This window comes from Rattus norvegicus, chromosome 5 (assembly GCF_036323735.1).
Source record: "Rattus norvegicus strain BN/NHsdMcwi chromosome 5, GRCr8, whole genome shotgun sequence".
NCBI lineage: Eukaryota > Metazoa > Chordata > Mammalia > Rodentia > Muridae > Rattus > Rattus norvegicus.
In genome coordinates this window covers 146649910-146760700 of record NC_086023.1, presented here as the reverse complement: position 1 = coordinate 146760700, position 110791 = coordinate 146649910, and the positions used below count along the sequence as shown (strand labels likewise).

Genomic DNA, 110791 nt, shown 5'->3' with positions numbered 1-110791 from the left:
GAGTCCGGGTTCAGGGATAAGGCCCTGTTCCTAACAGGGATGGGGAGGACAGCACCCTTTGCTCTCTCCCCTCAGCGGAGCCTCTGTCTGGTTCACCTCAACTGTTTTCACTGACCAAGTAGGGCCGCACAGAGTGAGGATCTGAGGCTCCAGAAACCCCCCACCTCTCACATGGCCTACTCTGAGGGTACTCCCCGCAAGGGAAGATGGCCCTGCAGAGCGAGGATATGGCCAGCAGAGGGTGCCCACTCGGGCCATAGTGAATCCACGCTTTCTTCTAAACAGGAAGACCCCAGAGAACAAGAGACCCCGGTGAAGCTGGCGGCCACCATCCAGGATGCCACTGTAGAGAGCCTTTCGGGGCCACTTGCTTAGCTTCTAGACACATGGCGGGAATCTGACCTTAACAGGACAAAAGTAAGAAGCCCAGGGCAGGAATCTGGCTTTGGGCTTGGCCTCAGGAAATGGGCCTTGGTTAAGAACATTTACATTTGAGTTAATGCAAAGCTCAGAGCAGGATCTGGAAGCCTGTGTGACAGGCCTTTTGTCTGGGTCATCCTGACCAGCCCCCAGAAAGGTGTTTACAGGATTCTGATTATCACCTTGCTCTTCCTGATCCTATCATTCTGCATGTAATTAAAGTGGGATAAAAGCAGATTGGAAAATAAAACATCTGCTTCGGCCTCAGCACTGGCTGGTGTCATGTTATAGTTTTGTCTAATTGTCTTTTTTTTCTTCTCAATCCTCACGCCTGCCCTGGAGAACCTGCTGACTGAGCTGGCTGGGTCATGGCAGTCCTCAGGGAACCCATTAAAGACTCAGTCACTAGTACCAGGGAAGGCCTTGTGAATAAGTCATCAAGCCTCATTTCAATGAAAGGGCCCCTCCATAACATCAGCCTCAGGCAGTTCTCTGAGGGTTCAACATGAAGTAAAGGTGACGGTGGAAGCTATCCAAGTATTGGCCATAGAGGCTGTTGGGGTACATGGGTCTTCGATTTGTTATCGTTGTTTATGTATTTTGTTATTTTGAGACAGGCTTGTATGTAGCTGGCCTTGAATTCAAGGTCCTCCTGCCTCTTTTACGTGCTGAGATCACAGGCGTGCGCCCCACCCCATGCAAGCTAATTGTTGTTACTTGTTCGGCTGGGAATCGAACCAGAGTCCTTGTACCTAAGGTTTTGTTTTGTTTGTTTGTTTGTATAAGTACACTGCAGCTGTCTTCAGACACACCAGAAGAGGGCATCGGATCCCATCACAGATGGTTGTGAGCCACCATGTGGTTGCTGGGATTTGAACTCAAGACCTCTGGAAGAGCAGTCAGTGCTCTTAACCCCTGAGCCATCTCTCCAGCCCCCAAGTCCTTGTACCTAACACCATCAGGTGCTTGCTCTGCCACTCAGCCACACCCTAGCCCAGTTACGGCACCTGAAGGCGCCTGCTGTATGTGACCGCAGCGTCCAGTCTGTGGTAGTTATTGTGACAGAGACAAGTGCAGGGATGGATTCAGGCATTGCTTTGGATTTCCCAAAGTGGGAACAGTAACCGGGAACTGACTAGTGACCCCGGTGGCTTCACAGGTCTCACTGTTTCAATTCCTTTCAGCTGACTTGGCAGAACTCCAGGGAAGGAGAGCCCTTGTGATATAACCTGGACTCCCACACTCTTCATTCCAGGAACAGCCAAAGGCCACAGAAGCCAGGGATGACTGGGAGCGAAGAGCTCATTATTACTGGCGTTTTGATTGGGAAGTTTCCTCTCTTGTCCTGCCTTTGACTATAACTTACCCCGCCCTGTGTGTGTGTGTGTGTGTGTGTGTGTGTGTGTGTGTGTGTGTTGAGTGCTCCTGACTCCGACACTGAGGGGAGGTCTTCTGATGAGAGAAAGACTCCAAATGCTTGCAACCCAACAGTCCTGCGCTTAAAACCATGATGCAATCCACCCTCGCTGGGTGACCACAGGCAAATTACCCTGCCTCTCTGAGTCTGTTTCCTTAACTGGTTCTTATCCCCGTGGTGGTGCAAGAATTGCAGGAGACGCCACCTTCGATCCCCAACACGTGATCAGCTAACTGTGTTGCAGTGGGTGTTGCAAAATGGAATCTTCTCCTTCCTCAAACCTTTTCTGTACCAGGGTGGACTGGGTGGTTGTGGGAGTGGGTCACATCCTGCAGCATGATCCCCGTGCCATTTGTGGATGAGCATGCCAAAGCCTGGGTCACTGTGCGTGTATCTGCATATGCAAGAGTGTTCGTGTATCACGGAGGAGCGTGCATTCACAGCCCTGGATGTGCATGCTGTGCAAAGGCACGCACGTGCATGGACACGAGCTAGAGGCTGCCCCATTCCAAGGATTCCCAGGGCACGTGTGGACTTGCAGGTACTGCTGTCTGTGGTATCCCCACACTGCTGCAGGAGGCTCTCTGTTCCCCGTTACTATGGAAACAAGGAGGCAATCCCAGGCCTGCCTCCGGAGAACTTGAGGTGCTAGAATTGAGATCTGGCTGGGTTTTCCCAGAAAGAGACACAGCTTAGGAGATTCCTGATCAGGGGTCTGGGGTTCTGGGTGCCTCTAGAATTCCTGGGAGACCTTCATTCCTTTAAGGTAACCTGGCTCCCTGGCTCCCAGAGGCAGAGCTAGCTAGAGCTCACCTTGGATCTTACTCTGACTCCAGTCAAGTCTCAGGCTGAGAACTTGACCTGTTTATGCCTCAGTTTCCACTTCTGTGAAACTGGAGAGTCTAGCAAGTGGCTGCAGAAGCAAGTCCTGAGGAGGAGTGTGCACTGTCCCCTCTCTGAGACACCCTCCTCTGGCCTTTGTGGTCATTCCTAGGCCTATGGTGACACTTCAGTCACCCAGCAGCCCCTTCGCACACACCCCCTCCCTGCGTGTCTTGCAGGTGCCTTGAGGCTCTAGAAAGAGGACAGTCCACGGAGAGCTGAGGCGCAGCTGCTCAGTGTGAGCCTGTGTCCGCCCTCTCCACAGAGTCAGCCATAGAGGCAGCTGGGGATTTTAAATGTGGAGCTGGCCAGGAAGATGGTCACCGGGACCAGCCACATGGAAAAAGCATTCAGCTTTGGCCAGGCCCCAAGGCAGAGCTGCTGGTTGGGAGGCAGGCTCTAGTTCAGGAGCGGTTTTCTCTTCAAAGTCTCGACTTTTAAAGAAAAAAAAAAAAGCTTGATGTTTTCATGTGTGTGCATGTGTGCATGTGTACACACACACACACACACACACCATATCAGAGTTTGAACCTAGGATCGACCTCAAGCTTATTAGTTCAGCATTCTCCCCCAGCCACTATCTTAACTGTTACTTGAATCAAGGTCTCAGTATTTCAGCTTGGGCTCGAACTTACTACATAGTCGAGGAGACTCTTTCCTGCCTCTTCCTCTCGAATGCTGCAGTTACAACACACACCATTACACCTGTAGAATCGTTGACTCTGGCTAATAAGACTACTCCGCCATAAATCACTTGTTGCACAAGCCTGCTGGGAATTCCTGGAACCCACGTAAGGGGAGAGCCAGGCTCACAAAGTTGTCTCTGGCTTCCACAAGCACATTAGTCCATATGCATCTGTACACACACTACACATAACACACACACACACACTACACATCACACACACATCCTACACATCACATACACACACTACACATCACACCCACACTACACATAATACACATATGCACTCACACACACACTACACACAACACACACTACACATAACACACACATACTACACATCCCACACACACACATACTACACATAACACACACACACACACACACACACACACTCAACACATTAAAAAGATTCTTTTGTTTTGAGATGGTTTCTCTATGTAGCCGTGGCTGTCCTGGAACTCACCCTGTAGACCAGGCTGGCCTGGAACTCACAGAGATCCACCTGCCTCTGCCTCCTGAGTGCTGGGGTTAAAAGCGTGTGCCACCATGACCAGGTATATACCACTTAAAAATTTAAAACTTAAAAACAAACAAGCAGGGGTTGGGGATTTAGCTCAGTGGTAGAGCGCTTGCCTAGCAAGTGCAAGGCCCTGGGTTCAGTCCCCAGCTCTGAAAACAAACAAACAAACAAACGAGAACCACACAAACCCCAGTCAGGAATAGGGCACACTTTTACAGTTTTCTCTTTTTTTTTTTCCTTTTTTCTTTTTTTTCGGAGCTGGGGACCGAACCCAGGGCCTTGCGCTTGCCAGGCAAGCGCTCTACCGCTGAGCTAAATCCCCAACCCCTTACAGTTTTCTCTTTTTTTAAGAATTATTAGGGGTTGGGGATTTAGCTCAGCGGTAGAGCGCTTGCCTAGGAAGCGCAAGGCCCTGGGTTCGGTCCCCAGCTCCGGAAAAAAAGAAACAAACAAACAAAAAAAAAAGAATTATTTATTAGTTGAGTACACTGTAGCTGTTTTCAGATACACCAGAAGAAGGCATCAGATTCCATTACAGATGGTTATGAGCCACCATGTGGTTGCTGGGATTTGAACTCAGGACCTCTGGAAGAGCAGTCAGTATCTCTTAACCACTGAGCCATCTCGCCAGCCCTAGGGCACACTTTTAATCCCAGCACGTGGGAGGCAGTGGGAGGCAGAGGACGGTGGATCACACTGATTCTGATGGTTGTGTGCCTGGTCTCTACAGTTCCTTTCAGGACAGCCAGGGCTAACTAATGAGCCCCTGTGTCAAACCAGCAAAGCAACAACCCCTTAGATCTCGACTCTGATCTCCCATGATCTACACGTGGGTTGTATGTAATGCATGCATGCAGAAATGTGTATCCATTTACACGTGGTAGAAAGGTTGGATGTGGTGGCCCGTGCTAATAATCCCAGGATTTAAGATGCTGAGGCAGGGGAATTACAATGAGTTCAGTCTGGCCTACATAGAAAGAGACACTGTCTCAAGGAGGAAAAAGTTACTAAAGAAAATATCTCCCTGTCCCCTCCCCACTTTTCATAAAGTGACCATTGTCTTTGCTGTGACCCCAGGAAGACAGTGAGGAGCTGACCTGAGACAGACCAGTCAGACCCAAAGGACAGGAAGATAGCGTGCCCAGGTTATGAATGGCCTGAGAGTGATCCCAGTGTTTCCGCCATCTGAAACTGTGACTAGGGGTCAGCAGGCCCAGCTGAGTGGCCTCAGGCAAAGGACTGTCCCCTCTGGCTTCTGGCTGAGAGCAGCTTCTCCCGGCAGAGGGAAGAGCAATTATTGTATTGGCCAAGAGCTGGCTGGGATGATGGGTCTCCAGCTGCCGGAGTCACTCCGCCCACCCCCATCTAGATTCAAGCCCATGTGGAGAGATTAGGGTTGGGAGAGGGCCAGGAACATCTTCCCTCTGTGGGGTTGGGGCTGGTCACGTGGTACGGAGGTTATGTTGAGGAGTCACAAAGTCGGTGAGAGGGTGCTGGGCGTGTGAGCCTCAGATCTCCTTACCGTGGAAGACAGTGGGAGCCATGGGAGTCTGTTTAGCAGTGAGGATTCTAATCAGATCAGAGAAACTGATCTCGCCAGGAGGAGCTGTGGGATCAGAAACAGACCTGACCGGAAGTGAGAGGGAATGAGCTGGAGGGGCAGGCTGAGACCCCACCCACTCTTTTTTTTTCTGGGGGCTGGGGATCGAACCCAGGACCTTGTGCTTCCTAGGCAAGCGCTCTACCACTGAGCCAAATCCCCAACCCCGACCCCACCCACTCTTGTAGAATGAGCTGAACTTGGGGAGGTGGCAGATGCTAGGCCAGCAGGAAGGAGGGTCCAGGGTACCGTGGAGTCTCAGGCTTGCTGGCGGGAGAAGGACTCAAAGGCCATGAACTGGTTACTCACTGGCTTGAGTCAGAGGTGTTTGGGGGGCTTCTGGGAGCAAGTCCAGCAAGCCGCTGGGAATGTTGGCTTTACAAAGGAGGAACCAGAAGCTTAGAGGGGTGATGTCTGTCAGCTTTCCATAGCTAGAAGAGGAGCCAAAGCAGGATTGGAATGTGGGTCTGAATGGGTTTACACTGTCACTCAGACCCTGAAATGGTTTAGCAGCCTTGGTCCAGAAACCTTGTTCTTCCTGAGAGCAAATGCAGCCGTTTCTCTACTACTGAGCCCACCAGCTACAGGGTGCTGCAGGAGACATTCATGCCCAGACCTCTGCTCTGTAGGGGGCAGTCCAGCCTCTTGTTAACTAGGTGCTGGGACTGTGTGTACACAGGCAGCGTGTCTAGGCCACTTCTCCTCATCTTATAGTCTCCTTTCCAGGGCTGGTACAGACATTGTTTCCATATAAGAGGGGAGAGGGGGTTGGGGATTTAGCTCAGTGGTAGAGCGCTTACCTAGGAAGCGCAAGGCCCTGGGTTCGGTCCCCAGCTCCGAAAAAAAAGAACCAAAAAAAAAAAAAAAAAAAAAAAAAGAGGGGAGAACCAGCTCAAGCTGTGAAGAGGCTCAGGGTTCAGTTTGCTCTGTGGGCAGCTTGGCTGCTCTGTGAGCTGGAACAGACTGGGTCCCACATGGCTTCCCCAGAGAGACCCCAGCCCCAGTATTCATGCACCTACCCTGCTGGCCCTGATTTCAGGCCTGCAGCTCAGAGCCCCAGACTTCCCACCCCTCCCCAGCCATTCCCTCATCATGGCCAGCTCCCTGGGGAACTGCCAGGCCTGCCCCGCCCCCTCCCGGGCTGTGCTCCTGGCAGCTCTGCCACCCTGGGCTCTGGTCCGGGGGTGGTCCCTGGCGTCAAGGGAAGCTGGCAGAAACTGGGATTAATGAGCTGAGACCCAGGGCGTTCGGGAGACCCCTTCCCAAGCCCCACATCACAGCTCACTGTGCTCCAGGCTGGGTGGGTAGAACTCTCTGGAAAGGGGTGGCTTGAGGTTTTAATCACTTTATCAATGTTTGTTTGTGTGACTCCGCCCCCAAGATGCTTTCCCCTCCATCTGTCCCCACCATCTGCTTTCATCAGGATTTTCCAAACTGTTGGAGACCCAAGAGACACGGAACGAATGGGGGTTGGGTTGGTCTTCTGAGTGGGTTAGAGAAGGGCCAGACCTCAGGACCAGCAGCTCCTGAGAGTCACACAATGCTGGGCTCAGATCTGTCTTATTGCCGCTGTATCTCAGGGTAGAGCCTTCAACTCTCTGAGACTCAGGCTCCACATCTGTAAAATGGTGGCAGGATTATAGAGACTCAGGGAACTGGGTCACGAGATAGAGTTGTCTAGGTAGGGCACTCTACACACAGTAGGTATGCAGGCGATAAGTGATGTCCCAGCATCGTGGGAGAATAGGATGGGGCTCGTTTCTTTCAATTGATTAACTGAAAGAATTAATTAATTAATTTTTTGAGACAGGGTTTCTCTATGTAGCCTGGGCTGTCCTGAAACTCATTCTGTAGACCAGGTTGACCTCGAACTCAGAGATCTACCCACCCTTCCCTTGGCCTGGGATCCCTACCTGGTTGCTACCCAGGTTTCCAAAACCCCTGACTCACTTCTTTGCTCTGGAGACACACGCTCCTTCTTCCATGGGCTGCCTGTTGTTCTGTTCCACCTCTCCCCGTCCTACTTTACCTCAGGCTGAGACTCTCCATCCCTCTTGGACACCTCCCTCTAGGATGACAGAGGATGAGGCATCAGCAGCAAACACCAGATCAGACACACAACAGGCAACCCGGGGCCCAGGGACACCCCTGCCTCGGCTGTCTTTGCCATGTCACCTGCTCAACAAGGGGAAGAGATTTGCTTCAGGAGGAACCAGGCTTCCAGAGCAGCAAACCCTCTCCTGCCTTTTCTGAGCTACACTGCAGGGTATTGTCCTGGATGCAGGGTTTTATTATAGAGTGCGGGGAGCCTCTGGGTCTCTTCTTTGACTCAAGAGCCTCTGCAGCAGCGCTTCTAAGGCCCTTGGGAAGGTAGAGGTGGCTGATGGGAGAAACCGAGGAGCTCCTGAGGGCTCAGACTCTGCTTGATTGATGTGCAGAAACTAAGAAATCAGGTGCCTTGGCTGAGGGAGGAGACACAGCCCCCCACTCCCAAACACACTACTGTGGAGGGAGGATGGAGACAGGGGTCCTGAGGGAAGTCTCCAGAATCACCCTCCCAAAGAAGAGAAGCACCGTAGGCCACCGAACTTGTGCCTGAGCCAAGAGTCAGTCTAGAGGATGTAGGATACACTGAAACCCTCCACCCAAGGATGGAGAGGAGGAAGGTTGCTTGGAGATTCTGGCCTCAAGGAAGAGAGAGGGGTAAGAGGTGGTGGGGGGCAGGGAATGACTCTGGAATTGGCTCTTTTCCATGTCTCAAGCATGGCTGTCCTTCTGGACCCATCGGGAAGAGAGGAAGGAGGCTGTCATCCGAGGGGTCTGAGTCGGGGGCTCAGCAGATCGGTACTCCCTAGCAGCCTGCAGGTCTTCCTGAAGAAGGCAGCTGGGAACCACCCACATTCGTCTGGCGTCTCTCACGCATCCACAGGGGGTCCCAACACAGGAGCCAAGGCACACAGTGGAGCCGGTGTTCCCGGGAGCCCAGCTGTCCTTCTTCCATCCGGGTCTGGCTCTCCAGCTCTGTCACTGTGCACCCCACTTTTCCCCCACACACAAGAGATGAAGGCTAGACTGATGACCTAAGAGACCTGGTCTAGACACCTAGAGGGGAGCTTCTCGTTTTGTATCTTGAGCAACCAGGATAATGTGTACTACAGGTAAAGAAAACACACAGGGAAGAGCTGTCCAGGGAGTGGCAGTCAATGCCATCTTCTAAGGAGGTTCAGAAACCAGGCAGAGTCTGTCTCTCTTTTCTTTTTTTTTTTCCGGAGCTGGGGACCGAACCCAGGGCCTTGTGCTTGCTAGGCAAGCGCTCTACCACTGAGCTAAATCCCCAACCCCTGTCTCTCTTTTCTTGACCGGATGTTCCAGTGAGTTGCTGCACGGAAGTCAGACTCTCTATTCAAGACGATAAAGACTTCCGGTCTCACCTGGAATGCCATCTGAAGGGCCCATCGCTCTACCACTGATCCAACCTTTCTCCAAGCTGCTTACCTAACACACTCCAGTACTGACTAAGCGTGTTACATCCTTCTGCATGTGTGTTATGTCATTCATTGTTTTCCTCTGCATGGTTGCAGCTCCCGCCTGAAGCCGTGCCACGTGCGGAAGCAATGCTTGAGAAGTATTTTTGAAACGGACGAACTCCTCCTGAGTTCGAGTCACTCACTAGCTGTCAGACACTGGAAAAAGCACTCGACCCTTCTAAGGCTCAGTTTCCTTCTCTGCAGTGCCGAACACAATACAGAGTCCACATCCTAGAGAAGGGAAGGGTAGCATTAAAGCTCAGGATGTAGCGATTGATTGATTGTTCCCAGAGCTGGAGGAGGGAGGGTGTAGCCCCCTTGCAGGCAGGAGGAGTTGTGACCCCATCAGCGCCTCTAAGAGCAGCTCTCCTTAGTGTAGACCGGAGGCATACTGAGAACCCCCACCTCCCAAGGTGGGGACATGCTTCTGTACTGGCCGGTCACAGGCCTGCATTCGCCTAGGCTACGGGAAGAGAGGATACAGTACCTTGCCTGGAGGAGTACTGGGAAGAGCTAGGTACATGGATGGTGGGAGGTGGGATTAATTCTTAGAGGGACTGGGGGATGACATTCAGTGTAGTAGGCAGGAAAGGGGGTCGGGCTCTCTGCGGCGGAGGTAGCAGGGGGCGTGTCTGGCCCCTGGAAGACCTTGGAACTGAGGCATAGGCTCTCCCTCCTCCCTAGAGAGCCCCCAGTTCATCTGGCTCCGGAGTTGAGGTGCGGGGGCAGCGAGGGTGCCTATCGGATTCCGCCCTCGGAGCGGGGCGACAGGCGGCCCCGCGCCCAGGTAAGGGTGGATTGTTCCTGGCTTAGGAGAGCAGTCCCTGGACACTGACCCGCCTCTTTCCTTGCCCCTCCGGGTCGGCTTGCAGAGCTGGGGGTCCGGATCATCCTCCCAGGGTGAAGTGCTCCCTAGAGAGGGGGCCGGGGCATCGAGGGCGTTCCGTTCTCTCTCCCGGGAGGGGGCGGGGGCGGAGCCTAGCTGCCGGCGGGGGACCCCCCCAGGGGAGGGGCTCCGGGCCAACGCTGCGGGGCGTCTCCTTCACAGTCTCGCCCGCCCCTCTGGCCGCCTCTGCCGCCGCGCGCCGCAGCAGCGCCGCCTTCCCTGCGCAGTCGGTGTCTCGGCGTTGCTGGGTGAGTGGGGGCCGCTCGAGCCGGGGTCGGGGATGAGGGGAGGGAAGCCTGGGAGCCAGGAACCCAAGTCCAGTGTTCCCCAGCCCGCTCCTCCCCGAGCTTCGTGGAATTCCTCCCACCCGCGGCGCTGCCAGCCCCGGGCTGCCCCGGGGGAAATCGCACGGCGCTCTCCAGGGTCCTGACCGCCAAGTGGCCGGCTCCCGGGAGTCGCGCGTCGACCGTCCCGGGCGCCCCCTCCAGGAGGTACCTCGAACCCAGTGCGGGAAGGATGGAGGCGGGGGCTCAGGGCCGGCGCCGGGGAGGTTTGGAGGGGATGCTAGGGCGGGTTTCTCAGATCGAGCTGTGAGATTCCTCCTATTTTGGGCACTGGGGGTCTTTGAGGAGAAAACACATTTCTTCCAGCTGGGAAAGGCAATGCCGAGGGTGGCCGAGAGGAAGGGGCACCTAGAGGAGCGCTCCTGCTCAGCGCATCACTCTGCCCCCGCCCCGCTGACCCAGTTCCTTGGACCTTGAGGAGGGGAGTAAGGGACACGCTCCCTTGTTCAGCCCTGCGCATTTCCTCAGTCCCTTCCCACACACTTGTTCCGTGGCTTCTCAGCCTGGGGCAGAAGAGGCTGATCCAGAAAGGAGGGAGCACCAACTTACAGGAACATGCATGACACACACTACTGAGGACAGACACAGGTCCCCTCACATTCCTGGGGAACGTTCCTCTCTGTGACAGGTGCATGCCCGCTCAACACGCATATAGAATTCACATGCAGACATGCACGGAAACGCATAGGGAGATAGATGCGGTGCAGAGCCCAGGACCCACATCATGGGTGAGCATACGCATTCAACACGCACCCACACACATGTGCACACACATGTGCATAGAGCTTCATGTACCCACATGCACAGGAACCCTTTTCATCCTGTCTTACTCGTATCTCCAACCTCAGGACCCACTTGCACACACCCCTACACCTATGCTTATGACTGCCCGGCTACTTCCCCTCTGTCACTTGTGCTTGCCTTACACTTTAATCCCTGCCCTGAGGGGACCTTTTGAAACCAGAGAAAATGTGAGTGATGAGGGAGGTTTGGGTGGGCTGGGTAGGCTCCCCAAGAAAAAGAGTCCTCCTCAGGTCTGAGGAAGGGCTGCAGCTCCCTCTCCTGGGACCTGGCAGCACCTCGGGGATAGAAAGACAAATGACAAGGGTGCCTGAAGGTCCCACGTGCAGCTGGCCATGTGAGAGGTGTCGGCATTCGAGTTGGCGTGTCATGGCATGTGTGAGACATGTGGGGTCGTGGGCTGGTGTGTCTTGATGCTTGGTGTATGGGAGTTGTGCGTGGTGCTGTGTGTCAGTGCGTGTGAGTTGTGTGGGGCAGTGGGATTATTGCGTGTGGAGGCACGGTGACCCATGTGGGGTAGAGGCTAGTATGTGAGTGGCAGAGAGCCTAGGGAGAACTCGGTGATCTGTGTGGCATCATGTGTGCTGGGGGACATGCACTTGCATATCAAGCCTGATCTTTGTGGAATCTGGATACATGTAAATCATTTTTACCCATTTAACATGCATGTCGCACCTGCCTCCTCAGACATGATTCCAACATGTTCACAGGTATTAACTAATTTAATTCCCGAGATAACCCTATGAAGTAAGTGCTATTATTAAACCCCCTTTGTGGTTGAGACAGAGAGTTTAAGGAAACTGTCCAAGGCACACAGCTGTTAGGAGGGAAAGCTGGTATTTGAGCCCAGGAGTTCTGGCTTCGGGGTCCAGGTTAATAACCCCCTGTTAAGCATATCTTCAGGAAGAAAATCAGTGTCCGAACAGCAAGTCCGCTGTGGAGTCAACAGACCTCTGGGAAGCCAGGAATGGGGCAGCAGGTGCAAAGGGGGGTTCAGAAGCGTTTCTGCACCCTTCTAGGACACTCTGGGAGTCAGCTCTATTGATAGTGTCCTTGTGATCTGTAGCAGACCACCTTACTTTTCTGAGCCTCCCTTCTCATGTAGAAAATGGAGCCAACCCAATGTCCCCTTAGGAGGGTGAAAATGTGTACTTGTGAATGGGCTTACCACGGACAGCCAGAAGGGTGTCAGTGAGCGTGAGCTGGACCCTTCCTTCTTCTTTGTGTCTGTTCCCCAGACATGCACGTCACAGAGCAGAGTGTGTGGTCTGGGGCCACCTCTCTCTTTTTGGGTCAAATGAGAGTTTGGGGTATCTTGTGTCTGAGGGCCCTTCTGGAGTAGTGTCAAGGGACTAAAAGGACGTAACCATTGCTCTCTCCTTTCACTTCCTTTGGTTGGGGGGAACCCAGGTGGGACTTGGCTCTTCTGCCATGGGCAAGCAGAATAGCAAGCTGCGGCCAGAGATGCTGCAGGACCTGCGAGAGAACACCGAGTTCTCTGAGCTGGAGCTTCAGGAGTGGTACAAGGGCTTCCTGAAGGACTGCCCGACTGGCATCCTCAACGTGGATGAGTTCAAGAAGATCTACGCCAACTTCTTCCCCTACGGCGATGCCTCCAAGTTCGCCGAGCATGTCTTCCGCACTTTTGACACCAACAGCGACGGCACCATCGACTTCCGGGAGTTCATCATCGCTCTGAGCGTGACCTCGCGTGGCCGCCTGGAGCAGAAGCTCATGTGGGCCTTCAGCATGTACGACCTGGACGGCAATGGCTACATCAGCCGGGAGGAGATGCTAGAAATTGTGCAGGTGAGCGACCATCGACATTGGCTTCTCAGCCTCCGTTTCTGAACCCCTCCCCCCCTTTTTTTAGCCTCTGGACATACCTGGTCCCGAGTAGTGGCAGAGGATGTTTTTCTCATCCTATTTACAAAAATCTTTTAGAATGAAACGACTTTCCATTGAAAGAAAAGCAGAAAGCTAAAACTACTGTAGAGTTAGAGGCAGGAGGGTCAAGAGTTCAAAACTAGCCTTAGCTACCAAATGAATTTTTTTTTCTTTTTTCTTTTTTTCAGAGCTGGGGACCGAACCCAGGGCCTTGCGCTTGCTAGGCAAGCGCTCTACCATTGAGCTAAATCCCCAACCCCTGAATTATTTTTTTAAAGATTTATTTTTATTTGTATGAGTACACTGTAGCTGTCTTCAGATACCAGAAGAGAGCATCGGATCCCATTACAGATGGTTGTGAGCCACCATGTGGTTGCTGGGAATTGAACTCAGGACCTCTGGAAGAGCAGTCAGTGCTCTTAACCACCCTGAGCCATCTCTCCAGCCCAACCAAATGAATTTGAGGCTAGCCTAGACATTATGAAACTGTCTCCCCTCCCCCACTAACCCATCAAAGGAGAGAAAGAAAACCCTAGAAAGTTCCTGAGTATCCTTAGTCCACACTCAGCTAGAGAGTTTCCTGGCGTTTAGTATCGCTGTGCACCCTGGTTTCTGGCTGTTCTCAGGATTCATCCTTTACCTCTCCGGTAAGAGATGTATTTCCTAAGAATAAGACATTCTCTTACATAAGCCATAGTATGATTAACCAAGTTAAGCAAGTCAAGATAGTTAACACAGAATAGAAACAACACTGTTCCTATGCCATTGTCCACTCTCTTCAGAATGTTCCCTGTTGCTCCCCCCTCCCCCTTGCTGGTCTGGGATCCTACATTGAATTTTGTTTCTCGTTATATTTATTGAGAGACAGGATTTCACTCTGTCGCCGTGGCTAGCCTGGAATTCACTTTATAGATCAGGTTGTTCTCCAACTCACAGAGACCCACCTGTCCTTTCATGTTGAGCGCTGGGATTAAAGGCGCTCCTCTGTACCTGGCTTTGTTATTCTGGTTTAATTTGGAATAGTCCCTCCCCTTGCTTTGTCTTTCCCATCTTGACATTTCTGATTTACGCAAGTTATATTTGGTTTGGTTTGGTTGGAGACAGGTCTCTCTAAGTAGCTCAGACTGGCTTTGAACTCATGATCCTCTTGCCTTAGCCCCTGAGCCATAAGGTTACAGGCATGTTTCCCTGTCCAGCTATGCTTGCTCATTCATTCATTCATTCATTCATTCATTCATTCATTCATTCATTCATCTGCTAGCTGTGTTCTATCAGCCAACCTCATCCCCAGCTTACAAGTCCTGTTTTATTGATCCTCATTTACTGAGGAGGAAAAATGCTTTGAAAGAAGAAGGCACTTGCTGGAGATCTCACCGCCTGAGTGGGCCACTTGTCTCCAACGTTCACATGCCATCTGGACACCCAGCCATCGCCTAACTAATTGACAGAGGCACCACCAGAAACCAGCACTGCCTGAGATACTGAAACCCCTGAGCTGGGCACGGCCTTAGGGCAGTCCCGTGTGTCTCAGACAGGTAGGGCCACTTGCTTGACGTAGATCGAGCCCAGGCTGGCCACGGCTCCAAGCTGCCTTTTATGAAGGCTCTGAGCTCTCAGGCAGGAGAGGAGGCTTCCAATTCTGGACAGGCTTTAGCTCTTGTGCTGCTCATCTGTAAAAGTGGAGCAGACACAGCGAGGCTGATTGCATGAGGAGATTTAGAGACTTGTCATAAATGTCTTTTCTTAGTACCAACTTAAGTATGAAATGCATTAGGTTTATTTCGGAAGCCTTCCGCGGCACGGTGTCCCCTTAGCTCACTGAAGGCGGTCAGTGCTGAGATTCTATTTTACCCGCCTGCTCCTCGTCCACTTCAGACATTTGTTTTTAGACAGGATCCCCATCCCCCACCCCTCTCTCTGTAGCCCTGGCTGGCCTCTAAACAGTTTAAAATTATATTTTTATTTATTTATGGGTAGGGCTCATGCTGGAGAATCAGTCCTCCTTCTCCTTTATGCAGATCCTGGGGATTGAACTAGGGCTGTCAGATTTGTCTGCAAGCATCCTAACAGAAAGTCATAAACCCACTGGCTTTTTTCCACTACTCCAAGGCACTGGTAGAGATCAAGAGCTCTGTTGGGGTTGGGGATTTAGCTCAGTGGTAGAGCGCTTGCCCACCAAGCGCAAGGCCCTGGGTTCGGTCCCCAGCTCCGAAAAATAGAAAAGAAAAAAAAAAAAAAAAAAAAAGAGCTCTGTTGAGGGCTATGTAGGTACCCGGTACTTGATACTCGGTACTCGGTACTTGGTACGCGGTGGATGTTAGTGACTGAGGGACTCAGACATGGCAAGCATGACTCTGGCAGGCTCCCCCCTCCCGCCCCCAATCCCCTCTGCCTTGCTAAAAACTGTTAGCATTTTCAAAGCTAGCCCCCAAGGTCTATTCCCTTATTTGGCCACTCCCTCCTTCTGAGGCTGACTGCAAAGGCCTAGCTGTTAAAGTATTGAAGTCCAGCAATCAAAAGCCCCCTTTGGCTTGCCTAATTAACATGTCAATTAAAATTAAACACCTCATCTTACCAAGGGGTTTCCCCTTTGCCTTTTTTTTTTTTTTTTTTGGTTCTTTTTTTTTTTTTTTCCCCCCCGGAGCTGGGGACCGAACCCAGGGCCTTGCGCTTCCTAGGTAAGCGCTCTACCACTGAGCTAAATCTCCCCTTTGCCTTTATAAACCGCCATTTTCCTATGGGCCACATCTGTCTCCTCTCTATCCAGAGGCAGTCCTTTGTCCTCTGGGACAAATTCTCCACCTCTGTCACCCACCCCCCCACACACACACCATGTTCCCCTCCCCTTCTCCCTCATTCTCTATCTCTTGGCTTTGTCTCTTATTCCCTGCCCTCTGTTCCTTTGGAGCAAATGAATCTCTATTGTGCCGAGAACCTGGTTCTAGTGGTCCTGAGCCATCCTTTTCCTCTTGGTGACTGTCCGTCATTCTTCTTCTCACCCATCTCCTGCACTGGCTAACATGGCCTTGTGAGCATCCCTAAGATGCGTGTTGAGAACTGCTGCCACATAGCTCTGCACAAGGATCCTTCGTACATCTGAGCACCCTTCCCTTTTAGCCTCCTCTGCTTCGTGGGCTGATATCCACTCCAGCTCGCCCAGTCCACTGGCTCCCCCTCTTGCTGGGGACGTGGATCTCAGTCTCTAGCTTGAGTGGAATGGCTGCTGCCTGTCTTGGGAAGTGATATTTTCCACTATGTTGCCTCAGTGGTGGTCCCAGGAGCCTCCGGATCATGCAGTCCTTTTTGGAGGCAGGATGATGGGGAATTCTGGGGGGTCAAAGTAGTGGCATTGTCATTTAGGGATTCGCTGGATATCAACGAGTTCAGAGACATGTTCTTTTTCCAATCGTACACTGGTAAATCTCAGCCCTGCTGAAGCCACCACACCCAGTGCAGCAGTTAGCGAGTCCATTCCTTAGGCACCCCCGGACATTTTTTTTTCTTTTCTTTTTTTCCGGAGCTGGGGACCGAACCCAGGGCCTTGCCAGGGCCTTGCTCTTGCTAGGCAAGCGCTCTACCACTGAGCTAAATCCCCAACCCCCGGACATTTTTTTAAAAACCAGTTTCTGCCCTCTAGACCCTGGCCTCCTCTATGTCACCCCAGAGGCTCCAGACAGCTGAAGCAGACGGAGCTTGTGAGCCCCAGGGCCTGATTAATGACAAGTAGGCTCCAGTGAGACTCTGAGCTAGCAAGCGATGCAGACAATTATTTAGAAGGATTGTCACAAGGGGAATGGCCACCCTCTAAGTCACTGCTCAGCCCTCTTCCCTTCCCAGCCTTACACTGGGTGGTGGCACAGTGGGAGGGAAGAGGCAGTGTGCTTCGTGGAGCTCCCACTCCAATAAGAAAGACAGGCACGGGCCGTACTGACGAGGTCCGGGACAGGTATATAAAGGAACACCTAGGAGTCCAGGGCACTGAAAAGCCCGAGGACACAGTAGATGACGAATAATGACAATATAAGCTGCTATTTAGTGACCACTTACTCCAGCCACCGTTGTACTTTTCTATCTCATTTAGTCCTCCAGACAGCCCCGATGAGATAGACACAGCACTCCCATTTTACAGATGGTAACTGAGGTTCATGGTGGCCATGTTCTTTCTTCCTTTCTTCCTTTCTTTCTTCCTTTCTTTCTTTCTTTCTTTCTTCCTTTCTTTCTTTCTTTCTTTCTTTCAGATTTGTTTATTTCATTTATATGAGTACACTCTAGCTGTCTTCAGACACAGCAGAAGAGGGCATCGGATCCCATTACAGATGGTTGTGAGGCACTATGTGGTTGCTGGGAATTGAACTCATGACCTCTGGAAGAATAGTCAGTGCTCTTTTTTTTTTTTTTTTTTTGGTTCTTTTTTTCGGAGCTGGGGACCGAACCCAGGGCCTTGCGCTTCCTAGGTAAGCGCTCTACCACTGAGCTAAATCCCCAGCCCCATAGTCAGTGCTCTTAACCGCTGAGCCATCTCTCCAGCCTGGCCAAGTTCTTTTTCAAGGATATAAAGCAAGTGCAGAATGGACCAGGATGTCACTCTGATGCTTATTCTTCCAAATTGTCTAAGCGTACATCCATCTGCTCTCAACCTGTGGGTTACCACCCCTTTGGGGGTTGAATAACCCTCTCACAGGTGGTCTGCATGTCAGATATCCTGCATATCAGATTTTTATATTACTATTCTCAACAGTAGCAACATTAGAGTTACAAAGTAGGAACAAAAGTAATTGTGTAGTTGGGAGTCACCGCAATATGAAGAACTGTATTAAAGGGTTGCTTGCAGCATTAGGAAGGTTGAGAATCACTGTACTCGACCCTCACAGGGAGCAAGCTCTGATCTAGTGTCTTCTATCCCTTCCCTTCCCAAACCGTGGTTTCTTATCCACAAAGGGAAGATTTGATACATGGTTTCTCTGAGTGGATGTAGAAATCCTGCATGTAGGCCAGGTGCACCAGGCCCTGGTGCAGACCTTTGATCCCAGCATTCAGGAGGCAGAAGCAGGTGATCTCTGAGTTCAAGGCCAGCCTAGTCTACAGAGTGAGTTCCAGGACAGCCAAGGTTACACAGGGAAACCCTGTCTCTAACAAAACAAAATTCCAGGCAGAGGCTGTCAGTGTTGGAGAACCTGAAAAGCCCAGAGGTGTTCGGTTGTGGCAGAATCACCCCTCCCGCGAGGTCTGGTGGTAGCGAGGCCGGCAGTGGACAGCTTGTCAAGTATCTTGAATGTCAAAAGCAAATGGTTTGGACTTGGTACAGAGAGTTGTGGGAGGTGACAATGGCCTTTAAACAGGGAGATCCCTGCCGTGTGCCAAGGCACTGTACTGGGATTTGGAAATTTTAGAAGTAGTCAGCAGAGTGACTGTTCTCATCTGAATGGCGGGAAGCAGGTACAAGCCTCCAGGGAAATAATTACTATCTTGAGAAGTATCTACCTAGGAGGCTCTGTGCAGCCAACACGCCCTGACCCAGGCTGGATCACAGATGGCCTAGCTAAGAAAGCATTGTACACTGAACCCCAAGGAGAAGTGGGGACAGCATCCAGAAGGAACTGGTCTGTGTGTGCCGGAAATAAGGGGGGCAGCCTGCTGATTTGGCGAGGTGGTAGTGGGGGTTTGTTTGGAGCGTTCAGAGGCAGTGTGTGGGACCGATCTGAAGGAAAGAGGCCGGAAAAGAGCAGCGCAGAAACAAAACTGGACAAAAAAAGGGTGGGAGGGTTATGGCGTGGGGGAAGAAAGGAGGCTTCTTGGAGGAGGCGTCGCTGTGAAAAAACTGGAAGTTCGAGGTGACTAGTCTGGCCTTTGAGCTCCGGGGAGCAGAAAGAGCCCCATCCCACAGACCGAGCACTACATGCTCTGTACATTTAGCTCAGCAACTCTCCTTCGTGTTGCCTCTGGAGCTCCTACACGTGGCAGCTGCCGCCCTCAGCCTAGAAGAGCTCAGGCTGTCCCTGGACCCGTGGCAGGTGCTCATTTGCATTCGTTTGCATAATGTTCCCGCCCCTTCTAGGTCCCAGCTGCCTCGACGCTGCTCTGCGCCCCCTGCCGACCGCAGATCACAGTGCCATCTCCCTCCGCTCAGCGCCCCCTGTCGGTCACCGAGCGGGAGCGCTAACGCAACCCTTACCCTCAAACAACACACCTAAATTTGGCGTTCTAGGCACCTTGCTATCTGGGCTCGGTTGTCCTCCAACATCTCCCTTGACTCAGTGACACCCCCCTCCCCAAATGCTTGGCACCCACCTGAAGCTTTCAGGTTGTCGTGGCTTTTGTTCATCAGCTCCATCAGCAATTCCCACCTGGCCCTCTAAGGGCCCTGGCTCAGGGCACCCTTCAGCCTTTCCAGACTTTTCCTTACCCCCTCCTCCATTACCAGTAAAGCATGACCCTGGGATGTTTATAGAGACAGAGAGCGAGATGGGAGTTTAGTCCAGTCCTCCTCACTCGCTGATGTCCTCTCCCTCTCCCGATACCCCATCCCACAGGCCATTTACAAGATGGTTTCGTCCGTGATGAAGATGCCTGAGGATGAGTCTACCCCGGAAAAGAGGACTGAGAAAATCTTCCGCCAAATGGACACAAACAATGACGGTGAGGGGCGGGGGATGGGGGCGGAGGAGAGTGGGGGCGGGGGCGGGGGCGGAAGAGGGTGGGCAGCCTCCCTCCTTTTCTCTCCAGAGCCACCTGCCTGGCTCTGCAGCCACCTTCTCCTCATTCTCAGCCCTCCCTTCTCTCTGCAGGCAAGCTGTCACTGGAGGAGTTCATCCGCGGGGCCAAAAGCGACCCATCGATCGTGCGCCTGCTGCAATGCGATCCCAGCAGCGCTTCCCAGTTCTGAGCTGAGAGGAGCCAGCTCGCCTCCCTGCCTTCACCGGCCCTCCGGCTCTCAGCTTCCTCTCCCTCGTGTCTATCCAGGCTGGGGAATCCCCTTCTGGGGTCTGCACTGTGGGGGGGCCTCTGGAGAAGCGAACCCTGCAAGGAAGGGGCTAAGCAAGGCAGCCGTTAGTCCCCACGGCCTAAGAGGCAGAATCTCCCTTAGTGGGACCGAGATTACCCCCGGGTCAGGTTCTGTATTCTTTCCCCAGACAGCTGGATCACCTTCCACCCACCCACAACCCGGAGGCTCTTCCACAACACGGGGAAGAGGGTCCTTCTTGGGTGGTCCTCAGCCTGGAGGGAGGTGGGGATTTGTGCCAAGGTGAAGAGTCTTTTTGTTTGTTTGGTGGGGAGACCCGGAGGATTACTGGGCTGTGGGACTTTGAAGAAGTTCCCTGATCTACTTCCCTGCAGAAGAACACTTCCTGTCCCAGCTCTTGCTGGCTGGAGGCCATGGTAAAAAGAAGATCTCCCAGGATTCCAACTGGGGGTCCCCAAACCCAGCCTGCCTCTTTGCACTTGGATAACCACAGATTTACCCGTCTGTCCTCTGTATTTCTCTCTCCTTCCCCCACCTCACACACGCACGGGCGCGCGCGCACATGCGCGCGCAACACACACACACACACACACACGCACGCATATGCACGCACACATGCACACGCACCCGCGCACACAGAGGCCGGCAGACAGATGAGCAGAGCCCCTCCACAGCGTTCTGTGTGGGAAAGAAGTGCAGGCCCCTGGCCAAGCCCCATGTCCCTCTGCATGCGCCACACGGAGCGTCTTTGTTCTTTTTAATAACTTCAAAATAAAGTCTTGTTTCAGTGCATTGGTCTTGGTGGCCAGGGGAGGGCGTTCCAAGCCCTCTCCCACGTCCCCAGGAGCCCTTTGATCTTTCTGGGGCTTGCTGTAGGAATCCTGGATCTGGTGAGCTTCCATAAGCTTCCATCGCTGTCTGGGCACTGGTCAGTGCAGGTGTGGTCACATGCCTCAGTAGCCATGGAGCTGCTGAGGTGTCAGGGGTCAGCTGGTGCAACTCAGTAGGTCATGGCCATCCAGGGGCTCTGGGCTTGCTTGTATCTGCAGACACAGGAACCTGGTTGTTGCCCTGGGTCTGAGGTCTCTATCTTTAGGACCACCCCCAAACTGGACGAAGGAAGGACTACAGGTTTGAGGGAGGACAGCACTATCATTCACTCATGACAGGCCAGACCCCTCCCACCGCCCAAGTGTCTCCTGTTTAATCCCCAAAGACCAGTGCTTCCCTTCAAGATTGGGAGAGCCAGACATCAGCCATGTGACTTAGCTGGCAGATCTGGCCTCTCTGAACTTTGGAGCCCTTTGATGGTGGTGAGCAAACTTGCTCCAGTTATCTGAGGCCCCGTTCAGAGAGGCACCCCTCTGGAGGTTGACCAGCCAGGGACCTCCGAGGACTATGGGGGAACTTACCGTATGGTGGCAGCTTTTCCCCCACCAGGGCCTCAGTTCCAGCAGCCGATGCACGAGCTGGGCGCAGCGCACGGCAGACATGCTCTCCGCCAGACAGAATATGAGAGAGATGGCCCAGAGGCACAGGCTAGAGCTCTGCGGGGTCCAGGGGCACAGACATCTAATTAGGGATAGGGATGTGGGTAGATTCCAAGAATGGTTTCCAACCCCTTCCAGGATGAGGCACTCACGTAAATTCGAGTAGGGTCAAAAGGACAGTCCGGTGCCAGTGTTGGGAGTTCAGTGTTCTCAAAAGTACAGGGGGCCAGGAGTGCCCTGCCCTTGGTGGCGAAGGTCACAGCAATGGAGGCCAGGAGTCCAAGGGCACAGGTCAGAGAGAGCAGAGCACAGGCCACACTCAGGCTAAACACGGTCCAGCGCTAGGCAGGAAGAACACCGGTCAGTGGATAGCATGCTTGGCCCCAAGATGGCTGCTGCCCATGGTCCCATCTGAGGAAGTGCCACATACCAAGGGGGTGCTGGGGAGATAGCGTGACAAGATGACAGCCGAAATTCCCGCAAGGATGACCTGTGGGGAAGCTTGGATCAGTGCTGGAGACCAGCTTGTGGGGTCAGACCCACGCTTGGATGAAGATTCCCCCAATGTCTTCCATGGTCCTGCAGTCTCCACTCCCACCCTGGCCTCTGGCTTTGGTCTCATAAACCCCCACTTCCCACGACCTTCCAGGGTTCTCCGTTGCCAAAAGTTGCCAAAAGACTCCGTTGTGAGTCTCCGACAAGGTCCCGTTTTTTTTGTTTGTTTGTTTTGTTTTTTTGTTTTTTTTTTTTTGTTTTTGTTTTTTTGTTGTTGTCGTTGTTCTTTTTTTCGGAGCTGGGGACTGAACCCAGGGCCTTGCGCTTCCTAGGTAAGCGCTCTACCACTGAGCTAAATCCCCAGCCCCAAGGTCCCGTGTTTTTGCGGGCATAAGTCAGGGCGTGTGCTAGGCCGCAGGACCACGGCACATCTCCTTGGGATGGAAAAGTCTGGAAGGAATGCATTCCACTAACAAGGAACTAAGCCCCAAATTATATTAAACCAGAAACCAGGCATGGAGGTATATACCTACAATCCCCACACTGAGGCAGGTGGATTGCCGCAAGTTTAGAGCCATCCTGGTTTATATAAAAAGTCCTTTTTCAGCCAGGACTATGCAGTGAGGCCACATCTCAGACAGACAAGACACATCGTGAACAGAAGTCAGAATCTTTAAAAGAGGGCCAGGGATGGAACTTGGGAATAGAACACTTGCCTGTCACGTGTGAAGCCGGGGCTCAATCCTAAGTACCACAAAAGAGAAAGAAACTTCTAAGAGCATCGAGTTATCCCAAGCTCTTAATGACCTAGCTCTGGCCCCCTCTGCTCTAGCCTGTGCCACTGTCTTCCCTCATTGCACTGGACCTGGGCATTCACGCATAGCCACTCAGATGCTACCCACAGATCATCCTTTCTAAGATTCCTTGAATGCCCCTACACCCCCAGAGACAGGATTTCCTGTGCACCACTTAGCTCCGTGGCTGCCCTCTCCCTAGGGCTCCATTTAGCCCATCTGCCTTCTTAGTGTCGGTCTCTGTATTGAGCACAGTACCATGCGGGTGGAGTGGCAGTGTTAATTCACTGTGCAGTCACAAGAAAGTATCTCCACCTCTCTGGGCTGAGCCCCTCTCTGCAGGATGCGCTCACAGGAAGACAATCGCATCCAAGGGAGTGGGGTGAATCCCCCCCAGCCCTGGGCAGCTGAGGAAAGCAGGGCAAAGGTGAAATGTTCCAGCCCAGAGCCTCCTGACCCCGGACTGGCCATCTTCTATGCTTTCCTCACATGGCTGCCACGTAAAACAGATACTGATTGGCACACAACACTACACTCTTCCTGCTGTCGGAGCTCCCACAGATCGAAGCCTGGTTCACCATGCCTGGAGGTCACCAGGCTGTCAGAGCTTCATTTTGTAGGCAGAGAGACCAGCTCAGAGGGAGAGAGAAGTCCCTCAGCCAGGAGTCAGTGGGTCTCTCAGAGATGAACACATCAGCTGACAGGCAGAGAAGAGCTTTTCAAACCTAAGAGCGCCAGACTCTTTCATTTATTCATTCATCAAACAGGGTAGATGTCCAGGTATCACCATGGCTACCGATTATCAAGTGGCTCATGTAGTCTACCCTCATGCTAGGCTCCTGTCTGACTGTTTTACTCGGTGTCACCAGAACAGACCTCAGCCATTCCCAGCTCCACACATTTGCAGCTGCCACACAGCCTGAACATGGAGTGACACCTTGACATGCTTGTCTGCAAGCCAGTCCCAGCATGCCGCATACTTGGGTTGCTAGTTACAGTCCACTGGGGACGCCTACGCATCCATAAATACCCGGCTCAGAGGTCTACTTCTCTGGGAAACCCTTACTGACCCTCCCTAGCTATGCTGACGTTCACTCACTCTGTACCACCACACCGTGGATATCTGTCACAGCAGATCACACGAGCCACATGCCAGGCCCCTCAGTAAGCACCTTCTGTGGATGACTCCCTCAGATACTCACTGGGAACCTCTGCCCTGCACGCATACTCCCGCCACCCCCATTTTTACAGAGGAAAAAAGTGAGGCAGAAAGAGACAGAGAGAGAGAGAGAGAGAGAGAGAGAGAGAGAGAGAGAGAGAGAGAGAGAGGAAGGAAAGAGGAAAGAGAGTTTGAGTGGCTGCACAGTTGGTATATGGTTCTATCATTTATGGTGTAGGGTGCTTGGGGCTCTGACTGGGACCGGATCCCTCCCTCCTGCTGGCCTCCCAGCCAGGACATTACCACAATGGCAGAGGTGACGGAGAGGATGTCTACCACACAGTATTGTAGAACCACGGCGTCCCTGGTGGTGGCTACAAAGCGCAGCATGGTGCCATGGAGCACGGCTGCCGCAATGAAGCTCACGTGACCCAGCACTACCAGCACCAGGCCCGTCTTCATCAGCAACTTCCGGAACTCATCCACATTCAGGCCACCTGCGGGTGGGGGTGGGGGGGACACAGGTCAGGATCATCGGGGAGGCGCTTCCTGCTGTGGGGTGTGGGTCTTCTGAGCCTCCCGTTTGTTCGACTCTAAAAGCTTCACGGTTGGTTTGTAAGCCCTTGAATTATGAGATTGGAAAAGCACGCAGGAGATCCACACGACTGTCCCTGTTAGCCATGGTGTCCTGAGTAGCAGGGATCCAACATGATCCTCTCGCCGAGCCATCCAGCCAATCATTCACTCAGCTGCTCCATGTAAAAAAGCGCCCTGCGGGGTTGGGGATTTAGCTCAGTGGTAGAGCGCTTGCCTAGGAAGCGCAAGGCCCTGGGTTCGATCCCCAGCTCCGGAAAAAAAAAAAAAAAGAACCAAAAAAAAAAAAAAAAAAAAAGCGCCCTGCACGCCTGCTCCATGCCATACACTAGGATACCTATGAGCCCTACAGGTACTGCCAGGACTCGAGGAGCCTGCAGTGTACTGGGCAGTGTCAGGCCTTCCTCAGTAGTTCGGTAGATGGGGTCTGGCACACTCGGTACTTAACATGCAGCCGCTCAATGGAGCCGTCTATTCTCTACTTCTCTTCCTGGAGAGGAAGAGCCCTTGCTTCTCAGTGTGGACAAAGTCCATGGGTGGACAGGAAATCGGGGACTCTTAGTGCAGGTTGCACTTAACTGGGGCTGGGACCAGGATCCACTCTGGCAACAAAGACGCTTTCTGAGTGGCCAAGTCCTATCCTAGCTGGAAGCCCTCCTCCTCTGAGCTGCTCTCCGCCACAACATCGCACATATGGCCCTGCCCCCTGGACGGGGGTGGGGTGAGGGGTGGGAGTGAGGTGGAGGTGGGGCTTCGGGTTAGCCAGCTCTGAGAAACTAGAAGAGTGTGATTGGCCCTCTCAGCTAAGCAGAGCCCTTCCTTTCCTTCCTTTGCTGCTTCTAATGGACGCTGGCTCTGAGACCCTTGCTAAATCCCAGTGTCTCCAGGCGTGGCGCAGAGGCTCGACCCTGTTCCCGACAAGTGAGCTCTGCAGCTGAATGAAAACAAGAAAGGGGGAAGAGTCATTAAGGGACATTCTCTGGGCAATCGCAGGAATCATTGGGGAGGGGTAAAAGGGGGGTCTATAATCCCTGTATTCAAGAATCTGAGGCAGGAGGATTGCTGCAAAGTCGGGGCCAGTTTAGGTTACAGAGTAAGACATTGCCTAAAAAAGAATATTACTTTTTTTTTTTTATTTCAGTGGTGTAGCCACTGGTAAGTTGCCTATGTTCCAGTAAAATTCCCCCTCAAACTCTTGTAATTAACCCTAATTAAACTCAGTAACACACACACACACACACACACACACACACACACACACCCCACACGGGGAGGGGGCACAGTTGGTAATTTTGGAGAGCAAGGAGAAGCCTGTCCAGACAGTCAGAGATTCACTGTGGACCTGGTACCAGCCCCTCCTCCCCTCTGAACTCCGGATTCTTAGGCATAGAGCTGGGCCAGGTTGGCCTAAGTGGTCTCTGAGCTCTCCTCGGGCTTGCAGGCTCTGGGAATGTCATTGCGTCGGAGGACAGGCTATAAACTGGAAAGGCACGGGGAACTGGAAAGGGCTTGTGAAGATGAACAGCCAGCCAAACAGGAAGAGGGATTGCAGCCTTGTTCCAGGGGCCTCACGGGTCCCACCCCATCCACCAAGCCCATCCACCCACCTATCAGTCAGTAGCAACCCAGAGGCTAATGGGTTTTGACTAGGCTAAAAAGCATCTCTGGACCAAGGCTTTGGTCAGACAGGAAGGCTAGGGTCCTGCATTAGTCAGGGAGCCCTAAGAAGGCTTTATTTCTCAGTTTTCACGCTGGGAGCACTGGACAACATGGTTAGCATGATGCTAAGCACTTATTAGCAGGCAGGAACTTCATCCTGGTCACGAGGTGGGTGCAACGGTCTTCATTTTACCGAGGAGAAAGAGGCATGGCTCCTAAGACATGTATGCTGGAAGAGTGGGAACGCCTTAGATCCCAGAGTTTGCCCACGGCGTGGGGGAGGGGCACACTAGTCTACTCTGTCAAGGTCCTGGTTAACTGGTCTTTCCCTCCAGTCTGGCTGGATGAGAGGAAGGTATGGAAATGGGGCCTTCGGTAAGGCTAAGGACCCGTGGTCCTGGGCCCTAGGTCCTTATCTCGTCATCCTCCAGCATCCCTTCTCCTCTCTGCGGATCTCGGAACTTATCTAGCCTTGCCCCTTAGAAAGGGAAATTGGGCCAGGAGATGGAGGGACCACTGACCGCATCAAAACCAGACTTAGTCAGAGCTGGGTCTCACTGGCCCAAACCTGCAGTCCCCAGCTGCAGGAGATTGAGGCGGGAGGAGTTCACAGTTTGAGTGAGCTAAGTACTGAGTTCTGGGTAGTCCCTGAGTAACTTCACTGCCTCAAAATCTTGGGGCCGGCGTGCAGCTCAGTGGTAGAGCACTAGCCTAAAGCAAATAGAACCCAGCCGCTTGTCACCGCTTCTGAGAAAACTGAGGCTGAGAAAAAGGTGACCTGAAGCAGGCCAGTACGCGAAGCAGGGTTAGGTGAGGCAAGCGGCCTGACTTCAGGTTGGGCAACCCCAGGAGTGGGTTTCCCGTGTGCCCCAGCTCACCTATGCGCAGACACATGTTGATCCCAGCCAGTGTACCCCGCTGGCCTCAGCGGGGTCTCTCTCCCATCCTTCTCCTCCGCGGTCTGCGCGCCTCTTCCCGCCCAAGCAGGCTCCTGGAGGCTCCCTTCCCTGCACCCCTCCGGTCGCCCAGCCCGGCGCCCCGCGCGCGTTGTGGAGGCCGGTCGGACCGGCTGGGCGACCCCGGGACTGTGCGGCTGAGTCACGGCCCCGCCCCTGCCGCTGAGCCAGTGCCCGGCGCCAGACTGCCCTCGTTCCCTCTAGCACGCCCATCCATGGATGGATATTGAGGCTCCAAGGGGTCTCCATCGTCCTGCTGGGAGGTGATGGCGTTAGCCACCCGGATGTGGGAGCCGGACGGTGGGGACGAGGACACGGACACCTGGGGCAGGATGAAAGCTGGGAGTGAGCAGGAGCCAGCAGGGGTCTGCTTTTAATCTACAGTGTGACTTCAGAACAATCACTTGCCCTTGCTAGGTCTTCCTTCCACTGACAGAGAGTGCCTCCTGGTCTCAATCTGGTCTTAGCAGTGGTGGGGTGATGTCTCTGTTTGCTCCTTGGAAAATTAAGGGTAATAATTCTTGTCCCCTGACAAGAAAATGCAGCTTTAAAAAACAAAAAAAGAGGGGGCTGGGGATTTAGCTCAGTGGTAGAGCGCTTACCTAGGAAGCGCAAGGCCCTGGGTTCGGTCCCCAGCTCCGAAAAAAAGAACCAAAAAAAAAAAAAAAAAAAAAAAGAAAGAAAAAGAAAAGAAAGAAATTACAGGGGTCAATGAGCTGGCTCAGTCAGTAAAGTCTCTTGTCACTAACCTGCTGACCCGAGTTCCATCCCTGGGATCCACATGGGAAGGAGAGAACTGACTCCTGAAAGTTGTCCTCCGATCTCCACTGGAGCAGCATACGGCACAAACACCACACACACACACACACACACACACACACACACACACACACACACACGATGTAGTCCTAACGGTCCTGGAACTCACTATGTAGACCAGGCTGGTTTTGAACTCACAGAGATCCTAGAATGTCCATTGCTGGGCCTGGGGAGTTGACTTTGGGTTATATCAAGTGTTGAGGGGGCTGGGGATTTAGCTCAGTGGTAGAGCGCTTACCTAGGAAGCGCAAGGCTCTGGGTTCGGTCCCCAGCTCCGAAAAAAAGAACCAAAAAAAAAAAAAAAAAAGGCAGGACTTTCTTTTGGGGGGAGGGGGATGTTTGCCCGGAAACCGGGAAAGGGAATAACACTCGAAATGTATATAAGAAATACTGAAGTTAATAAAAAAAAAAAGTGTTGAATGAACACTTGCTTCATTACACTGTCCCTGCTGCAGACAGAAGTCTTGTCTTCCTCCTTCCCGTCCAACATGGGACCCTTTAGCCAGAGGTGGAGAATAAACAGTGGAAGGCTCTCAACCATGTGTCTGCCTAGCATTCTGCTATGGTCATATAGCATAGCACCTGTCTGGACCACCGAGGTCGTCACAGCAGGGGTACCCCATCAGTACAGTCTCCGTGGACAAGGCTGGCCTGATGTCTACATGTTCTCAGAACCTGGACCCCAGGTGTCTGGTGAATGTGTGCCTCTAGTGTCACCTGTAGTGACACCTCCTGTGTTCCTTGGGTCAGCAGGTCTGAAGTTTGGAAAACACATTAACATTAGGAGAAGGAGCTGAAGCCCCAGGTGCTGCTGGTCAAACACAGGTCAGGCAGGCTGCTCTGGTCACTCCCAAAAGGTGGGTCGGTGGGCTTTCTTATCGGCTGACATCTGAAGGGGACATTGTGCAATGGGCAAGGGATAAGGAGACAGGATAGATGGAAGGGACGATGGAGGCAGGTCATTAAGCCATTAGCTGGCGTCTTCCCTCATGGCCATTAAAGGTTATGTCCACATGCGTCCTTTAGCGGTTACTTGGCCAGCAGTAAGCCCTATTGCAAATGGCTTCATACTCATAATTGGAGCCCAGAAACTCTATTTTTGGGTCTTTATCCTGCAAGAGATGTGACTGTGATGATGTTTGTGGATACGGAAGCTGCTCCTAATAGAAGCAGGGCACCAGAGAGGTAATGGTGGTGAGGATCTGAAGAAGGGCAGGGAGACCTTCTGCTCCTTTTTTTTTCTTTCTTTCTTTTTTTTTTTCTTTTCTTTTTTTCGGAGCTGGGGACCGAACCCAGGGCCTTGCGCTTGCTAGGCAAGCGCTCTACCGCTGAGCTAAATCCCCAACCCCACATTGTTGCAATCTTACACGAAACATTGTTGCAATCTCACAGGAACCTTTATTCATGTGTTGCTTTTGTTGAAAAGGAAGGGCTCCTGCCCACGTCCCTCCACCCCCTACCCTAGCAATAGCTCTCAGAGGACACAGCCAGCCTCCCAAGGCTGCCCTGGGGAGTGCCTGTGGTCACTGCTGTGCTGAGGGCAAATCTCAGATCTCGGGGTATATGGTGTGTCTCTGTGGGTGCAGGGCACTGAGGACAGTTGGAACTACTGGAATTGGGTTTTAGGTGTCTTTATAGGGCTGGAGAGGTAGCTCTGTGGTTAAGAGCACTTGCTGCTCTTGCGGGAGGAGCCGGATTTGATTCTCATCACCCAGATGTCAGCTCACAACCATCTTTAACTCCAGCTCTAGGGGATCGGATGCTGTTTTCTGGCCTTGGAGGGCACTGCATGCCTGTGGGGTACATGTACGCATGCAAGTACATGTACATACACATGAAGATAAATATAAATAAATGAATGAATAAATTAATTAATTAAATAATTAAATGTCTTGGCTACCAGACGCACAGACAGTTTCTTTGTGTCCCCAGAACGACAGCGTGAAAGATAATCACTCCATTTTACAGATAAGAAAAGTGAGGGCCGGAAGATGAAAGGACTCTCCTACGTTCTTACTACACACAGCACAGGAGAGCGGAGGCTTGACTCCACGTCTGCCTGCGTGACAGCTCCTGACTTGTGTGTATTGAAGGCCTCCACCACTGTGCTCAAGCCTGGGGCCTGCGAGTTGGGAAGACCATGGCCCCACATGCTCCCTTAGACGGTAATTTCCCAGCTATCATCCAAGTTTAGTGACTCAAGGTTATCACCAGTTCTTTTCCTGGTGACTAAAGTCCACTGTTGTGACCTACCTCTTTTTTCTTTCTTTTTTTTTTTTTTTTTTGGAGCTGGGGACCGAACCCAGGGCCTTGCGCTTGCTAGGCAAGCACTCTACCACTGAGCCAAATCCCCAACCCCGTGACCTACCTCTTTATACACTGCCTTCCATTCAGAGAAAAAGACAAACAAAACAAAACAAAACAAAACCAAAAAACCCTTCTAGACCAGAGTTGTTCTAGTGTCTTGCATCCCTCCAGCTTGCTGTGGCCTGCTGGTGGATCTCTGTGGTTCCCTGGGCCTCAGTTTCCTTGTCAAATGGGTTGGGAATGTGTCTTCCAGGCTCCCTTCATTCCTGAGGCACTAATGACTTGAGAGGTGTAAAACGTTGAAAACAGGCCAGAGAAACAGGAGGAGGAGCAAGGTCCTCTTCCTGGAACATTGTACCAGGTGTGGCCCTGACGATTTGCACTATAGCCAGTGTTTCTAGGGCGTGACCTCCTGGTGGCCGTTCTGCTGGGGACCTGGCGCCTCACCTTAATAACTGTCTTAGTGACTTCTCTCATTGCAGAGCCAAAACATGCTACAACTTAAAGGAGAAAGGCTCGTAGAAGGTGCAGGCTGGCAAGGCAAGGAAGCTAGGGCAGCAGGAGCCTGAGGAGACGGGTCTCATGGTATCTGCGGTCAGGAAGCAGAGAGAGGAATGCTGGTATTTAACTTGACATCTCCTTTTTATTCAGCGCAGGACCCCAGCCCTTGAAGTGGAACCACCTACATTCAGGCTGGCCCTTGGAACCTCGCTTACCCCACCTGGAGAATGCCAAGCACATTCAGAGCCTTGTCTTTGGCGATTCTAGCTGTGTCAAGTTGACAATCATTATCCGCCATCCCAAATCCCTATCCCGCACCTCCTCTGTGCAAGTAACACAACACACATCACCACACTCCGTTCTGTTTTACATACATGTACGCACTGATGTCAAACTAAAGAGAATCGTGGTAGAGATGGCCCAGTGGGTAAAGAGACCTGCCACCAACCCTGATGACCCGAGATTGATCTTGAGACTCAGGTGGCAAAAAGAGAGAACCAACTACCACAGTCGTCACAGGAGTCCCTGAACTCTGCATGTGTGTCAAGTGCCATGCACACATGTACATGCAAACACGTAGACACAGACACGCACACAAATAAAAAATTGTTTTCTTTTCAGGACTGGTAAAACAGGGCAATTTTTTGTTTTCTCTGCTTTTGTTTTGAAGACAGACCCTCACTCTGTAGACCAGGCTAGCCTCTCACTTACAAAGATTCACCTGCCTCTGCCTCCTGAATGCTGGGGCTAAAACTGTGAGCCGCCATGCCCATCTGAGTAAAGGATTAGCCACTGAGCTTAAAGTTGACTGTGACTCCTCCCTCAGGATGCAAGGGCAAAGAGAATTGCCCCGAGTCCCAGAAGCTCATCTGATTACTTTATCTTCCCAACGTTATCCTTGCGTCTCATGTGGTGGCTTCATATGTCCCTAGACAGAAGCCTGGGAGACCTCTAGTCTTCCTGAACACTGTCACCAGCTCCAGCCCCTGCGGGCTTATGCTGTGTTTCCTGTCTCTGCTGCTCATGCCCTTGGTCCTGCAGCGTCCCTCGCTCTCCAGTCAGCTTCCCACAGTTTTGAGCAATCTCCTTTAAAGTATAAATCAAAGTCAGCCATTGCACTAGGCTAGACAGGCCTCTAATCCCAGCATGCAGGGAACCAAGGAAGGAGGACGCAAAGTTCCAGGTCAGTTTGGACTAAACAGCAAAAGTCTGTCTGAAGTCATAAATAAGTAAATACATAAAAATCCATTCTTCTGCTCAAAACATAAAAGATATTGGGCTGTGTGGACAGGAGAGATGATGGCTCGGCTGTTAAGAGCACTGGCTGCTTCTTCCAGAGGACCCAGGTTTGATTCCCAGCACTTACATTGCAGCTCCCAGTCATCTGTAATTCCAGTTCCAAGAGTTTTGATGCCCTCTTCTGGATTCGTTTGGCACCAGACATAGATGGTACAGAGACATATATGTAGGCAAAACACCTATACATATAAAATATCAAACAAAAATATTGAATAAAAAGAAAGAAGCCAAGGGAACTGGTCAGTCCAGAGGCTAAGAGTCTTGCAGAGGACCCGAACTCATCCCCTCACCCAATGTCAGATAACTCACAATGGCTTATAACTCCAGGTCCAGAGGGTCTGATGCCCTCTTATGGTCACCTCAGGCCACTGCACTTACATGCACATACCCATACAAAAGCACATCAAACAATAAATAAAGGTCAAACCAATAAATATTAATCTTTAAAAAAAATTAGCCAGATAATGATAGCACAAACCTTTAATCCCAGCACTTGGGAGGCAGAGGCAGGAGGATCTCTGAGTTTGAGGCCAGCCTGGTCTACAGAGTGAGTTCCAGGACAGCCAGAGTTGCACAGAGAAACCCTGTCTCAAAAAACAAAAACAAAAACAAACAAACAAACAAACAAAATTAGGGAAGATTTGGGGTTGGGGATTTAGCTCAGTGGTAGAGCGCTTGCCTAGCAAGCGCAAGGCCCTGGGTTTGGTCCCCAGCTCCGACAAAAAGAACCAAAAAAAAAAAAAAAAAAAGTTAGGGAAGATTTAATGAATGGGAAGATATGCAAGGGATGAGGACCGAAACACGTGCCGTTGTTAGGATGGCTGTTCTTTTGAGACTGACCCAGCCGCAGACACTGACCAGGAGATCCTACAATTTATGCAGAAACGCCAAAGATCCAGAGTAGCCACAGCAATGCTAGGGCGCTCAGACTTGCTAACTTCCTATAAAGTCCTCAAGACAGCGATGCATTGGTGGGAGGAGAGCGGTACAGATGGGGGAGGGGCGAGGAACAAACCAGAAACGTACAGGACAACCCCCATGGGTATAAATCTCCAATCGATTTCTCTCTGTATTGAAAGAGGAAAAGCCGTGGACTCTATCCCAGCAAAACAAAAACCAAACAAATAAAACACTGAAACAAACAGCCCATGTCATCTGATGTAGCCCATGCAGGGTAGCGGGGTGAGAGGGTGGGGTGGGAGGGTGTAAATTTCAATGGCTGCTGGGCCAGTGAGATGCTTCAGCGTCTAAATGCACTTGCCACCCATGATGATACGACTGTAGTCATAAGAAACCACAATTGACTTCCACATGTGCACCATGACAAACACACTGGTGCACATGCTCACACACGCTCGCACACACACACACACACACACACACACACACACACACTGGTGATGTGGCTCAGCGGGTCAGTGTGTTTGTCACCAAGCCTAGCAACCTGAGTGTGACCCCTGGGACCCACACGGTGCAAGAGACAACTGACCCCTTCAACTTGTCCTCTGACCTCTGCACGCATGCCAAGATACACGAGTATCCACACACATACAAAAAAACGGATACATACATACATAAATAACTGTGATTTTTCTTTAAATGATGCCTCTGCTCTTTGCTGTCTCCCTGTTTCTCAAGCCTATCTTCCCTGCGTTTTTAAAAATCTCTTGGTTGCCTTCTAGTCGCTTGCCTTGAGGGATTAATTGAAGGTTGACACCGACGTGCTGGAAAATAAACCTCGTTGCTTTTGCATCGGGAAAAAAAAAATCTCTTTGCATTGCCAGTAATCAAACCTGGAGCCTTGTGCATACAAGGGAAACCCCATACCACTGAGTCACACACCCTCAGTGCACTGCTCCATTTAGCCTCAGAGAGCCACTGTCTACCTAGTTACATCCAGGAAAGCCATGCTCTGTCTTTTCCACTTAGAAACCACAGGATAGGGGGCTGGAGAGATGGCTCAGCAGTTAAGAGCACCCGACTGCTCTTTCAGAGGTCATGAGTTCAATTCCCAGCAACCACATGGTGGCTCACAACCATCTGTAAAGAGATCCGATGCCCTCTTCTGGTGTGTCTGAAGACAGCTACAGTGTACTTATATATATAATAAATAAATAAATCTTTAAAAAAAAAAAAAAGAGGGGCTGGGGATTTAGCTCAGTGGTAGAGCGCTTACCTAGGAAGCGCAAAGCCCTGGGTTCGGTCCCCAGCTCAAAAAAAAAAAAAAAGAAACCACAGGATAAATCTGTCTGTATTTTCTTGGAATTCCAAAATAGTTTGGGATTTCTGCTAATTGGCTCCAGCTTTGTTCTTTGTAGCTCTTTTTCCTTTACTGTGTGTGTGTGTGTGTGTGTGTGTGTGTGTGTGTGTACATGTGCCACAGCTCATGTGTAGAGAACAGAGAACAGTTAGCAGGAGTTGGTTCTCTCCTTCCATCATGTGGGTCCTGGGGTCTGGTTGAAAGCACCTTTGCCTGAAGATCCGCCTCACAATCCATGGTTGTGTTCTTTAGCCTTGCAGCTCGCAGAGTGTAATCCCAGAGTGATATTGCTCGTGGCCTCAGACACCGGAACTTGCAAGGCTATGTATGGCCTATTATCCCCTATTCTGTACTAGAAATTTTCCATTTTCTCAGTCAATCGGCTACATTTCTAGTGTCCTCCATTCCCCTGAGCAGGAAGGAGACCATAGCCGACCCCTCTGTCTAAGGTCATCCCTCTCTCTTCTTAGGACCAGAGACCCACCTTTGCACATGCGCATACTTTCTTCCCGGCTCTGACGCACTCTTATGCACGTGCGCATGCTTTCTCTCGTCCCTCTCTTACGCATGCGCGCGTGCTTTCTCTCCCCTCTCTGTACTCTTTTTAAGTTTTTTCCATTAAAAGACAAGCACAGAGCAGAGAGCGGCTGTCTCCTCCTCCTCAACTCCCACTCACTCCTCAGCAGAAGGAAGTCAATTTCTGTGCTGTCCTCTCCTGAAATTGCTTTCTGGAAACTTTCCATTTACTCTCAAATCCATCCTCAGCCTACAAGACCTGTCTCCCGTGCCAGCTGCCCTGCTGGAGCCCTTGCCCACTTGGTTCCCATGATGCTCTTGTTCTGGTTCTTCGCCATCACTGGCTGCTCTAGTTAAGGTCAAAAAGACAGGAATGTTGATTCCTCTCTCGTGGAGCAGGAGGGAAGGGTTTCAGGTGTCATGTTTTTTTGTGAATGATCTCCTAGTTGACATTGTCTGGGCCAGTTTGCAGATAGCAATTCCTGTGCCCTAATACAGGGCCTGTGCTGTGGTTTGAATGTGTCTCCCCAAAACACATGTATTTGAGGCCAGCCTGGTCTATAAAGTGAGTTCTGGGACAATCAAGGCTACACAGTGAAAACAAAAATACAAAACCACATCTAACACACACACACACACACAAACACACACACACACACACACACACACACACACACACACACACGAAGTCATGGTCATGTTTCTTGCCCCTTCTACCTTCTACCATGAGACAACATAGTAAGGATGTTTGGTCTGCGGATATGGCTCACTTGGTAAAGTACTTGCAACTTGCAGAACATAAATGAAGGCCTGGTTTGGATCTCCACGTAAACTGGGTGAGGCGCTGCACACCTACAATCCCAGAACTCTAGGGGCAAAAGGATCAGGAGTTCAGTTATTCTTGGCTGTATAGTAAGGTCAGGGCTAGCCTGGGCTACATATCAAAAGATAAGGAGGAGAGGGGAGGAGAGGAGAGGGAAAGAGACGAAGAGAGAGGAAAGAGGAGGAGAGGGAGGTGAGGGAGGAGAGAGGGAGTGGAGAGGGGAGGGAGGGGGAGAGAGGGAAAAGGGATGTGGAGAGAAGGAGAGGGAGAAGAGGCCATGGGATCCCACCCTTCAGAAGTGTAATAAACAGATCTTTTTTCTCTAATTTTTGTAGATTTTTTTTTTCAGACTCAGGTCCTGTGTTATAGCAACAGCAAACGGATTAAACCCAGAACGGATGAGCTGTCAGAATCCCATTAGCAAGGAATTTGCTTCCTCCTCAAAGACAGGTACCTGAGGCAGGGCACAGCAGAGGGCGGAGCCTAGGTTTAGGGGCGGCTCCCGCTGCCGCACATGCGCAGACCTTAAAGCGAAGCTGAGCTGCATCTCCTGAGCGGGCATGGAGGTAGGCCAGTTTTCCTGAGCTGCTGGCCCTTCTGTGACTGTCAGTTTCTGTGCTTCTACAGCTCAGGCCTCAGGACTCAACCACACAGTGTCAGCATCTTCGCGGATTTTCGCTTTCCACCCACGGAGCCCTCTCTCAATTCACTCAGCCAAGTCAGAGTGGGAAGACGGGGCTGTGTGGAATTTCAGAGCTGAGCTTGGGGTCTGTTCTTTTCAGGTCTGGCCGTGGGACCTGGCCTGGGACCTCTCAGAGCCCAGCAATTCACTGCTGTTTCATATACACCTTGTAGTCATAGCCTGGAGGTGATTCCACAAAATGCGGTCAGGGGAGCCTGTTCTTTGTCTCTGGAGCCCTGAAGAGAGTCTGTGGTGAGCTTGGGGTGAGCAGGTGCTGCTGGAGCTGGACTTAAACTTAGTGATAGCCGAGCCCAAGCAGCCAAGGGAACTGAAGCTGGTGGTTGGCAAGAGATCATAAACTTCACCCTAGTCCTTCCACTGAAATAGTTCAAGGAAAAATCTAAATCCAATCAGTTTCTGAAGTGAGGGAGTTCAGCAGCAAGCTGATCGTTAGAATTAGGGTGCAGTATAGTGGTAAACCATGCATCTAATGTGTAGAGGGCTCTGGATTCAGCCCCTGTCCACAGCAGTAACAAGGAAATGGGCACACACATTCATGCACAAACAGGCACACACACGTACACACCGGCACACAGAATTCTGACTGTAACTGTGTCGGTGTAGCCAGGAAGCAGGTGAGTGCACACTTGAACCCTGAACTCAGCCATCACCACTGGTGAACTGAGCCGACAGGGAAATGCAGCTGAAATGGCCCATGGCTGCTTACAAGGGGAACCAAGAGCCAAGCACACATATGACATATGGCCCGTCTCACTTCATATATGTGTGTGTGTGTGTGTGTGTGTGTATGTATATGTGAACATGTATATATATATATGTGTGTGTGTATGTGTGTGTATATGTGTGTATGTATATGTATATATATATTCATATAGATATATGGATGCAGCTGGTAGACCTGATTTGTATGCAGATCCTGGCTGCACAGGATCAAGGGAAACATTGTCTAACCCTACACTGAGGCAGTGGTCATGCGAATGCTAAAAACCGACTGACCACACCTGTTACCTGTCTAACATTTGGCTGGTTCAAGACCTGGACCTCATCAGTCATGTCTGTCTCTGGTGATCTCCATTCCAACTCTGAGGGCATAACTCTTGTCTTGTCAATCTGTAACCTAAAAGACGGAATTGTCAACACTGCCATGCCCCAGTTGATACATTTTACAACGCCACAATTGATATATTTTACAATGCCAGGGGAAAGATGAACGTGTGGAGAGAAACAGGTTGATGCCTAACTAGAAAGGCATGCACAATAGAGCAAGGAAGGAAACCGGAAGCCCCCAGAGTCATCTTTCAGCTTTGTATAAGTCAGATGCACATAGCCACACTCGCCTTTCTCACTGTATTGTCCTTTTCCACAGCCAGCAGCTCAGCTGGGTAAAGCTATCAGACAGGGTGACCTGTATCCCACTCTCCATTCCTAAAGCCTTCCATGGCTTAGCTTTCAGGACGTGTGTGTGCATGCATGTGCATATGTATATGCATGTGTGTGTGTGCGTGCCTGCATGTGCGTGCATGCATGTGTACATGAGTGTATTGAATGTGTGCAAGTGTGTGCACATGTGTGTGTGTATACATGTCTGTGTTCGTGCATGAGTGTGTGCATATCTGTTTATGTGTGTACACATTCACATCTACGCAGAGACCAGAGGTCAATGTCCCAGAGATCAAGTGCCTTCCTCTACCACCGCCCTCTGTCTTACTTTTTGATACAGGGAGTCTTCACTGAACCTTAGGATTTCTGGTTTGCCTAGGCTGGCTGACTTGCGCCTTCCAGAGATCTTCCAGTCTCCTCCTCCCCGGTGTTGGGGGTTACAGACCTGTGCTACCTCGTTTGGCTTTTACATGGGTGTTGAGGACTGGAACTTAGGTCCTCTTGCTTGGCATGACAAGTATCTTATCCACCTTGCCATCTCCACAGCCCCTTAGAACACTTACTCCAGAGGTGCTGGTCACCCCTTTGCATCCCAGACCGACGTCCCCGTGCCACAGTGACCAGCTGCTACTGTGTCACTATTTTCCTGGATGCTCAAGACCAATCATGCCATCTCAGCTACAGGCTCAGTGGAAGAGGAAACTATGTTGGCCCTAAAATTCCTAGTTCAACACGCCCAAGTGTTTGCCCAGGTACAAGTGTTAGTTTAAAACAAACACCAGCCAAGGTCGCAGGGAAAAAGGAGCAAACACATTGTGAGTGGATTGCATGCCTGGTCTACATAACGAGTTCCCAGCAAGCCCTGTCTTAACAAAATGAGAACTGGCTGCTTTCCAGAGGGCCTGGGTTCGGTTCTCCACGCCCGCATGGCAGTTCGCAGCCGTCTGTCATTCCAGTCCCAGGGGATCTGATGCCCACTTCTGGTCTCTGAGGGCATTGGGCACACCCATGGTGCATAGGCACACATGCAAGCAAAATAGTCATAAAACAAAACGATGCTTTTTTTTTTTTTAAATCTAAAAAGGGGTGGACAAGTGAGTGCCCTGTATGGTCACTGTGTCAGAATCCATTCCTGACCCTGCAGGACAGAACTGGAAGTTTCCACAATGTCTCCCAGTGTGCTGTCAGTGAGTGGGAAGGCCTGCCACTCTGGCCTGTTCCCACGGGCCTAGTTCATTCCCCGTATAATGAATGAATTTAGAGAACTCGTGCATAGCCGTGATGACAATACTAATTAGGAGTGTGAAAGGCCAGGATGCTGCCAGGCACTGCTGCAGACATTTGCTTAAAACCTGGGACAGAGGGGTCAGTCAACATTGGCCCAAGCCACTCAAATGGCTGGGACTGGAATTCCAGCCTACACTGACCAGCTCCAGAGACTAGCCCTTTAGGAACTATATTGTGTGTTCTCAGGTGTGTGTGCATGTGTGTGTGTGTATAAACATGAGCATGTGTGGGTATATGTACTTGAATGTAGACATGTATGTATACCTGTATTCACATGTGTATGTGTACTTGTGTGTACATGTATGTTCATATGTGTGTGTGTGTGTGTGTGTGCGCGCGCGCGCGTGTGTGCAGTCGTGTGCATGAATGTGGAAGCTGGAGGCCACTGTGTCTTTTTTGGTCTTGATCCATCTTGTTTTAATTTTTACTAAAATCACACCTTTCATTTGTGTGTGAGGCCATGCACAGGGGCCACAGCACGCGTGTGGTGGCTCCAGGACAGCTTTTGGGAGCCGACTCTCCTCTTCCACCATTTGAGTCTCAGAGATCAAACTCAGGTCATCAGGCTTGGGGTAAAGACCCGTGCACACTGAGCCACCTCACTGTCCCTCTACCTTCCTGAGACAGCCTCATGGATTCGGGCAGACCGCGGGACACTGGGTTCCTGGGACCCACCTGTTGCCAGGCACCGAGGTTACGGGCGCCACCCTCCATGACTTTTATGTAGCTGCTGGGGATCGAAGCTCAGTTTCTTGGTTTGAATAGCAGGCACTTACTCTCCGTCCCTATCCCCGGGGACCTGTTTTTTCCCTTGATTAGATGCCTGCCACTTCCTATGAGGCCAGAGACCTAAAGAGTGTTATTTCCAGGGATGTAGGTGCAGGTTAGACTTGAGCAGAGCCTAAGAGGCCAGGCAACCTAGAAGCAGGACAGAGGGACATGCGGTTGACTTTTTTCTGCTCCTCGGGCTGGAGGAAGCAGGTCAGTGGTCACATCCCATGGTTGTGGCTATGGCCTGCAGGGTTACTCATAGATAGATATACAAGGTAACAGCTATGTGTAGCCGAGAGAGGGATGAGTCCTGAACCAGTAGTTCACTTCCTCAAAGGTCACTTTGATGGCGAGGGATGTAGGTCCATTGGTAGTGTTTGTCTAGCATAGCGATTCTCAACCTGTGGGCCACGACCCTTTGGGGGGTGTCACATGACCCTTCACGGGAGTCCCATTATCAGATATCCTGCACATCAGATATTTACATTATGACTCATAACAGTAGAAAAATTAGTTATGAAGTAGCAAGGAAAATACTCATGGTTGGGGGTCACCACGACACGAGGAACTGTTTTAAAGGGTCACCATCAGGAAGGCTGAGAACCTCTGGTTTAGCAGGCACGAAATCCCGGGTTCAATCACCAGCAGCGCATAAAACATGGTGAATGGGGGTTGGGGATTTAGTTCAGTGGTAGAGCGCTTGCCTAGCAAGCACAAGGCCCTGGGTTCGGTCCTCAGCTCCGAAAAAAACCAAAAAAACAAAACATGGTGAATGGCACACGCCTGCAATCCCAGCACTGAGGAGGAGACAGGAGGATCAGTTCAAATTCATCCTCAGGTACACAGGAAGTTTGAAGCCAATGGCGGTTACATGAGAACCTGTCCCCTCCCAAGTGCCTTTGGCTTATTCTGGGGAAAGGCAATTCTGGACTTTCCTTTGCTCTTTTAACTACAATAGCTTTCGCTCTGAGCCAATGGGAAGATTCTAGTAGCTTCTGAGACTACAGGACCTGGGAGACGACCACAGAACAGCAATGTGAGTTAGACTCAGGCCCAGGTTCTTTTTCTTTCTTTCTTCTTTTTTTTTTTTCTTTTCTTTTTTTCGGAGCTGGGGACCGAACCCAGGGCCTCAAGCGCTCTACCACTGAGCTAAATCCCCAACCCCCCCCCCTTTTTTTAAAGACTTATTTTATGTATGGTATACTGTAGCTGTCTTCAGACGCACCAGAGGAGGGCATCAGATCTCATTACAGATGGTTGTGAGCCACCATGTGGTTCCTGGGAATTGAACTCAGGACCTCTGGAAGAGCAGTCGGTGCTCTTAACCGCTGAGCCATCTCTCCAACCCCAGGTCCCTTTTCTTTTCTTTTCTTTTCTTTTCTTTTCTTTTCTTTTCTTTTCTTTTCTTTTCTCTTTTTTTTTTTTTTTCTCTTTTTCAGAGCTGGGGACCGAACCCAGGGCCTTGCGCTTGCTAGGCGAGCGCTCTACCACTGAGCCAAATCCCCAACCCCTCAGCTCCCTTTTCTTAACTGACCCCTTGACAAAGAGCCAAAGCCATGTGGTTTTATAGCAGGAGTTGGCTGCTTTGGGTCTGGGTGCTGGCAACCTTAGATCTGTGCTGGAAGCTTCTGTGGGGGATCTGTTCCTTGCTTTTAGCAACCCTGGGTCTTGTGATCATTGGCTCCCCCTGGCTCCCAGGTCACTTCAAATCTCTCTTCCATGTTTACTCTATGCACATATCTGTTCCCCATTTTTTTTTTTTTGTATGTGTGATCTGGTGATCAAGCCCACCAGGCCTTGTACATTAGGTTCATTCTATGAGCCACATCTCCAGTCCCCAATTCTTTTTTAGACCGAACTCATTCATATCGGGTTAGGAGGCTATCCTGCTTCGATGACATCTAAATTATATTTGGGAGAACCCTGCTTTCATTTTGAGGTTCTGGGGGTTAGGAGACAGTTCAGTCCATAACCCTTGCAGAACATCTGTTCTAATGAGTGGACCACAGAATCCTTTTAAATCCCTGTGGTTGTGACAGCTCGGGGCTGGTTTCCAAGCAGTCCCCGAAGACCTAGCATTTCCACCTCCCTGTCAGAAGCGTGGAGCCCTGGGCTTGCAATCTTTGCACTGGATTTTCTAATGTGGTTCTGATGGGGTTCCCGTGCATTTTCAGCTCCGGAGACCCAACACAGCTCTCTGTTTCGGTGGCTCCAGACAGGTTAGATCTTTAGATACACGTATATGTACACTAACTACAATTTCCGGGTTTTGTTGCCTGGAGAATAACGCTTGGCCCTGTCACCTCAGAATCCCACCGTGCCTACCAAATGCCCAGGATTTTGTCTCAGTGACCACATTCCTTAAAGTCCTCAGGTCCAGCTTTGGGAGGTAGCTCGATGGGCAAGTGCTTACTTCCCATGCGTGAGACCCTGGGTTCGTCCAGTATCACCCAATAAAATGCAGTAGGCATTCCCTTTGCTTCTGACCTTAGTAATCCCGTGGTGAAAAGAATGACTGGAGAAATCCGGACAACAGAAACGCAAGCTAAGGAGTCGGGATGGATGGCTTGCCTGGTAGGACGCTATCCTGGCGTGATGGAGCTCTGTGTTCCGTCCCTGCATGGCAGAATCCAAGTGGGCAGTGTGTTCTAATCCCACAGCACCCGAGGGGCAGAGGCAGGAGGATCATGGCTTTTGGGTCAGGTGCCGCTGCTCATCCCAGTCCCTCCGCCACTACACCCTTTCTTTTGTTTCCTCACCTGCTAAAAATCTTTTTGCCGGCTAAAATAAACCTTGATTTTAAAATAGGTTCGAGGTCGTCTTTGGTAGTGAGTTTGAGGTGAACTTCGCCTATATAACCTGTCTCAAAAAAAAGTACTAAAAAAAAAGATACTAAAGTCACACACATGGTCTATAGTCAACATTTCTACCTTTGTGCTTTTGATTCTTCCAACTAGACTAAGGAATTTTAGGCATCTCAATTTCTGAGTGTAGGCCACCTTGAAGACTCAGTTTTATCCGGCCACTCAGCTGAGAACCATTCTTAGCTGCCAAAGTCAGGAGCCAGACTGAATCCAGAGTGTCTTTGTCCATGCTGACCAATTCGACTAACAAGAACAAAATTTTCATTCTCTCATCTTGGTGACGGTGTTAAGAGTCAAATCCACACATTCCAGGTTTCTCAGGAGACCCACGGAGGGTCCCAGTGCTGCGATCTCTCCAGAGGCAGGGACCCTGACCCGGCTCTGCTGTGGAGGTAACGGGGGGGGGGGTGTAGCTGGGGCGTGGGGATGGGCATTCTCTTCTGAGGTGGCGACTCCAGGGTCTCCACATGAGGGAATCAGGAGTGCTGCTTCTGTGCTGGGAGGTCCTTAGTAGAGACAGCAGTTGATGGATTTACCCAGATCTGAGGGAATATCCCCACTTCTCATTTCAGGGTCATTACAGGAAACCTGGCCTGGCCCCATTTTATTTCAGATATGTTAGACTTGTTGCTATAAGGGAAAAAGTTTAGGGCTCTACTGTATGTGTCTGGAAGCCCTCATTTTCCCACTCTGTCACCCTCATTCCTTATGTGCTGGCCTTTCCCTGCAGACACTTGGTCTTGCATGGCAGGTGACTGGACACCTTCCGAACATCTTCATTTCCTTCAAACCGAATTTAGTCACGGCTGAGCTAAGGTTTGTGTTGTTACTATTTCTGGTAGAACAACAGAAGTGACAGGGGAAAAACAAATAAACAAACAAACCCAAAACTCTACCAATTTTAAGTAGAAATGGTTCAATGTAGGCAAACCAAGTGCTCACAGAAGAGTTGAAAGCCCTGAGTGGCTGGAGACTGGGTTTCTAGGTTCCCACATTATCCTCACATGCATGGGAGCTGCTACATCACCATAAAGACGAGGAGCCATCTGGCTCTAAGAACACACACCAAACCGCTGCCCATGGCTGGGGCTGCCCTTCCACACCCCAAAAGCTACTGCTGACCCTGGACCACTGAGGAGCAATCTGAAGTGAGGCCATTTTGCAGGAGCGTTAGCCAAAGAAACTCAAGAAAGTCTCCCCCTTGGTCACTTCCGTCTATACTGCATTTGCACATCTCACTGGCAGGACGAGTTGCACACAGAGCCCTGGTTTCAAGGAAGACACGATGTTCCCAGCTTGCTGGCCTCTGCAGTTTAAGATAGAGTATTAGGGACATACGCCAAGCCCAAAGCCTTTTTTCATGTCAGGGACCAGATGTGCCCCATGAAAGCAGGCTGCACACACCCCTACACTGGCTTGAGTGCAACTCCTCCTGCCCTCTTCTTCCAAGCTGCTCCGAGGCACTGTACAATCTTGCCTTTTAAGCAGCTCTGCTCCCTGACTTGACCCGCAGTGTTTCATTCACAGACACTGCGCTGTACTCTGTCTTCAGCTGTGGTTTTCCTCTGTCCCCTTCTCCCCAGTCAGGTCTTCACCAGAGGATTGTACTCCCTACTGTAGTTTGGGCTTGGACTGTCTGTCAAAGGCTTGGTCCCTAGCTGTCATGGTGGTGTTGGAAGGTGGTGGAGACTAAGAAAGAAGGCCCAGTTGGAGGAAATTAGGTCATCAGACACATGCCCTTGAGTGGGATATTGTGACCACATCCCTTCATGGTTCCTGGCTGCCATGAGCTGAGTAGCTTTTACCCATGTTATCCTACCCCATCCCCACCATGATGTTCTGCTTCAATGCAGGCCCAATGGCAACGGAGCCACAGGACCACGGCCATTTTTTCCTTCTCAGGTGAAATCTCAGATATTTTGTCACAGTGCTGGAAAGCTAAAATACTGCCCTGCCTGCCACTCTCTCCCAGGAACATACCTCTCCTCATGCGGGTGGCGTCTGTCTCTTCTCACTGGAGTGTAAACTCAGTGAGGATGGAAACTGTGTGCTCCACTCATTGCTACATTCCATAGCTACAGTGGCCTAGGCCTTTCAGTGAACGAATGCTCAATGAGGGAAGAGCATTACCCATTTCTTCCTCCAGATGGTGCTAACGAGCCTTCTCAGCTTTTAAAGCCTGGGAACTTCAAAAGAGCCAGTTTGGTCTGCGTTTCAGTATCAAGATACCCAGTCTCCTTGACTTTGTTCCTTGCTAGAAACACGGGCCTTTAAACAGACACGAGAGAGTAGCCCGCCCAGTTCCGTAGCATTACCTCAGCCCAGATAAAGACTACAGGTTTGACTCTAGACCACGCACTCTGACAGACTGCCTTTGATTTTATCCAAGTTAAGTGTTTTTTGATGAGGCTTTAGAAGAATTGCAAATCTTGAGTGGGGATCGTCTGCCTTTCCCCCCAACAGGTTCCTTTAGTCGCACAGGGACATCTCTGGGACACTTTCTTACTGAGATGCCAAGTCCATTATCAGCATTTCCTGTGCCAGCGTGCAAGGAAATACAAGGTAGCCTGTGGAGCCTGAGATCATCTTCCCCAGTGGCTGCTGTCTGGACGCCCCGTCCTTTACTGCACAAGGCAGCAGGTAAACCTGTGAATAGAAACAGAAAGGCAGCTGGTCCTCAGACAAAGATGCTTTCAGTTTTCCCCTGGGCCCAGTGCTAAGGCGATAAACAAGCTGCGTGATTCTGGCTTAAGGATTGGGCAAGATGGGGGAGTGGGAAAGTAACTGACAGTCACAAAGGAAGTTGTTGCGGCCACATCAGGAATCTCAGTCTCTTGACCACTTTCCCTGCAGTTCTCTGTAAGAGCTTTCATCCCTAAAGACATTATTACCACTCCTGTCATTATAGTAACAGGGATTGAACCCAGGGCCTTGCACACGCTAGCCAAGCATTCCCTGAACTACACCCTGCTGAACTACACCCGCCACCCCAAGGACCTTGCTCTTGACACTGCCCAAATTCCTAGCACTAACAGCTCACCTCTGCTAAGTGTGTAAGATCAAGGGAGGGTTCGGTGACATGGCCCCTCTCTGCTCTCACTGGAGGCCTCATTTCTTAGCCTTTCTTAAAACTAGGCTGGCAAACCTGAGCACGGCTTTTGCAGCAGGGAGTGTGCACCTGAGGGCACAGCCAACACTTATGCTACAGCCTGGTGACCTGGCAGAAACCTCTCTTCCTCCAGTCAGGACTGGCTCCTGGGGCTGGGATACAGCTCAGGGGTAGAACACAAGGTTTGGGGTCTCAGCCCCAGTTGGACAAGAAAGGATACTCTGCTCCCTACCTTGTGACCTGCAGGGCTCACCAAGCCCCCTCCACAGACTGCCCGCAACACTGACTACAGAGTGGTGGGTATGAATCTGGCTCCAACAGCAGAACTGCAGAATTGCCTCTGGAGGGCAAAAAGGCTCCTCCTTCCTATCTAGAGACTCGGCCTGACTACAGTCTACAGCAAGCCTGGTTTTGCTCCGTCACGAGGAGTCGCTGCTCTACAGGTTGGACTCCACTGCAGCTGGATGGAGTAAAACCCTTCTTCCCTGGGTTAAACTGCAGGCCTCTCACAGACAGACAGACAGACTACTCTTCCAATAAACACTTGGCTCTGCAGAACTACCCAAGCCAAGGACAGTGACATGAGGTCAGTTACCACAGAATTCTTTATTAAAATGTGTCATCAATAATGTTAGCATACATACAATATACACACATACATATGTACATTCTTTGACACACCTCACAGATTGCCAACATCAGTTTAGCCAATAAATTAAAACTAAAAACAAGAGGATGGGGGAGGGATACTAGAGGCAAATTTCATTTTTTATCTGGTAAGAAATTGCAAATTTCTCAGAACTCCCCTGGGGGAACCCTGACCAGAGAATCTTTGAAACAAAATACATAAATCCCCACCCTCCCCCAAAAAAGATTCCAAAAGATGCAGTTACAACAAGTGTGCTTCTCAGAGCAGGGGCCTTCACTCCACTTCATACTCTTCTGGCTTCAAGACAGTCTGGCCCTCGGCTGGAGCAGCGAGGCTCTTGTGGGCACTTGGGCTCGGTGCACCGTGGACTCGGGGGGTGGAGGGGCAGGCCGCAGTGTGGGGGCGGGGTGAGCCACACTCATCTGAGGTGATGTCCGGCACATCATCCGACTGTGTGTCAGAGCTCTCCAGGTCACTGCGGATGCTTTCAGGCTGCGCCAGGCTGATGTCCCAAGCCTTGCTGGCCAGGCAGTCTTTCTGTTCACAGCTTTGGTGTTTGTAAGGGGGATCGTCTTCACTGCCACCACTGCCACCGCCAGCACCGCCACCATTACCCTCTTCTTCATTCTCTGCCACCTGAGCATGGACATGGAGCGAGTCCTCTGTGCTGCTGCCACTCACCAACTGATAGTGACTTGGTTTGGCTTCAATGTCCACTTGGATTTCCATATTGTTGCACTCTCTATGGGAACAAAATTCATTGTGCTGAGAGTCACGCATAGGTTATATTATATTATATTATATTATATTATATTATATTATATTATATCTGCTTGTGGGCTCTGGCTTAAGTAGTTAGAAGAAGTGGGTCCAGGGAGACCAGAGCACTCATTTCTCACTTTCCCCTTTTCTACACACACGCATGCACGCACGCACGCACATTCATATACTCCTAAAAACTCTTCTTAGAACATCCAAAGAGTTTCCGGAGGGGCTGGAGAGATGGCTCAGTGGTTAAGAGCACTGGCTGTTCTTCCAGAGGTCTTGAGTTCAATTCCCAGCAAGCACATGGTGGCTCACAACCATCTGTAATGGGGTCTGATGCCCTTTGCTGGCCTGCAGGTGTACATACGTACATACTCATTTACAGCGAACACACAGCTTCCAGAATCAACTGAGCGCCTCATCTTATCTCACTCGGAATGGAAATGTGAAAGTGACGTGGCAGCTTTTGTAAGTGTGCCACAGTCAGAGACCTCCCTCCTGCAGTATGGAGGAGCCATCACACAGGCCAGACACAATGCTCCAAGTGAGGCAGACTATGGAAACAAGATCCAGCATCGGGCAACAGGAGCCCCAGACCCAGGCATTAGCTAACACCAGTTACATCTGAACAGGTACAGTTACAACAACTAGAAAAAAGAAGGCAGAAGAGGTGGGAGGAGACAGTGAGGGAAGAAAGAATCTCTAGAGTCGAATGCTAACAGGAATCAGGAGGTGAGCACTCCGCACCACAGAGACGCTCGAGGGTTCAGCAGCACACCGCATCTCCCACTAGATGGCCGCAGGGCCAGATGGGGCTCTGACTGCCACATACCTGTCCTGTGGGTTGTAGGAGCTGATTATGGAACCGGCCATAGCACGCGTGCTTGCGCTGTCACTAATTGCACCAAGGCTGGCTGTGTCTTTGGGGAAAATTTCCTTTTGGACATCGGCCTGAACTTCTAACCTGTGTAAAGAGGAGACGCTCAAGTCATTATGAGACGCAGTGTTCTGACGGCTCGTTTCCTGGTACACAGCTCTTCATTATTCTCTTGAGAACTGGTAATCTGCTGGATCATCTCCAACTGCCGAACAGAACAGCTCAGATACAAGCCGCACAGTCCTCTTACACATTGACTGAGATCGTCCCTCCTGTCTGTCCCCAGTGCTGCTGCTTAATGTAAATCCTGACTAAATAATCAACACTGGGCTCCTGTCCTGCAGCCCCTACATTCAAGTCAAGTAGCGTTCCAGAGCAGGCGAAGAGCCAACCATCCTAAAACTCCAACTCCTGGCTCCTCCCTCCCTCCCTCCCTCCCTGATCTGCAGCCCGCTCGGGTTCCTGTTCTTACCCTAAGTCCAGCACCACAGACCCTCCGCCAAGTTTACACCCTACCCTTCCACGGCTCTGTGGATGCTATCCCCTCTCTCAAAAGTGTCTCTTCCTCTGCCTGAAAAACTCATCCCAGGTCTTTAACAACAAAGGACTACCGTCTCCTCTTATTCCCTTCCAGCTGAGTGCCCAACCTTCTGCACCAGCTCGCACCCTCTCCACTCTGCCTGCACTGTGAGCACCAGCCAGGAAGAGCTCACACCTCATTCACTTTGCCCTTCCTACCTTGGACACAGAGGAAGAGCTCACACACTTAGTAATCGGGTTAGCTCCAGGCTGTAAGAATGAAGGGCATACAGGAGCCAACCTCCTCCCTTGTCAACAGCACTTTCCTAATGGGGTTTCAAGACTGGGAACCCCTAACTGCTTCCTTTCTGGTCCAAAACTGCTTTGTTCTGCACATCATTTCCTCATAATGGGTTTCCCAGTCGAGCCCATCTGACTCACTCACTTCCCATAAAGGAAAGGCTTTCACAGGATGCAGCGGCTGCTGGCTGCAATGCAGTCTCAGCAAGTCACGCTCCAACTATGTCTGCGGCTCATTCAGGGGAGCTGGCTTTAGGGGAGCACAGCAGTGAACACTCTAGCATGTGGGGCAGGAGCCGTTAGCAAGGGACACCAGTCAGAAGACGCAGCTAGGTCAGCAGCAGCTCCATCCTGCTGCCGGTCTCTGCCCCATACTAGGAAAACGAGGGCAAGGGGGGGGGGTGCACTCGGGCCTGTGTCCCAGCTTCAGCTCTGCCACACGTCACTCAGTGGGCACAGCCTTTCTCAAAGCCTACCAGGCCACCTCCTTGGTGGCTGCCAGAGGCTGGTTCATGCCAGTGGCTACACTAGAATCATCTGGGGAGTCTTTTCTAAACATAGACCACCCTTAGGTCCCATCCCAGGACAGCCTAAGTTATTAATTCTGGAAATATGCTCCTAAAATCTATTCTAAGAGGCTCCCAGGTGAACAAAGGACACAAGGTGAAGGATCTCGCCATCTGCCATCTGCCACTGTAACTTTTTTACAGCCAAATAGCCATCTGGTCTCACCCTGACCTCCCAGGACCAGCAGCGCAGGGTTTGGGAAACAGTGTCCTCTCTGGGGGCTTCCTACAGCTTCCTCCACACTGAAACCAGCAGAGGCTGCTGCCAGTCAGTCCCCAAGTACTAATCCTTTGCTTAGCTGGAAGCCCTCCAGGTACCTGAAAACACGGATCTACCTCCCTTTCCTCCTGGCTCTGCTGTGCTCCACGAGACCGCTTTTCCCACACTGAACTCAACTGCTTCTCATCTAATGCCAGTTACCCATCTTTGAAAATACACACACACACACACACACACACACACACACACACACGTAATTATGGCATTACGGAGGTCACATCAGCAAAATGCAAGTAAACCAGTTATTTTTATTGACAAGGCTTTAGGTACCCTTAACACAAATTCGTAGAACTGATTTCCCTGCTCTCTCCAGTGGGAATAGGAAGGTCGTGAAGTGAGCAGCAGCGGGGAGTCAGTGTGGTACGGCATAAAGCCAACGAGCAGCCTAACAGCCCTCCATTCTTCTTGCTTCCTAGAGCAGCAGTGTGACAATGCAGCAGGAAGAGAAAGTCAACATCACTCTTTAAGTGGAAGTCACTACAATGCAAAGAATTGGTAAGCTTTGAAAAAAATACCACCGATGATTAAATAAAATGGGCCATCCCTCGGGCTGGAGAGATGGCTCAGTGGTTAGAGCACTGACTGCTCTTCCAGAGATCCTGAGTTCAATTCCCAGCAACCACATGGTGGCTCACAACCATCTGTAAGGGATCTGATGCCCTCTTCTGGTGTGTCTGAAGACAGCTACAGTGTACTCATATACATAAAATAAATTAAAAAAAAAAAAGATTTAAAAAGAAAAAAAAATGGGCCATCCCTGGTATAAAGACATGGCTCAGTGCTCTCTCACAATAATTCCAACTGCTGTTACAGACCTCCTCTTTACTTACCGGCTGTATTTTCCCTTGCCACTGGAGAGAATGCCACCACTCAGTGTGCCCCCTGAAAGGGCAGCAAAGCTGGCTGTTTCGCTGTAGGGCCCCTGCATGACGCTGAGCCCGTCTGTAGGGCTTCCGCTGGTGCTCAGCACACTAGTCAGGCCCTCGATGCTGCTTTCTCCAATGCTGGGGTTTTTGAGGGCTCGCCAGGCATCTGCCACTGTGGGTAGAAACAAACATCTCCATTTGAAACACATAACATACAAAGAGGTTGGTAGGCATTTCCTGCAGACTCTTCAGAGCGGAGGATTTCCACGCTGAAAAGTACCACAATATTCACTTAACAAGCAGCTGCTGTGAGACAACGGACACCAGGCTAGCATCTGTAGTTAATCTTCTCAATAAATGAGTGATTGGTAGCCCTTATTTCAGATTGGAATTAAATGACTGCCCAGGGTCTCTTAAGTCACACCACATTTACTGCAAGTGCACTATTATTTCTGTATCAGTCTATAGCAGATATTTTTATCTACCTTAGTGGGTTTTTTAAAAAAAAGAAGAAAAAAAAAAAAAAAAGAGACAGGGTCTCATTCTATAGTCTAGGCTGTCCTGAATTTAGTACTTAGCCCAGGCTGGCCTTGTATATCAGCCAGTCTCACTAAGTGCTAGGATTACAGATGCGAACTATCACACTTGACTTGTTTTTCTCTTTCTACTTTGAGTCAGGCTCTCCCTGTGGTCCAGACTGGCCTTGAACACAAGCTCCCCTGCCTCACCACCCCAGTGATAGGAGTGTAAGGAAGTGTCCCAGGCCCTTTAACTTATGATTACTCCTGGGCAGCTTCTACTACGAAGCTTCAGAAACGTGCGTTGCAAGTGGGTGAAGACAGTGTTCAAGTAGGACTTGGAAGATCTGCTCTCATCTCAGGGCTGCAGAAGCCCTTGCTACGGAAACACAAGCTGAAGGCAGTTCCTCCTGAGGTGAGGTACCAGCCCTGGCTCTCCCTCTTCAGAGAGCTGCTGTAAACAGCAAGCAAGATAACAGTTGTATAAAGTCCTCTGACACTGACAGTGCAGCCTGAGGCCGAGCTTTCTGATCACCACACACACTACTAGCACATCACTTACTTGAAGTCCTACTGGCTTGTATCTGCCATACATAGGCAAGTAACAGGAATTAACCTGGTAATTCTGGAACCAAGAAACCAAAGGCTAAAAATACTTTACCCCCCACAAAGCTCATTTTAAAGAAATCCAATGACAACCTCTCTGTAAATATGTGTTCAATTCTACTGACTTTTATCTTTCCTTCCATAGATTCAAATGGAAATAAAAGTCCTTCCTTTACCTGTGATTGGACCATCATCTTCATCAAATTCAATTTTTACCCCCTTTCCATTGGCTGTGCTAACTCCACAGCCACCTCCACGGCAGAGAGAAATGGGCACAACCCCATAAACATACGCCAGCATAATGGGGACACCAATACCTGGGGAGAGAGATGGAAACATGTCATCAGGTCAATAGGCTACAATTGTCCTGATTCTCCCTCCCAGACTGGGCACAAGCAAGTCACTAGAGCCAAAGGCAAACAAAGTGAGCCATCTCTAGAGGCTGTCTGCTATAACATACCAGACAGTCACAAAAGTCTGGGTGTCTTGACTTCAATCCATTGGCTGGCTGTCATAGAACCCTCCCAGTGATAAAGAAAATATACATGTAGAATCCAACGTGTCCAATGTATGTTGATTTTATACTACTCCTTTCACTGTTGAAGTGCTAAGCTGAGAACCAATCAAGAATCAAAGCCTGAAGGCTGGAGAGATCACTCAGTGGTTAAAAGCACTGACCTAGGTTTGATTCTCAGCACCCACAGCAGCTCGAAACTGTCTAACTCCGGTTCCAGGGGATCTAATGACATTCTCTGTCTTCCAGGGGCACCAGGCACACAGATAATAAAGCCCACACATACAAACAGACATGGGATGAATGACTGTAAGGACTGTGAGTCGAGTATCCCTCAGACTGAATTCTCTAGTCACACTGCTGTGTGTGGCAGAGCAGCTCGGCTGTTACACATTAAGAAGAAAGGCTGCCTGGATTTGGGGCTGGAGAGATGGATCAGTAGTCAATTAGAAGCACTGGTTGCTCTTCTAGAGGACGTGGGTTCAATTCCCATCACAACTGTTTGTAACTCCAGTTCCAGGGGATCTGACGCCCTCAGACAGACACATGCAATGCAGACAAAACAATGCACATCAAAATAAATTTAGAAACAATAAAACAAACAAGCAAGAAGTCTGCCTGGCTTCATGCATGTCCCAGTGACTTGCCCTTAGCGGCATCCATACAGACTGTACCTTTATATTTCTTTTTTTTTTTTTTTTTTAACACTTTTTTTTTTACCTTTATATTTCTAACTGTGCTGTCTCTGTGGCACTTGTGAAAGCTACACAGATTCACATGTGAGACACTCAGCATCACGGCTGACAAATGATAAACTCATAAGATGATTTCCAATTCACCTTTTCTTTCTTCCTTTTGTTTGTGAGACAGGGTTTCTTTCATGTAGCTCAGTTTGGTCTTGACATGCTGAGGGTGGCTTTGAACTCCTGATTAAACTCTTTCATCTCCTGAGTGCTAGGATTATGGGCTAAATTTTCCTAAAATAAATTCTCTTACCGTAACCCAGGAGGCTGTGAAGCATTAGTGTCTTGTGCGTGTGTGAATACTTTGACAAACAGAAGAAAAGTAGGAAAAGTGAGAGTCAGTGTTAATTTTCATTAATGCAGCCTTTCTGTGTGACAGACTGAGCTGCTGGCCCTAGTCTGAGGCACATCCTGGTAATGCAGTCGTAACAGTAAGACGAATTTCCAGGCTGGGGAGGTGGCTCAGCTGGTAAACTGAGGCATGCAGACACGATTTCAACCCCATGAAGGGAGTGCTAGTGCACAGTTATTATCTGGAGTGGGAAAGGCAGGCACAGGTGGATCCCCGAGGCTGGCTGGCTAGCCATTTGGCAGGATCCTGGCCTGGAAGAGACCCTGCCCTGTTTTAAAAACTAGGTGGATGGCTCCTGAGATGGCCCCCGAGGCTGACCTCTACTTCCAACTGCACTTTTGCGTTCACAAGTGCCCCTGCCTCCATGCCACATATATGAACACACAGAGTTAACTTCCGAAGTAAAGTCGGCCCAGAGCGTAGGTGTCTCCACAGTGCAGCGCCTGGCCAGCCGGCTGACCTGCTACAGTACACTAACAGAGGAGCGGAGGTCGATAGCTCACCAACGCTAACAGCAGCGATGACTGGGGATGCGATGACTGACAAGGTCACTCCTCCTGTAATGGCCAAATTCCTCTTGTGCTTGGAGGTTTTCCTTCCCTCATACCTGCTGTGAATCTAAGAATAAAAAGAAAATCCAGGTCAGCAGGTCAGGACATCAGTATTTTGCCAGGGAAAAAAAGGACAAATGCTCAATTGCAAGCTATATTAAAACATACCCTCCACCCAAAGAGGGCTCTTTCTCAAATTTTAACCTAACCCAGACCTGGAAAATATAAATGAGTATAGGAAAAGTTAATCCAAGAAAAGAAAAAGCAGCTCAAGGGGATTTCACCCTGAGTCACTGAGGCAAACCAGGTCCAGGATGTTAATAAGAGCTTTCAGATCTCATGGGGGTTTATAAAAATCCATTTAAGAAATTAAAGTTATTTTTATCTACACACCAGCTGGTTTTCACACAGCCCTGAAACTTTCTTTCCTTTCACACTGTTGCCAACAAAGCCAAAGCTGGGGCAGGCACAGAAGGCCTGTCTTACCTTCCTCCCCACGTACACGGGGATGCCAATGACCATGGCGGGAATGGCAATGCCAGCGATGAGTGAGATCCCCACCGGAGCACCAATCAGTGTGCCCAACTGCCAAAGAATCTTCTTTTTGCGGCTCCATGGTTTCTTGCCCCAGAATGTACAGCCAGAGGGACTACAGAGAAAACGTGCTCAAGTTAATGGCAGCGTCACAAACACAGTTACTGTCACCAGAGGCTTGACAGGAGCAACCACCATCCTTTCAATAGGAGTGACTGTGACAGGAGGCAACAGAAACAGATCTCCTAGACAAGGGGGAGCAAAGGACAAGGGGCTCTGGGCTTCTCAGGTTTTTGGGTGAAGGCAGACCTCCAAAACTGGAGTTCTTTCCTTTCTGTCTGACACATTACCTACACTGACCCGACACCCTGACCAGCACTACCTAAGATCCTGCACAGGTCTGCACTTGACATCTCCCCAGTGGGCTGGGTCCTGCAGCTCATGACACAGATTCTGTCGTTTCATGGCCCATGTCCCTCCAATACCTAACACACACAAGCCACATTCTTGTGCAAAGAGTTAGAGACTCATCATGTCTTTTCTATCAGTGTGCTACTGAGAGTGTTGGTTACTTTGACTCGTAGCCCTTCCATGTCTGACCCTCATTGCACCTCATTCCTTTGTGCTCCCTCCTCTATGTGGTAAGTCTAGCAGGACTCTATCAAGGAGAAATCCTGTCTTATTTGATCCTCTGCCTTTCTAGTCAACATCTGTTACATATAAGCATTTAAATTTTCACTAAACTGGAACAACACAATGCTACACAACAATGTCCATAAATGTTAACACCTTTAGGGTAATAATGTAACATTCACTCTATTCTTTAGAAAAACCTCCTGGATGGAGGAACTGTAAGAAGATCATAGTAATGAGATCTCCTGTGACTGTGAGTACTAAGAAGCAGCAACACTCGCAGGGGAAATGGGAAGCCTGGTGGATGAGGTGCATTTAAGCTGTTTTTCAAGGGTAAGTAGGAACTTTGCAAACCAAGCTTAGCAGCACATTTCTGACTGGGAAAGCTGAATCAGGAGGATGTTAAGTTAAGCCCAAATCAGACAACCTGTTTCAGAAACCGCACGAAGGCCCTTTAAACAGGAGGCAGAAGCAGGCAAACCTCTTTGAGTGAGGCCTGGTCTACATAGGTAGTTCTGGGCCAGGGCTACCCAGTGAGATCTTGTCTCAAAAAAAGGGGATAAGGGGTGGCAAGACAGTTCAGTGCAAGCATTAATGACTTAAGCTCAACCCCTAGAATTCACATGAAGGATGAAAAGGACTGACTCCAAGTTGTCCTCTGACCTCTGCATGTATGGGTGGCACACACAAGTGTATGCACACACAAAAGAAAAAAAAATAAGTAAATCCAAACAAACCCACCAAGAACTAAAAAAGGAGAGATAAAGGGGGACACTGGGAAGCTGAAGTGGTCAGACAGTAACTGCGGACAATAAGGTAACATGAACAAATATGGAGGCAAGAGACACGGCGAACAAGTGAGCTCAGATTGTCTGGAACAGCAGCGATTAGAAAGGTAGACTAAAACCAGACTGCGGATCGCCTTAAAGGCCATGCACAGGTACGAAAGCAGGGTAATGAAGACAGTCACCGAGCCTGCTGGCCGGACCACCGGGTGTGCTGCTTTCAAGGAACTTTGTAGTTTTCTCATTCTTTAAATGAGATCAACTGTGGTTCTTTGGTGTCTCTGTTCCTAAATGAGCAAGGGAATAGAGTGACAGAGTCAGTGGGCACATGTGCCACCTACCTGAGGTAATGCAAGTCAGAGATCTCTTTCATGCAGAGCCAGCAGAACTCACAGCCACACACTGCACAGGTCATGTGATTACAGCTGCCGTCGTTCATCTTGATAATGTAAGCACTGCATCGTGGGCACGGCTTGATGTCATCTGCCAGGTAGGGATGGAGATAAACCCCCAGTTAAATGTAGTCTGACTTTATTATTCCTAAGAGTGTATGTGAGAAATGAGAACAAGGCAGTCAGGAGATTTTGCCTGAACGATTCCAAATTGTTTAACACTTTACTGGAAGGCTGGCTATCTGAGACCTCTTGCTGTGTTTTTGTGTTTTGGGGACAGGGTCTCATCTCAGGCTGGCTTGAAATTGCTCAGGGGGATTCCCAATTTAGGATACCTCTGCCTTTAGCTTCAAGCACTGGGATTCCAGGCCATGTCAGCATGGCTGATTATGTGGTCTGGAGATCGATCCTAAGTGGGTCTCTAACACCTGCGCTGCATACCCAGACTCAGAAATTTTTGTAAAATGGATCCCGTTTCATGTTCAGCTGCCTATTCCGATAACTAGCATCTCACATAGCACTCAAGTCACATTTGGGCAGGGAGCCTCCGGCAGAGACTGATGGTTCTGAGGCAAATGGAACTTCTACCAGCCAATCAGGCCATTAGAGCAAGAAAATCCTGCAGCCTGGTCAGCTTTAGTTCTGACAGTGGTCCCCGCTCCTTGCATCTATGATGATGTTTTTATCCAAAGAGGCTGTCTGTATTTGCTCTCTGGAATGAAACATTTTACAAGTTTATGCAGCAGGCTTTTTTCTTCTGTGATAGGTTTGTTCTCTGCTAGTTTCAGTGGCTCTTTAGGAAGCTAACTTTGCTGTTAACAAATCCCTTCCGGTAACACTTTCAAAGTTAAAAATCAAATCCCAACCGAGGAACTGTATAGTATGCACCAGGTAATTTTCCCAGGAATTTACCAACTATCCTGTCAAAGTGACAATTCTAGGGATTCTATTGTGCTAGGAAAAAGCTAATGGCATAATTTCTGTCCTACTAACTTGCTCAAATGACATCAGTAAGACAAAGGACATCTAAAAGAGGCTGAGGGGCTGGAGAGATGGCTCAGCGGTTAAGAGCACTGACTGCTCTTCCAGAGGTCCTGAGTTCAATTCCCAGCAACCACATGGTGGCTCACAACCATCTGTAATGAGTTCTGGTGTCATCTTCTGGCCTCCAGGCATGCATGCAGGTGGAAAGCTGTATGATGTATACATAATAAATAAATAAATATTTAAAAAAATATAAAAGAGGTTGACACCTTAAAGACTGCTCTACACCATCATAGCTGGAAAGTGACTGACATTTCCCCTCTCAGGTTAATCATTAACTTATACTAGTATTCATTTCCTTTCTTAAATCTGTGCCCTACCTCAAAAGCCATGATATACTTCAAGCTAGATGGCAAGCAGGACACGCTTAACGCTAATTAAATGTTTCTCTGCCCCTTGTGGGAAAAAAAAAAAAACAACAACAACAAAAACCAAACAAACCACAGTGCTTTCCAAGCTGAGACGCAGATTAAGACAGCAGCTTGAGAATTCCACTTTGTTGTGTCCCAATGCCACACAGCTAGGACTAACTACCTATCACGGTCAACAGGAAGCAGCTTAGCAGATGCATACTTAGAGGTTCAACCAAGCCAGAGAATGGGTCTGTAGTCTCAGTTATTCAGAAGAATCAAATATTTTTCTGCTCTCTGATCTTGAGGATGCATGGGTAAGGTGATCTCTTTTAGTTTTGAAGACTCACATTATAGATACCAAACAAGGAGACACTGAGACAGTGCCAGCTTATACCTGGTCCAGATTCTTGCCCGTAACTGAGACCCGAAGTGTGCTTGGTCCGAACTCGTAATGTCTGAGCCCTCTGTTGACGGGCCATGTCGCAGGTCTGGTTTGGATGCCATATCTGCTTGCAGTGGTAGCAGAACTCAGTCTGGCAGCCCTCCCTCTCACAGGTCAGCTTTGGGCAGCTGGCGCAGCCATAGGCAATGACAGCATAGCTGGGTAAGGAGCAAGAAGAGAGAAGTGTGCTAAGACTGAGCTGACAAAGACTGTACTATCCATCGGCTTATGCTGTTGGTACCACTACGTATGACACAAGGATACACACCCCAGGTACACTCACTGTACTCACCCTTCTGGTGAAAAAGCAATGCATTTCCTGAAAGCAGCCTAGATTCCTAGCACACATTCAATCAGGTTACGTGCTTCAGGAGCACTCACTTACGGCACCAGCTTCATAAATAACAGGGTAGACAACAATTTCCTTTCAATGGTGTACTATATTTAGAGAGACTTGAACTTGTTTACATGAAAAGTCAGAGCAGTTGTAAAAATAAAGAGCTACAGCAAAAACGGAAGCATGTACGCTCTTCCATTTTAAGAGCCACAGTGTTTCTGGCCTGAAACAATCGTTTTCCACAGACTTACAGTTTACTGAAAGCTCATTCTTGGTTTTCTTTCTTTCTGTTTTTAAAAGATTTATTATTTTTATTTATGTGTCTGAGGGTTTGACTGCAATGTTATATATGTGCACCAAGGATGTGTCTGGTGCCTGAGGAGACCAGAGTGGGTATTGGATCATGCTGCAACTGAAGTTATCAGTCAGCTGTGAGTCACCAATACGGGTGCAGAGAACTGAACCTGGGTCTTATGTAAGACAAGTATTCCTAATTACTAAGCCGTCTTTCTAGATCCTAGACTTATTTTTATTTTTAATTACATATATGCTGTGGGGGGGTATGTGCAAATGAGCACAGTGCACAGAGACAAGAAAAGGCAACTGGACTCTCTGCAGTGGAATTCTAGGCAGCCATGAACGACCCAACATGGGTGCAGGAACTGAACTTGGGTTCTGTGCAAGAACAGCACATGCTCTTGACTGCTCGGTCATTACTTGAACCCCTTGCTTTTAGTTTTTTCTCTTTTTCTAATTTAATTCTATACCTTTTAATACCTTCTTTGTTTTCTTTTTTACAATTTATTTTTATATGTATGGATGTTTTGTCTGCATGTATGTATATGCACCATGTCATGCCTGGTGCCCATGGAAGACAGAAGAGGGCATCAGATCCCTGGAACTGGAGTTATGGTCGTTATAGGATATCATGTGGGTCCTCTGAAAGAGGAGCCCACACTCCTAACCAACCACTCGCTCCCTACTGCGTTCTTCCTTAACAGCTTACACAACCTTCCTACTAACCTTTAGTCAACACAGTGAAATCACATCTCCCTCCCCTCTGCTGAGGTATGCTAAAGATGGTATTGTAGACACTGGCACGAGCAGCAGTCATCCTTACAAGTTCTGTTAGTCCCCATAAATAACCCAATATATTTAAAATTACTGGCATTTTTTTTTTTTTGTTCTTTTTTTTCGGAGCTGGGGACCGAACCCAGGGCCTTGCGCTTCCTAGGTAAGTGCTCTACCACTGAGCTAAATCCCCAGCCCCTAATTACTGGCATTTTTAATGAGCTCTTAACATTGTCAAAAAAAAAAAAAAAAAAAAAAAAAAGAAAGCTCATGTTGCCCTTACAAGTGGGCATTCGCTTAAAATTAAGGGGCCAGGATGTGGTGCAGCATTTGCCTAATAAGTGCAAGGCCCTGAGTTCAAAACCCCAGGCACTGTAAACCTAATTAAATTTAAAAAGTATTTTAGAGAAACAAATAGTTTTAAAAATGATGTTTTTATTTCTAATTATGAACAGATGTGTGGGCATGAGCCTGTGGAGGTCAGAGTGTCAGATCCCCTGGAGTTGGGAGTTACAGGCAGGTGTGAGTCACCATGTGGGTGCTGGGAATTGAACTCAGATCTCTGGGAGAGCAGTCTGAGCTCTTAACTGCTGCGTCATCTCACCAGCCCTCAAACACATTGGTGATTGCAGGTTTCTTGCTATCTGTTTTGCTGTCTAGTTCACACTTTTCTCCAATATTCAAAGATCTCAAACAACTTATGTAAGTGCTAGTAAGCTTTCCTATTAATATATACAAGATGTTCATTATAGCAGTTTAAATACTTGGATTGAGTTGAAATTACACTACAGACATAAATGACAGTGTATACACCTCCTGTCACATAATATGCTTCTTTACTATTCTCAGACAGAACACAGTGAGACTGGGCCACCTGTAAATACAGTGATCCACTGTGGGAGTTCTGAGCATGTTTACCCCAGCTAGCAGGAAAAACAGCTACCAAACAATGTATCTCAGAAAAAAAATGACTTGCTTGCTACTTTGTGTTAAATGAAAAGGTATAGATGGCTTCTGAAAAGTAATTGCTAAGTTCTAAAACTATAAGGTAAGAATACCACCAATGGGGAGGCCTTAAAACTTCCTAATACATTCCTACCTCACACAGTTCAAGTGTTTATTCTCTCTCTCTCTCTCTCTCTCTCTCTCTCTCTCTCTCTCTCTCTCTCTCTCTCTCTCCCCCTCCCTCCCTCTCTCCCCTCCCTCTCCGTGTGTGTGTGTGTGTGTGTGTGTGTGTGTGTGTGTGTGTGTGTAAGGGTGCTAGGGATTGAACCCAGCACTTTGTAATCACATATTCCACTACTAAGCCAAGTCCTCCAGCCTCAACATTTCTTTTATCCCCCCACACCACCCCTTCAATTCTTTCACTGTCAAACCTGGGCATGGGCTGCTTCATTCTCTGCCTGTTCCCTGTCTATGTGACCAGAGTGTAAAAGTATGTGCTGCAGTTTCAGATTTCATGTTACCCCGTTTTTCTTTATTTTGACAGATTTGGCATCCTTTCACTGGGTAGTGAGCAGACAGTCCTCAAATTTCAAGGCATGACAATGAAGCAGCACAGAGGCCACAGACTGGCACAGCAAACAATGGGAAACCAACTTTAGTAGAATTCAGTTCCAAGGAAGTAAAATAACCCCCAATCCCGATGACTCTACAGCGTCTATCACTGTGACACAATCTTACTCAGGACATAAGACTGAGAATTCCTGTTTTGGGCACCTACTCTGTGCTGATTCGTGCTGCATGGCACAGACTTACGCATCTCCAAACCTTACTTCTCTCCCTCTAATGGACGTAGAACAGCCTTCTGCCTTCAGGTAGAGCTCCACAGTCTAAAACTGAATTCATAACTTTGCACTGAAAGCCTTTGCCTTCTCCTCCCAACCCCCTTCCAGTGATGTCTTTCCTTTCTTCTTTCTGGTAAATAGCCATTTAAAAACCAACTCAAGTTGGGTGTGGTGGTACAAGCCTTTAATTCCAGCAATAGAGAGGCAAAGGAGATGTATCTCATGAGTTCCAGGCTAGACTGGTCTACAAAGTGAATCCTAGGAACGCAGGGCTGTAGTTACAAAGAGAAACCCTGTCTTGAAACCAAAACCAAAACCAAAAAGAACCAGCTCAAATGTCATCTTCTCTATAAAATCTGCTTAAGCTCTCCAGGCAGATAGGGGCCTGTTTGTGCAGTGCAGTGTTAACAGCCTGTGCGTGTGTCTGTCTCTCCCACCACACTGGACTCCTGCTCAACACACCTGTGGTGGGCACATGACAAGGACCCCCTTTAGCTTTGGTTCTTTGGCTTTCCCCAGGGCACTCTAGCTCTTCTCCTGGCCATTTTCATCCTAATCGTGTATGGTTGGCTTTTTATATATCATGCTGTATAATTTGATCCTGCAAGTTTATAAAAATTCATCTTAAGGGTAAGGCTTAAGGGAAAATTTCCCTAGTTGGAATAAAAGCCTCATTCATGCACTTCATCTTCCCTGACCATACTGTTCCTGTTCCTTTTCCTCTATGTCTATACTGGAGGGAGCTTTTCTCCTACTCTGATGTTTAGTTTAACCTGAAGCTTAAGTAGGGTATAAAAAGTTACATGCAGCCTCAAGCACAGAATGCTCTCCCTGAAGTTCACACAACTTTTATTGTTAAATCAATAAAATTCAGAAACATCAGTGTGGCAGGCTATCTTAATTTCAGGCCTGAAAAAAATATCCTATTAGTATAATTTTAATTATGCCTCAACAGATTCCAGTAGTTAAAGAAATGTGTTCTTATGTCTGTAGTTCAGTCCTTAAGTCTTGTAAGTTAACAATATTATCTATTTACAAATGGACCCTAAGGTTCTTTAAAGGAGATAAGCATGAAGTTAGGGAGATGGCTCAGTGATTGAGCCTTGCTATTCTCATAGAGGACCCTGGTTTGATTCCCAGCATTCATATGGTGGCTCACAACCAAATGTAACTCTAGTTCTAGGGGATCTGATGCCCTCTTCTAATCTCCTCAGGCACTAAGAATGCACTTGGTGAACATATATACATGCAGGTAAGATACCCATACACATAAAATAAATAAATATAAATACAAGGGGTTAGAAAACCCACGTCCTTACTATTTCCTTTTTCTTGTCCCATTTCATACCTAGTCCTAAGCCAGACAACTGTAAAGGCCTCCACATCTGGACTCCCATTCCTTACACCAACTCACTAATCATTCCAGAAGGTAATCCATCCTGGGGTTACTCTGCTTAAGTTCTTTCAACTAAAGAGAGGGGGCGGGGGAGGGAGAGAGGAGAGGGGGGAGGCAGGGGAGTGGGGAGGGAGGGAGAGAGGAAGGAGAGAAGAGAGAGGAGGCAGGGGAGTAGGGAGGGAGGTAGAGAGAGAGAGACTGAGCAAGAGCACTCTGAATGCTGAGATAGGAGGAGGGTGAATTTAAGAGCAGTGTGAAATACATGTAAGGTCAAATGGAGATGGGAAGGGAGAAGAGGGCTGGAGGAGAGAATGTGGCTCAGTGGTAGGACACTTGCTCATAGCAAATCTAGACATTTGGGTTCAATGTCCAGAACCAAAAGAAAAAGCAAGCGAAACCAACAGTTCTCCTCGGCCCTCAATCTGTACAGTTTAGCTGTGTCTATTAACTTGGACTTGGTCTACTTTTCACTCAAGATCCTAATAATGTGGTTAGAAGTTGACTGAGCCAGACTCTGAAGCCAGGCGTGTGATTCTACTCATAGTCTCAAACGCTGTGATCAAACAGCACTTTCTTTTCAAGGTCTTTCTTGACAGTTTTATGCAAAACTTAATGTTTTTACAGTTAAGATACCTAGGAGCTTCCTTGGCGTTTACTCTGTTACAGCTAAAACCCGTCTGTTAATTGTCCATCTTCTCTAAGAGCTCACGTTTATAAAGAGGAAGGCTGAAGGAATAAAGGAACAAGCACACAGAGTACAATAGCCTACTCCACAGGAGCTGGTTTCTACTCTACTCTGAGCAACAGTCACTGTTTGAGACCCTAACAGAAGGCAAGCCAGAATGGCAGCAATTAAAGCAGTCTAGAAAACGGCAAATAAGGAGGCAGTGGTGGCGCGTGTGCCTGTAACTGCAGCACTCTAAAAGCAGAGGCAGGTGGATTTCTGTGAGTTAGAGGTCAGCCTGCTCTTCAGAGTGAGTTCAATTGAGAGACAGCCACATACAGGGGCCCTGTCTGGAACAAACAAATAAAATGGCAAATAGTTAAGCCTTAAAGATAGCATGGATGGGGGTTGGGGATTTAGCTCAGTGGTAGAGCGCTTGCCTAGGAAGCGCAAGGCCCTGGGTTCGGTCCCCAGCTCCGAAAAAAAAGAACCAAAAAAAAAAAAAAAAAAAAGATAGCATGGATGGTTGGAGAAATGTATAATCCTTGGTATACATTATACTATTATAATCTTAATAATTTGCAAAGTTATATCATATACCACATGGCATGTTAACATGGGCAAATGTATGGTACATATTAACATACTTAATGATGTGGTGACATGCAACATAATCCCAGCATTCAGGATCAAGAATGCAAGGTCAGCCTGAGCTCCATAGGAAGGTAGGGGCCAGTCTGGGCTGCATAAGACCATATCTTAAAAGTCAAAACAACAACAACAAATCAAAAAACAAAATAAAAACTATTTGTTTTAGTTTATTTCAATTAATATTTCTCCATCACATCTGATCACAAAACATTTTTAAGTAATATATATAACATACCTTGAAAAACATTGATATAAACAAAAAATAGAAAATAAAATCAAAAGTTGGTTGAATTTAGCAGGGTACAGTGTCACATGCATGTGATCCCAGCACTTGAGAGGCCAAAGCAAGAGGGTCTGCATCTGAGGTCACTGTGGGCTACATTGCATAAGGAGACTCCAGTTCAAAGCAAAAGGAACAAAAAGATAATGGGAAAGTTGGAAGCTATAAAGAGGCCTGAAACGAGGACAGATTAAATAGGTAAAGTCGTATTTTTCACAAGGTCTTGCTACGTTGTTTTCTCTACTGGGGAACTTGGAGAACTGCTCAGCGAGCCAGACTCCAACCTCTGGATGCGGTCTTGTTTTTATGCCCTGCATATTGCTCACTGCACTCAGGCTTCAAATGCTTTGTCTACTTTGGTCTGTCAGGTATGGATTTCTTTAAGGCTAGCCTTAAATTTGCAGTAATCCTGTCTCTGCCTTTCTTTGGAGTGCATGTGTCACCACGTAAAACAAATAAGTGATTTTATACCCAGAACTTATCTTACAGGTCGGATAACCAGTGAGCATTTTTAAGCACTTTAGAATAAGTACTCTGGCAAATATGGGAAAGAAGCCTTACTGAGCTGAGCTGGAAGGTGAATATACACAGAGGCTGAGAAGGACTCAGGCGAAAGCTGTACAACAGGAAGTAAGAGGCCAGATTAACAGAAAAGGTTGAGGACTGTGGGGATGTAACTCACTGGCAGAATTGCTTATCCAGCACGTACTGAGACCATCAGTTCAGTGCCTAGCATCAAAACAAACACAAACAAACGAATAGTGGCCAGATATTGAGGAAGGATCGGGAGGGAAAGGTCCTAGTTGGGCACAATGGTGCACAATGAGGTACACTTGTAGTCTCAGAGCTCAGGAGGCAGAGGCAAGAGGACTGCTGCATGTCTGAGGCTAGCAAGAGTATACTGTGAAACCCTGACCAAGCAAACAAAAGAAAAATCCTTACTGATTGTGAAATATCTCTCATCCAGGGAGCTTGCTCTTCTCTCATAGATGAACTATCTATAAATTAATGTACTATATATAACTGAACAGAAGCTTCCTGTTTATAAGATAGGCCAGACCAGTAGTATGGGAAAGCCAATAGCTGATACTGTCTGAGAGGATCCGTGGGAAGTAGAACTCTGTAGGGACTGCAGGGAGCAATTAGAGGCCAGAGCTTGGACCTGCAATAGAATTTAGGTCAAGATAGGCTTAGTGTTTCTTGTATTCTGAGGAGCTGCCCTTGTATGACAAGAAATTCTGTTGATAACTCTACTCAACCCTTAGCCTCCCACAGATTCTGAAAATTAAAGATGGACAATAGAACACCTGAGAGAAAAATAATACAGTTATATTGTTTGTGGGTTTCTGAAAGGACACTTAGGCAGACTCAAAAAGGTAACTGATCAACTGTACTACTTATTAGCTAGGAAGCATTAACCCCACATTTAAACTTCTTTGAACTGGTTTCTCCTTTACAAAATCATACTTTCATCACCTATCTGCCTGTGGCTAAAGTGAATTTACTGTATCACTGAGATAATACCTTGAAGATTTACTACAAAGCTATTTGCATTTTAAGCTAATATATTTCACTTGAAAACATATTTTAAGATTACACTTGTTACTACAGTATTTGGTATATCAAATAATAATGTATTGGTTCTCTCCTTGATAAAGTCATATGAGAAAAGGAGTATCAGAACTCTGTTCTGCCCCACAAATATTTAAAAGAGAATAGATTTCTTAATTTATGGTGTTCTTAAAATGATCATGTTTGTGAGGTCACTTATATGACCCTTTTGGCTGCCAAGACGGATGAGTGGGCAATAAACATGGTCAGGCGTAGGAAGAGACAAATGAGGTTAGGACCTCTTTTCTAATGCTTACACAAGATTTTTGCCAGGCCCAGAAGAATAAGATAGTTAAAAGAAACAAAGAAAGGAAGAAAAAGAAAATTAAAAAGAAAAACAGCTACACATGAGAGTGCATAAATATAATCCAATATCGGGGAGGCGGAGACAGGAGGATCAAGAGTTTGAGACAGTCTTGGTTAAGTAAGACTGTCTGAAAACCCAAGTTAGGATTAGGAATATCGTTCAGCAGGCAGAAAGCTTGCTTGGCATCCACAAAGCACTAGATTCAATTCCCAGCACTGTATAAACCAGAGGTAGTATTAGCAGTCTGCAGTCCACCACTCAGCAGGTAGAGGTAGATGGGTTAGAGTTCAAGGTCATCAACAAAGTCAAGACAGAGGCTGCAGCAGGCATGGAGGGCCATACCTTTAATCACAATACTCATGTGGCTGAGGCAGGCAGATTTCTGTAAGTTTGAGGCCAGCCTGGGCTACAGAGTGAGTTCTAGGACAGCCAGGGCTAAACACAGAAACACTTTCTCAAAACCAAAGAAGTCAGAGGTTGTAGCACTTTCTTGAAGTTCAGCCCAGTAAAGGCAGGGACAAGAGGCACCCTGGGCCTTACTGGCCAGCCAGAACTGACCTCTGGTCTTCACAGGTTCCCAGGCATACCACGAACACAGAAGTTATTTTTCTTCTGGCATTAAGAAGAGGGGACAGAATAACTGTTCATGGGGAACTCAGATTATTTGAAAAGTAAATGAATTATAAAGCAACTCTTTGTGTATCTAACCATCCTCTATTGAAAATCACTTTATAAACATTAATTAATTAAGCCTCTTAGGTCTTAAGACAGGATTAGGCTTCTGTCAGATAAGGAAAACAAAGCAGGTAAGTCTATTAACTATAGGAACCTATATCACTATAAGAGAAACTGTGGTCAATCATTCCTGGCTCTCAGTGTTGTTCCCAAGCTACACTTCCTAGAACATGCCCAAAATGGGGACTGTAATGACAGGCCAATACTTGAATTGAAAATATTATTGGGTTAGAAGTAAGACTGTTCCAACACTGGTTTGTTTCACTGCCTATCAGTTTGTTGTTGTGTCACCCAACAAAGTATTTAATTTCACTAAATGCCAGTGTCCTCATTTATAAAACTATCAAATCAATACACAGGTACCTTTTGCTTTCTTTCCCTAAATTTTATTTTCCTTAAACACATAGATACACAGACTATAGTGTGCATATGATTGCTATAGTCTAGTTAAAACAGAATCTGACAGAATCTCAAAACAAACAAACAAAAGCAAAACATAGAACACAAAACCACACACACAAACTCAGAATCTGGATGAGCTTACCCTAAATCCTGCTCAATTAAGGAAAGTCTAATAACTCTAAACCACTAATGGTTTCTTTATTTTTTTATTTTTTTGGTCTTTTTTTCGGATCTGGGGACCGAACCCAGGGCCTTGTGCTTCCTAGGCAAGCGCTCTACCACTGAGCTAAATCCCCAGCCCCGGTTTCTTTATATTTTTGTCACCGAGCTTTTATATTAATTTCTGTCCATTTATACTGATGTGAGTGAAGACTTAGGTTGGCTTTAAAAAAACAGATTGGGGAGCTTTCCCAAAAAGACGGTCAGGGAAGTCATATTTCATTGTTAAAATTCAAATAAACTCTTATTTCTAAAAAAAGGAGTTAATACACTATTATGCAAATAATTAGGAAGTGCTTTCTTAAACTAATATCCCTTTGGTTCAGAAAATAGACTAAAAAGAGTATCAGCAAAACTTGAATATTCTATAAATTAAGCTCTCAAAAGCCAGTAAGGTCACCAGACACAAGCAGAGTTTTTCAAGTGTCCACAAGGCCCTTCCTGGTTTTCAAAACTTGAATATTCTATAAATTAAGCTCTCAAAAGCCAGTAAGGTCACCAGACACAAGCAGAGTTTTTCAAGTGTCCACAAGGCCCTTCCTGGTTTTCGATAAACAGAAAGTGAAAGCCATCTGGGTACCTTTGACCACATCTCCAAGTAATTTAGAAAGTCAGTCTCAGTGAGGCTAAACACACCCACGTCTCAGCAAGTCTGGCACTTCTGACTACACAGTTCCTTCTTAAGGGAGACAGACGGCAGCATCATGGAAATCTCAGCTCAGCCTGGATACACGGCTACAATTAAAAGCCTTTAAATCCTTTGAAGCAAGGGTTCATATACCCTTTTACTAGCATTCCCTTTACACTAGGCGCTGCATGGAGTCCCTAGAATCTTCTGCCCCCAAAACATGACACACACGAGTATAATTAATCTGTCCAAGGTCACAGAACAGGTAATGGCAGTCTGACTCCCCATCACACTGAAGAGCCCCTTCTTGGCTGCATCTGACCATTCATAGATTGGAATGATAAGAGACAACCAAGTTTTGTTTTTAAAAAGAGGGGGCGAGGGGTTGGGGATTTAGCTCAGTGGTAGAGCGCTTGCCTAGCAAGTGCAAGGCCCTGGGTTCGGTCCCCAGCTCCGAAAAAAAGAAAAAAGAAAAAAAAAGAGGGGGCGAGGGACCTCCACTGAAAGCTTCAGATAGAGAAATCAGTAATTCCTGCTTTGAAGAGTATTTTAACTCACTGACCCTTGAAATCAAGCATACACAGGACATTAAAAAGACTGTCACACAGATTTCAAGATTGAAAGGGTAGGCAAACACATTTCCTCCCACCAGATCAACTTCTGGGTAGACACCACCTCAGAGCCCTAATGATTTTCCTTGTCAGAAAGTCTGTCCAGGCAGCATGTTAAGAACCACAGGGTGCCTGCCGATGGCTTAGCACAGCACGCAGTGCCCAGGGTGCCCCTAGAGCTGTTAGTGAGCTGTCTGCCTTCTCTCACCATTTGCATCTCAACTTTCAGCAGTGGTTGAGAGGAACACGCCTTCTGCAACGCTGCTGCTTAAGTGCGCCCCTAGCCACATGGACACACCCCTCGGAAGCGCGGCCCCTTCGGTAGGGCATTTTCATTCTCTCTCCTGTAACAAATATCCCTTCTCTATCATTACGATAACACGCACACGCACACACCTCTCCCTACCTGGGCAAAAGAAACAAAACAAAACAAAACAAAAACCCTGCTGACTGATTTAATGGACAGTTCCCTTCTCTTAAGGCACATCCGCCACCTCAAGCTCCCAAGTAGGTATAGGATGCTGAGTGCCACCAGGCGGGTTGGAAGGCTGGTCCGAGGATCGGTTACTCATGACCGTCCCTCCTCTACCTCCTGCTGGGCATCCTCATCTCCTCCCTCAAGGTGGGTGACACCCGCTGGACCCCGGACGACCCCCGCGGCCACGCCCCCGCGCTCACCCGCAGTCAGGGGCCGGACACCAGCGGCAGTCCGGGTCCGAGGCCAGGTACCGGCGCAGCATGAACTCTTCATACTTGTGCATGAGCGGCGGGTCGGCCAGCAGCAGACGGATGTCGTGTGGGTTGAGCCGCTCACTGCACTCGGGGCAGCTGATGGGCACGCGGCTCTCGCTGATCTCCAGGCGCAGGTAGTGGCGGAGGCAGTCCCGGCACGAGCGATGCGGGCAGCTGAGGAGGCGCGGGGCCCGCTCGGGCGGTAGGCGCACTAGGCACAGCGGGCACTCCACCTCCTCCGCGCCGCCGCCCTCCGCCGCCTCGTCCTCCTCGGGCCGGGCAGCCGCGGCCTCCGCCTCAGCCTCGGCAGCGGGCTCCGAGGGCAGAGCTTCCATCGGCGGGGCCTGAGCTTCAACTGGGGCCGGGGCGGGCGGCGGCGGCGCGGCCGGGGGCGGCGGTTCGGCCTGAGGCTTGGTCCGGGCGCGGCGGCCGCGGGCCGAGGCAGAGAAGACGCTGTGGAAGGTGAGGCGCCGGCGCCGGCCACCGCTGCGGCACTTAGGGTCGGGGGCGGCCGCATGGAGCGAGGTGGAGCGCGGCGACTCGGAGTCCTTCTCGGAGCCCATGGCCGGCAGAGGCTAAGGAGCCAGGGGCGCCCAGCGCCGCCGTAGCTCCCGCCTCAGCGCCCCCCAGCCGGCGCCCCGGCCGTAGCCGCCGCCGCCTCGGCAGCCCTCCCAGAGACAGAAGCAGACCAGCCGCTACGAAGTGGTTATAAAGCCTCCGCCCCGCGCGCCGCGGGCAACTGCGCAGGCGCCGACCTCAGACACCTCACAACCCGCGCGGCCCCGCGAGAGGGGCTGGGCGGGGCCTGTAGGGCGGGGCCTGCAGGCTGCGGCGAAACCCCGCCTCCTGCGGTCAGGTGGTCCGGCGCAGCCATATTTTTTTGCACAAGCTCCACCCTCCATTCCTTGTCCAGGCATCAGTGGGCTTCTTTGCTAGAAGGGTGTCTTCAGTTCATCCGTAAAAAGTAGACGATCATTGATCAGGTAGTGATTCCCACCGACCCACCGTCCAACATTTCTATTGATGCTAGCCATTAAGTGGGAGGGAATATGTATGGTCACTCATGGAACATCTTCAAAGTGAGACGCACTTCTAGATAAGACAGTTAGGGTCCCCTGTGTACAAGAATAAGATCAAAGTTTTTATTCTCGCATTTGCTGTTTTCTGTCAACTATGAACTTACTCCTAAGCTCTATCTCCCAGGAGTCCGGTTATTCACTGATGGTAGAAAGAGGCCCTCCAATTTCTCCTCCAGAAATACCTTCTTTCAGTCCCTTCCCCAATTTCTCTGACAAAGGACCCTTAGGCTTGGTGATGACAGATAAGCAAAAACCTTCAACAGCAACAAAGCCATGTCAGGATTAGATTTTGGCTGCAACTTAAAGAAACAAAAGAGGGAAGCTTCTGACAGAAAAATTTCTTTCCATGAAAAATATATCCAAAGATTGACCATTCAAGCTTCGGTCTTAAGCTCACCTCATTCTGGTCCATGTTCTGAACAGTGGGAAGAAGAATGTCTTATTTAAGAAGATGGCTTTGGAAGTTCTGTACATTTTTGCTTAAATCTCATTGGTCAAAGCAATCATCTTGACGGATCTCTTTCTTTAAAGTTAAAAATAGTGCCTTGTTATTAATAAGGAGTGGTAGAGTGAAGGCTCATAGTGATTCACTCGCCTAGCATACCCTAGAGAGACGGAGGCAGGAGGAATAGCTCAATGAAGGAACAGATATGATAAGCAGTTGTTGGGGATTTTTTTTTTTTCTGACCAATAGTTAAAACCAGATCCACAGCTCTTCAAACTTTTGAGATTTCAACAACAACACGGCAAACAAAGTCCGTTGGAAGAAATGTCCAGTAATGAAAACAGAACAGGGTCTGGTGGCCTAAGAAGAAAATCAAGCAGGTATGATGTCATAGATGCCAAGACAATTTGTTTGCAAAAGGGAGTGGTCAACTGTCAATTGTGACAAATGCTGCTGGGAACCCAAGAGGACTGAAAAAAAATGACCAATGGAATTTACAACACCAAGGAGTTTCGTGCGTGCGTGCGTGCGTGCATGTGCATGTTTGTGCATATGTCTGCATGTGTGTGTATGTGTGTGTGCACTCGAGTGTGTATAACAGTTAACAAACATCCCAGATAGCTCCATGGCTTTAATACAGGGTATATTTTCCCACTTGTGAGAACCTGTCATGATGGTTAATCTCCTTCAGGTCAGTTTGGTTGGATTTAGAATCACCACAGAAACACATCTTTGGTTGTGTCTATAAGAGTGGTTTCCGAATAGCTGAAATGAAGGTGAGTAGGAGCACCGTCCCACGGGCAGAGGCCCTGGGTCTGAGTAGTCATGAGGAAGCTGCTGAACACCAGAGCTGTCTCTGCTTCCTGACTGGATACAATGTAAGCAGGACCTCCTGTGCCAGGACAGCTCCACCATGATGGTCCACGCAAGCTGTCAGCCAAAATAAGCCCTCCCTCCTGCTCCTGCTTTTGTCAACTGCTTTGTCAGAGCAATGAGGAGAGTAATATATTTGCTCCGAGTCAAGGCATTCTCCAAGGCGAGTGATTTATTTAAAAAAAAATTTTGCTCACTCTAGCAACTTCTTCTGGCTATCCTAAAACTCACTCTGTAGACTATTCTGGCTCTGAACTAACAGAGATGCTCCTGCCTCTGCCTCCCATGAGCTGAGATTAAAGTTGTGTCACATCCAGTTGTTTCTTTTACACTTAAGAGATTGGGATCTCAGCTCCATATCTCAACTGCAGACGTTCAGATTGCCCCGCAGAGAAAGGGCTGGAGGCTGCTCATCAACAACTAAAGGCCCCAGCTTCCACTCACAGACTGTTAGCCAGAAGTGGTCACACAGGCCCAGTCCAACTTCAAGAGAGGCTGGAGCAGGTAGGAGAAAGGAGATAAATGTAGGCTGTGTAGCACAGGCAACATTCTTTCTGTCATGACTCCCTCTGGCCATGTTTGTTCTCCTGCCTGTCCTCACCAATTACAGAAGCCCCCAGGAGAGAGGTGGGGAAGAAGACTGCCTTGTTTCTTGGTCAGATTGGGCCAAAGGACAGGGGGAATCCCAACTCTAGCCAGACGTCTTGAGGTGCATCACCGTGTATGGCTGGCAGGAGCAGCTGTTACACTCTAGTTTGCTGTCTGGTGTGTGGTGGTGCATGCCTGTAACCCCAGCAGTGGGGAGTCCAAGTTCTAGGCCAGCCTGGACCATGTGAGACTGTTGAAACAAGAAAATGAGTGATCAAGGGAGGGAGGGAAAGAAAGAAAAAAAGAAGTGAAAGAGAATAAAAAAAGAAAGGAGGAAAAGAATCCCAGCTTGTTGAAAAGTCCAAATGTTTGCCTGTCTTGGGCACAGACTCCCAAACAGAGTCAGCCTCAGTTCCTGAGTGCCACTCAGGGCTTGGGCAGAAAATGGACCTCTTCTAATTGCCACTGGGTTTTGCAGTAGCCCCGTTTTCCAAAGGTTTTCTCCTCTCCTGGATCATCACTGGTGAACAGCGAGACTAAGGCCAGTTCCTTCTGCTTTTTCTTCCCCTTTTCTCCTTTAGAGACTGAGTAGTGACTCAGGCGGATGGCATGAGGGAAAATGGATTCTCACTCATTTGATAAATAGTCATTCTATTTCCTTTGCACAACTCTTTGCCAAAAGCTGGAGTCATAACAGAGCCAGACCTCACAGTTTTCTAGGGGTTACAGACGAGAAAGCAGGCCATCAGAACACTAGGTGACGAAGGCATGGACACAAAGGCTCTGACAGGCCAGTGGAGTGAGTGGGTGGCAGAATTTGCTTGGCGCTTAGGGACTGATTTCACGCAGAAGAGCTCCTGGGGCAAGCTCTCAGTGAGTAAAAGTGGACAAGCTTGTAAGGGGAGGAAAGGAAAATTCCCCAGAAGGAAACACGTAGTGGGAAAGGCAAAGGCATGTACAGTCTGAGGAAGCATGAGCAGCGGGCGTAACTGGACAGAATATTCAAAAGGAAATAACAAGCCAGAATGGAAAGTTCTGTATTATGGTCCTATCAGGTGCCAGAAACAGAAACCTGGTACAAATGACTGGAAGTTGGAAGAGAGAGTTTTGGCCTAAGTAGCCCTGGGAACTATTGGTACCGTGATGGCTTGGCCCAGCTGCATCCAGGAACCCATCCTGCTCCTGCAATCCTCATACATCATCACTTCCTTACATGTCAGTTGATGGTTTTTTTTTGTTACTGGGGCTAAAAACTAAGTCATAAGTCTTCCATTTTAACCAATCCCAAGCTTCCCGCTCAATGCCACCTAGTTTTCCGACTGTTGGGTAGCCATTACCACTGTGCATTTCCCTTCCTTTGCATACACTCCCATTACCTCATCATAAACCCAAAAGCAGTTGGGCCAGTCATGGACAGAGACCTCTGAATTCGTGAGCCAAGATAAAACTCCATCCTTGGTTGGGGATTTAGCTCAGTGGTAGAGCGCTTGCCTAGGAAGCGCAAGGCCCTGGGTTCGATCCCCAGCTCCGAAAAAAAAAAAAAAACTCCATCCTTTAAGTTGATTTATCTCAGATTTAAGTCAACACAGTTAGCCTGCAGTGTACAGTTGGTAGGAGGGCAAAGAATTCTCCAGAGTTAAGGAGCTGAGCCATCATGAGAAAAGAAGGGGTACTGGAGACATGGCTCAGCAGTTCAGAGCACTGGCTACCCTTCCAGAGGACCAAGGTCGATTCCCAGCACCCACATGAGTGGTTCACAATCTTGTGTCTCTAGTCCCAGGGGAATCCAATGCCCTCCCTCTTGTGCCTTCCTCGGGCACTGTATATGTGTGGCACATAGACATACATGCAGGCAAAACGCCCATACACATAAAAAAGGTTTTTAAAGGTAGGGCAAGTAAAACATGGAATATGAAATAGTCACCAGAGATAAGTTGGGGCCAGACTACCAGAGTCAGTAGAATACCAGGCTAACGAGCCCAGTCTATTCTGCCTAGACCGTGCAGCAATATTTGGATTAAGAAAAGCCGTACAGGGGGGTTGGGGATTTAGCTCAGTGGTAGAGCGCTTGCCTAGGAAGTGCAAGGCCCTGGGTTCGGTCCCCAGCTCCGGAAAAAAAAAAAAAAAAAAAAGAGCACTGACTGCTCTCCCAGAGGTCCTGAGTTCAATTCCCAGCAACCACATGGTAGCTCACAACCATCTGTAATGGGATCCGATGCCCTCTTCTGGTGTGTCTGAAAATAGCTACAGTGTACTCATATACATAAAATAAACCTTTAAAAAAATAAAAAAGAACAGTTATACAAAGTTCCAATCCACAGGCTCCACTGAGACTCTCTACTGCACAATATTAAGGGATACTGGGACTTTATTTTTGTTTTATATTTTGAGACAGGGTCTATGCAGTCTTAGCTGGCCTGGAACTTACTATGTAAACCAGACTAGCCTCAGACTCAGAAATCTACGTGCCTTTGAGTGATGGGACTAGAAGCCTACATTGCCAGATGCTATCTAGCAGAGAGGCCAACTGGGCCAAGCCCTAACTCTGAGTAGGAATTCTCTTCCCTGGTCTCTTGGGACTGGTCTCTGAAGATTACTGGGACCAAGCATCACCTCTCCCCGTCGCCATCACCAAGGCTACACATAGGGTGAGAGCATCAAGCCCAATTGCTGGTTAAAGACAGCTTATAGACCATGGGGACAACTCCCACCCGCACCAGACAGACTCAGCTCCTGATTCTATCTCTCCCAACCCAGAAAAACACCTCTTGGAGAGTAACCCTTTGGTTAACTCGACCTACTCCTGTGACCCCTGCGGGGACCACAAACTCCTATTCAAGAGCCACCATGTTCCTCTCTGGCCTGTCTGCTCACCTCATTGTCCAGACCACTGTCTGACATACTTCCATGGACTCAGGTGAACAATATCCTCCCAGTGCACAAATGTAGATGGACCAGTTTGAACCAGTTTGGCATCTTAACGACTTAATAGTATTTCACAGTGGAAGAGTGCACACTGTTGCAGGTGCTAGAATCTGTGTTGTAAAGCAAGGGTCTGTAAATAAACTAACAACCGCTTGCATCCAGTGACCTTGGAACCCAGTCTTCAATGTAATCACCCTGGTGATTAAAGGGCCTGTTGGACTATAACAAACGGCTCTTTTCTTACTGGAGGCTCTGGTTTTGCCTCTCTCTCTCTCTCTCTCTCTCTCTCTCTAGATTTATTTACTTATGTATGTGAACATACTGTCACTCTCTTCAGACACACCAGAAGAGGGCATCGGATCCCATTACAGATGGTTGTGAGCCACCATGTGGTTGGTGGGAATTGAACTCAGGACCTCTGGAAGAGCAGTCAGTGCTCTTAACCACTGAGCCATCTCTCCAGCCCCCATGTCTTGCCTTTCAAGGTTTTCTTTTTATTTTACGCTCATTTATTATGCACTGTTGGGAATCAAGCTCAGGGCTTTATTTTCATGCAGGGCTGGTGTGTTCTGACATTGAGTTAAATCCCCCAGTCATTTAGCCACGTGTGTGTGTGTGTGTGTGTATCTCATTGTTATAGCTCAGGCCGAACTTGATCCCACTGTGTGCAACCCACACTGACTTCGAACCTCCGATTCTTCTGCCTCAGTTTCTCAAGTTCTGGGACTATCGATGTATATACAACGAAACTTGGCGGTGAAAACTCATTTTATTTTATTTTTATATATATTTTAAGATTTATTTAGTTTTTATGTGTGTATTTGCCTGCATGTATGTATGTATGTATATCATATGTGTGCCTGGTGCCCATGGAAGCCAGAAGAGGGTATCAGATCCCCTGGAAGTGAAGTTACAGAGTGGAGTTAGGGAAGTTGTAAGTCACTTCGTGGGTACCAGAACTGAACCCAGGTGGGTCCTCCCCAAGAGTAGCAAGCACTGGAGAGCCAGCTGTCCAGCCTTGTGAAAGCTCATGGAATCAGATGTTACCTGAACACTGGCTGGGCCTCCAGCTCCTTCCTCTGTCTGTACCAGGGAGCTACCTGTGGTGAACCTTACCTTTTCTACGGTCAGACATGGTGAATACATAGTAACCCCAGCCTGGCTCACCTCTCATCTCCTAGTCTCCAAAGCTACTGAGAGACCTCTCATCCAACTGGCTATGCTCCTGCTTCTGACCTATGCTCAGATTCCTGCATCCAGCTCCTCACTTCCTGGACTTACAGGCCCTGTCCTGCTTGGTTCAGGCCTATTAAGTATACTGCCTGGAATTTATCCGCAGTTCTTCAACTGGTCTCCTTTGGAAATCCACTGGTTCAGATTGACCCCGTATAGCTCTCATTTACTTCCACGCCCCTTGGCTCTATGTGTGTTGTCTGTTCCCCAGAACTGCCTTGCTAGTTTAGCCCTTCCCATCCCTCTGCATACATCCCGGCCCCCTGCTCTTGGTGCAGTCCCATGCATACATCCCGGCCCCCTGCTCTTGGTGCAGTCCCATGCATACATCCCGGCCCCCTGCTCTTGGTGCAGTCCCATGCATTCTCTGGCTCATTCTCGTTGTTCTTCAGTCAGACCTCCCTTCCCTGTGTCCCAGATAACAATACAGACAAGCAGGATTTCAACAATACAGATGACCAGTGTCACTTTTCTTAGCAGCCTACTGTTTAAACCTGGACACCTTTGAGAACAAAAGGAATGCTAAGAGGTGCTTTGATTCAACCAAGGTATCCATTGTTTTGTTCCAGGCAAGCTGGTAGGTGTGGTCACACCCGCTATCTTCAACATCACTGTAAAGATGGGCATTTGGTACTCCGGCCATCTCATTTATATGTGTAGGTAGCGCCCGTGAGATGATGATACTCTCCTCACTCTTTTCAGACGGAAGTTGGAGCCTCAGAGAGCTGGAGACTATGGACAACACCATCAGCTGGCAAAAAGACAGTAGAGGAACCCAGATATCTAAATTCCGGGCTGTTCTATATGTATTCCTCCAGTGTCAGGGTCCTGTTGTCTACACAGAGCATGTGGTTGCCTGAGAAGAGAAGGGAGTGTAGACTTGGAGGCTTACTCGGAGAGGAGGCTCCGGGTGTGTTTGGTGGATAAATGATCCCTTCAAGGTAGAAAAGAAATGGTGTGTTTCATTACAAAATCTGTGCCCCACCCCACCCCACCCCCAGCACTCTAGTTGTTTATCTATTCACCCAGCCACGTCCTCCATTAACATCCATTACGCATCTACTACGTGTCAGTGGAGGGCCCCAGATCACACCTCTCCTAAATATATTTCCTTGCCATATTTCAAGATGGTTATTCTGAGAAACAGTCCACGAAAATAGCTCTGGAAATCTGCTCTTGGGCTGAAGACGGTTCCATCAATCTGCATCAGCAGAAAAAAGCAGCAGGAAAGGGCAGAAGCACTCTCTGAGAGTCCCTGGATCTGCCCAGGAAAGATTCTTAAACCGGAGGTTTAAACAGCAGAGACCGAGAGTACCCTCCCCCCCTCCCCCAGGCAGAGGTGACCACAGGTGGCTGCAATTTGCAGGACAGGCTCTGATCACAGAGCAGCTTCAGTGCTGAAAGCTCTTGGCTTGGGTCCTCACCTCCCTTCATCCAGGAAAGCCCCAAACCCTAGTCGTTTGTGTAACACAAAATGTTTAATAAATGTCAACCACCTGGCCTTTCCCTTATGGCTTACACTTGTTGGCTTTTTCCGCTTGTATACGTGTGTGTGTGTGTGTGTGTGTGTGTGTGTGTGAGAGAGAGAGAGAGAGAGAGAGAGAGAGAGAGAGAGAGGACTGAACCCAGGTCCTCACCACCAACAGGTTTTGCTTGCCTTTTCCCCTTAGATGTGCTGGTAGATGTTTGCATGCCACGGTGTGCGCGTGGAGGTCTGAGGAAGAGTCGGTTCTCTCCTTCCTTTATGTGGTCTGGAGAGCCAGACTCAGGTTGTCAGCTTGACAGTAGATGCCTTTATCAGCTGAGCCATCTCGCCAGCCCTGCTCTTTCTCTTTCAGTCTACCTACTGTTGGCTCATTAATGCATCTCCAGAGTGAGGAGAAAATATAAAACCTTCTACAGACGCAGCGTGCTGCTGTTACAACGATGGATAGAGGAAACGCACGCCCCTCCCCCCTTCGAGGGACTTACATTCCAAGCAGAAACCCGTTCAGCAACAGTCACACAAATAAACCTAATTACAAGTCAGAATGAACGCAAAGGAGGGAAGCTAGTGGCTTAAATATTTAATACGCTGAATAAAAACGAGATACATATTTCGTAATAAATGTAACGGGCTTTTTTTTTTTTTTTTTTTTTTTTTTTTTACCATACACATTTCACCCGAGCAGCAGTGTGGAGAGCTCTCCGGTTTCTGCCCAAGACGCAAAAGCAGACCTGAGAGATGAGGATCGATCTGGTTGTGTGGGCCTTGAGGGGTGCAGAACTACTTGGTATTCTGCTCCCTCTCTCTAGACTGAGTTAAATCGAAAAATTATAAGGGAAGCTTCAGCCTAGCCCAAATAAAGCCTCCAGGCAGGCTCCTTAGAGCAGCCGGCAGGTGGGACGAGCAGAAGCTGGGACAGAAAGGGGAAGCGATGTGTTTCCAGACTGGTAGACAGCGGGGGCAGAGCACCGAGGGACCCGACCACGGGTTACATCCCTAGAGAGTGCACGACTCCCGCCCTTCCCAGATTCCCAGACGCGCGGTGCGGGTGCGCCCCGCGGGCCCACAAGGGGAGGGGGGCCGCAGCTTTCCCTGGCTCCCTAGCAGCCAGACCGGCCAATCCAGCAACGCCTGGTGGCGATGCCACGTGATCAGCTTCCCCTCGCCTCCCTTCCAGGGAAGACCGGTATCCCCGCCATCCCCCGCCTTCCCGCTCCCGCCCCTCGCGTGCCGCAGTCGCGTGGGTGGGCGCTCCTGCCAGGCTGGGATTCCTCCGCAGTCCGCTGCATTCAAGAGGGAGGGAGGAGGGGAGAAGAGGGAAAGAGAGAGGAGAGGGAAACCAGCGAATTGTAGCTGCAGCGCTCGCTGTGTTTTCCACCAAGGTCAAGGATACTCCATTCTTTGCCAGGGATGCGTCAAAATCCTTTCTTTGCAATCCACCCAGCCATTCTCACCTCCTCTGGCACGGGCGGGTCCGTGATCCTCCTAGACCACTACACCAGCTTCTCTGTGGGAGGGAGTGTGGGGCCTTATCTCGCTCGCGGAGCTTCCCGGCCACGTTTCTAATATGCACAGTTCTTGGTTTAAACACCAGCAGGGACTACGGGTATATTTCGGTGGTAGAGGCCCTGGGTTTAACGCCTGCAGTTGCAAAAATAAGATAAAACCCGGTAAGAATAAACACCATGCTGGCCTGGAATGCCCCCTCCGGCCCTATTAGCCCTTTCTACTGGAGACTCTAGTTTTCTGGATGGCCTCGCCTTTCCAGGAACAGTTATCATTTGAATATTATCCGACATTGAGTCTGGGGGAATTTCAGACCCGAATTCATAACAATAGCAGCGGAAGGTAGGAACGGACCATAAAATGCCTTTCAGCAAAGGCCACGTATTTGAACGCCTGCGGGATTCGAAGAGGTAAATATGGCAGTGGGCAGAGGCATAAGAAGAAAAAAGTGGACCCTCTCCAGGCAGATATGCCACTTGGGAAGAAACGTGGGTTCTGTAATGCCACATTTTCTGAGGGGGGGGGGCAGGAAAAGAAGCCAAGTTCAATGGTTTTATTTGTACTTTTTCAGTGTGAACCTTTTTAAAATCACTCTGGGGGATGAGTTGCTACCTACCCTTAGGCCCTCAGGATATGACCTCCACTTTGGGGAAAAGGCTAATTTGAACTAGGAGAATGCATAGAAACACTAAGGTGAGGGTGTGGCCTTGAACTTCTGAGAGGCAGATGCTGTGGAACCCACTAAGAGAAGGGTGTGGACTTTGACATGATCCCCAAATGGCTTTAGATGTTTTGAGCAAGGGTTGGCAGTGAGAGGAGGTGGAGCTCAGATAACCTGCCAGCACCAGAAAGAGGTAGATTTGGGGAATGGGTGTGGATTGAGGACTTTAGGGGTGGGGAGTGGGCAGCAGGAAGCCTGCGGAAAGCACCTGTTGTGAGAGACTGTGCGGCAACTGTGTATTCCTATTCCGTCCGGAGGAGGTGAATGGCAGAGCAGGACCTCTGTGCCTTTACATGTGGGGGTAGAGAGAAGGGAGAGAGAGTTAACTCTTGCACCCTCCCAACCCTACAATGATGTGATACTTGGAGTGGGGAATGGAGAGGTAGAAAGACCATGTCTACTGTCAGGAGCAACCAGATGTCCTAAGCCTGAGAGCTGGGAACTGTGTCACTGGAAATAACAGCCATCTGTGAGCTGGGAGTGGTGGCACACACCTGTCACCCCAGCACGCAGGAAGCAGAGACAAGTCAAGAGATCTAGACCAGGGAGGGGCCAGGGAGATGGCTCAGGGGGTTAAGGCTTGCTCCCAAGCCCTAAGGATCAGAGTTCCATCTCTAGGATCCACAGGGTAGAAGGAGAGAACTGACTCCTGCAAGTTGTCCTCTGACCTCCTCATACACACTGTCTCACACACACACACACACACACACACACACACACACACACACACACATACACACTATCATACACATATGTGACATATACATGTATGTTCTTTCTCCCTTCCTCACTCATTCTCTCTTCCTTCATCTCTCTCTCTCTCTCTCTCTCTCTCTCTCTCTCTCTCTCTGTTTTCCACACACACACACACACACACATGCACGCACGCATGCACACACTAAATGTATTTGTAAGAGAGATCCAGGCCAGCTGAGCAAGGTGGGTGGATTCCTGTAACCCCAGCATTTGGGGGACAGAAGTATGCAGATTGTTAAAAGTTTATAGCCATTCCGATCTACACTGCGGGTTCTAGGCCAGCCTGGGCTACATAGTAGGAACTTACCTCAAAAACAAAACAAAAAATCATCCCTTTAATCCCAGCATTCAGGAGGCAGAGTTCAAGGCCATCTTGGCCTACATGGCAAGTTCTGGGACAGATAGGACTACATAGATTCTATCTCAAAACAAAACAACAACAAAACAACCAAAAGCAACACAGCGACAACAGCCACAGAAGAGCCAGTCGGAACTGAGGGTGGAGGGGAGACATTTTCTGCTCACCCTGAGCTATGTCTCTATCTCCTCCTACCTTGGACCTCGTTAGAAAAGTCTTCCTAGTCCAAGAGTGGGTGTTTGTGGAAATGGCTTCAGAACCAGGTGGGGTTGTGTTTTGTTGTGATGCTAGCCCACAAGGTTGAACAAAACAGGAGCTGGACCATGAGAAGTACTGCTGATAGTTCCCTATCGAGATATGCAGGAATCATGGAAAGTGGTTTTAGCTTGGGTCTTCATCCCAAGAAGGTCCTAAGGGGTCACGAGATTGACTAATACCTACAAGGTACTGGCTACAACTTATTGGGTTCCTTCTCAGTGGTTCAAGACACTGTACTAAATGCTTCAGATACGTTATGTGTCCCCATAATTGTTGTGATGCTACTATCATACCCCCACTTCACAGATGAAGAGTCAAGGCCAGGGCAGTGGCTGTCCCAGTGCTCCACCAGTGAGCGCCAGTCCAGGCCCAGCTTTGCACAGTTTCAAATAAAATGAGATCAAATTGCCCGCTGTAGACGGCTCATCAATAAGGAAAGAATGGTGGGGTGGGCATTGGTTCAGCAGAAGAGCTTGTGTCTAGCACACAACGTTGAGTGTGGCGGGACATGCTTATAAACCCCAGAACTCAGCCCCCCTCCCCCAGAGACTGAGACAGGAAGATTGCCATCGCTTTGGGGTCAGTCAGGGTCACACACTGAGACTCTGTCTCTAAATAAATAAACATCCAAACTCAAAACCCTCTGCAAAGCGGATACTCAAATGATCTTCATTTTACAAGAGAGAAAATTAAGTTAGAGATGAGACTTGATGTGACATCCTGGAGGAGCGCCGTTAGGAAGCGGGCAGAGGCTGATTTAGTCTCAAAACCCTTTTCACCCTGCTCTGGACAGCTCAGCCTCTCAGCCTTCACTTCCTTCCCCAGAATGCTTCCTAAGCAACTAAGAGGCCCATCTTCCCTTCAGGAGCCAGGGAGCCGGGGCCAGGCTCTAAAAGTGCTTCTTTTTTGTTAGAGAGGCAGAGAGCTCAGTGGACCTTGGCATTCAGCCTGACAAACTCTTTACTTTCTTCCCAGTAAAGATCGAGAAGAGCAAGCCACTGTCTTAATTAATTGATAAGTAATTAATTAGTGTAGCACTAGGGATTAAACCAGGGCCTCTACCGCTGAGCACAGTTACCCTGGCCTTAGACCAGGGTAACTTGGATTAAACCTTTTCATTTCTAGTTCCTTAAAGTGAGGTAGAAACACTTTCTTTTTTTTTTTTTTTTTTTCGGAGCTGGGGACCGAACCCAGGGCCTTGTGCTCGCTAGGCAAGCGCTCTACCGCTGAGCTAAATCCCCAACCCCTAGAAACACTTTCTTATCCATCTGTCTGGAGGTATAAGGTGGCATTGCATCTGGGGCCAAGCACAAAAGTCAATCAGTCAGTCTGTCAGTCAGTTAGCCTGTCTGTCTGTCTGTCTCTGTCCGTGTGAATGTGTGTGTGTGCGTGCGTGCGCGTGTGTGTTCTCTGAACTATCTTCGCTATCCTTTAGCAGGCACAGATGGTCCAGCCCCTCAGTCTGGGACACAGTGGTCCTTGAGACTCATTGCCTCTGCCCTGAAAGTCCACCTAACAAGCAGCTCTCCTTTAACATCTGGGAAATCTAAGAAAGCCAGCCTCCCTGTCAGCAGAGCTTATTTTTGGATGGTGAGGATACCCATAATCTTTCTCTCTCTTTTTTTTTTTTAACTTCTTTGCTTCAATTCTTTTCCTACCATGAACTTACTTCTTTTGTCACTGGTTAAGGTGTGGCTAGAGTTGTGGTTTAGTGGCAGAGTTCAATTCCTGGCTCATCTACCAAAAAACAACAACAACAACAAAAGCAAAAATGAAATTATGTTCTATTACTTGTGGCCCTGGTGAGGTAGGGTATGTCTGTTAGACTCAGCCTCAGGTGCAGGGAGATGTGAGGTGTTGAGAGGGTAGCCCCTACTCCTGAGAGATCTTGGTGAGCTTCCTCTTACCTCATGGTAGGCATGTCTCAGCACATCTCAGAAGATTAGCTGATAGCTTGCAGCCGAGAAACCAAATATCAACTTTGTAGGTCAAGAGAGCAAGAGTCAGAGTTTCCATGACTTTCCCGGCAACACGCAGCTAGAAAGTGAGGTGTTGGTGCTGGAGTCCCGACCTGAATGACTCTAAGCTGGGCCCACTTTAACCTCAAGACTCAGTGATGATTCTGAGCCTCTCCAGTTGGAAAGGGCTTGTGTGTCCCCAGTCAGTCACCCATAGTGGAACTTCCTGAGTATGGTGGTTCATGTTTATAATCCTGGCATTGCGAAGACTGAAACAGGGAGGTTGCCGCAAGTTCGAGGCCAGCCTGGGTTACAGTGACACTGTAACAAGCAGACAGTAAGAATAACGACAAAAATAAGTGAGCAGAACTCTCTAGAAGACCAGGCTAAGTAAAGATTAAGGCCCCATTTTTCAGATAAGAAAATTAAGGCCAGGAAAGGGACTGGTTCGATGTGGTCAGCCAAAATCTCTGAGTTAGTCAAAGTAGTGACTGGATTCTTCTAGTATCCAGGTCTCTCTTCTCTCTTCAGAAAGCTCTCCCTTCAGCCACCATGACCAGTTCTTGAGCCTTCCTTCACAAAGCCAACGACTCCTAATAAACTGTTGGGAGGACTTCCCTTTTCAAATGACAGGAAATGTGTGTGTTGACAGCCCCGTGGGTGAACAATTGCTGGTCAGTTATCAAGTGGGCAGGGAAGTGTAGAAGTTCCGGTGCCGCAGATTATGGCTGTCTATCTGTTAGTGGTTGACCTGTCTGTCTGGTAGGGGTTGGTTGTCTATCTAGGAGTTATTGACTGTCTAGGAGGAGTTAGCTATCATGTCTCAGAGGGTTGGCCTGCCTGTCTGGTAAGAGTTGGCCTGTTTGTTTGGTAGTAGTTAGCTTGTCTGACTGGAGGGCTTGGCCTATCTTACTGGGAGGGGTTTACTGTCTGTCTGCTAGAGGCTGGCCTGTCTGTCTGGGAGGTGTGAACTGTCTGTCTGGTAGAGGTTGGTCTGTCTGGTACCTTACTGGCACACCTGAATGCTTCCTACCTGAGGGTCATGTCAGAGACATGCTTGAGATAGCCTTGAAGACTTCCTCCAGTCTTGGAGGTTTCACCATTAACCAATGCAGAGAGTGAGAACTAGGGCCTCCCCCCACCCCCGATTAGTAACAACTCAATGTTATTTGATGTCCTAGCACGTTAACTTTCTACGAGGCAGTGTGCTAAGTGTCTGACGCCGGGACCCGTCTAAGCTCTGTGACAGCCCCACAGAGAGGGCTCTCTAACCTTGGAGCCGAACACCACTGGGTCCAAGTCCCAGCAGTGCCACTTGCCTGCTGTGCCGACCCCAGAAGAGTCCTTCATGTCACTCCACAAACATTCCTGCCCTCTCACCATGGCTGCTCGCTACAGCGAGCACAGGGATGCCTGCTTTCCCCGTACTTGAAACAGATAAACCATAGACATAAAAATACACAAATAATGTTAGAAAATGGAAATCTGGGGTTTGGTGATTTAGCTCAGTGGTAGAGTGCTTGCCTAGCAAGCCCAAGGCCCTGGGTTTGGTCCTCAGCTCCGAAAAAAAAAAAAAAGAAAGGAAGAAAATGGAAATGGAAGTCTGATGGCAGAGTGGATCGGGATCTAAAAGTGCTGGGGCAGGAAAGATAGCTCAGCAGATAGGAACACTTGCCCAGCACGCACAAGGCCCCGGGGAGGAGGAGGAAGCCCGACCCTCTGCCTGGGGATATGAACTCTCCATCAGGAAGAGCATCTTTCTCAGCAGAGGATTTCTGCACTCCAACATAGATCGGGACATTAGAAAGAGGGGCAGGAAGTAGGGAAGGGTATCGCTATGGCACCAGACTGGCTCCGCCAATTATCAGCTGTCTGACCTCTCCCAAAGTAGAGCCGTTGCTCAGCACCAGCTTCCAAACCTGTACACTGGCACACGGCTGAGGCCTCCCCTCAGCAGCCCTGGCTATACATCGCTTCTGTGTGTGTTTTTCCGATTCGACCCAGGCACAGGCTCCAGCACTCCACTTCCTTCATCCCATGCCATCCTAAGAGGAAAGAGAGAAGGACAAAGGGCTTGAGGTGGAAGTATGCCTGTAGGCTATCCTTGGTGCATGCTGGCCGCTGGAGACTCCGGGGTCTGCATGAGGGTAGCTTTCTCTCGATATTGTTCTTGGCTGTATAGTTTTCACATCCGCTCATTTTTGTCCTTTTCCGTTAGACACCTACAATGGAGACTGTTGTTTGCAGTGAGAAGGCTGCCCAACACACACGCTAGGTAAGCACTCTACCTTCAGGTTACCTCTTAAGCCCCATGGGTGGTGTAGATATTAATACTGAGGGCTGGAATGGGAGAGATGGCTCAGCAGTTAAAAGCGCTGGCTACTCTTCCCGAGGACCCAGGTTCAAATCTCACCATCCTCGTGGTGGCTCACAACCATCTGTAACACCAGTTTCAAGGAATTCAATGCTTTCTTCTGGCCTCCACAGGCATCAGGATTGCATGGGGTGCACAGATATCCATGCGGGCAAAACAGCCATATACATAAAATAATAATTAAAAAGTATTAAGTGTTTATTTCTGTGGCTGGTACATTACATTCACTATCTCAACAATTCTATGTGGACCCGAGAGGTAGATATGACCCCATTTTATAGATGAGGAAAGCAGGCAACAGAGGCAGAAGAACATGACCAAGATCATACAGCCAATGTGTGAGGGTTCAGGCCCAGATGATTCCAAAAATTGCTCTCCCAGTGGTAACAAAACAGACCCGGAGGGTTTTATACTTCAGCGCTCACTGTTGTCTGTGGAGACAGGCGGTCACTCAGTTCTGCCTGCAGAAGAATGTCTGGTCTCTAAGTCAGAAACAGTTGGCTCTGGAATGCCTGGAGGAGCTCTAGATCCCTAAGGACCTGACCATATCTTCCCTGAGCTGTAACTTCATTGCAACAAACGTTCCTCCCTAGGAGCCCTGAAGCCAGAGTCGTTTTTTCCTTGGAAGGATTGAGCCCAGTTGTTACTGGGTGGCCATATTCCCACGAAATGTGGAGATAGGAAACATCTGGGGAAGCTATGGTTACCAGAGAACAAGCTACCGTTCACAGACTGGACGGAATCAGAAGAGGCGGGTTCTGACAGGGATCGGCGGGTCTGTGGCCTGGGATCATCTGCTGTGTGATCTCTGGCGAGCTCCTGCCTCTCTCTCTCTAGACCTCGGTTTCACATCTTTTTTTTTTATAAAAACCAGTCAGACTAGACAAGCTGTAAACTGAATAAGCACCAGGCAGTTAGAATTAAATTGATACAGAAACAGGCAGGGACTCTCATTGCAGGTCACAAAAGATAGAAGACTGTGTTCTCTCTCTCTGCCCCAGGCCATCCTGATCCTACCAGCTGAGGATAAAAGGATATTTCTTTTGCCACGGTGAGCTAATTCTAGCCACCTTAGGCCCGCTTTTGGAGAATAGCATCTGGGGATTGTCTTCATGCCCACAAGCTAGCCCAGCTGCTGTCTACCCAGCAGACTCCACGGGGAGTTTCCTCAGCTTCTGTCCAAGCACAACCACCCGGCCCTGGGTGTTCCCCTGGACTCCCATCGGATCTTCTGATTCTGTTTGCAGAGCTTGCACTCACGGTCGAGCCTGAGGGTGCAGCCGTGTTTCACAGCCATCAGCAGTGCTGGCACATTCCATTTCTAGTCCATTACAGAATTGAATGACAACAGCTGCCATTTGCTGTTGCCCAGCCCAGCCCCAAACGCTTTATGTGTATGAGCTCATTTAATCTCCATATGAGCCAGAGGCCACCGAGGAGGGAAAGGAGCCTGAGAGAGGAGAAATGGTGTGCCCGTGCTGGCAGTAGGATTTGAACTCAAGATCGGGAGTTTAATCACTACAGAGTGCTGTCTTCCCAAAGCGTCTTCAGAGTTCCTCAAAGGTGGAAGGTCTCAACTCGTCCCCAACTGTCTGTCACTTTTCAGATGCACAAATCAAGGCCCAGGGAGAGGCGACTGGTCCACTGTCACACAGCAACCGATTCCTGTAACATTCTAGGCCACTGTCCATAAAGTCTACTCACACTATTCCAGAAAACAGAAGTTGCCCCAGGCAGACATGTTGGATGAACAAGAAGCCTCTCGAGCAGTTCTCAGGAAGTCTAGACAGCGTAAAGGATTTGCGTAAAACCATCTCCCAGAGGTCCCCAGGGTTAGCACAGGGTCCCAGCATCTCTCTAGGCAGCAAGGAGACTTACCACCAACCACTTATCTGGAGTGACATGTATGTCTAGAATATTCTTTCCTTCAGTTGTCCACCTGTCCCCATGGATGTCCAATGTCAGTTCCTCTGGGAAGGCCTCTGTAAGCCTCCAGATTTCTCCACCACAGATTCTGATGGCTCCGGCTTTCTTGTCTGTAACACACCGACCCAGCCTGACCTGTGGCCTCACATCAGAGGCCCATGTAGTAGCAGAATTGTTGGACTTTACCTGCCCACCACTGACCTACAAGGCCAGCATTCTAGCCTCATAAAACCAACTAATGGGGGTTGGGGATTTAGCTCAGTGGTAGAGCGCTTGCCTAGCAAGCACAAGGCCCTGGGTTTGGTCCCCAGCTCCAGAAAAAAAAAAAAAGAAAAGAAAACAAAACAAAACAAGAAAAAACCAACTAATAACCAATGCTTTGTATAAAAGCAGATGGGAGGCCAGGCATGGTGGTGCACACATAATCACCCTAACACTTGAAAGGCAGAGGCAGGAGGATTGAAAATATCTAGGCTAGCTTATGCTACAGAGTGAGTGTAAGGTCAGCCTGTCTAGATTCTGTCTTAAAATAGACAAACTCTTGTATGGCTTTCTCCTCCATATTCAAAGTTTCCCTTCTGGAGTTGAGGAAGGAGACTCCTAAGACTTAGGAGGCAAAGGGAACTTTTTCCCCCTAGTATAAAATGAAGTTTATTTCAGGCATGGGAAGAGGGGGATGAGAAGGGAGTAGAGGCAGAGAAAGAAAGGGGACAGAGAAGGACAGAGAGAGAGAGAGAGAGAGAGAGAGAGAGAGAGAGAGAGAGAGGTGGAGAGCAAGCACTAAAACCTCACAGTGGTGGTTTGGGATGGTCCTGAAGCCTACAGGGTTCACAATACTGCCCCCTCCCCCCAGCCCCGTCCTCCACCAAGGTTGGAGTTGGGGCTCCGTTGATAAAGTGCTTGCCAAGTATATGTGACGTCTGGGTCCCAATCCCAGCACGGCATAAAACAAGCATGTTGATGTACACCTGTAATCTAAGCACTTGGGAGGTGCAAGCAGGAGGATCAGGAATTCAAAGTCATCGTCAACTACGTAGCTAGCTAGTTTCAGGCGCTTGGAACACACCATACCTTATCTAAAAAAGGAGAAAAAAGGAACCAAACCAAACAAACCGGCAGTAAGCAATTGCTGTGTGGAAAAAACTGGCAGAGCTACCCTCAAGTCTGTGCAGGAAGCACGGCCTCCAGGGACTCAGTCTCCTATGAGCCATGACCCGCAGAGGACCGGGCTTTGCAGCGATGTCCTCTGTGCTCCCAAAAGTAACCCCAATAAACTCAGTGATTCACTAGACTGGGTTTGGATGGGATGAGTCTTTGGTCCAGTGATTCTCAACCTGTAGGTCGTGACCCCTTTGGGGACTGTGTATCAGCTCTCCTGGGTATCAAATATTTACGTTACCATGCGTAACTGTAGCAAGACTGCAGTTAGGAAGTAGCCATGAAATAATTTTATGGTTGGGAGGGGTCATCACAACATGAAGAACTGTTTTAAAGGGTCTTGGCATTAGGAAGGTTGAGAGCCACTGCTTTGGTCTGTGGTTGGTGACCTATCTGGGCTGAACAGACTTCTGTTTATGTCTCCCCTTGAAAAAAGTCACACAAGAAGAGTAAACATCAACAAACTTGAGAAAAACAAAGCAAACAAAACCCAAAGCATGACTCAGTCCTGCCGACTCCAGAATTGACCCTGAATTCTCTGCCCAGCCTCAGATCTCTAGAGAATGACCTTCTTCTTTTGTTTTAATGATTTAATCTTTGTTTACTTTGCTTTTAAGCATTGGTGTTTTGCATGTGTGTCTGTGTGATGTTGTCGGATTTCCCGGAGCTGGGGTTACAGACCTTTGTCAACCACCATTTGGGTACTGGGAATTGAACCTGAGTCCTCTGGAAGAGCAGCCAGTGCTTGGGGCGGCTCCCTTTTTATAGCCTGAGATTTCGGTGTCCAGATGGCATGGTACAATCTCTCTTGAAGTTCTTTAAGCCCCGTCATTGGTTCTCAGGTCTGAGCATGTCAGAAAGAAAACTACAGTGCACAGTAATATTTTCCTTTCTTTTGGCAGGATGGGGTAGGGTGGGGGTGGGGTGGGGTGGATACTGGGGATCACACCCCGGGCCTTGTTAATGTCAAGTTAGGTTTTGTGCTGCTGAGTGACAACCTTGCCCAACCCCATTTACTATTTTCATTATCGACTTGAAACGATAGCGTTCTTTTCACCAGATGGTTTCTGTCCTTCAGAGACACCGTCACCAGAACTCCACAGGGGGAAGTCCGATCTTCTGCACTGTCCCTACCCCCAGCCCACAGCCTGCACCTCGCTCTCATCTCTCCTTACCCACACTCAGCACCTTGCTGGCAATCATGCGAATGTTAAGTGTTTTGATGCTTTTTTTTTAAGGAATTTAACTCTTCAGTACTAAGCTAGAAAAAGCTAACACCCTAAGTGGTCTGAGGAGGTCTGAGTGGTTCCCGGTGCCCAGTCTATTTCTCTTTTTCCCCGAATCAGGGTCTCTCTATGCGATCCTGGTTTCCGTGGAACTCACTCTGTAGACCAGACTGGCCTTGAACTCACAGAGATCCGCCTGCCTCTGTCTTGGGAGCGCTGAGGTTAAGAGCCAGCGCCAACATGCCCACAGCTTCATGCTTAGTCTTCAAAATCCCTCTAAGCATGAAAGACTGGGTGGCCAACCAGGCACCGGCTCGCCACCCACCTCTGCCCCCATCCCATAAGTCTTCCTGATTCCCTGTCCCTGTTGTGGGAATTCTTGTTCAATCTCTTCCAAACATCACACGTTCATTCCTATTTGAGGAGGCAGCTTGCAACGTTTATTGTTACCAAACTATTTTATTTTATTTTATTTTATTTTATTTCATTTTATTTCATTTTATTTTATTTTTTAAATTTCTGAAGCAGACTGTTTTTGTTAAGGTTAAAGTCCAGAGTCGGGAAGACCTGGAGAAGAACCTGATGTTTTCGCTTAGCAACTTTTAAAGGTAGCTTTTCCCTCTGTGAGTCGACTCGGCTGACGGCTGTGTTTTGTTTGCTCACCTGTGACACGGGGACGCTAGCAGAACCTGGTGTGAGAAGTGCAGAGATAAAGTAGATGGTGCTTTTCCAAACTTGATCCGGACCGGCAGCATCGACGTCATCCGGGAATCAGCCCCGCCCTGACGCACTGAATCAGAGGCTAGGCATGGGGCTCCACAATCCACCGTCCGTGTTACCACACACCTTCCAGAGAACTCTGGCGCTGTGCTGAGCACAGAGTACAGCACACAATTAACTAGGCACCGAGTGGCCTGCACCGTTGTCACTCGCTCCCGCCACAATTTTAGGTTTCTTCCTGTGAAACTGGCTGAGTTCCCTGGGTCCCTTCCTCTTCATGTTTCCATTGCTAAAAGGACCAGTGGCCCACACAGCTGCCCTCTGGGAGCCTATCTCCCAGCCGCTCCATACACATACCCAGTGAGAGATAGCTCATTTCTCTGGGTGGGTTAAGTCCCAGGTCAAGCTCCGCCCACACTTGCATGTCAATGGCGGTGTGCCCTGTGCAGACCTCTACACTCCAAGATCTCTTTTTTTTTTTTTCTCACACAGGCCTTTCAGCTGTGCTGAGTCCTGCTCAGGCCCTGAGGCAACTTTCCTGCATACTGAACCTCAAATGAAGTCTGACTAGGCCCCAGATGCACCTCTGAGGGAGGTGCTGCTGTCAGAGGAGCAGTATTTCTGTTTGCCGGTGGTTTTGGCAACACTTCACCCTGCTGACTCAATCTGGTCTGAGGTCAACCAAAACCCCGGGGCCTTTTTCTCAGGAACTGCAGATGCTCTGGAGGGGGGGAGTGGATCACCCTGTCTTTGACGTGTAGGACTTATTTCTTAAAAATAACACCACTTTCGAATTGTAAGACTGAGCTGGCCTGCTAAATGTGGTGCACACTACCTAGAATTCAGGAAACTGGGGGCAGGAGGGTCTCGGGTCTGAGGTCAGCCTGTTCCTTGTCTCAAAAACAAAAACAAAACCATCACCAAGAAAATAAAACAATACCTCCCCCACCCCCTAAAAAGAACAAAAACCAAAACCATGCTTGATACAGTAAATTAGGAAAACATGAAGAAAAAAAATAAAACTAACTAATAATGGACATTAAATTTCTCCCCCCTGATTTAAAAGCAAAATCTCAAACAAATGACCAAGCAAAACCTCCCTGCACTTGAACGTTTTCTATCTTTCTGTGGAAGGAAAATTGGAGAAATTAAAACCAATGTAACAAAAGGATAATTTCAAGTTCTGATGCCTCCAGATATAATTCATATAAACGTCAGTATAACATTGGAAATGTATCCCTCTCTTCCCTCGTCTGTAGACTTGGGTTTAAGTCTGGCTTCTGTACTTCCTGGTTATGTCACAATACATTTAGAGTCTTGGAGCCTCAGTTTGGTCGTCTGTATAATGGGTGTGATAATTGCCATTTCCCAGAACTGTGGCAAAGATGGAAATAATGAAAATTAGTCTTACAGCACAGTCAGGGTCTGTGGAAAGCTCAGAGTGGGGCAAGAACCTGTCCTGGCTAACTGCTACTCTTTCTAATCCGGTCAGAGGTAACTTCCTTGGTCTTATTCCGTATCTTGCTACCCTGGTTCCTCTTACTTCCTCTGTCTTGCAGCTACCCAGTGTGCGTCTGCATGTTAAGTAGCATCAGTCACTAACCATTGTACGCCCTGCTACTTGAAGCTCATCCAGGGCAAGGACCACACACCACCCTGTTCCTTTCTCTGCTCCCAGTGTCTGACAAGGAGCGTGTGACCTTCTATGGCTGTCGAGCAGTGTGGAGTGAGCGACCATTGGGTAATGGGCTGTGGAAGAAAGGAATGAATTATCCGGAGACTGACTGTGAGTGAACGGCTGGCAGGCTGGGTGAGGCCCTGCAGATGATGTCATTCACTGGGGCCACTCCCTCCCGCTAGAGAGAGGGCCCTACCTTCAGTTGCAGGCTTTGTCATAGCTGACAAGGCTCTCTGATATCTTGGGTGGGAAGTGGGGAGTACAGGGAGCGTAGTGGGGCAAGGCGGGGCTGGAGGATTGGAAGCAGCCAGAGTTAGGGCTGCTGCTGCCACAGCCCCAGGCCTGACACACTGACTGAGTCAGTTGAAGACTCACTTTGGAATGCAGTTCTCACAGTCCTCAGCCCCACCTGTGGAGTGATCACTAGCCGGGCTCCAATCCAATTAGCCTAAAAAAACGGGCTGACTGGAGGAGTCCGGCCTGGCTGGGTCCAAGTCTGACGGGTGCTTTCTGCCGGCTCTGGGCTTGCTCACTGTGTGGTCTTATCTGTTTCTGGACTCGGAAACGGGGTGGAGGGGGTGTCTCTTCCTCTTTGTGATTGCTTAGGCAGCATCTTCGCTTTCTCCCAGGCAACCTCCAAAAATTCCCAAAAGCGTAAGCAAAACAAACAACAGGACTATTTTAAGCGCCCCGTGCAGGCTCTTCAGAGGAACAGGAGCTCGGCGAGAAAAACCGGGGTTACCCTGAATTGGGCTCCATCGTCAACTTCCTTACCTATAGAATGGCCAGGGAGGACAACTGCTCCCACCCCTGGGGGCCAAGGCCCCTGCTTAGTAGGCACATTGCAGAATGGAAGCAGTGTGCTCTCCCTCTGAAAGAGGCTGACGTGAAGAGCCAGCCCTTCCCTCCGACGGTGCCTTCTGCGACATTCCCGAGCCTGGCTTGGCCACAGCTAATAAACCAGAGCATATGGGGGATTCTCTTCTCCGAGAGCTTGGCTGGTGTCAGGGCCTGTAGGAAGGGAGTTTTTAGAGGAGGAAGTGGTTGTGGTCAGACAGAGTGATGGAGCAACTTTGGCTAGGATCTGAGTGGAAACCCCCAGCTCCTACCGTGTTCTCATAATGGGATGTGGGGGCAGGCACCGTAGCTGCCTCACACCCACCTCCATGAGAAAGTACCTGGTGTTCACTCCAGGTTTCACTTGGGGCCTCGTTAGAACAAGGATGTAACTGACTCGGGGAGGCCTCACCCCAGCCTCTTGCCTTCTTTGGCCAGGGAGCCTGCCCCTCCCGAGGCTGTTTCCGCATTCAGAGGCGGGTGCTGTCAGGCAGGCTTCTGTTCTGCTGCTCTGAGGTATGGGGCAGAGAAATGGCTCTTGCTATAAGCCCACGATTTGCTGGGTGTCATGGGAGGTCCTTTCCCTTTCTGAGGAGTGACAGATACTCAGGAGTGGTAGAATATTGAGCCCAAGATGTTGTGGTTAAGGCAGGCTGTTTTGTAAACGCTGGGCTGTCGGACGGTTCTGTCTAGAGATGAAGCGACACCGGAGATGATTGGAGGACTCAGTGGCTGCTCACCGAGGCCAGAGAACCTCCCACATGTACTTCTTCATCAGCCATGTAGGGCCATTCTCCCTTGGGCCCCTTTCTCTCTCTCTGTAAAACAGGAGGAGTGTGAGCTCTTCAAGGGTCGCAGGCCCCTGATCTGCTTTCTGAGCTGCCTGCAACCGACTGTGGCGAGCCACTTTACCTCTCTGGTTTTAGTTTCTCTTTTTGTCCAATAGGTGTCTCACCCGTTCCCACTCTTGGGGTCACCAAGTTTAGATGCGTAATGAGCATTAAAGTGTTTTGAGCAGGAAAGTGGATTCTAGCCAGGTGTGAGGACCCAAGCCTGAAATCCAGCACTTGGGAGGTGACGGTAGGAAGATGGCCAGGCAGTGTCTGACCTGGACTACAAGCATAAACTCTGTTTTTTAAAAAAAAAAGTGGGAGGAGAAATAGACACGAATGCATGCATGGGTTAGCCCCATGTCTCCTTGCACAGAGAAATCAAGAATATACAGCCCCAAAATGCTACTGGAGGAAACCTTTAGAATAGCCCCTGTAGGACCTGTGATGATGTCTCATTGTCCCAAAAGCTCACAAACCAGCTACAGCTTCCATTCAGAGTTCTTTGCCGCTTGCACTCAGTTTTCCCAGCCGACGGTGAGAAACAGCTTGGGATACTTGGTATGATCAGCCTTGTGCTGACAGGCTTGGTGGGGGAGGGGCAAAGTAACCACAGACTTGAACATTCGTACTGTTTTTTGTTTTGTTTGTTTATTGTTTTGTCAGCTTGACAGAAAAGGTTCCTTTTCACAGAGGAACATCATATTGGCCTGTGGAGCATTTTTTTTTTCTTTTCTTTTTTTTCCGGAGCTGGGGACGGAACCCAGGGCCTTGCGCTTGCTAGGCAAGCGCTCTACCACTGAGCTAAATCCCCAACCCCCTGTGGAGCATTTTTTTAAAAAATTTCTTTCTTGGGTTGGGGATTTAGCTCAGTGGTAGAGAGCGCTTGCCTAGCAAGTGCAAGGCCCTCGGTTCGGTCCCCAGCTCCGAAAAAAAAAAAAAAGAAAAGAAAAAAAATTCTTTCTTCCTAGAACTCACTCTGTAGACCAGGCTGGCCTTGAACTCACACGGAGGCCTGTCTGAGCCTCTCGAGCACTAGAAGTGAAGGTGTAAGTCCACCACCCAGGTTCCCTTAAAGACCCTTATATGATGATTTGAATCAAGAGTTTGAGGTTTTGGTCACCTGAGGCTGAAAAATGTTGTGATTTACAGGAGACCAGAGGGCCCAAGGCTATATGTCTCATGCTGGTAACTGAACTTGGTAATGAGTAGAAATCTCCAACCTGGTTCTAGTTTGAGCAGCATGGAAGCTGTAGGATTGAAGGGGTCCTGGGGAACAGCTGAGAGTTGATACTGAGATAGTCTAGGAGACAGGGGCAGCTTCTGCTGCAGTAGAGACCAAAGCAGACTGGAGATATCAAGACCATGGAGTGACCAGCAAGGACGGTCACAGGTAGGAGGTGGAATTAACTTAAGCTCATTAGGCTTTCAACATGGCTTCTCTGGCTCAAGCTCTCAAATGCTACCACGATTCTCCCTAAAAGATAAGCTGTGTTTGTTGTGGGTAGGAGAGATGGGGAACTGGGCAAGCCAGTCAGTCCCTTTGCAGTCCAGAAGATTAAGAGTGAGTCCAAGACATCCAACACTGAGCTTTTTACAGTGTTGAATTTTGGTTTTGCTTAGCAATGATTGTCACCGTGTTAGGGTTTGGTCTTGTGCTCTGTGTATTCAGATGCTGATTTCTGTGCCCTGAGATCTAAGGACAGTCCAGACTCAGGCATCGCCATGAATATTGAAGAAGTGTATCAATGTGGTGTAAGCAATGGTCCCCAATGATCTCTGGTTGGTTAATAAAAAGCTGAACAGCCAATGACTGGACAGAGGAGAGAGGAAGGCTGGACTTCCAATCCCAGCCAGGAGTCCTGGAGAGAAAAGCCAGGTAATAGGAACTCATCAAGAGGCAGGTGACAGTCGTGGGGAAGGAGGACCATCACATAGGAAAGAAGAGATGAGGCCAAGGATCCAGGAGGATCCTGATGAACAGGGCACCAGGGGATTCACCGTGAGGACACATGTAGAGCAGAGCAAGCCAGGGCAAGACTAAATGTGGGTAACCCAGGGCCTATGGCTGGGAGGTAAGTAGTTTAGAGGATTAGAATAGCTCAGAACCAGCCCAGCTCAGGCTTATAGCTTGCTAATAAAAATACCAAGAGACCACGTCTCAGTGTGTATTATTGGGGAGCTAGAATGGGCTAAAGAGGGCATAGAAAGGCCCTGTAGTTACTTGGGAGCGAAAGGGGAAAGGAGTATAGCAACCCCTACCCTGAAATATTCTACTACATAACTGTGCCCGGGTTCTTGAAATAAGAAAGTATGTAACTTACTTTGGATTTTTACAGAGGCTCGCAATTAAGAGGCTTCAAATTTAGCCAGATGTAGTGGTGCACACCTGTAGTTCCAGTGCTCAGGAAGCAGAGGCAGGCAGATCTCTGTGAGATCACGGTCAGCCTGGTCTATAGAGTGAGAACCAACCAACCAATGAGATGAAACCCCGTCTTAGAAGACAGACAGACAGACAGACAGACACATACACACACACACACACACGCACACACACACACACACACGCACACACACACACACACACGCACACACACACACTTTTGACTTCTAAAGTGACCCTGAATTTTCAAAGTGTTGAAGGGTTTAAGTACTGTGGGACTTTTTTCTTTTTTTATTTCTTTCTTTTTTCGGAGCTGGGACCGAACCCAGGGCCTTGCGCTTGCTAGGCAAGCGCTCTACCACTGAGCTAAATCCCCAACCCACTGTGGGACTTTTTAAAGTTATGTGTTTCATATTGTGGTATTGCCATGACCTCATGGGGACAAACAAGAAAGTAAAGATTATTGCCCAATAGCGACAAATCTGTGTGTGAAGTTGGCAAGGGGTTAGTTATTCAGGTTAAGTTGGGGTTTTGGTTTTTGTGTTTTCTTTCTTTTGTCAGCTTGACACTAATTAGAGTCATTTGGAAAGAGGGAATCTTATTGACCTGCTGGCAAATCTGTGAGTATTTTCTTGATTAATGATTGAACCAGGAGTGCCCAGCCCACTGTGGGCAGTGCCATTCCTAGGCTGGGTTACATAAGACAGCAGGCTGAATGAAGGCTGGACTACAAGCCAATAAGCAATCTTTCTCCATGACCTCAGCTTCAGTTCCTGCCTTCAGGTTCCTGCCCTGGCTTCCCTTGAGGGTGGCCTGTGACCTGTAAAAAAATCTCCTTCTTCCCCCAAGTTGCTCTTGGTCAGTGTCTTGTCATACCAACCGAATGCCGACTAGGATGACTTGCTGCTTCACTCCTGTATGAGTTAAGAAGTAGGTTTCTGAGTAGTAAGGCCTATTAATGAAGCTGGAGGAGAACTGGACCAGCTGGGTGTCTGCGGGTAGGCTTTCTACCTCTGTGGGCCTCTGTTTTTCTCCTGTGTCATGGTGGAGTTGAAAAAGGGATAGATAGAGCCTTTGTACTTCCAACAATCTTAAAAATCACGGCCTTCCAGGTCAGGAGCAGTGAGGGACAGGAGACAGAGGCACAGAGGGTGCCCCACTGATGAGGGAGTCCCACTTGTGCCAATGGCTGCTGGGAGATAGGGCTCTGTCTCCTTGTTCTCACCTCTCCTCCCATGAGGGTGCAAAGTCTTTTCTGGAGTCTTGCCTAAAGCCGAAAGGCTGCCGGGTGCTTCCTTGCCTGAGCCCTCTGCGTTATCTGGCTGGCCCACAGCCCACCCTGGCCGGTGACTGGCTGCCTCTTTCTAACTGGCTGAAACTTGGAGTCCAGGATGGAAAAGGCCGCCTTGGCTCCTGGCCCAGTGCTGCAGCAGCAGAAGGCTCTCAAGTCTGACCAGGGTTTAACTTCCTTCCAGCTCTGGTGCTTTACAGGCGGTCCCTGAGGGTTCTCAGCAGTGGCCTGACAGTTTCACTGTGCCAGCTTCTGGCTGCCCGGGTAAGTGCAGACTCCATTGTGGCTGAGCCAGTGGTGTTCCTGGGTCTCTCCAGCTTCTCCACTTACATTTCAGGTCTTAGGACTTGCTGTCCTCCGTATCAGGCGATGACAAACAGATGCTCTTGGTTCTGTTTCCCTGACGTCGATGGAGATTCTGGACATTCTGCTTGCTCATCTGAGTCTGTTTCGGTTTGGTTTTCGTGGTGCTGAGAACTCAGAGCCTCAGAGCCTCATGCATACCTCAGCCTCCGAGCCTCTACTTTGAATTTGTTTGAATTGGAAGCAATTACTAGTAGAAGTGCCACTTTCCTGCCTTAAGATTCTAATATTTACCAAAAAAAAAAAAAAGATTCTAATATTTATGAACTCCGAATCTTACGAAATACCCTGTTTTATTTTTCTTTATTTATGGTGTATGCCTGTGCTCATTCATACACGTGAAGGTCGGAGCCTCCACACATGCCCTGGGGCACATACATGTGCCTTCTCCACAAAATAAATAAAACGTAATTAAAAACAATTGTTTTAAAAGGTGAATGCGCCAGGCATGGTGGTATATGCATTAACATGAGCACTCAGGAGGCAGAGGCTGGAGGATTTCTTTTGGTTCGAGACCAGCTTGCCAGGCATGCCAGAGGTACATAGTGAGACTCAGTCTCAAAAAACAAAGAAACAAAGAAACAGGTGAGAGTGGGTGTGGCGGGATACTCTTGGTTTTAGTTTCCTCTCTTGAAATGCAGTCTTTCTTCTGACTGGTTGATGAGCTCTCTCCATTCCTCCCTCAGGGTCAGTCCCCATTGTGTGCTCCTCTTCGGACTTCCCCCCCACCCCACCCCCGACCCTCCTCCCTGCTAGGAGTTGGCTGGCCCTCAAAATGCCCGTCTCACCTATCCCTGATGCATTATTCATTCTACATTGTATCTGTGGGACTGTGTGTTTACCTCCCCCAAACCTGTGAGCCCATCAAAGTCCCAGCTCCAAATCACCCACACTTGTACAGACCAGTTGAGTGGCAGTTCTCCTTCCTTGTGGGGATGGGTAAACATTTTTTTTCCTCAGTTTGAACAGCTCTTAGGAGCTGGAGAGACAGCTCTGTGTTTAAGAATGTATAGTGCCTTTGCAGAGGACTTGAGTTCCGTTCCCAGCACAACTACCTGTTACTCTAGATCCAGGGGGATTTGAGGCCCAAGGCACCTGCATTCATGTGTGCAACACACACACACACACACACACACACACACACACACACACACACAATTAAAAATAAAAAGATCTGGGCATGGCAATGTGTGTCTTTAATCCCAGTTCTTTGGAGCCAGAGGTAGGTGGATCTCTGAGTTTGAGGCTAGCTGGGTCTACAGAGCCAGTTTCAGGACAGCCAGGGCTACACAAAGAAACCCTGTCTTGAAAAACAAAACAAAGCAAAATAAACAATAGAAACAAATCTCTAAAAGAGAAGCACTTTTAGACTACAAAGATGGCTCAGCAGTTAGGAGCATCAACTGTTCTTCCAGAGGACTCAGGGTGGATTCCCAGCACCCACATGGCAGTCACCATCACTTGTAACTCGGAGTTCCAAGGGAATCTGACACCCCCTCTGGCTCCTATAGGTACTGCAATTCTGCCCTGACGTACACAGGTAAAACACCCACGCACATCAAAAATAAGTCTCGAAAAAATTTTTTTCATTTTTTAAAATATTTTATTTATTTATTTATTTATTTATTTATTTATTTATTTTGGAGCTGAGTATTTATTTTATCTATATATGTACACTGTAGCTGTCTTCAGACACCAGAAGAGGGCATCAGATCTCATTACAGATGGTTGTGAGCCACCATGTGGTTGCTGGGATTTGAACTCAGGACCTCGGGAAGAGCAGTCGGTGCTCTTAACCACTGAGCCATCTCTCCAGCCCCTCGAAAATTTTTTTAAAGAGGCACTTTGAGATTCACAGTTTCAAGATCAGCCCTCGCAGGATGCAGGAGGAGGACAGAAGCCTCCAGTTCACTCCACCCCCCCCCCCCCCCCCCGGGACACATCTCTTTCGGAAAGTCAGACTCTGGTAGGGAAGTTTCGCTCCGGTGTCTGGTAGTGTTGGGACCTCTGACTTGGCCAAGGGCAAGGGCAGACGGAAGGTGCAGAAAAGGGTCAGGTCTGCTGTGGGCACAAGGGGACAGATGTGGTTCCAGATGTGTCCCTCTCAGGGTGGCCTTGGGTAGCTCTCATTTCAATCACTACTCTTTCATAAGGCAGCCTTGGGGTCAGTATGGGACAAGCAAGTCAACCTAGGGACAAGTGCTCTGAGAATCAGCAAAGTGTGTCTCCAGAAACGCTCGAGGACTTTAACCAGACTGTCCTGCTGAAGGTGATGCTATTGTTGGGACCTCTTCCCTTGGGTCTGAAGCATCCCTGGGGCTCTTACTTTTGTCAGACCCTCACCAGATCCTTCTTCCCAAACATCTAGACTCCTCTGCTTCAACCTAGAGGTCCCTCAATGGGACTGCAACCCTTAGGGCACAAACCTCCCACTTCAGGGCATGAGCGTGCAGGGGCAGGGGGTGGGGGTAACGTTCCCCACAGCTTCAGGCCCAGCATGAGCTTCATGATGATGCACCCGCCTTCCCCCCCAGAGCAGACAAAGGTCCTGAGCAGGTTCTGTGCAGTGTGGGGCTCTCCATGCTTTATCTCAGTTAGGACAAGAAGAACCACGGACTGAATGTCTGCCCTGGGCTACAAAAGGCATGGCAGCGTGGCAGCGTGGCCCATCTGGGCACTCTCAGGCTCAGAACAAAACGGTCCCCAAGTAAGTCTATTTCTGGGACTTTCCTATCTCCCTGGGAAGACTGTTTTCCAGGAAAGCTCCTTGGGTATGTGTCATGGCCCAAGCCAAATTGGGAAGAGTGGTTTTCTTCCATGACTTCAGCAGGCTATGAGACAGGGGTTCTTGCCTTGGTCCTGACTCTGTATATGACACACCGCTCACACTTGCCAGGTCTGTTGGCCTGGAGATGGGGAGTGGACCTGACCTCTCTGACACGTAAGACCAAAGGGGAAAATTCTTGAACTTTTCACTTTGAATGCTGGGAGAATCCTGATAGTAGGGCCCTAGGGGCCAACAGGCCTGAGGTAAAAGCAGGAAAAACCATAGCGTTGGCCCCAGATTCCCTTTGCGGGCTACTCGAGAGCACCCCAACCCCTATTGGTCCAATAAGCTACACCCTCAAACTGCAGCATCGTTTAGGGATATCCTCCCTGACTGTTCAGGAAAGTCCATCCCTCTCTGTTATAAAGTTCTCTGACTACTTCTATTTCTCTACAACAACAACAACGACAAAAAAGTTATAAATAACTATCCCAGCCATAGCCATGTGTTAGCCTCTGTCTCCTGGCCAGACTCAGGCTCCCAAAGCACTCACGAGTGTTTGCTCTCCAGAGGCCAACACACTCTCACCATTTCTGTTCCACCCGACAGGCTCTTTATATCTCTGCTATCCTCCTAAGCTTCTGGAGAAACCCACAGTGGGTAAGTGAGGTATTAGGATGGGCAAATGCTCTGTGAAGAACTTCATCTGTGAAGAGAAGAGGTGGCGTGCCCCGGGCAAGAAGGCAGAGGTCCAGGGAAGGGAGGAAGATGTGTGTGGGCCCAGCTGTAACTCCAGAGTCCTACTCCCTGGTCTTTCTAGCCCTAGAGGCTTCTGCTACAGCTCGGCTCACTCCGCTGCCTTCTACCTCACTTTGAGCCTTATTTCCTGTAGAAACCCATCTACTCTTCTCACTATCAGGTGCTTGATGCCCCCTCCCTTCTCTGTACTTGGTCCTTTCTGTCCTTAGGCCTTTACGAAGCTGTCCCACCTCCCACCACCAATGCACACAGATCCCATCTGAAAAATGCATCGTACAATCAGCTCTGTGTGTGTCAGTTTGGGTGTCTTCTAGGGTGCCACAGGGAGCCAATTGCTTGGTCGCTGAGCCCTGCAGCCTAGGACATCCTCTGTGGAGTACCGAACTTACCATTCTGGGCTGATTGCTTCTCTAATCTCTAACCAACTGGGAGTGGCTTGAAGGCAGGGATCAGCTCCACTTGCCTCTGGGCTCTGATGCCCAGCAGCCCCTGGCACCAGGAGAGATTCTTAACAGGCAGGAGTCTGGATATCTGGGAGGGGCAACCTTACATGGCCAGCTGATCGTAGGTGACCCAAGGGTCCTGACAGTTGATCTGTGACTTTGGCTCTGACAGCAGTAAATAGCATCTAAGCATTGAGCAAGGGTGCCTGGAGGCCCCAGGGGCCCAGGCCCTGCAGCTGCTCACTCCATGCTGGCTCAGTCCCTCTGGCTGGGCGCTCAGCCAACAGCAGCATGGGGCTCTGCCTGCCCTTGCCAAAGGCTGTGTTGTCAGCATTTTGGGGAGGCAGCCAGGACACTTCCCCACGGGGATGCTCAAACACAAGACTGGGGATCGCATCTGTGGACTAAGGGCTCTGGGGCTGGACTCCTATGCAGAGTCCTTCTGAGTGACTTGATTAGAACCCGATTAAGCTCAGAGTAACAGTCTCACGTGCACACAAGAGAGCCCAGGGTGGAACACATACTCAGCAAACGCTGTGAGGATGGCGGCTCACATAGCACAGTAGGGACAAGGGCAGGCCAAGGGGAGGACAGCCAGGGCAAAATGTCAGGTGCCACCGCTCACTAGCTCTGCAAGTTGTGTGTGCCTCCGTTGTCTGTAAGATGCAAATACAGTAATGCTTGTCTCACGGAGAAAGCTAGAGCATTCGATGTAATGTTTTTACCACCTCTGCAGTCCGAAGTACTCACGACTACAGTGCACACAGGACCATGGCTCACCCCAATCCCTACATCCTGGCTTGATGCAGGTTTCAGAGCTGGGGCCAAGCGTCTTCTGGGTCGTTCGTGTAGTGTGGTGACAGTGACACTCGCCTTGCAGGTGTAAGCATCAGCTGGGGTAACTCACAGATGGTGCTATGTATGCTGCCAGCATTGCAGGGAGGGATGCTCCTCCCTGCGTTCTGCCCCTCCACCTCTGGGGCCCACGCGTCCTCCTTGACTTCCCGTATGACGGCTGCACCCTTGGCACCGCTCTCTGCCTTGCATCCCAGTCTACACCACACAATTCTGTTTTCAGTTGAGTCAGGTTACTGTTGACCATTTTCCCAGGCCACGGGCTGCTTTCTCACTTCCTCAGATGCTTAATTCCTTACAGGGCTCCATGGTTAGAGAAGCTGGCTCTCCTTGCTCTTACCCCAGGTCTTCGGATGAGGCATAAGATCTAGGCAAAACCAGTCAATGACCTTGCATTTAATGGCTGGCTCAGAGGTGGACATGTGACCTTATCCAGGCCTCGCTGAATCTCGGGGCTCTCACTGGGGATTCTGGGGTACGGTCTATTCTCTGTTTTAGATGGTGTGAGATGTGATACTTGAAACCTGTGGCGCCATGAAAGCTGACAGGACGCCCCAGCAGAGACAAACCATCAAACTATGTCTGACTCCCAGGGTCCACCAGTCTTGAACAAACATGCTTTGGCAGTAAGAAACATTTCTGTTAATTGCAGTGCAAAGCATCCTGACTTTAGAAAACCACCTGGATAAAGAAAGGACTTCGTCTCACTAACACTCAAATTCATTCCCTTTTATAACTTTGTCCCTGCTACATGCCAGGCTCCATGCTGGGTCCAGTATCAGGAAACTTACACAGATGGGAAGAATTAGAGTAAGAGCTGACCTCAGGGACAGCCTCTGATGCTCAGTTTGACTTGCTTGGCACCTGCTCCCCCATCTAGATTGTGAGGCCCTGACTTTTCCTTGGGAAACCACCTAAAGGCCAGTTAATCAGCCTAGCTAACTAGCAAAACTCATGTTTCTAACCACAGTCAGTGACAGACGTGTTAGCCCTGAGAACACCGAGCCCAGTCTTTTTGGGGAGTCATGAAACAGGAAACATAAACCTGGGGTTTCCTCATGCTAAAGAAAAGTGCCAAGACCAAGTGCTTCCTCTGGTGTCTGGTACTGTGGCAGGTGATCCAGACAGGGACGAGGTTCTCTCTTAAGAACAAATGAGCAAGTGATCCCGGCACAGTCACACAAGAGACAACCAGAAGGCATCAACTAGTTTTGAAGGTAATTTTTTTTACAGTGTTTTAAAGTTATGTGTCATGGAAACAGAGAAAATGTAATTTTATACTTTAAAAATGTATGTGACATAATAAGCAAAAAATTAGAACATGCTAAAAACTTAAAAAAACAAAACAAAACAAAACCGTTTTAGTCCTGCCATACATCTCTGACCATAATTACCTTCAACCATTCCAAATGCTTTTTAAAAAAGAATTATTTTGGGCTGGAGAGATGGCTCAGCTGTTAAGAGCACTAACTGCTCTTCCAGAGGTCCTGAGTTCAATTCCCAGCAACCACATGGTGGCTCACAACCATCTGTAATGGGATCCGATGTCCTCTTCTGGTGAGTCTGAAGACAGCAACAGTGTACCTACATACTTGAAATAAATACATTAAAAAGAATTATTTTATTTTACTTAATGTGTATGAGTACACTGGAGCTGTCCTCAGACACACCAGAACAGGGCATTCAATCCCATTACAGATGGTTGTGAGCCACCATGTGGTTGCTGGGAATTGAACTCAGGACCTCTGGAAGAGCAGTTAGTGCTCTTAACCGCTGAGCCATCTCTCCTGCCCCCCAAATGCTTTTCTATACAAACTTTATCTATAGTATAGTGAATGACTACTTTGTCTTCTGATCCTCCTGTGTCTCCTTTTTAGTGCTTGGATTATGGCCATATAATATACCAGTTTATATGGTGTTAGGGATCCCGCCTAGGACTTACTATCAACTGAGGTGCATCCCCAGTCTGCTACACAAACTTAGAAAAAAAATGTTGAGCTATGAAATCGCTCCATCTGTAAAGGCACTTTGCCACACAAGTTTGACAAATGGAGTTTGATTCCTGGAATCTACTGTGGAAGGAGAGAAACACACACACACACACACACACACACACACACACACACACACACACACACGAGTTTAAAATATATTCACTGAAAAAAGTTAAATGTAGCTGGGTGGTGGCAGTGCACGTTTTTTAATCCCAGTACTTAGGAGGCAGAGGCAGGCAGATCTCTGAGTTTGAGGCCAGCCTGGTCTACAGAGTGAATTCCAGGACAGCCAGGGCGACACAGAGAAACCCTGTCTAGGAAAACAAACAACAAAAAAGTTAAATGTCATGGGTGGGGGGGAAAGGTGGGTGTCAGATGAGGAGAAAGAGCACCAGTGGAAAGACTGCTGACAACCACCACAGTTACGATGCTGACCTCAGGAGAAACATCATAGACAGAAACTTCACACAGGCTTTGGCGCTTCTCTGAAAATGTAAGAGGTAATCCAGAAAGTTCAATTTAAAAAATAACCCTATGGTGGGCGTGGTGGGACATGTGTAAGATCCCAGCACTTGGAACAGTAGAACCAGGAGGAGCAGGCATTCAAGGTCATCCTGAACTTTACCTTGACATCAAGACCAGCCTGGGCTATATGAGCAACTGATTTAAAATGAAAGAAAGGGGGTTGGGGATTTAGCTCAGTGGTAGAGTGCTTGCCTAGGAAGCGCAAGGCCCTGGGTTCGGTTCCCAGCTCTGAAAAAAAAAGAACCAAAAAAAAAAAAAAGAAAAAAAAAAGAAAAGAGAAAAAACGAAATCCAAGTCTGCATTGCTTTGTTAACGTGTTTACTCGCCCGGCACCTTATTGTGAGATTTTTCTGAAGCGATTAGTCCGTAACTGTATATTCTTCTGTCCCGCGATGAATCAGCCAATCTCCCTGTTGTTGGAAACTTAGGTTGTTTCCAGTCCTCATCCTGCTACAAGAGCTTTCGGCACGAGCTTACTCATTTCCTTAGAACACAGGAGCTGGAAGCCCTCAGCTCCCCTCCCTTATTACAGGGCGATTTTCAAAGAATGTAAGGCAGAATGTAACCATTCTCACAAGGGGCTCTTCTTGCCTCCTCCCTAGTGTCATGCCTCAGCTCCAGTGGCCTCAGGCAGGGCAGTTCCTAAGGCGGCTATGGCAATGGGTTTGTGACATGTGCAGGTACAGCCAGCCGGAGGAGTGCTTGCACAGCTCTGTTTCTCAGTGAGTTGTGGGTCTGTCAAGTCTGTCTTTTTTTTTTTTTTTTTTTTTTTCGGAGCTGGGGACCGAACCCAGGGCCTTGTGCTTGCTAGGCAAGCACTCTACCACTGAGCTAAATCCCCAACCCCTTGTGTCAAGTCTGTCTTATCTGCCTAGCTGCTGTGTCAGGTCCACACACCTCCTGACAGTTTCCACTCAAGTCGGCATCCCTAGGCATGGGATGGGTCCCCATTTCCACCCAGGGGTACATCTGGCAGCTCAGGAGAATCCAGAAGTTTGGTAAGTCTTCCACAGACAGAGGGTGGAGCAGCCACTGGGAATTAAAACGGTGAAGCTGGCCATTCTGAAATATCTGCTGGCTTTGGCGAATGGCCCCCGGGAGCAGGAGGAACCACTTGGTGCCAGCGACTGCTTGTTAACCTGTATGAAGTCTACCATTCTTCATGGGCAGTGTGATCCCCACTTCACTGAGGCTCATAGGATGTCTTCCTCAAGACAGTGAGCTTTCAGTTCCAAGATCTAGCCAAAGGTCATCTTTGTCATCCTCAGAAACCTTTTGGGTGGAGAACACAGTTGACAAAACGGAGGCGCCCCTCCCCCTGCTCTTTAACTCCTCAGTGAAGGCTGGAATGTGGGGGGAGTTAGCGTGGACGGACCTCAGGGGCATCACTGCACTCATTTCCTGCTCTTCTGGGTTCTTCACACTATTCATGAGCTGAAAGACCTCTCATTTCCTTGTGTTTTCTTTGAAAGCTCATATTCCAATCAGGGGCAGGTTTCCCCAAAACTCTAGGCACTGGCGCACTTGACCAGAGAATCCCTGTACTTTCCCCGGGGCTGTGCCCTCTCCTGGAATCTCCCGCTCTTGCTCTTAGGCATGGAGCCTCTTACCTCTGGAACCACACAATTAGCCTTTCCTTTTTGGTTTGGCTTTTCTCCCAAAATGGACGTAAGGCATTTATTTCTCCCGACCCCCAAGCGCACATTGAGATTGGAGTGCAATCACCCTGGAGGAGGAGTAAGAGAACTTATCCTGAGTTTCTTCACAAGCAGGGCAAAAGGGGAAATAAAAACGAAGCGTTTCTTACTTAGAAGAGTGGGAACCTGGGTCAGAGAGCACGAGGACTCCCTCGCTCTAAGCCTCAGTCTTTAAAGGCACAGCATCTTACATTGTGAGCCATGGAAACCCGAGTGTGGCAAGCTGAGGTTTCTGAATGAGACGGCTAACGACTCAGGTGTTCCGGGCAGCGTGACCTGGTGCTGCACTGCCTCTCACTGCAGCCTGGTTCTGGTTGTTTCCCGAGCATGCTGGCACAACCCAGAAAGCTGAGGGGCCCAAGATACATCAGCTCAGATTCCAGACATTGGTATGTGACAAACTGATGTATTTTGCTGGATGTAATTTTTCTGCTCTTACAGAAACATAACTGTTTGATTACAGAAAACAAAGGCTTAATGTTTTCCTACTGTCATTCCTTGGCCCTTGCCATGTATCAAATTAGTTTACCTTTGGATTATACTGTGCTAAGATGTTTCCTTTTTTTTTTTTTTTTTTTTTTTGGTTCTTTTTTTCGGAGCTGGGGACCGAACCCAGGGCCTTGCGCTTCCTAGGTAAGCGCTCTACCACTGAGCTAAATCCCCAGCCCCAAGATGTTTCCTTTTAAACATCTTTACATTTGCCTTGTGTGAGAGTCGGTCAGTGTGTGGCGGTCAGAGGTCGAGTGAGAGCTTGTTCTCTCCTGCCATCCTGTGGGAACTGTTGTTCAAACTCAGGTTATCAGGGATGCTGGTAATTGCCTCTCCTCACCGAGGCATGTTGACAGTCCCGTGCTAGAGAATCTCAGTAACCTACGAAATGGTCCTAAACACATTATACCCCATACTTACTCAACCTGGGATCGACACCTCAGCCTTGACAATTACAAAAATGAAAATACCGGTCAAGTCTAAAATGCTGGTGATTCTCTAGGACCCACAGGATCAAATATTCAGGCAAGATTTATTTAATTTATTTACATATTCACTTAACCAAGATCTCACTACGTAGTCCTGGAACTCACTCTGTAGACCGGACTGACTTCGAACTACCTGTCTCGGCCTCCCAATACCCAGCTAAGATTTCTTAGCCTAGCAAAGGCACAGCTATCCCCAGAGTATACAAACTTGCCTATCTATGATTAATGGTAAAATTATGTTTTTTAATTTTAGTTCATTTCTTATTTGTGTTGTAAGCATCTGTATGCTTGAGAAGGTTAAAGGTCAGCCTCAGGTGCTTCTTACCTTTTTGAAAAAAATCATTTTCAAGTGCATGCACTGTGCCTGTGTGGGTAGGTGCGTGAGGGTGTCAGAGACCCAGGTCTGGAGTTACAGGCAGTCTGAGGTGCAAGAGGTGCTGAAACCAAGTTCAAGTTCCTGCCAGGAGCTGTCAGGACACTTGCCGGCCATGCTGTGGCTCTCGTTCCCTCCCAGCCCCCTTTGTGAGATGGTCTCTCGCTGGGCTCACCAACTAAGGCAGGCAGGCTAGCCGGTGAGCCCCAGAGACCTGCCCGTCCCACCCCCCAGCACTGGGATCACAGTGGCACATCACCATGCCCATGCATGGGTGCTGCATGTGAAACTCGAGAGCCTCAGAACTTCCAGAATACTGTCCAGCGCTCTTTAGCCTGCGGAACTGTTTTTCAAATACTTAGGGTTTGTCAGTAAATGTCTTTTTTCTTCACCTCGTACGTATTTGTTCGTTTTAGGTTAGATCTGTATCTCAGGCTGGCCTCAACCTTGACAGCTGAGGATGGCTAAGTTCCCCAGCCTCCTTGTCTCTACTTCCCAAGCGCAGAAACTGTAGGCGTGTCGCACACCAGGTTAAGTGTGTCATGTGTACACTGACTTTAGCTGAGTGACTGGGGTCACGTGGAGAGGAGCTCCAAGTGAGAACCACTAAACAGCTTACTCTAAAGACTGTAGAGACCTCCCTGCTTCTGAGCAACTTCACAACAGTTCGGCTGGACCTCAGGCCTGAGGGCCAACTGCACAGGATCTAAGCCTGGCCAGTGCCTTCATTCCTACCTATGCTGTGCCAGGGCACCTACAGGGGCCTCTCACAGGGATGTTCATCACCACACACTGCTACGGCAGCCTGAGGCACTAGAGCAGAGCGCTTCCTCTGAGGTAATGAATAGTGCAGCGCCACCGGACAGAGGGCAGGGCAGAGATGGAAAGCTGACAGAGCCAGCACAGGCCTTCCTGGGCTGCTGCTTCCAAAACTAAAGGCCCAGAAACCAACTCCTCTCACCAACTCTGGCTCTCTGAGAGCTCTGCAGACCCAACTCACCAGAGCTCTGGGCCAACAAGAAAGCCATAGAGAACCGTAACATAGAACAGGTCTTAATTGTTGGTGGCACGGCTGCTAGCCCTTCTCTGTTGCATGCATCCCTGCATGGGTGCCTCATCTCATTCATGGAGTGTAGCTGTTTCTGAACTAGGAGTGTTTGAGACCCTCTTCCCGATCCTTAGTGAAGCACCAAGCTGCTAGCAGGGTGGTAGGAGGGTGTGGTGCGACAGAACGGCTTTGCTTTTACTGTTCCCAGATGTATCAATCTCCAAACGGGCAAAGACACCATGGGGCTGTAATGGAACTTTACCTCCGTAGGGTTGAGGACAATCCACATAGACCCTCCCACAAAGCACACTATCTGTATATATTAGGTTAAGAAAATACCAAAAAAAAAAAAAAAAAAAAAAGAGAGAGAGAGAGAGAACTCTGCACACAGTCTTAGTGGTTCATAATTTCTAGGGGAGCTTCTGGTGAACGATCCTGATCCTCGGCCTGGCTCCTAACGCCCAGGAAGGCAGCAGTTTTCCGTGCAGGAGTAGTGAGCACACCTGACCACAGGGCCATTCCCACTCTCCACCAGAGGAAGCAAGGCTGCTCGTGGTGAAGGAGTTCCTCCTGAATTGTCACGGTGTGCCAAGCCATAGTCTACGGCTGCTCTTTGTCCCGCTCCGGTACCTTACACAGGAGATCCTAAGAGGTGACATATACCCTGGTCCTCACAACTGGCAGGGACTGAGGAGGAGCCCTTGCTGGGGAGGACCTTCTCGGTACACAGCTGCACACTGATCAGCAAAGTCTGTGCTGGAGAGAGATCTCCAGCTGTGCCTGTTTGTAAGACAGAGGACGGCTTCCTGAGCTGTGAGCAGGAGGCCTGTTTTCTCCACAGAGGAAAGTCTCAGGAATTGAGCAGGGCAGAAGACCCACGAGGTATTTGGTTCGATGTTAGTCGGTTTTTCCTTCAGCCTCCTGATACAGTGAGGAAACCAA

General features: G+C 49.1%; 3 protein-coding genes and 1 long non-coding RNA gene across 9 annotated transcripts; 2 read left to right on the top strand and 2 right to left on the bottom strand.

The window, feature by feature from the left end:
* Positions 1 to 9739: 9739 nt before the first annotated feature.
* On the top strand, positions 9740 to 20723 carry Hpca (hippocalcin). Of its 3 annotated transcripts, XM_006238920.4 has the most exons (5): positions 9740 to 9841; positions 10103 to 10188; positions 12496 to 12894; positions 19503 to 19608; positions 19758 to 20723. In XM_006238920.4, exons 3-5 carry the CDS (start codon positions 12517 to 12519, stop codon positions 19853 to 19855), a joined length of 582 nt encoding a protein of 193 aa, XP_006238982.1. In that variant the 5' UTR covers positions 9740 to 9841; positions 10103 to 10188; positions 12496 to 12516; the 3' UTR covers positions 19856 to 20723. The 3 variants fall into 3 exon arrangements, with proteins under 3 accessions (XP_006238982.1, XP_006238983.1, NP_058818.1); XM_006238921.5 differs by lacking the exon at positions 9740 to 9841 and having other exon boundaries at positions 10169 to 10431; NM_017122.2 differs by lacking the exons at positions 9740 to 9841; positions 10103 to 10188 and having other exon boundaries at positions 12343 to 12894; positions 19758 to 20668.
* On the bottom strand, positions 20653 to 27144 carry Tmem54 (transmembrane protein 54). The gene is given in 6 exon segments (NM_001034151.1): positions 20653 to 20976; positions 21346 to 21480; positions 21576 to 21764; positions 21854 to 21913; positions 24175 to 24368; positions 27003 to 27144. Coding segments are annotated over 6 exon segments (651 nt in total). The 5' UTR covers positions 27019 to 27144; the 3' UTR covers positions 20653 to 20919.
* Positions 27145 to 44971: 17827 nt separating this feature from the next.
* Rnf19b (ring finger protein 19B) lies at positions 44972 to 70248 on the bottom strand. Of its 3 annotated transcripts, XM_039110126.2 has the most exons (10): positions 69386 to 70248; positions 57961 to 58166; positions 56119 to 56260; positions 54312 to 54474; positions 53778 to 53892; positions 51842 to 51982; positions 50506 to 50713; positions 47966 to 48097; positions 46613 to 47110; positions 44972 to 45256 (listed from the first exon to the last, which is right to left on the bottom strand). In XM_039110126.2, the coding sequence occupies exons 1-9, from the start codon at positions 70000 to 70002 to the stop codon at positions 46642 to 46644; spliced, it is 2193 nt and encodes a 730-aa protein (XP_038966054.1). In that variant the 5' UTR covers positions 70003 to 70248; the 3' UTR covers positions 44972 to 45256; positions 46613 to 46641. The 3 variants fall into 3 exon arrangements, with proteins under 3 accessions (XP_038966054.1, NP_001386134.1, XP_038966055.1); NM_001399205.1 differs by lacking the exon at positions 44972 to 45256 and having other exon boundaries at positions 46307 to 47110; positions 69386 to 70124; XM_039110127.2 differs by lacking the exons at positions 44972 to 45256; positions 46613 to 47110; positions 47966 to 48097 and adding an exon at positions 49920 to 50152.
* LOC102551249 (uncharacterized) lies at positions 70212 to 78690 on the top strand. 2 transcript variants are annotated; one of them, XR_010051985.1, is made up of 3 exons: positions 70212 to 70422; positions 71213 to 71343; positions 77285 to 78093. It is a non-coding gene; the product is annotated as an uncharacterized LOC102551249 (long non-coding RNA). The 2 variants fall into 2 exon arrangements; XR_005505221.2 differs by lacking the exon at positions 77285 to 78093 and adding an exon at positions 78421 to 78690 and having other exon boundaries at positions 70214 to 70422.
* The last annotated feature ends 32101 nt before the right edge of the window (positions 78691 to 110791 follow it).

Excerpts from the sequence above, each read along its gene's own strand:
- Rnf19b (XM_039110126.2), bottom strand. The coding sequence starts at position 70,002 with ATGGGCTCCGAGAAGGACTCCGAGTCGCCGCGCTCCACCTCGCTCCAT. Across the intron at positions 58,167-69,385 it reads TGTCCGGCCCCTGACTGCGG|CTATGCTGTCATTGCCTATG; the intron begins GTGAGCGCGGGG and ends CTCCTTACCCAG. Across the intron at positions 47,111-47,965 it reads TCCTACAACCCACAGGACAG|AGAGTGCAACAATATGGAAA; the intron begins GTATGTGGCAGT and ends TTGTTCCCATAG.
- Hpca (XM_006238920.4), top strand. The coding sequence starts at position 12,517 with ATGGGCAAGCAGAATAGCAAGCTGCGGCCAGAGATGCTGCAGGACCTG. Across the intron at positions 12,895-19,502 it reads AGATGCTAGAAATTGTGCAG|GCCATTTACAAGATGGTTTC; the intron begins GTGAGCGACCAT and ends CCCATCCCACAG. Across the intron at positions 19,609-19,757 it reads AATGGACACAAACAATGACG|GCAAGCTGTCACTGGAGGAG; the intron begins GTGAGGGGCGGG and ends TTCTCTCTGCAG.